The sequence below is a fragment of the Pan paniscus genome, chromosome 4 (assembly GCF_029289425.2).
Source record: "Pan paniscus chromosome 4, NHGRI_mPanPan1-v2.0_pri, whole genome shotgun sequence".
In the NCBI taxonomy this organism is placed as follows: Eukaryota; Metazoa; Chordata; class Mammalia; order Primates; family Hominidae; genus Pan; species Pan paniscus.
The window spans coordinates 111,044,230-111,166,824 of NC_073253.2; the positions used below are offsets into that span (position 1 = coordinate 111,044,230).

At 37.5% G+C, this 122,595-nt stretch overlaps 3 protein-coding genes across 9 annotated transcripts; 1 reads left to right on the forward strand and 2 right to left on the reverse strand.

Annotated features, from left to right (window-relative positions):
- Positions 1-5,440: 5,440 nt before the first annotated feature.
- Positions 5,441-17,602, reverse strand: CDO1 (cysteine dioxygenase type 1). Its single transcript, XM_003826722.5, has 5 exons — positions 16,949-17,602; positions 13,899-13,976; positions 11,878-12,032; positions 7,058-7,227; positions 5,441-6,170 (listed from the first exon to the last, which is right to left on the reverse strand). Exons 1-5 carry the CDS (start codon positions 17,116-17,118, stop codon positions 6,141-6,143), a joined length of 603 nt encoding a protein of 200 aa, XP_003826770.1. The 5' UTR covers positions 17,119-17,602; the 3' UTR covers positions 5,441-6,140.
- A 12,307-nt stretch (positions 17,603-29,909) lies between these two features.
- On the reverse strand, positions 29,910-42,306 carry ATG12 (autophagy related 12). 3 transcript variants are annotated; one of them, XM_034960369.2, is made up of 4 exons: positions 42,003-42,306; positions 38,230-38,366; positions 33,220-33,282; positions 29,910-32,501 (listed from the first exon to the last, which is right to left on the reverse strand). In XM_034960369.2, the coding sequence occupies exons 1-4, from the start codon at positions 42,304-42,306 to the stop codon at positions 32,442-32,444; spliced, it is 564 nt and encodes a 187-aa protein (XP_034816260.1). In that variant the 3' UTR covers positions 29,910-32,441. The 3 variants fall into 3 exon arrangements, with proteins under 3 accessions (XP_034816260.1, XP_024784561.1, XP_063460667.1); XM_063604597.1 differs by lacking the exons at positions 29,910-32,501; positions 33,220-33,282 and adding an exon at positions 33,295-34,217; XM_024928793.3 differs by lacking the exons at positions 29,910-32,501; positions 38,230-38,366 and having other exon boundaries at positions 33,221-33,282.
- On the forward strand, positions 42,104-114,629 carry AP3S1 (adaptor related protein complex 3 subunit sigma 1). 5 transcript variants are annotated; one of them, XR_004671624.2, is made up of 8 exons: positions 42,351-42,719; positions 67,245-67,336; positions 70,575-70,686; positions 95,658-95,729; positions 103,460-103,567; positions 107,387-107,427; positions 112,645-112,692; positions 113,912-114,012. XR_004671624.2 is itself a non-coding variant. In XM_034960368.3 (7 exons), exons 1-7 carry the CDS (start codon positions 42,351-42,353, stop codon positions 114,038-114,040), a joined length of 930 nt encoding a protein of 309 aa, XP_034816259.1. In that variant the 3' UTR covers positions 114,041-114,629. The 5 variants fall into 5 exon arrangements, 4 of the variants coding, with proteins under 4 accessions (XP_003826768.1, XP_034816259.1, XP_014200469.1 ...); XM_034960368.3 differs by lacking the exon at positions 107,387-107,427 and having other exon boundaries at positions 113,912-114,629; XM_014344983.5 differs by lacking the exon at positions 112,645-112,692 and having other exon boundaries at positions 113,912-114,118.
- The last annotated feature ends 7,966 nt before the right edge of the window (positions 114,630-122,595 follow it).

Below are 122,595 nucleotides of genomic sequence, written 5' to 3' on the forward strand. Positions count from 1 at the left end.
ATTTTTGTATTTTTAGTAGAGACAGTGTTTCGCCATCTCGAGGCTGGTCTGCTCTCGAACCCCTGACCTCAGGTGATCCACCCACCTTGGCCTCCCAAAGTAAGCTGGTATTACAGATGTAAGCCACCTTGCCCAACCTAAAAATGTACATTTAAGTTGCTTAAGCAAATCTTGTTTTTACTCTGAATTGGTTGAATAACCTTAGCTATAACAATGTGCTGGCACATGTTTAACAAAACCTTCTCTGAGGGTAAAAATACCCTAATTTGTAGCATTGACTAATTTCCGCAGTAGAAATTCTATCATTATAGTCAATTTCAACCTACCAATTTGCTTGCAAAATTCCCGAATATCAGCTCTAATAGGGCTGTATGAGCCTATACCAGCACAACATTGCTCAGATCCATTGGTTAGCTCCTCTGCTTTAGTTTCTTCACTTATCAAAACACTTGTTTCACTAATTATAATCATATAGCTTTCACTGCAAGGTGCCTTGCAGTCATCTACTCTTGTAATGACATTTTCTTTATGCTATGACATGCCTAGCAGGGATCTTGGCATCGAAGGCTAATCGATCTTTATTTGCATTAATTTGCTTTCTAGTTCTGTAATATGTCTATCCCTCATGAGCAAGGAACTGGTCTGGTGATGCTTTTAGGCAAACATTACACATAGTACTCTAGTATGTGGATATTTAGATACAGATATTTTAAGTAGATAACCACTCCCTTGAGCTCATATAAGAATGTCCCTCAGATTACTGAGGGAGAGTCAGTCTCTCACGGTTGATGTCTCTGTGTGAATTATTAAAAAATTTCACCAAATGCCCCTCAGTAAGCAACAGGTGAGGCATATTTTCAAACAGCCCAGAAAGTTATTACATCTCCTTCAACTGCACAGAAAGCTCAATGATAAAAAACAAAAACAAACATCAGGAATGCCTCAACTGTCCTATAGTGGGGCTGAATCCTAAATTGACCATAACTAGATCGTGACTTTTCTTACTAACAGGGGCCCTAGAGCTTTCTTGGTTGTGGTATATACTCTCTCTATGAGTGTCAAACTTCTGATAGCTTTGGAGCTTCACATGAATACAGCAGGCCAGTGAACAGAGTGGAAATGGCTGAGTTGAAGAGCCAAGACATGGAGCGGCAGACTGTGCACTAAAGGGACGCCTTCAAGCAGGGCAGCTGGCTATGACTTTCTGCTGTTACCTCATTTCCTGGGCCCTGTTATCTTGCTTGTTTTGCAATAAAGAAATATGTCAACTGATATTTGTGAAATGACATTATGCACACGGTTATTCATTGCAGAATTGCTTGTAATTATAAAAGTCTGGAAATTACTGAAAAGTCCATCAGTAGAGGGCTAGTTAACAGAACTATGGTACATTCATCCAATGGGATAGCACACAGCCATCAGTACAGAAGAATAAAGAAGCTGTTTGTATCCTGATATGGAAAGATCTCCTTATAAGTTCCCAACATTGACTTCAGAATGCTACCCTGTGTATAAAAAGTGGGAAAAAATAAACGAGGAAACACAAGAAAGTGATAATATTGGCTACCTTTAGGGAGGGAAATGAAGTGCTTGGGGTTAGGAAGGAGACTTCTCACATTATGTTTCTCATAAAATGGTTTCTCACATTTTAGCATTTTAGAATTTGCTATGATCAGTGTGTCTTACCTATACCAATACATACACACATGAACACACTTTTTTCCCACATATACTCTTTACAGAAATAATTTTTATTGTGGGAAAATATGGTCATTTTAATCATTTGTAAATGTGCAATTCAGTGGCATTGAATAGATTCAGAGTGCAGTGTACCCATCACCACTATATATACCCACCAAATTTTTAGTATTCCCACCAAAAACTCTTTAGCCATTAAACAATAACTCCCCATTCTCCCTCCCTCCAGGCCCTTGGTAACCTGTGTTCTACTTCTGATGAATTTGCCTATTCTAGGTACCTTGTACAAATGGAATCATACAATATTTGTTCTTTGTCTGGCTTATGCCATTCTCCCACATACTTTTGTTTTCTAAAGAAAACATCTATCAGCTGGATAAATAAAGTTGTGAAAGTTTGAAATGTCGTTCATGTCTTAGAAAAAAGAGAACAGATCTTGTGAAATGTGTTGACGTGCCTTGGACAAGGTAGCTCATGCCTGGTGTTTCCTAGAAACCTTAGATAACTCATTGTAACCTTTAAAAGGTTAACTAGTTGCCCAGCTTAATCTCAGAAAATGAAGTCAAATAGCCACCATTTCCCACAAACCTTGGTTCATATATGGCAGAGCTTTTTGAAGAGGGGCCCTAGAGGCCTTCAGAGAGTCCATGAATCTTTTCTGAAATTGCATGCAAATTTGTTGCGTGTCCCCTTTTGGGAGATAAGTTCTTTAGTATTCAGAGATTTTCAAAGTGGTCCATAATAACAATTTTGAAAAAGGCTAAGTACCATTGTTAAATAGGATAATTAATTCTGTCCCCTTCCTTGGAACAGATGTAAAAACGCTTTGTTCATCAAAAAGATTGTGTGAGTACATGATTCATGAATCCACGCCAAGGTAAGTCTCTGAATCGGCTTTACAAAAGAAGTCTGTGGCTTAAGAAAATGATCCTTAGAATTTACATCCTTAATAAAAATAACATGGCACATTTGATTTGGTGGCACACAGAAAACACCAAAGCATCCATGTGTGTTTGTACAAAATTATCATCTAAGGAGGTTGAGGATTTTTTCATTCATTTCATAAATATTGAACACTTACTATGTGTCAGGTATAGACCAAACACTCAAGATATAAAGTAGTAAATAACACAATGTCTCTCCTCTTATGGGGGCTTGCATCCTATTACTAGGATTTAGACAATAAAGGAGAGAAAAAAGAAATGACACTTTCAGATAACCGTAAGTGCTTCAGAGAGTGCTTAGAGATTTCACTGTTAGATAGTGTGATTGGGAAATTCCTCTCTGGGAAGATGGCATCTGAACTGAAACCTGATGGGCAAGAATGAGCCAGCCACGTAAAGAGCTGGGAAAGGACATTCTAGGCAGAGGGAGCCACAGTGCCAAGCTCCAGCTGCAGGTAAGATTGGAGAAACTGAGTACTATGGGGTGATTGGCCACCTGTCTCCTCACTTTAGGGCTACTCCTCTTCTACCCTCAGGTCTCCACTCCCTTTTACATCCCACCTATACTTTAGTAAACAGTATGATTCCAGCCCTCAATATTTCTTCTCACTCCTACAAAGTCCTCTTGAGCCCTTGATGCCATCACTGCCTTGCTTATGTGCAAACATCCCAGTGACCCAAGCAAACAGTAAGCTCTGGGAGAAGCAGTACGTTGGCTCCTGCATAAATGTTGTTATGGGCTGGAGGGAGCAGGCCAATCACAGAGGCAGGGAGAGTGGTGAGGCCATCTAGATTGAGCCTCACATTCACAAAGTTCTTCACATTTACATTTGACCATCACTATCATACATAGGGTATTATGTCATTTATGTGTGTTAAAGTTGCTATTTATTAAGCACTTATGTATATGTAGAAAACATGTAACTATACCATAATTTTGCTTTTTGTTATAATGGGATACAAAAAAAATGAGAAGTGGCCCAGCCTTCTTTTACCTTGAAAGGCCTAAATATAAAGAGAATGAGTTTTAGAGGATGATTGCTTGAGATCAAATCCTGGCTTCAATCCTAGCTCTGTAATATTTTGGCTAGATACCTTTTGGCGAGTTTCTTAACCATGCTGAATATGTGTATATAGAAAGAGGAATTGTGTCCCAGGATGGATGGTAAAAAGAGCCTCCCTCATACCTAATTTAGATAATGATATATGGATAAGGGTTTTGGACTTCTGAGTTGATATTGTAATGGGATGTAACTCTGTGATCAGGAGAAAGGCCTTCCAAAGGCATTCAATCTAATACTCAGAACCTAGAAATGTTATTTCATGTGGCCAAAAACAAAACAACTTCTCAGATGTGATTAAGGATACAATCTTGAGATGGAGACATTGTCTAGTTCCTCAAAGAAAAAAAGGGAAGTAAATGAGATGTAGAAGGACTAAATCCGCCATTGCTGGCTTTGAAGATGGAGGAAGGATGTTCAAGTCAAGGCATACTGGACAGTCTTTAGGAGCTGAGGGAAAAAGAAACCCACAAAACAAGAAAACAGATACTGTGCAGCGTACAGAAAGGAGTGTAGCCCTTACAATACTGATTCTAGTGCTGTGAAACAGACTTCTGACCTGCAGGGCTATAGAATAATACATCTGCATTGCTTTAACCCTCTAAGTTTGTGATAATGTGCTATATACAGCAGCAGAAATCTACGAATTCATTAAGGTTACTTTTCAGAATTATTAGTAGGCTCAAACAACTTATAACAATACCTAATACATAGTAAGCATTCAATAAGTGTTAATATCTTTCCAAAGGATGAGAGAGGAAGCTAACATGTAAATACTAATATGAGATATATAAACAATATAACCAATGAGCTACACAGAAACTATTTTTAAAGGACTTTGCTAACTAAATTCCCAGAATTAATAAGCTCTAAGATTATGACAGATATTCCTTAAGAAGTTGCTTAGAGCAGGAAGAGGAAACTCGAATGCATATGCAGGCTTTGCAGGTAACAAATAATGGAAATAGGTGAGTTTGGGACTGCAGCAGATTGGAGGGCCGGCCCATTTAAGAGGCAAACCCTAGCCTAGCCAACTAATACCAATAAAAATGCAGTGCAGACCAAGTGTTCTAGATAATTCAAATTTTGAGCAGCTAGAATCCCTCAACTTCTATGAAATCTCCAGTTTTTAAACGTTGAAAACCAATCCACATTTAAACACATACAGATATAGACACACAATTTTCAGGCAAAACTGACCATGTCTGAGCCACACTACAGCCAGAGGCTCTCAGGTTGGTATCTCTGACCAATTAGTGAAGGTATTAAGTCCAAAAAGGTTAAGTTGCTTTTGAATGTTTTTTGGCTCTCTCATATTCTTACATCATAAAAGCATTTGTCGGCTGGGCGCGGTGGCTCACGCCTGTAATCCCAGCACTTTGGGAGGCCGAGGTGGGCAAATCACGAGGTCAGGAGATTGAGACCATCCTGGCTAACACGGTGAAACCCCATCTCTACTAAAAATACAAAAAATTAGCCGGGTGCGGTGGCAGGCGCCTGTAGTCCCAGCTACTCAGGAGGCTGAGGCAGGAGAATGGCGTGAACCCGGGAGGCGGAGCTTCCAGTGAGCCGAGATTGCACCACCGCACTCCAGCCTGGGCGACACAGTGAGACTCTGTCTCAAAAAAAAAAAAAAAAAAAAAAAAAACCATTTGTCACGGTGCTTTTGTATATCTAGATCTAAGAAACTGATTTATGTGAAGTTTCTATCATGTTAATCAGAAAGACACCTTCAAATTGTGTTCAAATCCACTTTATTAAAATTATTTGGCAATTTTAGCAGTACAAAATCTTTGACTTTGACCATGGGACACAGACATGAGTTTATGTTTTGGTTTGTTGTGGTCTGGAGATCATGTACTTTTCTAAATCCTCTGCACTTCCTTTCATTAACAAATGGCAGAGTGCCGTAAGTTCCTCTATTATTCATAGAAAAGAAATTTGTAAGGTAAGACTGAAAAAATAAAATCTACAGATTCACAAAATTATCTTCCAATATTAAGAACATACAAAGTATACTAAAGACATCTACATTTAGTCCTCCAGGTAACAAAGCAAACATTTGATGTTTGACGTTTCTGTTTTTACTTCTTGCTAATTACACTTCAGAGACCAAAGTATTTCCAAAAGCTATGAAAACCCTCACTGACACTCCTAGTATGGATTTAATGGAATTAGAGGATAGAACTATGAGAGCACTTGAAAACTTGCCTTTAAAAATCACAAGACTTTCTTTTCCTCAGTGGGACTTTTCTTCTGCAGTAGCTGAGGGCACTATTTGCTTACTTAATGCCTTATAATTAGCATCTGCCTTACAGTAGATCTAAGTATTGGCTTATTTAAGTATATTACTGGATAGCACGTGGTAGGTAGCCTTTTTGTCCAAGGCAAACATACAGCGAACCTTAAAGTAAAACCTCAGAGGGTTTGGTGCCCCTTAGTTGTTCTCCAGCGAGCCCGAAGTTGCCTGTAAAAAAGGGAAAAAAAGAAAGCTGTGTAAGAATCTTTACAAAAGACATTTTAACTCCTTCTAAATAGTTCTGCTTTTGTAGCAGTGTATGGAAACTCAGCAAGGGCAAGGGAGCCTTGTTGTTTTTCCCACAATAAGAATATCTCTTAGGGTTTGGAATGTGGAAGATAAAGATGAAGCGGAGCGATAATGAGAAAATTCTGCCCTGGCTTCCCTCAGAGGCTGTGCTTTCATTAAGACTCATAAGGATTGTTTCGGTGTCCATTTTCACACATTGTCTATTTCTGGATATTCTGATAATTAAAGACTATTCCTCTAAATGACAAACTTATTTCAGAGGTAGAAGACTGCCCTGCTATATTAGTGTTGGTTGCCTTTTTATTTTTGTAGGAAATGCTTGTTTCTCAAGGAGGAACATGTTAGTATAGTCTATTCTTATTTGTGGTATAAATGGCGTAACAACTCTAAGAATAAGCAACATTGGCAAACAAAACAGACAATTTGCTTTAGTTATATCATCAGAATAACCTTTACAAAGGTTAATTATGCAACTTATCCCTGTTGGCCCAGCAAATTAGACCTATGAATAGTAAGTCATGGCAGTAACAGTTATATCAAATAATAGTTTTCACTCTCATTTCCCAAGTAAATGAAAACATTTTCTTTAAAAACCAGCATACATTTTGAAATTTCTCAACTAATGTTTGGATCTAACATAATAAGTTTTTAAAAATAAATTGAAAAGATAGTCGCTAAAGTTAAATAAAACAATCAAGGTATATTGGGCCTTATCCATGAATTAAGACTCATCTCATTCTTTGCATACATGCAGTGTAACAGTGCCAACCTACAGAGCATTTAAACCTAGAAGAAATTATACTCACATTTGGAGTTCTGATTCCAAATTTACTATGGAATGTCATTGTGACTTTGTTTTTATGTCCTGTTCTTTGATCAAAGGCATGGCATGTATCAAAAGGTGGACTGTACAAGTGAAGGCTCACAGCAGGTTCCGTATGGCTGATGTTCTCTACTCGATGTAAGCCAATGGAATCTAAACAATATCCGGGAAGGAAAAATAGATAAAGGAGCCTAGATAACAGCTGTAGGTAAAATCTCTGTGAGTCATCTGAGATCATGAATCAATTGTGATGCAAATGGAATAGATGTTAATTAGAATTGAACTTGCAGTTAAAGATAGTAAGTGACATGCATGCATTAGCCTCTGCTCCTTCCTGAAAACCCTCTCCAATGGCAGTAAAAAAATAAAAAAGACATCAATATACAAAGACAAAATAGGAAAAGAGAAAACACTAACAAAAATTTGAAAGCTTAGAAAGTAAGATGGATAGCTTTACAGAGCAGAGAAAGCTAAATCCTAAGCTATCCATGGAGAAAACCAAGAAATAACCTGATTTATGTCTTGAAACTCCAAATAGCACAGGAATTGACAGCACCAGGTACTTCTGGAAATGAGGGTAAAGATAGGCTGTAGATATAAGAACTGGTTTAAAGCTTGTTTAAGAAGTAGAGTCTCAAAACCCTTTTACCAATTCTCTCTCTTCTTTCTTTTCAGCAGCAGACTAAGGTCTAGTCTCTAGAAAGAGTGTAAGAGATCAACTTGGGACCGATGGAAATCAGGTGAAAAACAGGTGAATTAAACAAAAGCTTCCATACTGAATGGTAAAAATCCCTGCTTTAGTCATCACCTAGCTGCGAGAATGCTGCCAGACAAGATTTTTCTTTCCAGGCAGAAGATAGGAAGCAACTTCTCAGAGAATCTGATTGGCTCAAGAAAAAAGCTTTAAAGATATTGTCGCTGGAAGCTCCTGAAGAAAAAGTCTCTGCCAGACTATCAAAAAGTGAAATCCAGTTGACAAGCTCCACTCATGTTCAGGGTTACCAATTAATTTTTTTGTTCTTGGTTTTTAAATATTAGCACATTGCCAAGGTCACCAGACATTTGAGCAAGGCCTCTAGTATGAAAGACAGAGGTCAGAGCAAACAAAAAAGCAACCTGCAACAGTGACTACTCAGGGGAAGTGTTCAAAAACCTATCATTAATGTTTTCCTAGAAATAAGAGAAAATACCATAAAAGGGACCATAAAACAAAAAGAGGTTGAAGAAACAGAAACCAGAAAAGGGTTGGCAGGAAATGCTGAGGAAGACTCAAAGAACAAAAGGACAAAGACAAAAAATAGAAAAGAAAGAGAAAAAAAAAAAAGAGGAACAGTTCAAGAGGTTTAATATCTAAATAGGAGTTTCAGAAACAGAATTTAAAAAAAATTCAAAGAAATAACCTGTTAACGTTTTCCTGAGTTGAAGGACACGAATTCCCAGATTTAAAAACCCACTGAGTACCCAGCACAATGAATGAGTCATCAAACAAGATACATCACTGTGAAATTTCAGAATACTGAGGATAGAGAGAAGGCACCAAAAGAGAAGATCCCAAAAGTTTCTAGAAAGAAAATAGAAAGATTCAAAAATCAGAATGGGACCAGGTTTTTTTTTTAAAAAAAAAAAAAAAAAAAAAAAAGGGTCTCATTCTGCTGTCCATGCTGAAGTATAGCAGTGGGATCTTGGCTCATTGTAGCCTCCACCTCCCGGGCTCAAGTGATCCTCCCACTTAGCTTCCCAAGTATCTGGGACTACAGGCACCTGCCACCATGCCCAGCTAATTTTTGTATTTTTGGTAGAGATGGGGTTTCAACATGTTGTCCAGGCTGTTCTTGAACTCCTGGGCTCAAGCAATTCTTCCATCTTAGCCTCCCAAAGAGCTGGGATTACAGGTGTGAGTCACCACACCCGGCCAGCCCTAGGCTTTTGATAAGAACACTAGAAACTAAAAGACAAAGGAATTACCCTCACGGTTCTGAGGGAAGATGTTTATCAGGTGATAATCCATAACCCAGCTAAATTATCAATCAAGTTGTAGGAGTTGAATATAGAGATATTTAAATATATGGGGTCTCAAAAATTTACCTTCCGTGGATCCTTTCTTGTGGAGCCATTGGAGCATATGCTCCACCAAAACAAGGGCATCAACCAAGAATGAAAAAAAATCATGAGATCAGTAAAGAGGGGATCCAGCCACAGGAAACAGCAAAGGGAAAGCCTGAGAGAATGTAAGCCTTACATTGTAAGGAATCTCAGGATCACAGCTCACCCCTGGCCTAGAGATCAACGAATCTGTGCTGAAGCAGTCAAGAGGCCCTGGGAGAGAGATCTTCAAGAAGATTAAACACACACACACACACACACACAAAACAAAACAAAACAAAACAAAACAAAAAAACAAGATGAAATACTCAATTAAAAAATGTTAATAAACTTACACAGTTACAAGAAAGTTTCAGGGATTAATCAAGTAATGAATTTAGCATAACTAATGTAGGCACCCCATGAGGCTTTGTGCTTTCTTCTTTATGATCTAGCTCCATGAGTGCACGTCATAAAGAAGAATGAAGCATAGAACCAGAAGACTTAAGTTCTACTTCTAGGTAATTAGCGATGCTATCTTTGAACAAGTCACACCTTCTAGGATCTTTCATTTTCCTTATTTCTAAAACTGGTGCCTAATTCTCAGATCTGCAAATTCTTTGATCCTGTAGCTTGTTGTGTTCATAATATACTGGCTAAAGCACAGTTTTGAACAAATGTTCAACACTGCAGGTCCACGCATCATCTAATGCATGCTGACAATCCTGCAAGCAAAGACCCTGCAAAAACAAGTCACCCATCCTTTAGAGAAGCTCCTATTAATAATCCAGGCATTATTATTATATTTTGATCTTTGCTTCTTTTTCCTTTATGGTCATGGTGTACCCTCTGTCACAGTAATACTGGACTTTTCTTGGGGGTATTTATGAAGGAGAGTTAGGTCCAAGCCCTGTCGACCTTTTGCTCATTACAATAGGCAACTTGGTCTCCTTGCCCCAGTCCTCCCTTCTCCTCCACCCTATGTTGCATGCTGCCACCAAATCGATCAAGATATTCCCAATTATAACTCCGCTGACCAAAGAAAGTCCTTACTTTTAGCTGGTCTTGCAGGCCCATACCCTGAGCTCACTTTACTCTCCTGCTAATCCACTGACCAAACCCATTCTTCTTTCTTTCCTTCCCCCAATGCTTGAATAGTTTCCATTTTTTACAACGATTGTACCTTCACTTGTGCTCTTCCTTGTACTTGCAACATCCTTCCCCCTGATCACTATCCATCTCCACCCCTACTCCTGCATCTGTAAGAATCAGAGGTTGAAAATTTGTGGCTTTTAAGTTATTTGGGTAATTAGTCTACAGAAATAATTAACATATCCCACCCAATATTTTAATAATTGGCAAAATTTCATATAAAACCCAGAATTTCCAACTTCTATGGAAAAAGAAACCAGGTTGATCTCACTGGAGCTGGGTGGCCACTGCTGTCACCTTAATATGAGGCTTGTATACTCCAGTTCATACCAGGCCTCACCACAGCTTTATCCCTGATGTATACCACTTCCTTATCTGTCGAGATTCTATAGGTTTTTGCATTGAAGACCCTTAAAAAGCTTACCTATTCTGAAACATCTGATCTATTTTCACAAGCACTCTGACTCCAGCTGAAAGTAATTATTCTGAAAGGTGTGTGAATGCTTTACTTCTGAAATTATTCTGAAAGCTTTACTGTGAATGTACAGACAACAGAATTTTCTTGGAAATCTGGTGTGCCTTATAGATAGCAACCCTCACATTATTTGGGTAAATGAATCAGAGCTTCCTGCCACATAGGAAACTAACATCCTTGTGTTATGTGAATGAGCGACAACTTCCCATACAATTTGATCTTTGCAAGTGACTTGTATATAGGCCAAATATCGAGGCCAGTAAGATTTATGGAGAAAAAAACTTGCTTTGCCAAAAAAAAAAAATCCCCCAAAGCTCTATAATACTTTATATAGGTGGGGTACATGCTGATGAAGAACATAGGTTTTTCAATCAAATTGCTTAGGTTCAAATTCTGGTTGCCACTTAAAAACTGAGTGACCTTGGACAAATTGTTTAATCTTCCTGTGTGTTGGCAACCTCCTATGTAAAAGGGAATAAAAAACTATCTGTCTCATATACATTTTAATGAGCTTTTTGGAAAGTTACTGTTCCTTTTAGGAATATGGAAATTAATCACTGCCTCTCTTGAAAAGTATTTGGCTATCCCATATCCCATTTAGAAAAGATAAGGAATTCTTGGTAAGATATGTATAAATCACTGGCCAATAACGTGCTTTGTAAAATTTCCCTCGAGGATACTTTTTAGGTATGCTATATGTATTTTAGAAAAACAGAGACTAGCTAGCATTCTTAATTAGTTACAGAACATTTTGTTCTATTTTCTAACACAAGGCTAATGTTTCCAACTTGATCTCTTTTGTTGAAAGACTCCATTGAAGTAAATTCATATTTTATTTTAACTGTCTTAAGTCTTGGCAAGTAAATGACTTTTCAGTGGATACTGATCTGCATGCATATGTTTTCAATAAGTGATTCCAACCAAGATACAAAGGCTTAAAAAACAAAACCTGCTATGTTTAAGTCATTTCCCAAGTATTTTAAAGCATGACTCATGATCCAGGTTCTACTGCATAAAAAGTGTAAGTAACCAATATTTCAGACAAAAGGTCATGGTTCTTCCCACTTGCCCTTAGAAAAAGAATAAGATGTTACCATTGATGTAGGCACACTGGTTTTCCCTCAAGACTCTTTCAGACTTCTTGACCATCTCATTGGATTTTTTGTCAGGCCAGGCAAATAATGTCTCCTTTAGATTTCCCTGTAGCATCTTCAGAAAGCAGTGGGAGTTGGTATGATCATGAATACTGCTATATGTACACAAAATGACAACTGAACTCAGTAGATGGTCTAGTATCCAGACCTGCAGTAACAGTCTTCCCAGAACTGACACCTGCACACTGTCAATAAGCTATCTCCCCAGCCAAAATCCATTTCAGCTGAATTTTTAAAATGTTATCAACTTACAGTTCAACAATGTTCAGGGTAAAGTAATAATATATCATCTATATCAATTCATATAAAAGGTACAATTTTGATGCATACCCCTACTAATGAACAGTTTTTTTAACTTTGTTATACTACTTTGATAACAGAAACACAAAACCAGCAACACTTTATCTTCCCCCAAATATATATAACTCACTTAAACTGGGCTAGAATTTGATTATGAAAGTACATTAGAGAAATTTTAGAAAGGATTAAGACAATCATCCATAGTAATTGTACCACACTGAGAAGATCCACTTAACATTTAATGTTTTTTCCCCAAGGCTTTTGTCTTTTCTCCTTCCTTTGGGGAGCTGTGGGAGAGAAGGTATCTATATGTGTATTACCATCCTAAAGTTACACTGTATATAAAATGTTAACATTGTGTCAATTTACAGTGCTCTACCTGTGATTACCTTCCAACATTGGTGGGAAAAAGTTAATTGGATTTGAGGAAACAAAGGATTTATTTATGCAATCTCAGAGTAAATAGTATTTAAGTATATGAAGCAGTCGTGGTTACAGGAGTAATTAAAATATATGTATCTATATACATTTTGGGTATTCATTTCATCTATTGAATTTTATTAATTTATATATGTACCATAAAAAGAATTTCTTTCCTAAATCCACAGAGTCTAGTCCCACTCTGGACATAATGTGCTTTCAAAAATATTGAGAGAATGAATGGAAACACTTCATTCCATATGAGTAAATAAATGCACTCTACAGACCTACCTTTCCAAACACTTATAAATTCATGTTTTCTTTCATAAAAATGGATCTAAATTACTGCTTTTACCATTCTCAAGACTGAGAAAGGTATGTTTCAAAAGATAGTAATACTTAGTTGATAATAAGACTGTCAAACGTGAAACTAAAGACAAATTAAGGAGCTAAGTTTCAAAGAATCAGTATAAGTTGCCTTTTCAGTAAAGAAACTAAAGAATTAACTTGAAGTAGAAAGAAATTTTCTGAATTTGCAATGTTTTTCTAGCTTCAAATCTCCATCCTTTGGTCTTTGGTCCCACGATTGTTTACACACCTCAAACACCACAAATGTCAAGTGTAAACACAATTTCACATAAAGTTTTACTGCACAGAAAACAGAGTATGGTTAACTTAAGGGGGTTACTTACCTCATTTGATTTACTATTCATTTTGGGGGCTGGTTTTAATATGTGTGGTGTATGCCTGAATGCCCTGTGCTAATTCCATTGATAATTTTTATTGGGATTAGGGAACATTGTGAACAAGTAAGTAGAAAATGAGGGCTGGGTGTGGTGGCTCATACCTGTAATCCCAGCACTTTGGGATGCCAAGGTGAGTGGATCACCTGAGGTCAGGAGTTCGAGACCAGCCTAACCAAGATGGTGAAACCCCATCTCTACTAAAAATACAAAATTAGCCAGGCATGGTGGCGCATACCTGTAATCCCAGCTACTCAGGAGGCTAAGGCAGGAGAATCGCTTGAACCCAGGAGGCAGAAGTTGCAGTGAGCTGAGATCATGCCATTTCACTCCAGCCTGGGCAACAACAGCGAACCACTGTCTCAAAAAAAAAAAAAAAAAAAAAAAAAAAATGAGATTTGTTACTACTTGTAAGACCTGTGGCTAGCCTGGTACTATATTTTTCATATGCTAGAAAACATGCTCTAATAAATATCTGGGAATGAATAGTTATTTTACCTGCCATGTCCTTCACCCCAACAGAGAATCATCAGATTAAATTTTCCATTTCCTTGATCCACAAGATTTCGGGTATACCTAAAAAAAAACAATATATTCAGAAGTTTTAAGTTCGTTGCCGAAACAAGCACTGGAAAAAATAAGTGTGTCACCAAGTACCATTTATTCACAAATGTTAACATTTCCACGTCTAAGCAACTTTGAATGCAGTTTTCTAATTAGAAATCCAACACAAATGAAAAATCCTTTTTCACAGTTCATTTTGAACCGCTGCATTTACAGAGGTAGCTGCTCAGTTTTAATTAATGGCACGGGAAAAATAACAGGAAAAAAACCGAAATTGCATGTTTCTCAATGTGACAGCCTCAAACTGATGGAGTAAGTTTCTCAGAGAAAGTATTTCCAAAGTGCATTACTGGTTCAGGCAAGAATGTGGCTATTGTTTTTTTTTCTTTCTTTCTTTTTTCTGCCTGTAGCTAAACCAAGACTTGAGAAACAAGGTTTCATTAAATAGCTGTTCTAGAATTCTTAGTTTTACTAAAGCCTAGACACAAACCACATTCAAAAGCCCTTATAATGAAAAGTCTTCCACAAATACCGTGGGGGCTGATCTAACTACCAGAACAAAGAAGACTACATTAGTGAAGTAAAGAACCCTTTAAACCTCTTACAATTAGGAGAAACCAGTAACTGGCAAACACACACACACAGACACACTCACCACAACCAACCACCACCACTGCCACCACCAACAACAAACTGCAAACCACGACCACGACCATGAAAAAAGCAAAATCAACGTCAAAGTTTCTATTGGTCCAAGGTGTACTGTTGACAGCATCTAGTTAGCAAAGTTTCATAATTATGACATTCATTTAGACTGTCATGTTAAAGAAAAGGGGTCTTTACTCCATTTTTTGGGAGTTTTTTCTCCCTTCGTCATCAGTTAACTCTTGTCCAGCATGCCCCTTCCATCCTGTCCCATTCCTCCCCACCCCGAGGTGTCCGAAGAGCATGATCCTAGAGGGAGTTACTTAGTAAGTGCTTTTTAGCCTCAGTTTTCCCTACTTTGTAGCCTTTATGACCTAACAAGAAGCTGTGTACACAACCTTCAATTCACAGTAAACTGAGTTCCTGCAGAAGGATCCTAATTCTTCCTCCAGCAGTCTTAGGATAATCTTTCTTGCTTCTCTGCAGCTTCTTTCAAAGAATTCACAGCCTGGCCCACACGGGAGCATATTCTGTCTTGATTCTTCTGCACTGGCCCTCCCAAAGTCAGAGAACAGAATCCTTCACAGCGCTAGGCACCTATTTAATGCAAAAAATACTGTAGAATTGACTTCTCTCCCATCTCCTGTCTTCCCCCAACTGCCCCCTCAGGACTACATCCATTATGTTAATGAGCTGTACCTCAGATATCTGTGAAAAGACCGATCAACCCAGCTGGTTGCACTTCAAAAGGTTTAGAGTTTGTCAATCAAGACTAGTTCAAGGTCCTTGAAAATACACTTGTTCTAAAGATTAAAGATTAAAAACTGTTACAACCTGTCCTGGTTTAACAGTGGTTTAGAGTGTAGGCTCTGGAACAACAATGCTAACCCCGGGAGCCTGGAGCCGCTATAGATAGAAGACCTAGTGCAAGTCATTCAACGTCTTCATTGCCTGCCATTCCTCATCTGTGTCAAGTGTCTGGAAGAGTACCTGTCCCATAACAAGTCTTCAATTACCTGGAGCAAATGCAAGAAAATTTAAAAGCTAGACTCTCTGCTAGCTTTCACGGCTACAGAAGGGCTCTACCACGAACTAAGCTGATAGGAGCCAAAGGAATTTCCTCAAGTCACTTGTATATGAAAAATGGGATCCTTAGTGGTCTTCACTTTTTCTATTTCAATCCTAAAATACAGTTGAAACCGCCCATGCCAACAAAACTTTACGAAACATCCCACATGTTGAAGAGTGACTAAAAGAACCTGCTCCCAAGAAAAACAAACTTACTTCTTTCCTTATTCTTTTCTTTCACTTACCCCTTTCTCCTAACCCTAAACCCAAAAAACCACAAAGACTGACGCACTAACTGCTCAGAAAAAGTAGAACCTCTCACACTTCGGGGTGATTAAATTTTACCTCTGGCCCCGGAGGATTGGTAGAGAGATTCGACTTAATCACCAAGCCGGGGCTGCAAAAAAGCCAGCTTACCAGGGCACCTCACTCAAGTACATCTGGGAAGTAGGGGTCTTTAATTTACATTACAGATCGTCAGAAGCAAGGATAAGATAAATCAGATCATTTGGGGGCTGAAAAAAACGACGGTCGAATATTTAATCTGCGAAACTTGGCAGTGGATTTGAATAAACCCACAGTCGGGGAAGTTAGTTAAATTGGTTTGGGAAAGGGAACAGCAGAAATTCCGTAGTGGCAGCTGACGGCCACAAGACGCTATTTTACATGAGTAAAAATGCTTGCTATAAGGTGCCCGGTTGCAGGCGACCGAAGGCGCAGTGATGGAGAACTGACGCGGGTGACTTGTCTTCTTCAACATCACACACTTCTCCCGATGGCTGATGTAGTGCTCCCCTGGGAGCACCCTCTGCTAGTCCGGCCAGACGGTTCCTTAAGGTGCCAGGAGGGCCCGAACCTGAGTGCGGTCTCTCCGCATCTCCGCGCCCGGGGTTAACGATGGCTTGGGAGTGTGGGCATTGCTCCCGAGACCAGGGGCAGGAGGACTGGTGGTTTAGAAGCAGAGGGGTTTGCGGGAGAGAAGAGAACAGAAAATCTCGCAGACGCGCGGTGGCCTCCCTTCCCGGCGCCTGTCCGCCGTTCCCGGCCGGAGGTCAGCAAGGCCAGTAGGATCCACCTTCCGCCTGCGCTGTGGCCGCGGAGCCCCAAGCGAGTCGTGCCAGCCCCGCGGCTGGCCAGCGAGGGGGCGAGCGGCGGACGCAGCGCGGCCCGAGCTTCCCGAGCCAGTCACTTTGGGCTGCGTCCCCCACGTCCATTCCTCCTCAGACTGGGCGAGTGGGCGCCGCCTGGCACTGAAGCTGCAGCGCGCTCACCTGTACTGGTCGAACTTGGCGTACATTGCCCACTCGGTGGGGTCGCTCTCGTAGGCTTCCATGATGGCCTGCACCTCCTCTACATTGACCTCATCGCCGGCGAAGAGCTGGTGCAGGATGCGGATCAGATCAGCCAGCGTCCGTGGCTTCAGCACTTCGGTCTGCTCCATCTCGTGGGGAGCTGGCTGCGCGCGCGTCTCACTGCTGGGCTGCGGTGGAGGAGCTGAGCGAGCCAAGGAGCTGCGGGCGAGGGAGCCTAACAGCCCGCTAGACCGCTAAGCAGACACACACGCACAAACCCAGCATTAGAGTGCCGAAACGTAAGGATGTCGTCGCAGAGACAGCAAGAGACCCACCCCCAGGCCCCTGGCAGCGCAGTGGATCCGGGATCGTTGGAGACGCGGTGCGCACCCAAATCAGGTTCAGATCTGTGGGGTTCATCCTCCCGGGCCCCTTTTAAGCGCTTGGAGTCACTAGGAATGTACCAACGGCCCTCGGAGGGAGAACGAGGCGGAGAGCCACCCAAGAAAGGTGGCGGAGGCGGGGAGACCCTGCGGGCACGGCTCACGCGCACATCCCCGGCTTCCCCGGGCTCCGCGCCTTCCCAAGAGCCCCGTTGTCTCCGGCGTCCCAGGGATCGCGTGGGCTCCGCGCAATCTGTCCCCCACTTTAACGGCGCGTTTTAGCCGTCCGGCCTAACGCCTCTCCCCGCTCCACCTCCGCCGCTGTGGTTCGCGACGCTGGGACGTAGACAAAAAGGGTCGGAGGAGATGGCTGCGGGGACGGACGCTGAGTAAAGGAGGAAAAGAAAAGGGAAGGAGAGGGACACTTCTTCCAAATAGAGAATTGTGAGGAGCCTGCGAAAATTGAGGATAGATTCCACTCCTAGGCCAGAGAGTGCCTGTTTTGTCGATTGAAACTATCCACGATATGCCCCAGGCTAGGTGAAAATAAGTCCAAGACTTTATATATATATATTTAAGTATACACACACACATATTTTTTAAAATGCGTACTGAAATATATTTTGACAAAGGAGACTCGGGTCTCTAGTAAGACAATTAGTGAAATGATGGAAAACCAAGAACTCTTTGATTTTAAAATCAAATATTTTCTTTTAAAAAATATCCAGTGCAAAGAACCTGATATTTCATTTGATGGTGTAAAAGGGGGCTTTTTCTGAGGGGATAGGGCTCTGACGCAATAATTTAAGAGGCTACAATTATATTTGAATCTTTCAACCTTAGGCATGTGCTTGAAGGAGCCTGCTAATACATACATATAAGGAAACACGTTTCTACGTCATGCATAGCACCTAGTACGTTGGGAACAACACAAATCAAGTACAGTAGGATTTAAATGAGAAAGATGTGAAAGATGGAAGAAATGCAAGTGTAGATTTCTTCTCATTATGGATGGACGCAGGGAATAATTTGGATTTAAGGTTATTAAAGTTCTAGACTTCTGAAGACCTGTTTTTTTCTAGACTATGATCGCCCTCCCTCGTGTATATACATGTATACAATGAAATTTACTTGTGCCAGGTAGTCTTAAACATCTCTGGTAAAACTCGCTACATTATATTCTAACAGTGTTGTTAAAAGCTGAATCACCTATTGTTCAAAAATGGCTACAAGTAGAAAGCATTCCAGAAGCCAGCCTTGGTGATGTGTGTTGCTGCGGGGTAGTGAATTAACAAAGTATTTTGTGACAGAGTAACCTGTAAACTTTTCATGGTTTACTCAAATTATTTTTTATTCTTGGCAATGTTTTCTATTGAGTCTCTTAATTACTTCATTTCAGCTAGTCTAATCCATAAATGTTTGGAATGAACAACAAAAATGAAATGCAAGCACAATTTATCTTTTCTGCATTTCAGTTGATAAAACTTCTAAATTTTTCTGACAATTCATTTTCTTTCTCTGACTCCTCTTTTTCTTTTTACATTTTTATGAAAGTAATATATTCACGTAGTTAAAAAAAATCAATAGTACTGGAAGGTCAATGAAAAGCAGCAGGCCCTTTTAACCATTCCTGACCATCTGTCCTGTGCTTAAAGAGTCAGTCTCTTAACTCTTCTAACTATTCCTTGTGGTAGTTACTTCCTTTTTCCAAAAATAGGCTTATATTTTTTTTGTTTCAGCAATTTTAGATATTATCTAGTCATTTTACATTATGATAGCTCCATTCGTTTACTATTCATTCATTAATTTATTCAACAAATGTTTTTTCGGGTGAATAGAAATTTTCATTTCACCTGAGTAAATACCTCGGAGTGAGATTGCTGGGCCATTTAGTCAGTGCATGTTTAAATTTGCAAGAAATTGACATACTAATTTGCAAAGGGTCTGTGCCATTTCACATTCTCAACAGTGATGTATGAGTTCTAGTTGCCCCGCATCCTCACCAGGTATTGTCAGTTTTACCGATTTTGGCCAAATAGAGGTGTGCTGATATTGCATTGTGTTCTTCATTTTCTATATCTCTAATTGTTATGGGCAGGTCTTTGTTCTTAGAGCTCCCAAGATGGTGGCCACCGCTCCCAGGATGGCAGCAAGCCTTTTGTTCTCTGAACTGGGGTTCTTGGCCTCATGGATTCCAAGGAATGGAACCTTGGGCCATGCGGTGAGTGTTATAGCTCTATTAGAAGCCGTGGGTCACAGAAGAGAACCGTGGAACCCAGCTACTAGTGTTCAGCTCAAATAGGACGAACCCGGGCACTTAGCCATGCAGGAACAATGGCGAGCCTTTAGCCGGATCAGGAGTGGCAATGGGTGCCTCGCTGGATCAGCAAAGCAGCGGACACCCTGCCGGATCTGGAGGGGTGGAAGTCGGTGGCGGGTCTGTGACAGTGGCAAACAGCAGTGGTGAAAAGCGAGCGAAAGCTCAGCTCGAGCCATAACAAACACAGACCAGAAGAGTGTGCAGTTGCTAGATTTAATAGAGTGAAAACACAGCTCCCATACAATGCGAGGGCACCCAAAGAGGGTTGCCACTCCCTGCTTTAATGCCTGGGTTTATATCCCGATCATTGTCCCTCCCCCATGCTCTCAGGTGACATATTATTTGACTATTTCTTTACCTCCTGCTTTAGCCTAATTTGTATTTTAGTGAGCCCTCTTTACTACCTGATTGGTTGGGTGTGAGCTGAGTTACAAGCCCCGTGTTTAAAGGTAGTTGCAGTCACCTTTCCCAGCTAGGGCTTAGGAATTCTTAGTCGGCCTAGGAAATCCAGCTTGTCCTGTCTCTCATAATGACTAATGATGTTGAGCATATTTTTATGTGATTAGTTATTTGTAAATAATTTTTGGTGAAATATCCAAGTATTTTTTCCTTTTAAAAACTTAATTATCTGTTCTTATTGTTGAGTTTTAAGAGTTTATTATATATTCTAGAAACAAGTCAGATGTGTGATTTGTATATATTTCCTCCCAGTCTGTGACTTGTCTTTTGTTTGTTTTTTTGGACAAAGGTCTTGCTGTGTCACTGAGGCTGGAGTGCAGTGGAGCCATTGGCTCACTGCAGCTTTCAACACCTGAGCTCAGGCAAGCCTACTGCCTACGCCTCCTGAGTGGCAGGGACTACAGGCGTGCACCACCACACTTGGCTGATTTTTTATTTTTTTGTAGAGATGTGGTCTTGTTATGTTGCACAGGCTGGGCTTGAACTACTAGGCTTAAGTGATCTTCCTGCCTCAGCCTCCTGAAGTGTTGAGATTATAGGCATGAGCTACTGTACCTACCCTCTTTTCAACTTTTTAGATTCAGGGTTTACATGTGCAGGTTACCTGGGTATATTGTGTGATGCTGAGGTTTCTGGTACAAATGTTATTGTCACCTAGGTACTGAGCATAGTATCCAACAGTTTCAACCCTTTTTCTCCTCCATCCTCCCTCTAGCTATCCCCAGTGTCTATCGTTGCCATCTTTATGTCCATCTGACTCCACCTCTTGACCTTCAAAGACCTCAAGGAACTTTCTTAATATACTGATATTGACACATTTTTATTGTTTCTTCTCTCAACTTCCTCCCTTCCCCCACACTCAGGATTTCATTGATCGTCTGTATGTGGATGCCTCCCACATTCCCTTAGTTTTACATGCAGACTGCAATCTCCAACACCTTTTGGCACCTCCGATGCAGTATGTGTGAAACTCCTTTCAAGAATGCTCTTCCAAACTCCTAAAGGTTCTATTTCTGCAATGAGGCACCCAGGCTCAAAAACCTCATCCACTGCTGCCTACTCCTTCCTTGCATCATTATCCAGACCCCATTCAACCAATTGCCAAGTTTTGTATCTCCTTATCATTTTCTCTACTTTGTATTCTTATTGCTATTCCACTATTCAAACCTCTATTTGATTTTGGCTGGATTATGGCACTGGCCTCTGAACTGGATTCCTTGGTTCCAGCTTTCTCCCATATGTATCCTTTATTCACAATCGCTTGATTTATTAGCCTAAAGCACAGAACTGATGATGTAGTTTCCTGGTCACATTCTTCCAATAACTCTAACTTTCCTATACAATAGGTCTTATCAGGCTGGCATAAATTTTTTTTCATATTTTGGCTGTAAACTACCTTTCTTGATATTTCGCCTTTTATTATTTTTCTTTATGAATATATCTTTCAGCCAAATTGAATGTGCTTACCAAATCCATTCTTTTGCTTAAGCTTTTCCTTCTGCTTAAATCCTAGCCAGCCATTTCAACATGTCCCAATCTTATTTTAAGATCCAGCTTTTACTTTCCTGTCAAATGTGCCATCTCTCCTCCTCCTGAACAACGGAACGATCACTATCTTCCTTAAGGCACTTACCATTTCTCAGCATGTATTGCAATTACTTACGTGGATCACTTTGACAGTGAGAACCTTTAAGACAGGCTCCTCTTAAATTTTATTTTTATATCACCATCAGTGCCTAGCACACAGTATTTTGTACAGTATTAGGCACAAATAGAAATATTTCTTAAGTGCATGCATAAATGAAGTTAGTAAAAGCATATTGGCTAGAGTAATTTGTCTAGTTCCTCATTCCTCTTTAAGGATCCTAGGGTTGTGATTTCAAATCGAGAAAAGACTTTTTTCAGGTTCTTTGCAAAGGACATCTGAATTCTTCCCAACAGTGTTGCATATTGTAACCTAAATGTAGTCATTAAAAAAGTTGACATTATAAACTTTATTAACATAAGTATAATACCTAGATCCAGAGAGGTAGCTCTACTGTACTCTGAATTGCCCACGGCAATCAATGACTGTCACATTTTCAGACAGGCATTGACAAGATGGTAGATATAAAGAGAAGGGAACTATCCAACATATTTTAAAAAGCATGTACTATATGCCAGGCACTGCTAACAAAACTAAGCCACTGCCCTCAGAGGGCTTACATTTTAATGGGGTTGGGTTGGTAGGAGGAGCACACCAACAAATATTGTATACAGCATACATGGAGAAATGGACATACAAATACTTTATAAAATATACAATCGAGAAAAATAAAACAGGGGAAGTTGGGTAAGTAGAGTGGCGAGTTGCTGTTTTAGAGGGAGTTCAGGGGAACATTTCCTTGAGGTGGTATTTGAGCGAGGACTGAAGGATATTAGCAAGACATTTGTCTAGGGCAAGTTTCCAGGTGGAAGAACCAGTAAGTGCAACAGCCCTGGGATTGGAGAAAGCTTAGTGTTTGAGTAACAGTATTTGGGTTGCAGAGTGTGGGGAAGTGATGACTACATATCAGATAGGCCAAGGTAAAGACTTCAGCTTTTACACCAATATAGAAAGCCACTGGGGACTCTAGGCGAGGAGAGAGTACATACAGAGGAACCAACGAGTTAGTTGTTGCAATTTGAGTGAAAAAAAACTATGATGGTGGCTCTGTCCACAGTGGTAGCAGATAAGAAATGGCTGGACTCTGAACATGTTTTGCAGGTAAATCAGTCAGGCTTTTAAATTTTTATGGATACATAAATGTACATATATATGGGATACATGTGAAATTTTGATACAAGCATACAATATGTAATGATCAAATAAAGGTAACTGAAATATCCATCACCTCAAGCATTTCTCATCCTTTGTGTTATGAACATTCCAACTCCACTTTTCTAGTTATTTTTTGAAGTATACATTATTAACTATAGTCACCCAATTGTGCTACCCAACACTAGATCTTTTTCCTTCTAACTGTATTTTTTTTACTCATTAACCAACCCTTTATTATTTCCCTTTTCCTACTACCCTTCCCAGCCTCTGGTAACCATCATCTACACTCTATTTCCATAAAAGCAACTTCATTTTAAGTTCTGTGATAGATGTGCTGAACGTGCAGGTTTGTTAAATAGGTATACATGTGCCATAGTGGTTTGCTACACCTATCAACCCATCATCTAGGTTTTAACCTCCACACACATTAGGTATTTGTCGTAATGCTCTCCCTCCCCTTGCCCCCAACCCACCCACAGGCCCTGGTGTGTGATGTTCCCCTCCCTGTGTCCATGTGTTCTTATTGTTCACCTCCCACTTATGAGTGAGAAGATGACGTGTTTGGCTTTCCATTACAGTGTTAGTTTGCTGAGGATGATGGTTTCCAGCTTCATCCATGTCCCTGCAAAGGACATAAACTTATTCTTTTTTTATGGCTGCATAGTATTCCATGGTGTATATGTGCCACATTTTCTTTATTCAGTCTATCATTGATGGGAATTTGGGTTGGTTCCAAGTCTTTGGTATTGTGAACAGTGCTGCAATAAACATAAGTGTGCATGTATCTTTACAGCAGAATGATTTATAATCCTTTGGGTATGTACTCAGTAATTGGATTGCTGGGTCAAATGGTATTTCTGGTTCTAGATCCTTGAGGAATCACCGCACTGTCTTCCACAATGGTTGAACTAATTTACACTCCTACCAACAGTGTAAAAGTGTTCCTATTTCTCCGCATCCTCACCAGCATCTGTTGTTTCCAGGTTTTTTTAATGATTGCCATTCTAACTGGTGTGAGATGCTAGCTCATTGTGGTTTTGATTTGCATTTCTCCAACTGACCAGTGATGATCAGCTCTTTTTCATGTTTCCTGGCTGCATACATATCTTCTTTTGAGAAGTGTCTGTTCATATCCTTTGCCCACTTTTTGATGGGGTTGATTTTTCTTGTAAATTTGTTTAAGTTCCTTGTAGATTCTGGATATTGGACCTTTGTCAAATGGATAGATTGGAAAAATTTTCTCCCATTCTGTAGGCTGCCTGTTCACTCTGATGATAGTTTCTTTTGCTGAGCAGAAGCTCTTTAATTTAATTAGATCCCATTTGTCAATTCTGGATTTTGTTGCAATTGCTTTTGGTGTTTTAGTCATGAAGTCTTTGCCCATGCTTATGTCCTGAATGGTATTGCCTAGGTTTTTTTTAAGGGTTTTTATAGTTTTAGGTTTTACATTTTAGTCTTTAATCCACCTTAATTTTTGTATAAGGTGTAAGGAAGGGGTCCAGTTTCTGTTTTCTAAATATGGCGAGCCAGTTTTCCCAGTACCATTACCGTTTATTAAATAGGGAGTCCTTTCCCCATTGCTTCCTTTTGTCAGGTTTGTTGAAGATCAGATGGTTGTAGATGTGTGGTGTTATTTCTGAGGCCTCTGTTCTGTTTCACTGGTGTATATATCTGTTTTGGTACCAGTACCATGCTGTTTTGGGTACTGTAGCTTTGTAGTATAGTTTGACATCAGGTAGTGTGATGCCTCCAGCTTTGTTCTTTTTGCTTAGGATTGTCTTGGCTATACGGGCTCTTTTTTGGGTCCATATGAAATTAAAGTCGTTTTTTTCTAGTTATGTGAAGAAAGTCAATGGTAGCTTGATGGGAATAGCATTGAATCTATAAATTACTTGGGGCAATATGGCCATTTTCATGATATGGATTCTTCCTATCCATGAGAATGGAATTTTTTCCAATTTGTTTGTGTTCTCCCTTATCTCCTTGAGCAGTGGGCCTTGAAGGCCCTTCATGTCCCTTGTAAGGTGTATTCCTAGGTATTTTCTTTTTTTTTTGAGACGGAGTCTTGCTCTGTCGCCCAGGCTGGAGTGCAGTGGTGCGATCTCAGCTCACACTGCAAGCTCTGCCTCCTGGGTTCACACCATTCTCCTGCCTCAGCCTCCCGAGTAGCTGGGACTACAGGCGCCCACCACCACACCCAGCTAATTTTTTTAATTTTTTTATTTTTAGTAGAGATGGGGTTTCACCATGTTAGCCAGGATGGTTTCGATCTCCTGACCTCGTGATCTGCCCACCTCGGCCTCCCAAAGTGTTGGGATTACAGGCATGAGCCACCGTGCCCAGCCAGGTATTTTCTTTGTAGCAATTGTGAATGGGAGTTCACTCATGATTTGGCTATCTGCTTGTCTTTATTGGTGTATAGGAATGCTTGTGATTTTTGCACATTGATTTCCAGTCCTGAATATCCTTGTTAATTTTCTGTCTCATTGATCTAATATTGACAGTGGTGTGTTAAAATCTCCCATTGTTATTGTGTGGGAGTCTAAGTCACTTTGTATGTCTCTAAGAACTTGTTTTATGAATCTGGGTGCATCTGTATTGGGTGCATATATATTTAGGATAGTTAGCTCTTCTTGTTGCATTGATCCCTTTACCACGATATAATGCCCTTGTCTTTTTTGAACTTTGTTGGTTTAAAGTCTGTTTTATCAGAGACTAGGATTGCAATCCCTGCTTTTTTTGTTGTTGTTGTTGTTGTTGTTTTCCATTTGCCTGGTAAATATTCCTCCATCTCATTATTTTGAGCCTGTGTGTGTCTTTGCACAGGAGATGGGTCTCCTGAATACAGCACACTGATGGGTCTTGACTCTTTATCCAATTTGCCAGTGTGTGTCTTTTAATTGGGGCATTTAGCCCATTTACATTTAAGGTTAATATTGTTACGTGTAAATTTGATCCTGTCATCATGATGCTAGCTGGTTATTTTGCACATTAGTTGATGCAATTTCTTCATAGTGTCATTGGTCTTTATATTTTGATATGTTTTTGCAGTGGCTGGTACTTGTTTTTCCTTTCCATATTTTGTGCTTCCTTCAGGAGCTCTTGTAAGGCAGGCCTGGTGGTGACAAAAATCCCTCAGCATTTGCTTGTCTGTAAAGGATTTTATTTATCCTTCACTTACGAAAGTTAGTTTGGCTGTATATGAAACTTTGGGTTGAAAATTCTTCAACAGTGTTGAATATTGGCTTCCACTCTCTTTGGACTTATAGGGTTTCTTCAGAGATCCACTGTTAGTCTGATGGCTTCCCTTTGTAGGTTACCTGACCTTTCTCTCTGTTGCCCTTAACATTTTTCCTTCATTTCAACTTTGGAGACTGTGACAATTATGTGTCTTGGGGTTGCTCTTCTGAAAGAGTATCTTTGTGGTGGTCTCTGTACTTCCTGAATTTGAATGTTGGCCTGTCTTGCTACGTTGGGGAAGTTCTCCTGGATAATATCCTGAAGAGTGTTTTCCAACTTGGTTACATTCTCCCCATCACTTTCAGGGACCCCAGTCAATCGCAGGTTTGGTCTTTTCACATAGTCCCATATTTCTTGGAGGCTTTGTCATTCTGTTTCAATCTTTTTTCTCAATCTTTCCTTCACACCTCATTTCAGTAAGTTGATCTTCAATCTCTGATATCCTTTCTTCCACTGATCAATTCAGCTATCGATGTGTGAAAAGAACTCCTGCAGCTAGCTCGGTGTCTGCCTGAACAGCTGCCCAGTTTTGTGTTTGAAACCCAGAGCCCTGGTAGTGTAGGCACATGAGGGAATCTCTTGGTCTGTGGATTTCTAAAACCAGGGGAAAAGTGTGGTATCTGGGCCAGATAACACAGTCCCTCACAGCCTCCTTTGGCTGGGAAAAGTAGGCTCCCCTGCTCCTTCCACTTCCTGCATGAGGCGACACCACACCCTGCTTCTGCTCACCCTCTTTGGCCTTACCCACTGCCTACCCAGTCCCAATGAGATGAACAGGATACCTCAGTTGGAAATGCAGAAATTACCCACTTCTGCATTCATCTCACTGGGAGCTGCAGACTGGAGCTGTTCCTATTTGGCCATCTTGCCAGCCAATCCTAAAAGCATTTTTTTTTTTAGGCTCCCACATATGAGAGTATGTGCTATTTGTTTTTCTGTGCCTGGCTTCTTTCACTTAACATCACAATATCCTCCAGTTCCATGTTGCAAATAACAGGATTTCATTCTCTTTTAGGGCTCAAGATGCCATCATGTACACTTTCTTTATCCATTGATCCATGCATGGACTCTCAGGTTGATTATGTATCTTGGCTATTGTGCATACTGCTGCAATGCAGGTATCTCGATATACAGATCTTCTTACCTTTGGGTTTACAACCAGCAGTGAGAATGCTGGATTACACAGTAGTTCTTTTCTTCATTTTTTGAGGAAACTTCATACTCTTCTCCTTAGTGGCTTTAGTAATTTACACTCCCACCAACAGTGTACAAGTATTCTTTCTCCACATCCTCACCAGCATCGATTATTGCCTGTTTTTTGGATAAGTCATTTAAACTGGGGTGTGATAGCTCATTTAGTTTTGATTTGCATTTCCCTGGTGATTAGTGATGTTGAGCATTTTTTCATATACCTGTTGCCCATTTTGATATCTTCTAAGAAGCACCTATTCAGATCTTTTGCCTATTTTTAATTTTTTTTTGCTATTAAGCTCTTTATATATTCGTTTTTAATTCCTTGTCAGATGAGTAGTTTGCAAATATTTTTGCCCATTCTGTAGCATATTTCTTCACTTTTCCTCTGCTGTGCAGAAGCTTTTTAGCTTGATGTGATCTCATTTGCTCATTTTCACATTGGTTGTGTTTTTGAGGTCTTACAAGAAATCATTGCCCAGCTTAAACTTTTGGTTTCCCCAATTTTCTCTTCATAATTTCAAGTCTTACATTTAAGTCTTTAATCTATTCTGATTTTTGTATATGGTGAGAGAGGGGTCTAATTTCATTCTTCTGCGTTTGGATACTCAGTTCTGCCTGCACCATTTATTATAGAAGAGATTGTCCTTTCCCTAATGTATGTTCTTAGTGTCTTTGTCAAGAGTTGACTGTAAGTAAATACATGGATTTACTTCTGGGTTCTCTATTCTGGTCCCTTGGTCTGTGTCTTGTTTTTATGCTTCTATCATGCTGTTTTTGTTACTATAGCTTTGTAGTACATAATTTGAGGCCCAGTAATGTGATGCCTCTGGCTTTGCTATTTTTGCTCAGGATGGCTTTGGCTGTTCTGGGTCTTTTGTGGTTCCATACAAATTTTAGATTTTTTTTCCTCTATGTCAGTGAAGAATGTCACTGGTATTCTGGTAGCAATTGCATTGAATCTTTAGATTACTTTGGGTAGTAAAGCTGATGGATTGAAACTGGGTTGGAAGAGAGTCAAGATTCTAAGCAACTATAGGGATGGATTTATCATTCTTAAGACAACACTTGGGAAAAGTGGGGCAGGAAAGGGGGAAAGGTATGTTTTGTAGATGTAGATAAAAGAACTGGGAACATATACTTGGAGGAAGCAAGGAGGCAGATTTTGCCATGTTGTAAGAAAGACAGTTATGAAACAAATAGAGCCATCTCAAAATGGACAGGACATCCTTTTTGTCTATCACTAGAAGTAATCAACCTAGATTCATCTGTATCAGCTATGACAGAAGGAACTATGGGAATTGATTTATAAGGATTCCTCTAAAGATTTTACTCACGTTTTATCTTTCATTAATATTAAATACGAAAACATGGGTATAGTAGCTAGTATCAGGTATCAAATTACTTTCCATTATTTCTAAAAATTCAATTTTAAAAACTTCCGAGACTTAAATTGAAATCTGAAAATCTGTCCTACCCCCTTGAGTCAACATGAAAGTGACTCCAAGAACAGGGACTTTATTAGTCTCTTATGAGCTTTATTAGTGTTATTCCAATATTTAGGACATAGTAGGCACTCAATATGTGAATGACAGGTTATATGAACAAATTGAAGTTTATACTTACGTTTCAAGGTTTTTGATATTGCCAAATGGCCCCCTAAAAGTGATATACCAACTCATATTCTATTCACCAAAATATGACAGGATTTCCCCACAACTCTGCTAATAGCAAGATGTACATTATTTTTATTGTCAGTCAGCATTGTTTTTATTTGTATTTTTTGTAACCAATGGGGTTCAACGTGTTTCATGTTTTGTTGGCCATTTGTATCTTTTTGTGAATCGAAATTTGGTATGTTTTGCCTATTTTTCAGTTGGTCTTTTCTTACCAATTGAAATGAATTCTTCATATATTTAAGACATTAAAAACACTGTCATATGTTGCAAATATTTTCCATTACCTTCTGCTGTACAAAAACTTAAACTATACAAAATTTCCTGTTTTTAGCTGTCATACTTTGCTAATCACAATTTCATTCACTCGATGTGTTACATTACTAATTATTTACATATAAGGAAATGTACTAAGTATTATGTGTGCGTGGGTACCAGATAAAAACCAGAATAACTGGACACATGGCTCTGAGGCAGTATGCAATAAGTGCTGTAATAGTGGTAGTTTGCTCTAAGTGTTTCTATGAGAGAAAGGGTATCTTCTCCTTGAATGATTCAGATAGCCTTTAAAAAGTTAAAATCTGAATCAGGCCTTGAAGAAGTTAGGATTTGAAAGGGTGAAGGTGTAAGTAAACTGCACGAGCAGAAGTAGATAACAGAAAACACAAGGCATCTTCAAAGAATGGTGAATAATCCAGTTTGGGTTAAATAATGTAGGCAGAGTATTTATATAAATACGATTTGAACTGTATTCAAATAGTAGTATTTGCTGAACTGTTTTCTGAATAGTTTTCATTACGTGGCCTGTAGCTGGCTTCCTTAGTGCCAAAAGTTTACTCAGCATATAATCCTTGGAAAATGAAGCAGAAACTGCATGAAAAGAGATTTTTATTTTCACACTCCTTCAACACCTAAGGCTTTCTCACTTTGTGTTACAACTAAATTGGTTGACTAATGTCATGTAATCTGAGAAATACACTGTACTTCGTTCTAGTAGATATTTAAGGTCCCTTTAGGACTGAAACTTACAGAAATCAGATTCCAGGAATTATCCAATCTCATTTTGATTTCGGATAAAACATTAATTTGCCTTATTCCTTAAATATGGTGAATTCATTATGAAGTCTTTGACATACTTTTAAAGATGGAAGTACAATATTGCAATATTATACATATACTTTGTGTGCCATGGGTCATCTATGCACAGCAAGATGAAGCATGATATTAATGACATCTATTTAGTCACAAAGAAAATTTAAAATATCACCTGAATGTTCAGTTTTTCCCCCAAGTTTAATCAGACTTGAGAGTTTAAATTAAAAATAAATTGTGTTGTAGGTTCTAGTCACCCAATAACTTATCGGATCCAGGCTTAATTATTGTTTAATGCTGCAAATTTAGCGCAGAATAATTCTTTGAGTAAAGATCAAGAAATAATTAAATATGATTTGAAAAAGTACAAAGTCCAGGCCCGGCATGGTGGCTCACACCTATAATCCCAGCACTTTGGGAGGCCAAGGCGGTTGGATCACCTGAGGTCAGTCAGGAGTTTGAGACCAGCCTGGCCAAAATGGTAAAACCCTGTCTCCACTAAAAATAACAAAAAATTAGGCGGGTGTGGTGGCAGGTGCCTGTAATCCCAGCTACTCAGGAGGCTGAGGCAGGAGAATCACTTGAACCCGGGAGGTAGAGGCTGCAATGAGCCGAGATTGTGCCATTACAGTCCAGCCTGGGCAACAAGACCGAAACTCCGTCTCTTTAAAAAAAAAAAAAAAAAAAAAAAAAAAAGTGCAAAGTCCTATGTATTCTTCAGAGTTGTTAGGAAAGAAAACAAATAAGGTTAGCTACATATTTAGCTAACCTTAGATTTAATAAACTATTAAGTTATTTAGGTCAAAAAGAATAATTAAATGGATGCTACAAATTCAACCAGTATTTTCGATTTTTTGAGGTCTATCATCTGAACCCTCAGTGGCAAACAATACGAAAATTCAACATATTTTTATTTGTTAAATATATGAATATAATTAAATATATTCCTTCAGTAAACTGAACTGGACAAAACTAGAGAACAGACCTTTTCCATACTCAACTTATTTAACTTTAAAGTGATCTTACTTTGAATTCTACTACATACCATCTTAGATCCTGTTTTGAAATTCCATTCACATTACATTCGATTTACTAGAATGCCTTTTTTTTTCTTTTTTGAGATGGGGTCTCACTCTGCTGCTCAGCAGGAATGCAGTGGTACAATCACGACTCACTATACCCTTGAACTTCTGGGCTCAGGGGATCCTCTTGCCTCTGCAGCCTAATAATGGCTGGTCTCAAACTTGTGGCTTCACGCAATCCCCACACCTCGGCCTTCCAAAGTGCTGGGATTACAGGTGTAAGCCACCATGCCTGATCTGGAATGCTTTCTAAAAATATGGCATTATAAACATAATACTAAAGAGAAAAAAAGGTTAAATCTCACTTCAAGAAATTATCAGTCTAATAGCATCAGTAAAAATGGCACTTTTAGTCATGGCATAAAATACACAATAAGGCTATTTTTCAATTATTGAGTGTTTTCAAGTTGGAAAATGCATTATGAAACACTCAAAAAGATGTTACTGGGTTTACTCATCAAGTGCTTTTGACACCATATAAATGACAGAGTAACACCACAGTTATGTGATTGGGACTCAAGAATCCTTAAATGATAGGACTGAAAACAGGTATATGACTTATTTGTCCAGAATTTATATTTTTCTGTATCCCAATAAAATAATTAAGCCATGTGTATTGTGTAAAATTACAGTCTTTCAGTCTGTCCAATGTGCTTGCTCTCCTGGCTAGATATTAGCTAAAAATTAGCAAAAACAGCCATTTCCCCTATTATTCCCCAGCAAAGATGTGAAACCAAAGTGCCTAACCTTTTCTGCCTGGTGGACTGCCCTCTACTGGACTATTTGAGGTATTCAGCCAGCAGGTCAATGTGACTAAAAAGGTAAACATAGACATAAATGTAAACATTAAAAAAAAAGGAACCCTTTAGTATATTAACTTTTACCATGAAAACAATTTCAGTCATTTTGAGAACTGGCAATGAAGATGTTTATACAGTCTTAGTCTCCTTTTCAACCTTGGAGGCAGATCTGCAGCAATAATAGTAACAAGTAGGAGCAATGGGTGTACTATCATGACCATCTTTTATGATGACTGGTGTATTAATACAAATCACATTTTTCTGAGTCCATTCATGCTATGGATGTTTTCTTATGCATAAACATAGAGTAGACACATACTAAATAGATCACATCTGTTAAGTCTCTTGCCACAAGCATCAAAACTTTTCAGAGCTGTCTCTTCCGTGAAAATCCATTTTATGTAGTAGCAAGTTGATTTTCTTTGTGGTTCATCCCCACGCCTGAGACTTGCAGTAATGTAAAACCAGTTTACCATCACTGCCAAAACACTACAAAAAAAAAGGCAATAAATCAAACTCAATCTTTATTATTCTTAGATGAAACTAAGAAAATAAATGCCACATGTATCATAAATATCCACACACGTATATTAAGTTACCTATGTTACAGGCTATCTCAAGGATGCCTCTTTCTATCAGACACATATTAATAATCCTAAGTGTTTAATAAAATCTGTCCTTTAAGCATCTTAGGCATGAATGAGCTTATGTATTTTAATCTTGTCCTTTCTCTACATGTCCAACCACAATGTATGTAATTTTAGCTGTTTTCTAGTAGTGGTGCTAGTATGTGTACTCTAATAACTATTACAATGACACTGTAAGATGTTTAACAGTCATTCTTACGCTGTTTTCTCAATTTCTTGTAGGCAGATTTGGTTAACAGATTATAAGAACAATGTAGAAGAAATCAAATGTAGATAAAGAAAAAGCCTTACTTTATGAGAATCATGAAGATGACTTTGAAATGTAATTTATTCCTTGGTTCTTCAATCATTGTATAATTTATTAATATCTTACTATGATCAAGATGTTAGATAACAGAACAAGAAAGTCATCTTTTCTACCCCAGAAAATTAAGAATGGCATGCCATCTCTTGAAATAAAAATGTGAATTAACAATACTACACAATATACATATTATACAGATGTGCATACTCGATTAAGAAAAAAAAGCAGTAATTTCTTTTTTTTTTTTTTTTTTTACCTCATAGAGAGTTCCAACTTCTTGGTCTGGGGAAGGAGCAAAGGACTGATTCACATAAATAAACTACAAGAAAGGAAGGAAAAACAGAGATGTTTAATGGTATCCTGATTAATCTGCATTTTTCTGCATTCCATTCAGCTAGCTATTTTGTATTGTTTTCACAATTGAAGAAAGCTTCTCTGAACTCCTAACTTTTTTAAATAGTCAATTTAAAGAGATCTTTATGAAGATCTCATTTTTCCTCCACAGGAATAAAAATAACACAATTCCAGTTCCTAGAACAGTGGTTCCTAACTTTTTATAACTAAGAAACTTTTAAATATTTTTTACAAATAGCTTTTGAAGAGCTGGCTATTCAAGAAATTACATTATCGTAAAAATGTCCCCACTTACCCACAAAGAATTTCTCCTAAGATAATTACACAGGCACACAGCCAAAAATCAATATGTCTAATATTCAAGGTAGTTTGTACACTTTCCTTGGGTAAATGTATGACATATATACTTAGGTTTTTTAATAAAGTCACTTACAGGCAAATGAAGCAGGAAAAAAAGTAACAATCAAAACCTTATAACCTTGCTCTTTAAAGGATTCACTGCTCAATGTTTCAGTTTAGTCTGTTTTTACTAAAATATTTCTAGTACTTAAAGTCACAGTGTTGAAGTGCCCTCTAATAATTTTCTTTTTGGAAAACAAAACTTTATTTGCAGGTAACATATTTAGTTTTCCTTTAATATCCAAATTTGGGACTAAAATGTCCTGGGTTAAACTTAGTATTTAAAAAAAAAAAGTATCAGAATAGTTGGTTGACAGATACTATTTTGATCACCAACCATGAACCATCAATATTGCTTGCATCTCTCTTAGCCAATATAGTGTGGTGATTAAGTGTATAGGCTCTGAGACACACCTGGGTTTGAATCCTGGCTTTACAAATAATCTCTCATCCTCTTTATTTGTAAGATATGGAAAATAATAGGACCTATACCTCTTGGGTCTGTTAGGAAAGACAAAATGAGATAATACACTAACTTTCAGTGCCTGGTATATGTACTCAATAGACGTTATTGTTAAATTATCTTTAAATAGTTCATGCTGAAATATCAATTCGTGGTTATGGCTGAGTAGAGTTCTGGCACAAAAATTTCAGAACTGTAACAGAAAACAATGTGCATTATAATGTGAATTTTTTGTAATACAGATATAATTTGTGTTCAGTGCCTGACAATTTATGAGCAAATCCAGATTTTACTCTTGTACATTATAAATGAGGGGAAGGGCTCTCAATAACAGCTTAGTTTATTTTATCAGTGTCTATGATGTGCTGAGAATTGTACATGGAACTATGAAGATTAATGTGATCTCTTCCCTCAATGAGCTTATAATCTGTAGGAGAGGCAGACACACACATGAATAAATACGGGTGAGAAAAGTACATCTAATGAAGTATGTAGCGTACAGAAATGTACACTACTCTAGCCTAGCAAAAGGGTCAGTGATGGCTTTGTGGGAAATAAGAAATAAGCAGGATTTAACCAGGTGAAGAAAGCAGTAATCAGGACTTCACGGGCAAAGGAGACAAAGAGTAAGATGGTGTTGTGTTCACAGAAAACAGCAGACTCGATGGAGCAGAGAACCAACCAAAGGCATTCAATGTGATTTTGTAACAGGTGTTAACTGGAAATTTTAAAAAAGCAATTCAGTTAGTTTAAAAGACAGAAAGACATAAATCTGTTTGTATACTATAAAGCTCTATTTAAGTAATAGGTTAACATCATCAATTCCATTGCAGAATTGCTAAGTGGCGTATAATTTGTTACTTTAAAGTAGATGTAGTTACTCCAGGTTTGTGAAAGTAAAATTCCATGGAAGTATTATTTCCAAACTGCAAGAACTTGGGCAGACAAAATTAGTTAGTTTTATTAATTACTTTGCCTTTAAATCAGCTTTTTTTTCTTTCTGCTTTTAAATCAGCAGTCTTTAAATTGATGTCTCTAGTTATTCTGGTTATAAAGCTCTCTGTCTAGTGGATTCCTCAGGGTTCACTGGAATTGCATTTTCTGCTAATAGTCTGTGCCCCGATTAAGTCAGTTATGCAGGATATGAAAGCCTTATTTCACACTTTTTCCTTACGCATCTTTGCTGTCAAAGTTTGACGACAGCCTAATTTTCTAAGTCATGCCCTCTTTGCCGTCCCCTACATTTCCAAATGATTTCAAGTCCAGTAATTTTAACAGAATGCATCCTGATGTTCATTATTCTGGGTTGATACTCTCAGGTACTTCGGATGTTTTTTCAATATGTAGTTTCAAATCTCTTACCTTAAATGACATTTTAACAGTATTTTTTCTGTTCCCTTGCTCTGGTTTTCTTCACAGACTCTTGTCCAAAGGTTGACTCACTTTTTAAATTTTTTTCATCTTCTATTTTTCTTAACACATTATCCATTGTTTATGTTCCTCCTACTTTAGTCTCCATTTCTGAAATAATTTTCTTTTATTTCTAATTCTTTTCCTGAGCTTCATTTCTTAGTTTTACTAATGCTGATCGTTTTTCTTTCATGTCTTATACCATCTTCTTGTTTTTAGCTCATTTTGAAATACAAGGTTACAGTTTTCGACTTGTCTTACAGGTGTATATTTCTGGCTTGATTTCATCGTCTCAAGGGATGCTGTTCTTTTCCGCATCTCTTTTTTCTTGTAACACTGTACGGGATTTGACCTTGTTATTCCTGTTATTGTTTTTATGTGAAATTAGTTTTCCTCAACTTTTAGAATGAGGTGAATTAGGGTAGTTTTTCTAACTTCACAGAGCTCCCCCTGTTGTTTTTTGTATACTATTCAAAACGATGGAGGCCTGCTTTGAGCTTTCCAGGCTCTGTTCCCCTCCATTTTGATCTGGTCTCTTTCCTTCCTTTCTCATGTCCCTACCCTTTTCAATTTTCATTTCACTTCCTGAAATTTCTCCTCAGTATGGGGTCCCGGAGCCCTCCTGGGTCCATTTTGAGATTGTTTGAGCCCTTCAAGTCCTTAGTGCAAATGTATTGTCATCACGTGCTACAGAAGAGGGCAAAACTCCTTAGTCAGCTTCTATTCTTAAATTGGCTCACTTTACTTCCCGGTCAGGATCTATTAGCGCTTTTGAGGTTCTACTTTTCTCAGTGCCGTCAGATGCCAACCCTGTTTCTTACTGCTTCTTTCAGCACAGATGCTGATACCATGAAGGTCCTGTGGTTGCTGGTGGTTTGTCCCCACCAACATGTGTTTTGGGGCTCATGGGGATACCTTATCACCTAGTTTTGTTACAAATACTAATCAGGGGTTTTTGGTTTTGCTATCTAGTTGACTAAGTTTTGTGAGAATTCAGAGAGATTCACGTATACCTTCTGATTCCACCATCTTCCCAGAATTCCTAGCATTACTTTTTTTTCCTTTAACATCCATTTTGCTAGATAAAATTCAGGAGGTATCAGTTTTAGTTTAATCTAGGAAAATGACAAAATAATTCTCATGTTTCCTATTGCTTAAATGGGAAAGGATAATCATATTCACTACAGAGGCTTTAATTTAACCCTTATGAAATTGTTTTCATAGGGTAAAATGGCTGAATGATGGCAATTTTATATGGTTCAACCTACTATGTATTGGTATCAATCAAGTCCTTTCAGGTTACTGAATGAATACAGGCAATACAAAATTTCAAGACTCTTAACACAGAACACAGTATCATTTCATTTTTCTTAAATCTCCATGTATTTCTAAACTAATGCATTAAATTACTCAGTACTCTTATTTTACCAACTCTTTATGTTGCATCTTTAGCAAAGATACAGCCTCTGCTCATTTCTCTCAAGTGTATGTCCTCATTCCCCTGACTTTTCCATTTAGCTTCACTTTTGTGAGAGCATTTGCAGCCAAACTCTTAGATCGGAGTCAGTTTTTTGCTCCTCCCTGACAAAAAGAAATTCCAACATGTCCTGCTTTAATGATAGTTCACTTGTTTTACCCATGCACACGCCTGTGTTCAGAAGCAAATATTTCCCCCTAGTGCTCCCAAAAATTCCTGATGTTATTTAAAAAATACTTAGCAATTCTTCAACTACCTATCCACTCATGTTATCTGAGTTAATACTATCCAAGATTGTGATCTATCTGCAGATAAAGGTGTCTCATACATATAATTATGTATATATAAAAAACACTTAATGTGCCAAATACATGTAGACATTTAAATTTCTGTAGTCAAATGCCAAATTAAAATGCAGTGGCATTTAAAGAATTAACGTTTACTACAACTGCCACTGTGAAGTGCTTAACGTGTACTGTAACATGAAATATTTCCTAGTTCTTTCACAATATATGGCAAAGATACATTGCTTACCTCAAGAAAAATAGGAAAAAAGTAACTGCTATCAAAACAAACTGAAAAAATCCAAAACTTCTGTAGTAATGTACAGATATTGCAATGCTCTATGATAGATTTTTATGCATGGGTATTCAGTGACTTTCTGAGGAAAACAATACAGGAGGCAAAAAATAAATACATAAACTGGTTCACACTGTAAAACAAATCTAAAACATTTCATTTCAGAATTCCCCAGAGAATCCTTTGATAAAGTACATAAACTCCACTAACAAGAGATAAGGCAGGGCACAGTGGCACACTCATGTAATTCTAGCATTTCTGAGGCGGCCCCGTCTCTACTAAAAACACAAAAATTAGCCAGGCTTGGTGGTGCACTCCTGTAATAATCCTGGCTACTAGGGTGGCTGAGGCAGGAGAATCGCTTGAACCAGGAGAAGGTTGCAGTGTGTCACTGCACTCCAGCCTGGGCAACAGAGCGAGACTGTCTCAAAAAAAAATTGAATAAATAAAAATAAAGGGATAAAAGGGCATAACAAAAGCAACATATGTGGCTCCATATGCATTTCTATAAACAACAGTTAATTCACTGTTGCCTAGGAACTACTGCAAATTTTTGTAGGAAAACATCACCATTGGTTTCATACCAACTGTTCTGAGGCCACAAGTTTAAGAAACTTTTTGATGAAGTCAATGAGTCCTTGGATGGTTCGTGTTCGCTCTACTGCCCACTTCTTTGTTTTCATAATAGGAGTGTCTCCCACAGCCTTTAGCAAAATGTCAACTGTAAAAGAAGAATAAAATTTACTGACAATTACACTGAAACATCTAAAGAGAATGGAATATAAAAGACTTAGAAATCAGAAATATTTAATCTACATCCATCTTACGTATTTATGATACCGAAGATACGTGAGAGATGTAACAATGTTAGATTCTTTTCCATCATTTTTTTCTTGATCCTACAAAGTTCTCCCAACAGGACTAATTTTTAAAATGCATTTTATCTTAACAGGCAATTCCAAAGAGAGGAAATACAAATGATCAATACACAAACAATATTTAAGTTCACAAAAAGCAAAGTAAAATAATGTCATGTCCCTTTTCACCCACGAAACTAGTTAAAATTAGAATAATTACCAGTGTAGATGATACTACTTTTGAGAATGTAAAATGGTATACCCTTTGTGGAATGCAATATGGTAATACAGATCCTAATAAAAGTATACTTTGATTCAATAATACTTCTAGGAACCCAGTGTAAGAAAATATGAGATGTGTAAAAATTCACTTAAAAAGATTTCACCTCCATTTAAGCATTTATTTTTATATGAAACACTGGTAAACCTAAATATCCAAAAAGGATATTTGGAGGTGACTGATTAAATAGAATGTAGTAAACCGCATACACTTTAAACTGCCTGGGGTTCGAATCCTGGCTCTGCCACTTGCTGGGTATATATGTGGATATTTAATCTCTCCAACAGCATGTATAATATCTTAAATTCATTAAAAACCATCACAAACACATTCACATAAATATGGAAGAATATGCACCAAAATGGTATTTCTCAGTAGTGACATTGTAGGCAATGATTACTTGGTTTTACTTATGCTGTTTGTAACTACCAAATTTTCTGTAATAAACTTTTTAATAAAGGAAAGCAATAAGTTATTAACAATAATAGAACAACCAAAGCCAAAAAGAAGTTGCAGAAAGAGAAATCTTAAGGTTTCAACGATCCAAAACACAGATATGCAAACCCAAACCCTATGAATCTGTCTCTCAGACATAAAGTTATTTGCTAAAACAAAACAAAACAAACATACATCTGGCTGGGCGCGGTGGCTCACGCCAGTAATCTCCACACTTTGGGAGGCCGAGGCAGGAGGATCACTTGAGGTCAGGAGTTCAAGAGGGCCCAGTCCCCTTCCAACTTCTTGTTCAAGACCAGCCTGGCCAACATGGTGAAACCCCGTCTCTACTAAAAATACAAAAACTTAGCCAGGCGTGGTGGTGCATGCCCGTAATCTCAGCTACTTGGGAGGCTGAGACAGGGGAATAGCTTGAACCCGGGACGCGGAGGTTGCAGTGAACCGAGATTAAGCCACTGCACTCCAGCCTGGGTGACAGACTGAGACATCCTCTCAAAAAAAAAAAAAAAAAAAAAAAATCTACAGTCAAAAAGCAAGACACATTGAAAGCAAAATAGTGTATTGCTGCCCCCTAAAGTTAACTCTATTCTATTACACCCTTCTTGCTCCATTCTTTTGATATTAAATATTGGGGCCAAAAGATCAGAGGTCATTTTATTCAAGTTTACTCCTGGAATGAACGCATGTAGAACACATGATGCATGCACACTTTATCTTCCTACTAAAGAACTACTTAATTATCCTAGGTCCAGTTATCTTGGGAATAGGAATGAATTTGGAGATAACGTGGGATTTTAGTTAGCCTATCTTTCATACCTCCCTTCACTGCTCCCTCAAATCCCCTGGGGATATCAATAAATCGATTAATGCAATTAAACATTTCCAGAAAGTGAAGCAGGAAATATCATGAGTTATGCTACCAAGGATGAAGTGTAAGACAGTGAGAAACTAGAGAAGGAAAATAATTTAATTACAGCTGCCCTCTCTTTTTAATTTTAAAGGTGATTTGCTTGTAGTTCTGAACCCGGATGCACATTAGAATCAACTAGGGAAACACTTACTCCCCAGGAAACCTAACATACCTCCAGTGCCAAAACCTTGGTCTGTTTCAACAATCTTTCTTCTGTAGATTAAAACAAAGGCTGAGGATACAAAACAGTTAAGCTGCTTTCATCATATTATCCTCAACAAATGATGACAACCACAAGGTAGGAATAGTTAGAAACTAAGTTTTATATTGGAGAGGCAAACTCAAATGCTAACAAGAGCCAGAAAATAAAAATCTCATCCTTAAATGACAGTTCAATTTGCAAAAAAATACTGTCCAGACCAAGAAAATATGCCCTCGGGCAATATTTAGATTGTAAGCCATTTTTTTTAGCTTTTGTTTTACACAGCTATCATCAGAGTCCAGTAACAAGTTTTGACTAAGACTGTTAGACCTTAAAAAGAATCTCCGGAAGTCCGCTCTTGCCTATAGTAAATTGGAAGAAAAAATGCAACAAAACACTGTAAAACCTGCAGAATTCTTTTGAAGATTCTAGTGGCTATCCATGGAAATACTCATAGTGCATCACGTGGAAAAGGGAGTCTGATATAAAGGGGGAAGGGGGGCAGTCTTGGGAGAGAATTATCCTCCACAGTAGCAGAAGTTGAAGAAAAGGCAATGAGACCAATGTCTTTTTTTTTTTTTTGAGGCGGAGTTTCGCTCTTGTTGTCCAGGCTGGAGTGCAATGAATGGCGAGACCTCCGCCCACTGCCACCTCCGCCTCGCGGGTTCAAGCGATTCTCCTGCCTCAGCCTCCCGAGTAGCTGGGATTACAGGCGCGCGCCACCACACCCAGCTAACTTTTATATTTTTAGTAGAGATGGAGTCTTACCATGTTGGCCAGGCTGGTCTCGAACTCTTGACCGCAGGTGATCCACCCGCCTCAGCCTACCAAAGTGCTGGGATTACAGGCGTGAGCCACCGCGCCCGGCCAGAGACCACTATCATCTTAAGACAGAACGGGGAAAACGTCTAAGGACGAAATCAGCCTCTCTGAATCGAGGATGCTTACATGCTGCTTTTCCCATAGGCAACTCTAACTCTACACAGAGTGCTTTAGAACACGTAAGTTAGCAATCTCTTTTACAAAGGGAAACATTCTCAAGCAATAAAGGGTTGAGGATAGCTGGCTCAAGCAATGAAATAACTCACAAAGGTTCCAAAATGTGTTTCTTAAAAAGGTAACATCTATGCCTTTAGCTTTCCCTTAGCAGTCTTCATTTTGCGTTAAGAATTTGGTTTTTGGTTTAAGGAGTGAATTCACAACCAACTGGGAGGGGGAAAAAAGCAAAAGCGAGTTAAATTGGAAGGCGTGAATGCTAATCCAGGCTTTGCCAATGACCACCCCTACACCATAAAACATTACTCAAATAATTAGCTCCTGTGTTAAGTACCTGGAATTACCGAGACCACCCCCCCCACTCAGCTCCCTCCCTCCTTCAAAGAGCTCGCAGTATGGCCAACTCAAAAAATACAGTATAAAAATAAGTGTGGCAGCCAAGTATCAGGCCCTACACCGACAGACAGAGATGGTACTTTAACACTCAACTTAAAGGCCTTAAAAATCAAAAAGTACACTTCTTTTCTTCTGATGACTGGTCAAAATGCAGGTCTAGGACAGGCGCTCCTCTAAATTTTGCTTCTTTACTGGCCGCCACCCCTAGTCGGATGCAATCTGAACCTCCCGCCTCTCTGCCCGGAAATAAATTCAGTTACTTTTTTTCTTGGTGTCGCCAGCAGGTTCCTCTGTTCCCGGGGAAACTGCAGCGGAAGACGGGGGCTCCGGGGTGGTTGTTTCTGGGGAGACATCCGTAAGTCCTTCCCCTCCAGCAGCACTTGAGGGAGGAAGCTGCAACACAGACTGCGGCTCCTCCGCCATCTTGCTTGGAAAGACTCGAGAGCGGAAGTAGCGACTGAGCGCGTGCAGTGGGCGTGCTTTTCTCCAGGGAGCGTCGCAAAGGAGGCGCCGGAGTAGGGGGACGCAATTACACAGTGAAACTTGGTGTTCCCGGCTAGTCATTCAAATCGAAGCTGTCGCAGACCTCTGAACGTTAGTAACGCAACATGTGTTTCTCCGCGACTACAGACCTCGGGAGAGGAGCGGTGGGCAACGTGTCCGTGCTCGGTCGAATGCGCACACTCCCGTTAGGCCGCTGGCTCGGACCTAGAAATGTTTCCGCTTTCCTTAGTGCCTGCCTCGCCCAGGCCCCGCCCCTTGGGCCCCGCCCGACGGCTCGGGAGCGCGCGCGGTCGCGTGCGGGAGGGGGCGGGTGGGGAAGGATCGCAGGCGAGATTACGAGGCGAGGCCCGCGCGCCCGCCCCCGCCCTGGCCCCCAGTGCCCACCCGGTCGGCCCGGCACAGCCATGATCAAGGCGATCCTAATCTTCAACAACCACGGGAAGCCGCGGCTCTCCAAGTTCTACCAGCCCTACGTGAGTATCCAGCCGCCGCTGATCCGGGCGAGGGGGAGTCGTTGGCGACGGGCAGCGCCCAGCGCGGCTTTCTCAGAGCGACCCCCTCCGGCGCGCTGCGGCCCTTGTCGCGTCCCGGCCGCCTGGCGCTCGCCAGCTGTCAGCCTCCCGGTGGGTGTGGACAGGGTGCCAACCTCCTTGCCGCGCGGTCAGCCATCGACGTGGCTTTGCCCGGGCGGTTCCTCCGCCCGTCGGTGGGCTGCATGCTTTCCTGGCTGCGCGGGCGAGGCCCTGGAGACTTCCCGGGGCCCGGCCCTCGCCGATCGGGCAGCCGCAGCCCAGCCGCGCCGCGGAGCCCTGCGCCCCGTCCCCAAGAGCCCACCCCGCGCGGCTGCAGTTAGCCCGGGAGGAGGAAGACGGCGTGGAACTCGTTCTTCTCGCCCCCCTCCGCCGACTCCCATCCTTTCCAGGTGGACTTCTTTCTGTTCTTTGGACAGATGGGCTACCGTTTTTCACTGTGATCCTCTCATAGCGCAGGAATTTTGGCTTCCTGCGTTTGATAGATAACTGCACGTTCTGTACAGTCTCTCTTTTGTATGTTTCGATACGTGACAGACTCCCCAGTGTGACTTTCAGGTGTCTCCTTATTGAAAAGGAAGATATGTGAGGACCTAATATTTTTATCAGGCTTTTTACCAGCTGGCTGCAAATTATTTACCCTCGAAGTAACCGGCGACGTTTGTAGTTGACTGATTGGAGCTGTGGTTCTATACCTAAAAGTTATGATTTCAGCTTCTGGTTTGGCATTTTTCCACGTATGGGAATTTGCCATCATTTATAGTTTTTTTCTATTTATGAAGAATAGTAGCATTTGTAGAACTTCTCTTTTAGACGTGTAAATACTGTTTAGTATGGACAAGTGCAGGAGGCATTAAGGTAGTAGAGATAAGTGATTTGTTGATGATCGAGGAAGGGTTTTATAGAGTTATGTGCTTATCTGAGGGCAGAATTCGCTAGCTGAAACACATAAAATTGGACTCCCAGTGGTAGGATTAATGTGAGGTATAACTTGTGTGGTATTGTGGCACTTTGCTTATAGCAAGAAATGAGCTTTCAATTCAGTTTTGAAATTGTGCCAAGGCTAACACTTTTATGCAGATAAGTCCCAGATGGAAATCAATCTTGCCATTACAAAGTAAATGTGAAAATGTCAGTTTGCCTAAAATGATAATGCAGTCTGGAGGTGTTAGTTGAAGTGAGAAATCTTGAGCTTATTCATCATTTTTTTCAGTTGTTTTGCTTTTGCTAGCTATAAAGAATATTTTCTGCTACTCGTGTGTGGTTTTAATTTAGTATAACTTGAATACTAATGGTCTGTTTAAAAATTCTACATCATTCTTTAATCCAGATTAAATTCTAGTTGATCCTCTCGAATGGGAAAAAATGCCATTAACTTTACCTGTTTGTTAAAATATTGTACCAGCTTTTATTGAAGGAGTCTTTGTCATAACCATTTTGCCAGTGTCATCCATTTGCAGTGTAAAAAAGGTATGTTGCAATAGTAAAACAATTCAAAAAATTATTTTTCCATATCTAAACTTAAGCAATATTCAAAATAGTGGGTTTCCTGGCTAATCCATATAATCGGTGTATACTACTCGTATAGTGTATAATTTAACTATCTATTGAAAAATGCATTTAATTTAGAAACTCAGGAATCTGTCTTTCCCTTGTCCAAAAGTGGGAACAGAAGTATTGTTTACCATCACTTACTAGGTAGCAGTGACGGTTAATGTGGGAAGTGGCAGTTGTGGCAGGAGTGGCAGCTCTGGTGGCATTTTTGGCCATTGTATGAGTGACAGTGCCACTGAGGGCACAGAGCTAGAAGATATAAAAAGAAGAATCTGGTGGTCACTGGCCGTGTATAAGTGGAGTATGAGAAGTTGTTTCTGTGTATTAAGTTTCTATAAGTTGGGTTTTGCTGAGTGTTTTTTGTCTTTCAGGAATAATTTAAGATTATTTATTTATACATTTGCTTACTCCACTAGACCATAACCTTTTTGAGGGCAGTTATTTTTTTTCAGTCATTCATTCCATCAGTTTGTCAACGGATAAATTTAATTTATGCCTACCATGTGCAGGCACTGTTTTAAAATCTGAAGATGAACAGATAACTTTCGCTCTTGTGTGAGAAACATAGCGCTATTAAGGAGTAGGCTATATTATAGCATGCCAGATAGTATTATGTGCTGTGGAAAAAAAAATAAAGCGGGTAAGAGTCTTAGAGAGTGAGAGGATGACAGTTTAAAATAGGGTAGTCTGGTAAGTTCTCACTGAGAAGGTGGCATTTGAGCAAAGACTTGAAGGAGGTAAGAAAGGCAGCCTTGCAGTTATCTGGGGGAAGAGCATCCCGGGTAGAAGGAGCAGCAAATGCAAAAACCCTGAGGAGAGCGCCTGTTTGAAGAACCCCAGGAACTTGTACATAGCAGGAGCAGACTGTGTAAGGGAACATTAGTTGGAAGTGTCTGTTTGTGTAGGGCGTCATTCTATTCTTGCTGCCTGGAATGTCCTTCCTTTCCATTGCCACGTGTACAAATTCAACCCCTTGTTCTAGGCCCAGCACAAACATCACCTAAACATTCCGTGAAGCCTTTGATCTTGCTCAAAGCCTCCTCATGGTTTTTAGGATTTTTTTCATCTTTGTTATGACACAGTATTCTCGTTCACAGCCTATAATTCCTCGTGGCAGCCATCCTATAGAATACTTGAAGGAACGTATCAGATTTTAGGTATATTTTTGTCATTCTAAGCAGTCAACACTGAGTCTTGAACATAGAAAACTCTCTAACTCTTTGCTAAATGCCTTTATTTAGAATCTCCTAGCTTGGGATAGAGTTGGGATTAGTTAACTTGCTGAGTTTCCTTCTATCTCTTAAAATGTAGTCCTTCACTAACTAGAGGTTTTAAGAATCTCTGCCTTTAGCATAAAAGTAATGATGGAATATGTGTTACTCAGCTGTTTCTCTTTTAAGGGGTCTCTAAGAAGTATATGTCCAATATGAATAAAAATATTGAGTTTAATTTATTAAACAATATCTAGAGGTGTGACTGAGCTAACAATTCCATATACTGGCAGGATGCTGAGGTTTGAGTCCAACAGTAATCGTTTAACACTGAGCAGTTTAAAAAATGTTTAACCATTTGCCAACAAGTTTATCCTACTGCACTGCATTTTCATTCCTCATTTATCTCCCTCAAATATAACAACTTACATATTCATCTCTGCCCTTTAACAGTGCACATTTCCATTTCATGCTGTAATAGATTGTTAGATTCGATTGTGGCTCCAAGCTGTTATATGTGAGAAATATGAAGTTACGCACCTGTTTTGCTAAACAGAAGTTTTGGTTCATTCTGCTAGAGTCAGACATTACGAATTCAAGTGTGGGCTAGGTGCCATGGCTCATGCCTGTAATCTCAGCACTTTGGGAGGCCGAGGCAGGCGGATCACCTGAGGTCAAGAGTTCAAGACCAGTGTGGCCAACATGGTGAAACCCCATCTCTACTAAAAATACAAAAATTAACCAGGCATGGTAGCGCACGCCTATAAGTGCAGCTACTCGCTCGAGGCTGAGATAGGAGAATTGCTTGAACCTGGGGAGGTGGAGACTGCAGTGAGCTGAGATCGTGCCACTGCATTCCAGCCTGGGTGACAGAGTGAGACTCCATCTCAAAAAAAAAAAAAAAAAAATTCAAGTCTGGACTCAAAATGCATCCCTTTTTGTTTTTGCCTTCTATATCCTTGGTCTATGACTGCATAAATTCAAATGTTTTGCTTGGTTTGTCTTTTTAAGTTGATACTTAGCTTCAGCGACTTGGCAACAGTAACCTTTAGTCTTTTAATACTTACCTGACAGTATTTGTGCATTACTGTAAATAACTAATGAGACTTATATTTTATAAACCAAATATATTTTTACATAGCTATCAAACAAAAAAATCCCTTGGGTTGTGATTCCATAGTGTATCCTCTGGTGAATTACTTTTAAAAAATTTTTCTTTTCTTATAGAGAAAAGGTCTCACTATGTTGCTCAGGCTGGTCTTAACCTCCTGGCCTCAAACACTCCTCCAGCTTTGGCTTCCCAAAGTGCTGGGATGACAGTTCTGAGCCACCATGCCTGGCCTGTGAATTACTTTTATAAAGTGGAAATGTCTTTCTTTTGTGTGAATTATCTTAGTTGTTTCTTCAGATATAAAATACTGTGTGTATGTATGCATGCGTGTGTACACACCACACACATATGAAGTGCAAGCAGGAAAATTTTCAAATTAACCTATATGAGTTGCCTCAATTTTTTTAATAAACTGTATTTAATTAAACTGTTAACCAAATGCAAGCCTTAGGAGGAACTCTAAGATTCTTCTTTCTCGTTTTTTTTTTTTGAAAATCTTAACATAAAAATACAAAGTGTTGAAAGTATAGATAACTTCTTTTTTCTTTTAAAAATATCCCTTAAAAAGATCCATCCATGTTCACTGATGTCTTTTTTTAGTGACTATTAAGATGTTGTGGCAGATGGGATAATTAAACTTATGTCTGTGATCAAGATAGAATTATCAACACTCCTGAGTATGAGGGTGTTAACACATACTAACACACGGCATTTCAGCTTTTTGTTAAGAAGAAAATTCCATACGATTTGGTTTCCTTCCATATTAGTTATAATGCGTTTGTCTGCATAAATTGGGTTTTATGTAGCCTGACTCAAGTGCTTGGAAAGAACTATGTTAGGTACATTGTAGGAAGTGCAGAGTAGTAGACCGATTCCAAAAGTATTTGATTCAGCAAATCAATGACTTTATTGTAGATCCAATTTCTTTCTCTTTCTCTGCTTTACTCATCACAAAATTACTATTATCCAAAGGCTGTTTTTCTCCTTTGGTAATCAGTTCAATTCAGAAAGAGACAACTATCTGTTTCTGCAGTCCTGGACTGTGTCTTTCCCTTCATTCTGGTTAGACCCACCCAAGACCAATATTAATAGCTTACCCTAATCAAGATCCAACTTTGGATTGGAGCTGAAGATGAGAGTGAAAACGGGAATAAAATGGATATTCTGTTGGAAAGATGAAAGAAAGGAGTGGATGGTGGGTAGGCAAACAAGGGTCTGCTATTTCTTCTTCTAAACGTTTAAAAAAATATTTATTTTTATGGCCGGGTATAGTGGCTCATGCCTGTAATCCCAGCACGTTGGGAGGCCTAGATGGGAGGATTGTTTGAGCCCAGGAGTTCAAGACAAGCCTGGGCAACATGGCAAAACCCTGTCTCTATGCCAAAAATACAAAAATTAGTGAGTCATGTTAGCACACACCTATAGTCTTAGCTGCTTAGGTGACTGAGGTGAGAGGATCACTTGAGCTCCGGAGATCAAGGCTGCAGTGAGCTGAGATTGCGCCATTGCGCTCCAGCCTGGGTGACAGAGAAGACCTTGTCTCAACAAATTTAAAAAAATATATGTTTTTATTGAGGTATAGATGACAAAAAAAAATTACATATATTTACCGTGTACATGTTATTTTCGTATATGTATATATTGTGAAATGGGTAAATCAAGCTAACTAACATGTCTATCACCACTATTCCCTCTTTATTAGCTTTTAATATATATTAGTTTTCTGAAATTCTAGATTGCTTCTGAGGTTGTTAATATCAGGAATAGTTCCTTGTAATATGCAATACTGAACATGTGTCACAATAGATCTTAATTTCAGGTTTTCCTTTTACCAAAGTATCCTCGAAAAACCCAAATGCTTATACGTTCACAGTTTTTATGTGGAGTATGCTGGAAAACTTGCTTTTTAAAAATTAAGATTAAACCTTTTGAATATTTAATTGTAAAGGTGGAAATAAAGTCTTCAAAGTTAAAATGATTTTTGGTTATGAGGTAAGTGTTATAAATAGGACAATGTTATAGGTCATTTCATGGCTTTTCTAAAAGAAGGCCTTACGTGACGTACCTATATTATATTCTTTAGCAAAGTTGTTTTCAATTTTAAGTAAGTTTCTTTTTTTGTGACTGCGGAAAATTAAATGTTAAGGCCACTAAGGTCATTCTTGATTTTACCACACACAGATAATTATTAACACTTAGTGTATTTCCCCCCGGTCTTTATTTTTCTTTTCAGAATGTCCCAGTGAATAGGATATACCTTTTAGACATTAATAACACAAATAAATGCTTTGAAGCTGATGATGGATTTATTAAACATTGTGGCTTTAAGATAACTGAATATGTTAATGTTCAGCCACTCTCTTGTTAAAATTAAAAAAAGACAGTATATGTTAATAGCACATTAATAATTTGCATGTTTTAAGAAATGTGTATATATCTTTCTTTTGTATAAAATTAAACTTACCTATGTAACCTGAGGTTATCAGTGTCCTTGTCTTTTTCGTTCTGAAAGGAAATCTTTGCTAATTTTTGTTTGAAAGTCAAGAGTTCATTCTTACCTTTAGCACTTAGTCTTTTTTGTACCTGTGGATTATGGATTTTGTCACTGCTGTTTATAATTCAGGGTGATTCTGAGTTGTTACCATCTAGAGGGCCCAGTCCCCTTCCAACTTCTTGTTGTATAAAACTGTCACATTAGGCTAACTAAACACATTCTTTCCTCACCCATCTGCCTTTTCAGCTCTCCTCTCATCAAATCCTTTGAAGTACAATATAGTTAAAACAGCTTTCTTTGCTGAAGAATCAAGCAACTCTTAGAAGGATATTGAAGTGAATAAAGGACAATTCTAGCTAATAACTGTTTTCTTAAGACTCCAAGTGGAGGAAGCTCTTGTAGAGTTAGGCCTCTGACTAGGCCTTCTAGAGATAGGCCTCTGGGAAGAGGGGTGGTCTTTCTGGATACTTTCTGATCTGTCTCTCCATTACACTCTTTCTCTTTTCCTGTGCATATTCTTTCAAGTATTTATTTGTTGTTTGTATGGCCCTATTCTAAGCACTAGTAATACAGTGATGAGTAAGACAGATGTCACCCTTGCCCTGTGGGTTTACATTCTGGTGATAGGAGATAGGCAGTAAATTATTTAAGATTGTAATTAGTCTGAAGACAAATGAAACAGTATAAGGGAATAAAGCTTGATGGAGGAAAGCCTATATTAGATAGGGTCATTGGGAATACCTCTTTGACGACCTGACATTTGAGAGGAAAACTGAATGAGATAAGAGAGGAAGAATATGAAAACAGCAAAGAAAAGAATGTTTCAGGCAGAAAGAAGTGCAGTGTCCCTCAAATGGGACCACACTTGATGTGTTCAGGAATAGCAAGAAGGCAAGCTGAGAAATCACGGGGAAGAGAGACAGGAGATGAAGCTAAAGAGAACGATGGGGACAGATCATGCCTGTATGCCACACCATGCCCCTTCTTGACATAATTCAGTTTGATGACATCATGCCCAGCATGTTCTCCACAGGAGGAGATACTCCTCTTTGAATCACACTTGCATTTTGCCATTTAAACAGTGCCTCTGCAGAAGGGGCAGTGAGGCTCTCCTCTGATTAGTTACTTTCTTCTCTACCCAGTTATTGTTAGGCTCTGTAAAGATGGTGTTGCTAGGCCAGTGAATGAAGGTAAAAGTCAGGGCATCAAAACCAGGCATGGTGTGTGCCTATAGTCCCAGCTACTTGGGAGGGTAAGGTGGGAGGATTGCCTGAGCCCAGGAGTTGAGGCTATGCTAGGCAACCATAGCAGGGCCCCTGTCTTCTAAAAAAAAAAACAAAAACAAAGGAAACAAAAAACATGAGTGCTCCAGTTCTGTATAGCCTCTCTATCAATGAGACCTGTGATCAAGCTTTCGTAAGTCACCTGTGAAGTAACAGAACTCAAGAAGAAAACCATTTTTTTCTTAGCTTATTGTCTTAATTATATGTGAATAGAGTTTATGTGAAGCCTACTAGACCCACCTCTATTGTGCTGAAAAGCATTTACATTTTTCCATTCTTGCAAGCCTGGTGTAATTACAAGAATCACTTGCTGTCAGTCACAGTTCTCTTTGTTACTCAGGAGGAAAGGGCTATCTTTTAATATTCCAGACCCACTGAATTGTTTTGATTACCTTGTGCTTACTGAGGAAGAGTACTAGTTGATTCTACCGCATACATATCCTGCTATTTCCTGTCATTAATATATCTTAGTGTGACATGAAAGGGTTATAAAATAAATTTTATTGTAGTAAAAAATATATAACATAAAATTTATCATTTTAACAGTTGCAAGTGTACAGTTTTGTGGCATGAAGTATATTCACATTGTTGTGTCACCATCACCACCATCCATCTGTAGAACTTAGTCTTTCCCAGCAGAAACTCCTTACACATTAAAGACATAACTTCCTATTCTCCCCTTCTCCTAGTACCTGGCAAACACCATTCTACTTTGTGTCTCTATGAATTTGACTGCTCTAAAAACCTCATATAGGAGGAATCATAGAATTTTTGTGTTTTGGAAACTGGCTTTTCTTTTAGCACGTCTTCGAAGTTCACTCATGTTATGTAGCATGTATCAAAATTTCCGTAATTGTTAAGGCGGAATAATATTTCATTGTATGTGTGTACATACCATCGACCTAAAAGGAAGAGGCTGAAGCACAAAATAGGATTCAAAGAGTTTACTTGAGCCAAAATGAGAACAGTTGCCTGGGAGACTCAGTCTCAAGTATCCTTGGATATGAGCTCCCTTTGGCCATTGTTACAAGCAGGTTTGTGAAGGCATTAAATAAAGGGGACATGGAGTGGGCTGATACTAAGTGGTCTGTCAGGAATTCTCACTAGTTTATAGAAATAACTTTGGTTAATGATTAACATTGTTGAGATGCAGGGAGTAGTTTATAGTGTGTGGTGCAGCATTATTAGGTTATTTTCTAGTTACTTGTGGCAGTATAAAGCAGTTTCAATAGATAAATATTTCTCATAGCTCAAAGGAGAGAAGTAGGATGTGATTGCTGTCACATTTTAATGCCTTTCTGGGCCAGATCATTTAAAAGGACTTGCATTCCTCAGATAAAAGTTTCTTTCTCGATGCCGTATTTTGTTTATCCGTTTGTCAGTGGAAACTTGGGTTGCTTCCATCCTTTGGCTATTATGAATAATGCTGTGAACATAGATGTACTGATATCTGTTTGAGTGCCTGCTTTTACTTTTTATAGGTACATACCCAGAAGTGGAATTGTTAGATTATATGGTAATTTTATGTTTTGCTTTTTTGTGGGGAAGCGGCACATCATTTTCCACAGTGGCTGTACCATTTTACATTCCCACCAGCAATGCACAAATGTTCTAGTTTCTCTACATCCACGTTATTTTTTGTTCTTTGAAAATAGCCATCTTAATGTTTATGAAGTGGTGCCTCATTATGGTTTTGATTTGCATTTCTTTAGTGACTAGTGCTGTTGTGGATCTTTTTGTGTGTTTATTGACCATTTGTATATCTTTGGAAAAATATCTATTTGAGTCTTTTGCCCATTTTAATATTCAGTTGTTTGTTTTTGTTGTTAAGTTGTAGGAGTTTTAAAAATATATTCTAGATATCAGTCTCCTGTTGTATATATGATTTGCAAATATTTTCTCTGATTCTCTGGTTGCCTTTTTACTCTGTTGATAGTGTCCTTTGATACACACAACTGTTTAATGAGATTTAACTTACGTTTTTGTTGTTGTTGTTGTTGTTGCTGCTGGTGCTTGCTTTTGGTATCATACCCAGAAAATATTTTTTTAATTACTATATAATAGTACATTGTATGGTATACTATAATTTAACCAATCAATGTGGACTTCAATTTTGAGTAAGGTTTTTTGATGAGATTAAATAAGAGAATGGTTGTGGAGCTTGACATACAAAGACTTAGTAATTGTTGTGTAAATAATAATGATTACTTTTATTACTGCTTGTTACTTTCTACTTCTAATTGGAAGATCATGTAGTCAGTCATAGGACTATAGAACACACCAGAGATTGTTCTCAAATACTCTTTGTGTTTTCTCAGAATGAATTATCTCTTTTATTTTATTTTTTTCCAAAAACCCCAGCGTTTAAATTATATGGGCCCTGTTTTGGTAAAAGGCAAAAGGTTTGTAAGATCTGAAGAGAAACCAGAGTATGTGGGCCCTGTTTTGGAATGAACTTGCTGCTTATAAAATGGAAAGTCCTCAAACACTCTTCCACAGAAAAGTTCTGTAAGAAGACTTTTATAGGAGCAAGTATGGCTGTAAAAGTTGCCCCAGCTTCTTTCATTTTCTCTGAGAAATTAGCTAACCTTTTAAAAAAAATCTTAATTAAAATATAGCTCTCACATGCTATAAGATTCACCCATTTAAAGTATATAATACAGTGGCTTCTAGAATTATATCATGGTTGTGCAACCATCGCCACAATCTAAGTTTAGAACATTTTTGTCAAACTAAATGAAATTTAGTAACTATTAGCAGTCACTCTTCAATCCCCACTCCCCACTGTCCCTGGCAACCACTAATCTGTTTGTTTCCTTAGATTTTTCTATTCTGAACATTCTATATAAATGGAATCATGAAATATTACAGTCTTGTGATTGGCTTCTTTTACTTAACATGATGCTTTCAGGATTTGCCTATGTTGTAGCATATATTAATATTTCATTACTTTTTATAGCTAAATAATATTTTAGTATGGAGAAATATATATACACTGTATCTTGTTTGTCCATTTATCAATTGATGGACATCTGGGTTGTTTCCACTTTTTGGTTACTATGAATAATGGTGCTATGAACATTCATGTATGAATTTTTCTGTGACCATATGTTCTCATTTCTCTAGGGTATATAACTGGGAGTAAAATTGCCAAATCATATGGTAAGAATATGTTTAATTATTTGAAGAAATGCCAGACTATATTCTAAAGTGACTGTACCATTTTACATTCCCACCAACAATGTCCGAGGGCTCCAGTTTCTTCATATCCTAACCAACTCTTGTTATTGTTGGTTATTTTTATTCTAGCTGTCCTGATGGGTATCAAGTAGTATCTTATTGTGATTTTCACTTACATTTTCCTGATGACAGATGATGTTGAACATCTCTTCATGTGATTATCATCCATTTACATATCTTTTTGTAAGAAATATATATTCAAATCCTTTGCCTGTTTTTAAGTTGTCTTTTTATTATTGACTTGTAAGAGTTCTTAATATACTCTAAGTGCAGATCCTTTGTCAGGTATATGATGTGCATGTATCTCCTCCTATTCCATAGGTTGTCTTTTTACTTTCTTGCTGCTATCACTTGTAGCACAGTGGTTTTGAATTTTGATATCATCTAGTTTATCTCTTTTTTTCTTCACTTGAGCTTTTGATATCCTATCTAAAAAATCTTTGCCTACTCCAAGTTCAAAATCTTGTAACTGTGTTTCCGTTCAAGAGTTTAGTAGCCTTAATTCTTATACCTAGGTCTGTGGTCCATTTCAGGTTAGTTTTGTGTATGGTGTGAGGTGGCGATCCAGTTTTATTCTTTTACATGTGGATATTTAGTTGTTTGAGCACCATTTGTTGATTATTCTTTCCCTATTGAATTGCCTTGGTACTTTACTCCAAGGTTTCCTCCCAAATTTTATCTTGTTCTTGGAGTTCTTAGACCTTCCAGCTGCCACCATGGTCGACTCTCTAAATATTTCAAACTCAGTCTGTCACCTTCTCAGCTTTTTGTTATTTCAGTAATAGAGTGTTTGCCATTGAAATTGGGAAATATTTTAATATGTGTCTTTGTTCATTTTGTGCTTCTATAACAGAATACTTGAGACTGGGTAATTTATAGTGAACAGAAATTTATTTGGTTCATGGTTCTGGAGGCTGGGAAGTCCAAGGTCAAGGAGCCACGTGTGGTGAGGGCCTTCCTGCTGCATCATAACATGGTGAAAGGCATCACATGGTATGCACACGTGGGCAAGTGTGGGAGAAAACTTGCTTTGATAACCCACTCCTGTAATAATGACCTTCATTCATTCATGAGAGCAGAGCCCTCATGACCTTATCACCTTTTAAAGGTCTTACGTTTTAACACTGTTGCGTTGGAGATTAAATTTCCAACACATGAACTTTGGGGGAGACATTCAAACCAAAGCAGAATGGTTGATGGTGGTTTAGGGCGTTAATTATACCGGCCATTTATTGTGTACTTTTTTGTGCATGCTAAGCATTTTTTATACATTGTAAGAGAAAATAGGAGGGAATTCTTCTCTAAAGAAATTTAATGAGATATCTTGGAGAGTTCTAATTAAGTTACTATTGTAAGTGCCCCAGTCTCTTCTTGTTTGGGATTTGAGGATACTGCTATCCTGATTGCTGGTTCTTTGCACACTCTGGCTGAAGTTAGGCCTGCCCATGTACACAGAGTCTCCAGCCAGACTTCTTAGGAGAGGCCTTGGCAGAAAACACACTAACTGAATTTTCTTTGCTAGGGTCTTCTCTTTTTCATGATTCCTAAATGTTTGGAGTGCTCTGAGGCTTTGTCCTCAGACATCTCTTTTTTTTTTTTTTTAAGTGCAACATAAACTATTATTATTCTTCATATATTTTCTTGATTCTGTGATTTTGTCCACATTTTACTTCTGCCCTTCATGTAACTTCATACTCCCCATTCTCTATATTTTTGAATTCTACCTATTCTTTAATGCCCTTCCTCAGTATTTGTCACTTTTCTTTGAAGATGACAGTCTTGCTGCTCAAAATCATTGTTCCTCTTGACTTCTTACAGTATGTTATTTGTACTACTCTTATGTCAGAAATCGCCCTCTACCTTTTATTATAAAGTTATTTTCTATATATGTATGCTTATATATGTGAGTGTGTATATATGTATATATTTTATATCTATCTATCTATCTATCTATCTATCTATCTATCTATCTATCTCTATCTCTGTCACCCAGGCTGGAGTACAGTGGTGCAATCTCGGCTCACTGCAACCTCCACCTCCTGGGTTCAAGCGATTCTCCTGCCTCAGCCTCCTGAGTAGCTGGGACTACAGGCATACACCACCATGCCTCACCACTTTTTTTGTATTTTTAGTAGAGATGGGGTTTCACCATGTTGATCAGGCTGGTTTTGAACTCCTGACCTCAAATGATCTGCCTCTGTTGGCCTCCCAGAGTGCTGGGATTACAGGCGTGAGCCACCGTGCCTAGTCCTATTTTAATATTTTTATTCAACCAGGGCCTCGCTCAGCCACCTTGGCTGGAGTCCGGTGGTATATCACGGCTCACTGCAGCCTTGATCTCCCTGGGCTCAGGTGATCCTCCAACCTCAGCCTCCTGAGTAACTGGGACTACAGGCATGCATCACCATGCCCAGCTAATTTTTGTATTTTTTGTAGAGATGGGGTTTCACCATGTTGCCCAGGCTTGTCTGGAACTCCTGGCTTCAGGTGATCCTCCCACCTTGGCCTCCCAAAGTGCTGGGATTACAGGCTTGAGCCACTGCACCCAGTTGATTATGAGGAATTCGGTTTCTTTTTTTGAAATATAAAAAAGGCAAAATACAAAACTATAAATTCAAAATAATGATATCTATATTTTACTTCTTGTATTAGATCATAAGCTGTTTGAGAAAAGGATCTATTTGTCTTTGATCTTGGTAATCCTCTATATTTTAACATTTACCAGAGTGAATGAATGCATTTTAAGAAAATACTTTCCTAAATTTTTAAAAGAATGATGAAGATGGGAGATGACATTGACTATGGTTAGAGGGAAGTTTTAAAGTTGCCTGTGTGATATATGCATAAGGACAGGAGGGAAACGTAGGAAAAGGGAAAATATTGTTAGTGGGTTTCTGTTTTTTTAAAGTTTATTTTTGTTTTTCATTACTACATTAAGAAATATTAAAATAATAAAAGTTTGTGCCTTTTTGTAACTGTAGTTGTCTTTAGACTGATGTAATCTAGGAGTTGTGACCAATTGAAATATAGCTCTTTTGACTTCGGTTGTGAAACTATAGTGTTAGGAAATCTGATCAGCCTGAAGCAAGTTCTAGGCTCCTTAATGAAAGCTGCTAAGTTAAATAAGAAAAATAGTTTTATGTCAGCAGATACTTATTTAATTTTAGCTTAGCCTTTGGATGTTTGATTAAAATTTTAAGGCATTCTTTCCTATATTGTTTTCTTTTTTCTTCATTTTTAATTGACATAATAACTGTGCATGTTTATGGGGTACAGTGTGATGTTTTGATCTATGTATACATTATAAAAGGATCCAATCAAGCTAGTTAATACATCCAGCATCTTTTTTTTTTTTTTTTTCCTAGAGATAGCATCTTGCCCTGTCTCCCAGGCTGGAATGCCCTGATGCCCAGGCTTATGGGCAGTGGTGTGATCATTAGCTCACTGCAGCCTCAACCTCCAGGGCTCAAGGGCCTCAAGGGATCCTTTTGGCTCAGCCTCCTTGGTAGCCAGGACTACAGGTGCCCACCACCATGCTCAACTAAGTTTTTAAAACATTTTTGTTGTTGTTGTTTAGATGGGGTCTCACTTTGTAGCCCAGGCTGGTATGAAATTCCTGGCTTCAAGCAATCCTCTGGCCTCGGCCTCCCAAAGTGCTGGGATTACAAACGTGAGCCACTGCACCTAGCAACGTATCTATAATCTCACCAACTTATTATTTCTTTGTGGGGAGAATGTTAAAAATACATTCTTTTGGAAGTTTTAAAATATATATTATTATTAACTATGGTCACCATGCAGTTCAGTAGATCACAAAAACTTATTCCTCCAGTCTGACTGAAACTTTGTACCCTTTGATCAACATTTTTGCTTTCCCCGTTCCTCCTTTTATTCCCACCACCAGCCGCTGGTAACCACCACTACTGATTTTCTTAGTTGAGTATTGCCAGCATTCTAAGAAGATTCCAAGGGGCAGCAGTTGAAGTTCCTATGAGAAATTCTTTCACTGTCAGTGTAATGAAACATAGTTAAAGGTTAGCACAGTTGACCTCTTCCTTGATAAGCAGTAATATAATACAGAAAGATAACATTGCTTAAAAGAAAACTTCCTATAAGATTTTATTGTCCTTAGAATTGTAGAGCTGACTTTTCAGATAAGGCCCAGAGGTAGTACTTAAAAATAAGTCAGTGTTAATGCATGCTTATTATATGCCAGATATCATTCTACAAGTATGTACATGTATGTATAAAGTAAGTGTATGAACTCAGTTCTCACAACACCACCATGAGGTAGATATTGTTGCATTCTCCATGCTACAAATGAGGAAAACTCAGGCACAGAGAGGATAAGTAACTTGCTCAAAGTCACAGAGTTAACAAAGAGTACATCCAGGAATAAACCCATATATCTGGTTGCAGATTATTTACTCTCCTCCTTTCCTTCTTTTAGTTTGTTTCTTCAAGTTATACATACATATTGGTTAAAGAATCTAATAGTTTCATAAGGTTTGTTATGAAAAATAACATTTCATTTCTCCCTTTCCACAAGTAACTATTTTTAGCTGCTGATTTCAGTGTTTATGTACGTGTCTAAATAATGTACTTGTTTTACTGCCTGATTTATTACTTGTAGACATGATTTATTCTGCTATTAAAAATGATTATTTGGCTGTCCTCTCCTCCACAACTAATTCCCAGTCCCCTCATAGTTATTTCATAATTTTGGTTAGATCAGTGTTTGATGTTTACGTTAATTTATTATGTAAACACTATCTTCAGCTGAGCCGTGTTGTAAACTGTACTGTTTTTTCTTTCCTGACACTTTTTCTTTAAAGGTTGTAATTACCTTTTCATTTGATGTAGTTTTTAATGCACTTATCACTAGTTTACATCTTTGCCAGTTGTCTGAATCATACACATCTTTTCTCAGTTTTAGGTTCTTAAATAAATCTCTTCTGGAGCCTTTTGACTAGGACCAATCCAGACCAGTTGTATGGCAGTCATGCTGGGATCTTTATTATTTTAGGGGATTCCTTTTGCTTGTTTCCTGTGTTGGACCTCCTATTGCTTCATTTCTTTGTTTATTATCCTGCCATGGTGGAGCCAGTAATACCCTCCAGTAATTTCTTGAGAAAAAGGTCATGGGAAGTAGATTTTTTGTGATCTGGCATGCTGCCCAAAAATTTTTACTATGACTCCACATTGACTGCATATGAAAATTTAGGTTAGAATTTTTTCTCAGAACTTCGATTATATGCTTCATCACCTTTTAGTTTCCAGTGTTGCTATTTAAAAGTCTGAAGCAGTTCTGATTACTTACCTTTGGTGTGTGATCATTTATACCTTCCAAAAAGTTGTAGATTCCTGTTTTTTGGGCAGAGTTTCTCCAGTTTCACAGACCCTTGCCATTGGTCTGTTTTCATTAGTTGTGCTGGGTACTTGATGGGTCCTTTGGTTGTAGAAACTTTTGACCCCTGCTGGAAACATTTCTTCATTTTCTGTTCTCGAGTCTCCTTTTTTCAGTTTTTCTGAATTTCTTTGGACTCTTCTATGTATCTTATTCTTTCTCTTTCATTTTCTATCTTTGTGCCCTTTGGGTCAATTTCCCACCTTTATTCTCCAGTTTTCTACTGAATTTTTAAAATTTCTCCATATATTTTAAATTCCCATGAGCTTCTTTATTTCTGAATTTCACTCTTTTATAATATACTGTTATTTTATAGTTGCATTATCTTTTCTTACTTCTCTTATATTAATGATATATATTTTTAAATTTTCTTCTTTTTACTTGGTTTGTTTCCTCTGAGTTGCTTTTTCCCCTATTTTATGTTTAACTTTTTAAAAAAATTTATTTATTTTTTAGTTTTTATTTTTTATTATACTTTAAATTCTGGGATACATGTGCAGAATGGGCAAGTTTGTTACATAGGTATACGCGTGCCATGGTGGTTTGCTGCACCTATATTAGAGTTGTCTTCAGCTGTCCAATAATCCTCGACTGACTGCTCCTTTCTAAGGATAGGGTACTGAAAGCTGATTGGAAGCTCTCAATCCATGATTAGAGGTTGCCTGTGCGATCTTTACTTGAGGTAATCAAGCTAGGCAGTTTAGGTAGTGTAGGAATTGGAATTGTGACTACAACTCCCCAAATCGTCATGACTTAACATAATACAAGTTTGTTTCTCACTTGCATAAAGCCCAGCGTTGGTGTTTTTGGTCAACTAGAACCTTTCATGTGGGCCTTTTTTTATCATTCTTGAGAAGGGGCCAAAGGAACTTCTACATCTAGTTAGCATGGAAGATTTCGCAGGAATTTTTATGAGTGAGGCTTGGGTAGTATATTTTTAACAACCTGATCATCTGGGAGGAAAAAGCTCTGATTTATAGCATTTGCTGATCTTTATGGTATAAATACTTCATCATGACCAATTTCAGGCTACTGACATGATGTCACCAAATGCAGAATTAGGAAGAGATGCACCCAATAGGCTTTCATGCCAGCTCTGGCATGCCACTGTAACTACTAGCCATATTCCACTGGCCCAACTGTGTTGTATGGCTCCACCTAAATTCAAGGGAGGGTGAAATTGTGTGCCCTGGAAGTAAGGGAACTAGATTTTAGTGAACAGCTAACAGTTTTCTGTCATAGTTGGTATCTCTATTATCATTATCTTTAGATCTAGTTAGAGTTCCTACAGAGTTATGTTCCAATCTCCTGCCTAGACGGTGAAGAAGGCCTGGCTCTAGGTATTCTGAGAACTGATTAGACAGGATCTGGTGGTATCTGTACATTTACATAATCCCCATGTTTTCAGTGTGGTCCCTGAATTTATTTTATGTTATTGTAACAAATTACCACAGCCTTAGTGGCTTAAAACAACCCAAACTTATCGTTGTACGGTTCTGTAGGTAAGAAGTCAGATGTGGGTTTTACTGGACTAAAATCAAGGTATTGGTATAGCTGCATCCCTTTCTGGAGGCTCTGGGAGAGAATCTATGTTCTTGTCTTTTCTAGCTCCTAGAGGCCACCCTCATTCCTTGCTCATGGCTTCCATTCTCCATGTTCATAGCCAGCGGCATAGCAGTATATCTCTGATTCTTTTTCTCTAGTCACATCTCCCTCTGACCACAGCCCAGGAAAGATTCTCAGATTTTAAAGTGCCATGCGATGCAATTAGCCCCACCTATATAATCTGGGATAATATCTTCATCTCAGAGTCCTTAATCACATCTGCAAAGGCATTTGTCATGTTAACCACACATATTTACAGGTTCCAGGGATTAGGATGTTGTCATTTTTTGGTGGGCCGTTTTTCTGGCTACCACAGTACCCCTTGCTCTCCGAAGACCCTCCCTTTGATCTATTCCTAGTAATAAAATTAAGAACTTTTGTTGGGGATGGTAGTGGGAATTTAGTGATCCTTCTGCTTTTTAAACAAACTTTCCATCCTTATTTTACAGTACTCTCTTTATCTTCACTTCCAGACATATGTAAAAGCACCAATTCATGAGGTTTTTGCCTATTTTGTGACACAAATTGAGTTAGTTTTATGATTTCCCTCTTACCAGTTTAGGATTAAATTTTCTGAGAATACTTTAACACTTACTTAAACACTTTCAAGATTTTGTTGTTGTTGTCTTCCTTTCCCATTCTCCTCATCCTTGTGTGTTTATGCCTTTACCAAAAAAGCCCTTTAATATTGTCTTAGCTGGGGTTTGGGCAGGCAGCAAAGGCAGATGTGTGTTTAATTTACCATCTTAATTAGAACACAGCTTGCACTTTTAACTTCTGTACCATACTGCCTTAACTTTATTGCCTTTTTTATGTGTAAGGTAACCCAGATTTTGGATAATATAAATGGTTGTGGATCCTGTCTTCTAGATTACAAATTTATTTATTCAATACACTTTTATTGGCTACTCTACATCAGCCACTTTGCTGAGCATTTCAAATACAAAGCTCAGGTTCCGGTGTTAGAATTCAGACTACTACAAAGGAAATTTGAGCACATTGTTATAAGTGTATGATAGGAATAGAAACAATACCAAGGAAGCATGGAGAAAAAAGGGACTAATTTTAATTGAGAGTCAGGAAAGACTTCATAGAAGTCATAATGTTCTAGCTGTGTCTTAGAAAGGGTGTTGCTAGAGAATGGAGTGTGGAAGTTGTTCCCAGACGGAAGTGGGAAAATGTGAAGAAGGTGAATGGTAAGAAGTTCAGTGTGGCTGGAGCAGATCATAAAGGGGAGGAGAAAGAGATGATGAAACTTCAGGGATTAGTCTGGCTTAGATTTTGGAGAACGTCTTATGGCATGGTAGGGAGTTTGTATTTAGGTCAGATAAAAACTAGAGATCTTTAAGAAAGGAAGTAACACGGCTTGCACATCTTTGGTTAAATTTATTTCTAAATTTTTATTTGTTTAATTTCTTGTTTGGGATGATATTGTGAATGGATTTTTAAAAATTATTATTAAAAAAAATTTTTTTGAGGCAGGGTCTTGCTCTGTCATCCAGACTGGATTGTGGTGGCATGATCTTGGCTCACCATAACCTCCACCTCCCAGGCTCAAGCAATCCTCCTACCTCAGCCTCCCAAGTAGCTGGGACTACAGACATGCACTACCATGCCTGGGTAATTTTTTGTAGAGACAGGGTTTTGCCATGTTGCCCAGGCTGGTCTTAAACTTGTAGACTCAAGAGATCATCCCACCTCAGCCTCCCAAAGTGTTGAGATTACAGACGTGAGTCACTGAACCAGGCCCAAATTTTCTTTTCTTTTTTTTTTTTTTTTTTTGAGATGGGGTCTCGCTATGTTGCCCAGGCTGATCTTGAACTTCTGGGCTCAAGTGATGATCCCCTTCAGCCTCCCAAAGTGCTGAGATTATAGGTGTGAGCCACTGTGCCCAACTCAGAATCATTCATATTTAAGGGCGTGGTTCGGTTCTTTAACTTACTTTTCATAGGATTCCATTGTACAATTCCATTCCGTAATTATCCTTCTGTGACTGGTGGACATTTGGGTCATTTTCAACTTTTCTTATTACAAACAGCGCTTTTATGAACATTCTTCTGTTTGTCTCCTGGTACAGAGGTTAAGAGATTTTTTTTATGTACAGTCAACTCTCGCAAGGGTCTACTTACACACAGCTTTTTTTCAGTAAGTTTATTGGGAAGTTTTTTGGAGATTTTTGACAAATTGAAAAAACTTGCCAATTGTGTAGCCTGGAAATATTAAAAAAATTAAAAACTTTGGAGATATGTTATCAATGCATAAAACACAGTAGATACTAGTTTATTTTATCATTTACTACCATAAAATATATACAAATCCATTGTAAAAAGTTAAAATGTATCAAAATTTATGCAAACACGTAGAGACTGGACATGGTGCTACTCTCAGTACGTGGTGCTACTCAGTGGAGAGAACTGTAAACAAATGTAAAGATGCAGTATTAAATTATAACTGTATAAAATTAACTGTAGTTTGTACTGTACTACTGTAATAATTCCAACATTCTGTTGCTATTGTGGTAAATTCAGGTGTTTTGAGAATCTGCTTTAAATGCTGTGTGATGCTAATCATCTCCTGGTGAGCAATTTGTCTCTCTAGTAAATTGCACATCACAGTAAAAAGTGCTTTCTCCCAATTCCTGTGTAATTTGTTATCATGTTTGTTGTAATATCATAAACCTTGAATAACACTATGGGAGTCATATGAAGTGCTACTAGTGATGTTGGAAGTGCTCCCAAGCAGCAGAGAAATATCATGACGCTACAAGAAAAAGTTGAATTGCTTGTTATGTACCTTAGATAGAGGTCTGTGGCTGTGGTTGCCCAGTATTCAATGAATCCAGCAAAAGGACTATTGTAAAGAAAATAAAATTCATGGTCAGGCACGGTGGCTCATGCCTGTAATCCCAGCACTTTGGGAGGCCAAGGCAGGTGGATCACTTGAGGTCAGGAGTTCGAGACCAGCCTGGCCAATATGGCAAAACCCCGTTTCTACTACAAATACAAAAATTATGGCTGGGCGTGGTGGCTCCCATCTGTAATCCTAGCACTTTGGGAGACCGAGGTGGGTGGATCACCTCGGTCGAGTTCAAGACCAGCCTGGCCAATATGGTGAAACCTCGTCTCTACTAAAAATACAAAAATTAGCTGGGCATGGTGGTGGGCACCTGTAATCCCAGCTACTTGGGAAGTTGAGGCAGGAGAATCGCTTGAACCCAGGAGACGGAGGTTGCAGTGAGCGAGATCATGCCATTGCACTCCAGCCTGGGCAACAGAGCAAAAACTCTCTCTCAAAAAATTAAAAATAAAAATACAAAAATTAGCTGGGCATGGTGGCGGGAACCTGTAATCCCAGCTACTCGGGAGGCTGAGGCAGGAGAATTGCTTGAACCCTGGAGGTGGGTTGCAGTGAGTCAAAATTGCACCACTGCACTCCAGCCTGGGCAACAGAGGGAGACTCCATCTCAAAAAAAAGAAAAGAAAAAGAAAATTCATGAATCTGTAGCTATAGCTATGCCAGTGTGTGAGAAAACTTTGCACCTTTTGCAAAATCCCTTTTTATGTAGTATTGAAAATCCAGCTCTTATGTGGGCACAGGAATGCTATACGAAAGGCATACCTATAGAATATGATTTGAGAAGAAATGAAGTCATTATATGATAACATAAAGCATAAGGAAGGTAAAGGATCTAAAGCTGGAAAATTTAATGCCAGCAAAGGATGGTTTGATGCTTATAGAAAGAGGTTTGACTTTAAAAATGTCAAGATGACAGGAGAAGCCAGCTGTTGCTGGCCAAGAGGTAGCAGACGAGTTCCCAGGCACCATTAAGAAAACCATTGCAGAGAAAAGATGTCTGCCTGAACGGATTTTTAATGCACACGAAAGTGCCTTATTCTGGAAAAAGAAAAAAATCTACCACAAAAGATATTTTTTAGTAAGGAAGAGGAACAAGCACCAGGATTTAAAGTTGGAAGGGATAGGCTAACTCTACTGTTTTGTGCAAATGCATTCAGGTTTATGATGAGGACTGTCTTTATCTATAAAGCTGCTAATCCCTGAGCCTTGAAGGGAAAAGATAAACACCAGCTGCTAGTCTCTTGGTTCTATAAGAAGGAGTGGATGAGAACCCCTTTTCTGGATTGAGTCCATAGATACTTTGTTCCTGAAGCTAGGAAATTCCTTGCTAGTAAGTGACTGCCTTTTAAAGTTTTTTTGATATTGGACAATCCCCCTGGCATCCCAGAACCCCATGAGTTCAACACCAAAGGCATTGAAGTGGTCAACTTGCCCCCAGTCACAAAGTTTGTAATTCAGCCTAAAGATCAGGGTCATAAGGACCTTTAGGGCTCATTACAGTTGGTATTTATGGAAAGGATTTTCAACACTATGCAAGAGAATCTTAATAGAATATCATGCAAGTCTGGAAGGGTGACATCATTAAAGATGTCATTGTTGTTATAGAAAAAGCTGTGAAAGCCATGAGGCCTGAAACAGTGCATTCCTGCTGAAGAAAACCGTGTCTATATGTTGAGCATGACTTCACAGGATTTATGACAGAACCAATCAAAGAAATCATGGAAGAGATTGTGAATGTAGCAAAAAAGGTGGGAGAATGAAGGGTTTCAAGATAAGGGTTTCAGAGAAATCTAAGAGTGCATAGCACAACAGAGTAATTAGCAGAACACATTTTGATGGAGATGAGTGCTTCTGAACAATGCCAGATGATAAGGAAGCAGACTTAGAAGAAGCAGCGCCAGAAAACAAATTGACATTAGACAATCTGGCAGAAGAGTTCCAGTTATTCAAGACTGCTTTGACTTCTTTTAATGACATGGACACTTCTGTAATATGATGCTAAAACTAAAGCAGACAGTGGAACAAGGATTAGTACTGTATAGAAACATTTTTAGAGAAATGAAAAAGCTAAACGGCAGACAGAAATTACTGTGTATTTCCATAAAGTTACATCAAGTATGCCTGCCTCTCCAGCCTCCCCATCCACTACCTCCACCTTTTCTGCCTTTGCCATACTTAAGACAACAAAACAAACACCTCTCCTCGTCCTCTGCTTCTTCAGCCTACTTAACATGAAGACAAAGAGGAAGCCTTTTTGATGATCTATTTCCACCCAGTGAATAGTAAATATATTTTCTCTTATGATTTTCTTAATAACATTTTCTTTTCTCTAGCTTACTTTAAGAATTGTTAAGAGAAAAAGTGTAGTGGAGTTAACATTTTTGGGGAGTCAAAACTTATACATAGATTTCCAAATGCATGGGGGATCTGCATCCCTAACCGCCACGTTGTTCAAGGGTCAACTGTCTATGTAATTGCCAATGTGCAATTGTTTTTGATCTTCAAAAACTGGTTTCATATGGTTTAGATTAGTATCTAGGAGAGAAAGTGCTGGTTAATAAAACTGTTTCCCCAAGTGATTATATGTTTACCCTCCCACTGGTGAGATGAGAGTTTCTTTGGCTCTACATCGTTGTCAACATTTTTTACTATCATATTTTTATACTTTTGCTGATATGGTACATGTGGGGCTATCTCATTGTTTTAATTTGTATTTCACTTAATTACTACTGAGGTTTAGTATCTTTTCATTTCTTTGTGGACCATTCACATCCTTTCCTGTGAAATTGGTGTTCATGATTTTGGTCAGTTTTCTATTGCAGTGTTTAGGAAGCTTACTCTTGTTTTGTTTTGTTTGAGATAGAATCTCACTCTGTCGCCAGGCTGGAGTGCAGTGGCGCGATCTCAGCTCACTGTAATCTCTGCCTCCTGGGTTCAAGCGATTCTCCTGCTTCAGCCTCCCGAGTAGCTGGGATTACAGGCACGTGCCACCACACCCAGCTATTTTTGTATTTTTAGTAGAGACGGGGTTTCACCGTGTTGGCCAGGATGGTCTCGATCTCCTGACCTTGTGATCCACCCATCTCGGCCTCTCAGAGTGCTGGGATTACAGGCATGAGCCACTGTGCCCGGCCAGGACGCTGACTCTTACTGGAATATGAATTGCTTGGTCCAGGTTAATAAATATTTATTGACCCAGTCCTTAGCTTTAGATCGGCTTATATAAAGATGAGTAAGATGGATGGACTCTTACCTCAGTCTATATTTAGTAAAGGTTAAACTTAATTGGAAGCTCCATAGTTCTATTTCTTTCCTCCATTCAAATATAGATTAGCTACACTATTTATATCTTTACCTTTCTGATTCAGTTTACTCATTTGTAAGATAATCAGCTTTGACTAGTTAATATCTAGTTTCCCTTTTACCAGTGTATGTAATTCATCTAATATTTTTTCTTGTTGGTTTTTGAAACTTAGAAATGTGTTACTTTTACTATAGTGGTAAATATAAATAATTGGGTTTTTTTCTTTTTCATCAAAAAATATTGGGTTTTGCTTCTGTAAGGTATAATTTAAGTCACTTCTCCAAGGACCCCTCTCTTAGATGGATTTCCCAGACAGATATTACTACCTTTGATTTTAAAAATTCTTAAAATGCTATTAAACCTATACACTCCATCCTAATATATATGAATTATTCTTCCTCAGAGTGAAGATACACAACAGCAAATCATCAGGGAGACTTTCCATTTGGTATCTAAGAGAGATGAAAATGTTTGTAATTTCCTAGAAGGAGGATTGTAAGTAAAGCATTTCATAGACATTTCTAAGTTTTGACTATGTGATTAAAATATATACTATTTAATCAGTTTATGGTAAAAGTTTTCTAATTTTGATTAATTGGATTAGGTGAATTAATTGCTACCTATGTTAGCTATAAATCTAACTTAAAGAATTATTTTTAAAAGATATGCAATCTTTTTTCCTCTTAAAAATTTTGGAAGGGAATTTTATATAAAGGTAATATATTAAATCGTAAAAATTCCACATTACAGGGAAGTATAAAATGTAAAATAAGAATCTCTCAACCTTAGTCCTTCTACCCAATTTCTTGTGTATCCTTCTAGAAAATTGTTTGTATTGACTAACATATAAAGTATGTTATATGTGTTGACTAACCTACAACCTTAACATTTTTATTTATGAGATCACACTTTGTATGCTCATTTGCATGTTGCTCGTTCTCAGTATTTTCAAAAGCTTTGCATATAAACACATCTAGGACAAGCTTATTCTTTTTAATGACTACAGAGTATTCCTTTTTGTGAATGTTCATAAAAATTAGATTACATTCTTTATTTTACTGTTACAAGACTGAAGTCTGTTTTTCAAATATACCTAATTCAGCTAATCAATTTTTCTATTTTTAAAATGAATGAATATTGCCAAATATTACAAATAAATACTTTTAAACTAATAACTTCCATGAAAACAGTTTGTTCTCAAACATAAATCAGTCAGAGAAACTTAGAATTTTCTGTATTTTACTGTGTATGATGGATGAGAAATACTCTGGATAACAGGGAATCCGTGGTCATAAGTTACTTTTTATCGTTTGGAACACTTAACTTGGGTTTCCTGAAAGATTATATCATGCTGTCCTTAAATGTCCAATACATACTTACAAATTTTGCTGTTAACTCAAGGCTTCTAATTTAATAATTGAGACAAGTGTACCTGCTTCTGTTTTTGAATTTTACTTGTACTTATTTAATTTTAGTTGTCTTTGACATTACTATCACTACCTCTCATCCTAGCCTCTTGATTTCTTATCTCCTAGGAAACTTAACATCCAGCACAGTTCACTGCATGTAAGAACTTGATTAATCTTACTAGGGTGCTATTTGAATTAGAAATTGTGGCTGGAAATTGTGATTGTTCTTTTTTAACCTTACAAAAAATAGAAAGCAAATATTGCAGCAGAGATGAGGCCTCACATCTAGTTTAATCCTAGTTTTGTCACTAACCAGCTGATTTCCTTGGACAGGTTACTTAAATTCTCAGGCCTCAGTTTTCTCCTCTATAAAATGAGTTATTTGGACTAACAGGATTTCTCAGTCCTGTGGTTTTATATGATGTATTACATTCTGTACAGGAATTTTTATCTGTATTATACTGTAGCTTAAAGATAAGATTATATTTTTAAAGGCAAAGTATGTACTTGCCACATTAATATTTTGCTTGCTTTTAATAGTATTACTGGCCTTTTTGAAACTTATATTCTTCAGAAGTTTGCTCTCCTTTTAAAGTAAAGCAAAAGTTTTAAGATAATCACTAAATCGCTGATTCAGAATGAAGTAAAGCCTCCTATTTGTGTTCTTTTTGCCTCTTTCAGGGAACAATTGCAGTCATAGTCTGTAAATATACTCTCAGAATCTTTAAATTGCATGTAGATATTTTTAAATTAAACATCTTCTCTAGAAGAGTATCTAGCATAGTAGGAAATTTTTATTCTTGTCAAAGATCATTTCTCCTTTTGCTATTAGAAGACATAGAAATAGTATATACCTTGGGAAGTTGTTTCTACAGAACTTATAAGTTTAGTATTATTTTACTGTGTAAGAAATAGATGCTGGCCAGGCGCAGTGGCTCACGCCTATAATCCTAGCATTTTGGGAGGCCTAGGCGTGCAGATCTCCTGAGCTCAGGAGTTCGAGACCAGCCTGGGCAACATGGTGAAACCCCATCTCTACTAAAAGTACAAAAATCAGCCAGGTGTGGTGGTGTGCGCCTGTAATTGCAGCTACTTTGGTGGCTGAGGCAGGAGAATTGCTTGAAGCCAGGAGGCAGAGGCTGCAGTGAGCTGAGATAGCACCACTGCACTCCAGCCTGGGTGACAGAGTGAAACTCTGTCTCAAAAAGAAAGAGAGAGAGAGAGACAGAGAAAGAGAGAAAGAAGGGAGGGAGGGAGGGAAGGAAGGAAGGAAGGAAGGGAGGGAGGGAGAGATGCCATTTTCCTATATTCTGTTGGGATGGATGTTAGTTTAATTTTGGTTACATATAGCCTTGATTGTAAATTATGTAAGTGTTTAGGGGTCTTTTAAGAAGATGAATTCATTATTGTAAACTTAACTATGAAATAGCTAAACTATATTTAGAAAAATATAAGATGTTTGGAATGATTCCTAAATTATTATTTCTAAAATACTAAAATTCCAGTCATTATAAATAAAAGTATTTCATGAAAGAGTTTAGTATCTTAGCTCAGTTTTCTTGCATTTATATGTCAAAACAATGTAATTTTGGAAGAGATCTTGACGGTAAATCTATCCAAAACTTAAGAAGTGTCATTCTTCTTTTTTTTCTGGTTGATAATCAGTCTTAAGCTGTGTAACTTACTGTGACGTATGGAGTTAAATCTAGTAAGCACTTACAAATGCCCCATGATCTAATTTCCGCCTACTTCTCTGACTTTATCATTTACTAATCTTTTCTTATCTACTGGCCTTTTTTCTCTTCCCTGAACATACATACTTTGTTCTTGATGAAATGGCCTTTTATTACTTACTACCTTAGCCTGAAATGCTCTTCTCTAAATTTTTTCCAAGCCAACTCCTTATCATTAGATCTCAGCTTAAATGCCACTCTTGCTTAATATTCAGCCTGAAGTAGGGAACCCATCAATATATCATCATTGTATTTTGATTGTCAGTGTAACACTTGCCACTATCTGATGATGTTCTGATGTGTGTGTTTGTTGCTTCTTCCCCACTACCAGTGCTTGGCACATAGTAGTTACTCAGAGAATAGTTTAGTGAATGAACTGAAATTAAGCACTGGCTTCTTTTACTTGATATTTCTGAAGAAAACAGCCACCTTAATTCACCTAGTCTCTGAATAAGTTCACTTAAATGCTTTGCCATTGAATGTCACCTTTCATTTGACAAGTGGTTTTTAAACAAATTGTCAGTTTGCTTGAGCTAATGAAAATGATTCGCATTTTGTTTCCAATAACATTACAATTTTTTTGTCATTTAGATTAATTGGAGGATCTGACAACAAACTGATTTATAGACATTATGCAACGTTATATTTTGTCTTCTGTGTGGATTCTTCAGAAAGTGAACTTGGCATTTTAGATCTAATTCAAGTAAGTTAACACTTGCTTCTTACTATCTTAAATAACAGTTTGACATTTAAATTTTTAAAAACTTATATATTCTAAATTTTCTAAAATGATGTAAGAAATAAAGCATTTCATAATAGATATTGTGTTGGTAAAAGAGGTCAGAGGACATAGAAACAAGCAAACATTTGATCTGATTAAAACTATCATAACTAGTTTAATCATGACGTTTTATCTTGCTCATGTAAGTTACAGCAAGGAGCTTAAGACTCGTGGGTTTCTTAACACATGTATCCAAAACTAACCCTAAACCCTACCTCTCCCTGTCTCCTGAAAATCTTTCATAATGTCCCTGGAACTCAAGGTCAGTCATCAGCAAATTTCTTTTTATCTTCAGCCTCTTCTGTTAATATTACTTTACATTTTGCTCTAAATTAAATCTTGCTTCCCTGATGATACTACGTGCAACCCTTTGAAGTAGTGGCCATTTTCTCTCCTGCTTCTTTCTGCCTTTGAGCCTGGAGGTGTAATCTTAGCTTCTCATTGCATTTTCCAGACCATTCTTTCTTCTCAAACACCTCCAAATTTTATCTTATGTTATCAGACTATACCACCTTCTATCCATTTAGTTATAGTCATCACTCATCTCCATCTCTCCTTCATTGGAGATTTTGTTAAGAATTGTGAAGGGTCTGAGATTTGCTCTACTTGCAAACTAAGAAGTTAACCTGCCATAATTTCATGGATGCTGGCAGAAGGCAGGAGATTTCTGGGCCAGAGACAAAGGACCTTATTACTAATAGCAAAAACATTAGCTAAAGTGACAGCATTTGCTTGCACGAATTCTCTAATTCCCAAAGGGTGATATGAAGAGGTCCAGATGATACCTGCACACACAGTGGATTAAATGACAGATGAGGAACGCCAAGTTTAGGGAACTGGAATCTTTTATAATGGATACTAAGCATGTCTGCCCTTGTTTGGAAGGAAGAGAGACTGTCTCTTCCAAGAGTGTAAGGAAACCTATCCTTTGCTGTGGAAGAAGACACTGTCTATTTTCCAGGGCTGTTTGATATACAAGCATGCTTAAAAAGATAGCCCAGAACAAAGACAGTCAATGCCTCTGCTCACAATATGTGTGGAAACACAAGATCCATCTAAAATTGTCTCCTAATAGATTTTGGTTCTTGGTTCACTGGCATTCATTCCAGTACTGCTTGTTTTGTAATTCTTGGTGATTCCATTGTTCATATGTATAATTCTCCCAATATCCTGGTGTCTTCAAAATCTGGAACTCCTCTCTTCCAATAAATTTTGCCCTCCACTCCATCTCACTATGTACCCATTTCTAGATTTTATCTTTGTCTAAACTGTAACCCCTCCATAATCTCAATTTCACAGTTTTGAAGTCGTTAGACCTATTGCAACCCTCAGTTTTAAAAATCTATCATTTTTTTCACTCTGATTTTACTGATGTCTTACTTTCCTTATCCAGCTTAAATTTCATAATCATGGTAGTGATATAGCCTTGTGTACACTGAACTCCTTGCCCACACCCATACATCTGAACATACCTAGAGGAAAAAAAAAAGTAACCATATTTACCAGTCTCACTTTAAATTAATGATCCCTTAGCTCATTGAGTCCTTTATGCTACCCAAGAATCATTTTCTGTTTCCCCGGTCCATTTACTCTCCCATACCTCTAGATGACTACTCATACAGTCTCCTCTCTCCTAAAATATCTAGCACTTCTAGCACCTTGCTTCCCAGTGCACAGATAAAATTGGCTTTTGAAGTTAGCAAGAAGGTGGCATGGTTTGAGCTCTAGTTGGCGTTACAGAATAGACAAGAAATTAACCCAAGCAGACAACTTAGGTAACAAATTCTTAGCACTGTGGCTAAGGCTTTAAAAATAAAAACATTGTGACCAGGTGTGGTAGTTCACATCTGTAATCCTAGCACTTTGGAAGGCTAAGCTGAGCAGATCACTTGAGCCCAGGAGTTCGAGACCAGCCTGGGCAACCCCATCTCTACAAAAATTAGACAGGCATGCTGTTCTGCACCTGTAGTCCCAATCACTCGGGAGGCTGAGGCGGGAGCCAGGGAGGATGGCTTGTAGTGAGCTGAGATTGTGCCACTCACTCCAGCCCAGGTAACAGAGTGAGACCCTGTCTCAAAAAAAATAGAAATAAAAACATTGTTAATAAAATAAAAAAGGAGATAAATGATAAATTGATCTATTTGTATGCCATATTACTCTTAAATCTGTAATTCTTAAACTGGGTTTTTGGGAGGAGCTGGGTATCAAAGTTACATGAAACCACAAGGTAATCATGGCACATATTCCTGGTATATGTTTCTTCTTTGTTTTGAAGATTGGCGGCAGTGAGGAAATGAACGTAAACATGTATATATTATGAGGTAGAATACAAATTTTTCATAATATTTAAAGCTCTAAGTGGAGACTTGAAAGAAATTTTGAGCTTGAGGTAAAGGTGCCCCGAGATCCCTTGGGTATATGTTCACTTTCCTCCTGGGGCCTACTTGAGAAACACTGCTAAGTTATGTTTTGCTTTCTCAAGGCTTTTCTAGTAAAGAAAAAGAAGCCAAATCTTACTTTTGATGACATTGAAGGGTTGATCAGGACTATATATTGCATTGCCTTGTAACTTTGTTTATTCTTACATTTCTTAGTTTATCCCACCTAGGGGAGTAGTTAATTCATTTTATCATTATGTCAAGAGAGCATTATATTTTTACAGAAAAAAAATTAATATAGAACCATGCTTTCTATTTCTCTGTTTCCCATGACTGAAGAGAGTGGTAGACATGCACACTATGTTCCAAAACACTGTTTTTATTTACCTGAGCCTAGCCACTAGAATTACAGGAAGAAAAACAGGAGAAAGTGTACCATTTCAAATTTAGTCTCTTATTGAAGAGAAATGTTGCTATTAAGAAAGACCAAAACAAATGTGTCTTTTCCTAGAGGTAAATCAGAAGTATTTTATGCTTGCGTCCTGAGATTAAGTCATCACCGTTGATTATTATTTTGATGCTGTTGTTGATCTTCTTATGAGAAAGTAGTTCTATCTCCAAAGGGGATTAGATGGGGAGTTTTCAAAGAACAAACATGCTATTAATATATCATATCCAAAGTAAATTCTGTCATGTACTCGTGGAAAGTGGAAACTATCTTTTGTGTTTTGCAAAATTTTTTATCCATGCTTCACACGTTGATCACTTGTTTTGATATTAGATAACATACAGAAGAAAGGATTTCAGGAGGACTTTGTCATTTTCCGATTACTAAAGTAGGCTAGAGCTGTTTTTACAATACCCCTGAGTTACCACATGCTGATGTATTGTGTCACAAAAAAGAAGGTTTCTGTAATTCACCTTATAGGTACTATGTCTGTCACTACCAGGAACATGTTGGAAGTTCTGTGGTTGTGATCTTTCCCCTTCAATTACCACAGTTCATTAAATACTGAAGAGGGAGTGTACTGAGCACACATGAGTCAGTCACTTTAAAAACCATCAGTTGAATAAACAAAGATGGAAGTGCATAGCTTATTATTTCTGCTTCTGTTTCATCAAATAGCTATTCAGAGAGAACTGATTTTCTTAATTTGTTCATCCTCTAGTTTTTAGAAAGGCAATTTTAACGTAAAAAGTAAAAGTGGAAAATTATAAACCAAGAGAGTTTACATCAAAACCTCTTGGTCTTGCATATTCTTTTAGAGAACAGATCAAGAAAACTCAATATGTAACTATTAAACCTATGCTTATAATTTTGACATTTTAAATATCAAAGTGATACCATTCATATAACTGGAAGCATATATTTTAATGCAGAGAGTTAGTGTGTCTAAGGTATGCATATGTTGTCCCAAATATGACTTTGTATCTGTATAAAATCTGGGAGAAGGCATTATTAATAAATTCGTTATGGAATTTACACCACTATTCCACCAGTACTGAATTTACATTGGTAGTCCACAGAATTTACACCAGCTACCCAAACGAATGATCAGTTTTTGTTTTCTTTTGTTTCTTTTTAAAAATTCCTTGTAAGTTTGGAAAAAAGGGGTGGACTTTTTTTTATTGATATATACCATTTTAGTGTGATATTAACTGCTATGTATGCCATATATGCTAGAGTTAATAGCTAGCTTTTTTAAGGAGTCCTTTCTGTTGTAGCATATTGTTATTGGAAGTGTTAAAATATTTACAGGATGAGAATAGAAGTTTATTAAATATTAATGTTGGGTTGAGTTATTTATAAGCAGTCGTATTGTCCTTAATTAGTTTATTATGCCAAGCTGATAATGGAGGCATATAAATTCACTGGATAATTCCAAATGTCTGTTACAGTTTTCTGTACCACATGTAACAGTAATCAGAGCATCAGTCTTATTCAGTTGTAGCTAGATAAAAAAAACAACAAAATTGAGAACTAACAGCTAAACTTTCTTTAGGTTTAGAAAGATACGTTCTGACCATGTTGTTAGAATGTATATTTAAACTGGAGCTCCATATATAATATTTGTTATTATTACAGTACTGTTCAACTACCTTTTGAGGAATTATTTTATTCATGGCTGCTAATGCTCATTTAGTATGATGTTGAGCAAGTTATTTATTCTTTATAGACCTTAATTTTTTTTTTAACTGCAAAGTATGCTTGTTTCAACATGTTGCCTACAGACAAGAGGTTGTTAGAAAGACCTGTGAATTAAAGCTATCTATTATCTTGTAGTGGTTAAAACCATTTAGCTCTGCCATATACTAGCTATGTAATTTTGGGCAAGTTATTTAACCTCTTTGACCCTAACTTTCCTCATCCACAAAACAGGGATAATAATAATAACACCAATTCACAGAGTAGGTGTGAGCGTTAAAAAAAGATATTTCATGTGAAACCCATGACTAAATGATTAACATTTCAGTGGTTTTTAGCTAACATTATCACTAAAGCATATATTTGTAAGAAAGGCATATAAAATATTATTTTGTTAGTACACAAACTGAAGTAAATATTTTTTTTTTAATCTTTCTGACTTTCTCATTGTTAGAAGCATTTTTGAATCTTTTTATCCTATATGTTGTTTGATGGCTTGGAATGAATTTTATATGACACATTTATGTGATAAGAAATAGTCTTCATTGGGGAAATTTATAAGCCAAGAATACTTAAGTGAGGAAAGGTCTCTGATCTTCCCAGCATCACCTGGCAAATTATGGTGAGGTAGGTACTTCTGACCGACTGAATATACAGTGGTGTGCCGATGAAGGCCCACCCAATTATTGTTCTCATCTATCATGATGGTAGGCCTGAAAGCACACTTGGTGGTGGGGTGACAGATACACTGTTTAAGCCTTGGGCTATGTAGGTTTGGGTACCACCTGTTTTTTAAAATTGCCTGGGAAAACCGACTGTCCAGCACTTGGAAATTGTGGGAATTTGCAACTCTCCTGTTGGAGATGAACCAACTCTTGGTCCCAGAGGAAGATGAGTTTCTGGTGCAGTTCCTCCTGCTGGAGCAAGAGGGATTCCTGGCCTAGCGAGCTTATTTTCCAGGCACTCAAGTGAATGCCCAGGATCATTTTAGGAAAATTCTGCCTCCTACATTATACTGTATTACCAGGTTATTTAAAACTTTCTGTTTTCAGTAAGATTTGTTTCTCATGTATTTTTGGGCAACCCCCAGTTTTTTTAAAATAGTTTGGGTCAGATTCTTAGAGTTGTGCAGGATTCCTAAAATTATTTTCCTGTGTTATTTTCATGCTTGAGAAGTCTAATTTCCAGCAACTGCAAATATAATAATTCTCAGTTATTTACATTGCTATTTATTTGTGACAAATCCTGGTATCAAATTTGATGATAACTGCTTTTCTAATTGACATGTTTCATTGATGTCTTAGCAGTTCTTTTAGGAGGCATCATGGCGTCAGGTTTAGAGTGTCAGGGTGTTAGAGTCAGGTAGTATGGATTTGAATCTTGGCTCTGTCACATAACAGTTATATAACTTTAGGCAATTACTTAACCTCATCTGTCCCCAGTTTTCTTTTTTGTAAGTGCTGATATTCATACTTATCTCACCAGCATTGTTGTAAGAATTAGAACTAATTTATATAAACAACCAGCAAATGGTCTAGAATATAGTAGACACGCTTTTCTTAGTTACTTCACAGTAGTGAAGGAAGTAGTTTAGAACTCAAGTGCTTAAAGTCAGAGTTTTGGAGCTGGAAGTGACTTAAAATTTATTTTCTTCCCTTCAATGTAGGTTTAAGAGAAAAACTCAGGTTATGTTGGTCTTTTTCTTTGATTTAAGGTAAATTCATCATGTCCTAATGTAGAATGGTTGGTTTTCAGGAAGGAATTGGACATGGTGGAGAGACTCCCCAAATTTAACATTAACCACAGTACAGCTATTAACCCAAGAAATTAACATTGATACACTACTATATAATCTGTAGGCCTTGTTTACAATTTGCCACTTGTCCCATTCAAATGTCCTTTTTCTCATTCTGGATGTAATTCACACATTCCATTTAGCTGTCATGTCTTCTTAATCTCCTTTACTGTGTAACAATTCTTTAACTTTGTCTTTCATTCATGTCTTTCATATACTGATCCTTTTGATGAGTACTAGCCAGTTATTTTGATATTCCCCGATTTGGGTTTGTTTGATACTTCTTAATGATTTAGATTGTGCATTTTTGGCAAGAATACCACAGAAATGATGTTATGTCCATAGTGCATCATATCGGGAGGTATATGATGTCCATTTGTTCCACTACTTGTGATATTTGTGATGATCACTTGGTTAAGTTCAAGTCCAACAGGTTTATGCACCATAAAGTTTCATTTTCCAATGGTGCTAGTATTTTTATGGGGAATATTTGAGACTATGTAAATATACTTTTTCTAATCATATATTTGTTAATTCATCTTAATATCTATTGATCATTCTTACCTAAAAGAATTATTAATATTTATGGTGTTTACCAAATGGTGGGGTTTTTTTCTATCATACCTTCAATATTTAATAGTTGAAATTCTCCTGTGAGGAAAAGCTTTGTAATATATATATATTTTTATTATACTTTAAGTTCTGAGATACATGTGTAGAAGGTGTAGGTTTGTTACATAGGTATACACATGCCATGGTGGTTTCCTGCACCATCAACCCGTCATCTACATTAGTTAGATGTAGGACAGCATTATCTTCTAATGCTATCCCTCCCCTAGCCCTCCACCCCCTGACAAGTCCCGGTGTGTGATGTTCCCCTCCCTGTGTCCATGTGTTCTCATTGTGCAACTCCCACTTATGAATGAGAACATGCAGTGTTTGGTTTTCTGTTCCCGTGTTCATTTGCTGAGAATGATGGTTTCCAGCTTCATCCATGTCCCTGCAAAGGACAGGAACTCATCCTTTTTATGGCTGCATAGTATTCCATGGTGTATGTGTGCCACATTTTCTTTATCTACTCTATCACTGATGGGCATTTGGGTTGGTTCCAAGTCTTTGCTATTGTGAACAGTGCTGCAATAAACATATGTGTGCATTTGTCTTTATAGTAGAATGATTCGTAATCCTTTGGGTATATACCCAGTAATGGGGTTGCTAGGTCAAATGGTATTTCTGGTTCTAGATCCTTGAGGAATCACCACACTGTCTTCCACAGTGGTTGAACTAATTTACACTCCCACCAACAGTGTAAAAGCGTTCCTGTTTCTTCACATCCTCGCCAGCATCTGTTGTTTCCTGACTTTTTAATGATCGCCATTCTAACTGAATGAGATGGTATCTCATTGTGGTTTTGATTTGCATTTCCATAATGACCAGTGATGATGAGGTTTTCTTCATATGTGCGTTGACTGCATAAATGTCTTCTTTTGAGAAGTTTCTGTTTATATCCTTTGCCCACTTTTTGATGGGATTGTTTGCTTTTTCCTTGTAAATTTGTTTAAGTTCCTTGTAGATTCTGGATATTAGCCCTTTGTCAGATGGCTAGATTGCAAAAATTTTCTCCCATTCTGTAGGTTGCCTGTTCACTCTGATGATAGTTTCTTTTGCCGTTCAGAAGCTCTTTAGTTTAATTAGATCCCATTTGTCAATTTTGGCTTTTGTTGCAATTGCTTTTGGTGTTTTAGTCATGTAGTCTTTGCCCATGCCTATGTCCTGAATGGTATTGCCTAGGTTTTCTTCTAGGGTTTTTATGGTTTGGGGTCTTACGTTTAACTCTTTAATCCATCTTGACTTAATTTTTGTATAAGGTGTAAGGAAGGGGTCCGCTTTCAGTTTTCTGCATATGGCTAGCCAGTTTTCCCAACATCATTTATTAAACAGGGATCTTTTCCCCATTTCTTGTTTTTGTCAGATTTACCAAAGGTCAGATGGTTGTAGATGTGTGGCATTATTTCTGAGGCCTCTGTCCTGTTCCCTTGGTGTGTATACCTGTTTTGGCACCAGTACCATGCTGTTTGGGTTACTCTAGCCTTATAGTATAGTTTGAAGTCAGGTATCGTGATGCCTCCAGCTTTATTCCTTTTGTTTAGGATTGTCTTGGCTGTACAGGCTCTTTTTTGGTTCCATATGAAGTTTAAAGTACTTTTTTGTAATTCTGTGAAGAAAGTCAATGGTAGCTTGATGGGGATAACATTGAATCTATAAATTACGTTGGACAGTATGGCCATTTTCACGATACTGATTCTTCCTATCCATGAGCATGGAATGTTTTTCCATTTGTTTGTGTTCTGTCTTATTTCCTTGAGCAGTAGTTTGTAATTCTCCTTGAAGAGGCCCTTCACATCCCTTGTAAGTTGTATTCCTAGGTATTTTATTCTCTTTGTAGCAATTGTGAATGGGAGTTCACTCCTAATTTGGCTCTCTGTTTATTATTGGTGTATAGGAATGCTTGTGACTTTTGCACATTGGTTTTGTATCCTGAGACTTTGCTGAAGTTACTTATCAGCTTCAGGAGATTTTGGGCTGAGACTATGGAGTTTTCTAAATATACAATCATGTCATCTGCAAACAGAGACAGTTTGACTTTCTCTCTTCCTATATGAATACAGTTTATTTCTTTCTCTTGCCTGATTGCCCTGGCCAGAACTTCCAATACTGTGTTGAATAGGAGTGGTGAGAGAGGGCATCCGTGTCTTGTGCCAGTTTTCAAAGGGAATGCTTCCAGCTTTTGCCCATTCAGTATGATATTGGCTATGGTTTTGTCATAAATAGCTCTTATTATTTTGAGATATGTTCCATCTATACATAGTTTACTGAGAGTTTTTAGTATGAAGGGGTGTTGAATTTTATCAAAGGCCTTTTCTGCATCTATTGAAATAATCATGTGGTTTTTGTGACTGGTTCTGTTTATGTGATGGATTACGTTTATTGATTTGCGTATGTTAAACCAGCCTTGCATCCCAGGGATGAAGCTGACTTGATTGTGTTGGATAAGCTTTTTGATGTGCTGCTAGATTCGGTTTGCCAGGATTTTATTGAGGATTTTCACATCAATGTTCATCAGGGTTATTGGCCTAAAATTCTCTTTTTTTTCTTGTGTCTCTCTCAGGCTCTGGTATCATATCAGGATGATGATGGCCTCAAAAAATGAGTTAGGGAGGAGACTCTCTTTTTCCATTGATCGGAGTAGTTTCAGAAGGAATGATACCATCTCCTCTTTGTGCCTCTGGTAGAATTCGGCTGTCAACCTGTCTGGTCCTGGGCTTTTTTTGGTTGTTAGGCTATTAATTACTGCCTCAATTTCAGAACTTGTTATTGGTCTGGTTCAGAGATTCGACTTCTTCCTGGTTTAAGTCTTGGGAGGGTGTATGTGTCCAGGAATTTATCCATTTCTTCTAGATTTTCTAGTTTATTTGCGTAGAGGTGTTTATAGTATTCTCTGATGGTAGTTTGTATTTCTGTGGGATCAGTAGTGATATCCCCTGTATAATTTTTTATTGTGTCTATTTGATTACCCTTTTCTTCTTTATTAGTCTGGCTAGTGGTCTATATATTTTGTTAGTCTTTTCAAAAAACCAGCTCCTGGAGTCATTGATTTTTTGAAGGGTTTTTCATGTCTCTGTCTCCTTCAGTTCTACTCTGATCTTAGTTATTTCTTGTCTTCTGCTAGCTTTTGAATTTGCTCTTGCTTCTCTAGTTCTTTTAATTGTGATGTTGGGGTGTCTATTTTAGATCTTTCCCGCTTTCTCCTGTGGAGATTTTAGTGCTATGAATTTCCACTGAAACACTGCTTTAGCTGTGTCCCAGAAATTCTGGTACATTGTATCTTTGTTCGCATTGGTTTCAAAGAACTCATTTATTTCTACCTTAATTTCATTATTTACCCAGTAGTCACTCTGGAGCAGGTTGTTCAGTATCCATGTAGTTGTAAGGTTTTGAGTGAGTTTCTTAATCCTGAGTTCTAATTTGATAGCACTGTGGTCTGAGAGTCTGTTCATTATGATTTCTGTTCTTTTGCATTTGCTGGGGAGTATTTTACTTCCAATTATGTGGTCAATTTTAGAATAAGTGTGATGTGGTGCTGAGAAGAATGTATATTCTGTTGATTTGGGGTGGAGCGTTCTGTAGATGTCTATTAGGTCCACTTGGTCCACAGCTGAGTTGAAGTTCTGAATATCCTTGTTAATTTTCTGTCTTGTGGATCTGTCTAATATTGACAATGGGGTGTTAAACTCTCCCACTATTATTATGTGGGAGTCTGAATCTCTTTGTATGTTTCTAAGAACTTGCTTTATGAATCTGGGTGCTCCTGTGTTGGGTGCATATATATTTACGAAAGCTAGCTCTTCTTGTTAGGTTGATCCCTTTACCATTATGTGATGCCCTTCTTCGTCTTTTTTGATCTTTGTTGGTTTAAAGTCTGTTTTATTGGAGACAAGGATGGCAACCCCTGCTTTTTTTTTTTTGCTTTCCATTTTCTTGATAAATATTCCTCCATCCCATTATTTTGAGCCTGTGTGTGTCTTTGCACGTGAAGGGGTCTTCTGAATACAGCACACTGATGGGTCTTGACCTTTTATCCAGTTTGCCCATCTGTGTGTTTTAATTAGGGTATTTAGCCTGTTTACATTTAAGGTTAATATTGTTTTGTGTGACTTTGATCCTGTCATTATGGTGCTAGCTGGTTATTTTGCCTGTTAGTTGACGCAGTTTCTTCATAGTGTCGATGGTCTTCACAGTTTAGTATGTTTTTGCAATGGCTGGTACCGGTTTTTCCTTTCCATATTTAGTGCTTCCTTCAGGAGCTCTTGTAAGGCAGGCCTGGTGGTGACAAAATCTCTCAGCATTTGCTTGTCTATAAAGGGTTTTATTTCTCCTTCACTTACGAAGCTTAGCTTGGCTGGATATGAAATGCTGGGTTGAAAATTCTTTAAGAATGTTGAATATTGACCTCCACTGTTTTCTGGCTTACAAGCCAGCAGGGTTTCTACAGAGAGATCTGCTGTTAGTCTGATGGGCTTCCCTTTGTGGGTAACCCAACCTTTCTCTCTGGCTACCTTTAACACTTTTTCCTTCATTTCAACCTTGGTGAATCTGACGATTATGTGTCTTGGGGTTGCTTTTCTCAAGGAGTAACTTTGTGTTCTCTGTATTTCCTGAATTTGAATGTTGGCCTGCCTTGCTGGGTTGGGGAATTTCTCCTGGATAATATCCTGTGAAGGGTGTTTTCCAACTTGGTTCCATTCTCCCTGTCACTTTCAGGTACACCAATCAAACATAGATTTGGTCTTTTCATGTAGTGTCATATTTCTTGGAGACATTGTTTGTTCCTTTTCATTCTTTTTTCTCTAATCTTGTCTCCAAGCTTTATTTCATTAAGTTGAGCTTCAATCTCTGATATCCTTTCTTCCGCTTGATTGATTTGGCTATTGATACTGTGTGTGCTTCATGAAGTTCTCCTGCTGTGTTTTTCAGCTCCATCAGGTCATTTATGTTCCTCTCTAAACTGGTTATTCTAGTTAGCAATTCCTCTGACCTTTTATCAAGGCTCTTAGCTTCCTTGCATTGGGTTAGAACATGCTCCTTTAGCTCAGAGGAGTTTGTTATTACCCACCATCTGAAGCCTACTTCTGTCAATTCATCAAACTCATTCACCTTCCAGTTTTGTTCCCTTGCTTTTGAGGAATTGTGGACCTTTGGAGGAGAAGAGGCAGTCTGGCTTTTGGAATTTTCAGACTTTTTGCACTGGTTTTTCCTCATCTTTGTGGATTTATCTACCTTTGGCCTTTGGTGTTGGTGACCTTCAGATGGGGTTTTTGTGTGGACATCCTTATTGTCCTTGTTGATGCTATTCCTTTCTGATTGTTAGTTTTCCTTCTAACAGGCCACTCTGCTGCAGGTCTTCTGGAGCTTGCTGGAGGTCCACTCCAGACCCCGTTTGCCTGGGTATCACCAGAGGAGGCTGCAGAACAGCAAAGATTGCTGCCTGTTCCTTCCTCTGGAAGGTTCGTCCCAGAGGGGCACCCGCCAGATGCCAGCCAGAGCTCTCCTGTATGAGATGTCTGTTGACCCGTGCTGGGAGGTGTCTCCCAGTTAGGAGGCACGGGGGTCAGGGACCCGTTTGAGGAGGCAGCCTGTCTCTTATCAGAGCTCGAGCACTATGCTGGGAGATCTGCTGCTCTCTTCAGAGCTGGCAGGCATGAACGTTTAAGTCTGCTGAAGCTGCGCCCACAGCCACCCCTCCTTCCCCCAGGTGCTCTGTCCCAGGGAGATGGGAGTTTTATCTATAAGCCCCTGACTGGGGCTGTTGCCTTTCTTTCAGAGATGCCCTGCTCAGAGAGGAGTAATCTAGAGAGGCAGTCAGGCCACAGTGACTTTGCCATGTTGTGGTGGGCTCTGCCCAGTTTGAACTTCCAGGTGGGTTTGTTTACACTGTGAGGGGTAAACCGCCTACTCAAGTCTCAATAATGGCAGACGCCTCTGCCCCGACTAAGCTCCAGCATCCCAGGTTGACTTCAGACTGCTGTGCTGGCAGCAAATATTCAAGCCAGTGGACCTTAGCTTGCTGGGCTCCATGGCGGTGGGATCCACTGAGTGAGCTAGACCACCTGGCTCCCTGGCTTCAGCCCCCTTTCCAGGGGAGTGAACGGTTCTGTCTCACTGGTGTTCCAGGGCCTCTGGGGTATGAGAAAAAACTCCTGCAGCTAGGTTGGTGTCTGCCCAAACGGCCACCCAGTTTTGTGCTTGAAACCCAGGGACCTGGTGGTATAGGCACCCGAGGGAATCTCCTGGTCTGCGGGTTGCAAAGACCATGGGAAAAGTGTAGTATCTGGGCCGGGTGGCACCTTCCCTCACAGCACAGTCCCTCACAACTTCCCTTGGCTACAGGAGGGAGTTCCTCAACCCCTTACGCTTCCCGGGTGAGATGATGCCCCATCCTGCTTCTGCTCACCCTTTGTTGGCTACACTCGCTGTCTCACCAGTCCCAATGAGATGAGCCAGGTACCTCGGTTGGAAATGCAGAAATCACCCGCCTTCTGCGTTGATCTCGCTGGGAGCTGCAGACTAGATCTGTTCCTATTCGGTCATCTTGCCATCCACCTCCTTTGTAATATTTTTACTCTTTTTAAGTCACTGCTCAAAATATCAATCATACCATATTCAACTATAGGTAGAAGAATGTATTTTTAGGCCAAATACCATTTTAAAAATCAGCTTTTGCTTGGGAGTTTAAATATAGTTTTGACAATTTATATCAATATGAGCTTTAAAAAATGTTCTCAGGAGTAGTTTTGTACACAGAAAGAAATTATTCAGAGGTTACTTTCAGTTTTAATAATACTTATTAACCTTAACAAATTCATAAACCCGGTTCTTTCTTAGAATTCTAAATTCAACATACAAATCAAATTAAGTCGCTTAAATGGAGGGACTGAAACAATTAAATTTCCTATTGTACAAGCACTCCTCGCTTTGCAGATTACCATGGTAATAATTCATGTTTATAGGAACCATGTTTATCACTTTGCATGGTTCAGTGGTTGCTGAGATCTATTAATGTGGTACCCTATAAAACAAGGAGTGCCTGTATTTTAAATGGAATTTATATATTTAATATGTTTTATTTTTATGCTCATATTTTGGCATACTTTCTCAAATTTTTAAATATCTCTTAAATTAATTTTTAGAAGTTCATGTATTATGGTTACTCTTAAGTTATCTTAAGTATTCTAATAGTGTAGGCAAATTTTCCTTTACTTTTCAGCTTAAAAAGTCAGGTGGATCACGAGGTCAGAAGTTTGAGACCAGCCTGGCCAACATGGTGAAACCCCGTCTCTACTAAAGATACAAAAAATTAGCCGGGCATGGTGGTGCGCGCCTGTAATCCCAGCTACTTGGGAGGCTGAGGCAGGAGAATCACTTGAACCCCAGGCGGGGAGGGGAGTGGAGGTTGCTGTGAGCTGAGATCACACCTTTGTACTCCAGCCTGGGTGACAGGGTGAGACTTCGTCTCCAACAACAACAACAAGAAAAATCCCATTCCAATTGGATATTCACGTTTACATAGATTTATAAAAGCCTAGTCTGTTAAGTATTCTTATAATACCACATTTTTTAAGGCTTAAGTATTTAAATATCAACTATACAGAGTCTTTCTAAACTTAACATGAAAATATTAATATTATAGGTTCACATCATAATTTCTGTTACTTTAAATTTTTCTGGGTTAAAAAATCACTTAACTAGTAAGGCAACCATTTTTTTTCCCTAGTTTCTGAGGTTATTACATGTTGACTCGAGAGGCCCTGGCCTGATCCCAAGACTGATTCTTTACTAACACACTGATAGGAACACTGATACAGATTCTATCACATAGAAAAATGGTTGATCTCAGAGTTCTTCCTAGGTTGAAATCATAGCCATATAACTTAATATTATGAACTTAACTATTATTACTTCTTTCTACTTCCAGAAGTCTGCACTAACATGACGGCCAGCATAATTTACCATGTTAGTTGTATTTCCATTTCTTCTGCTTTCTTGAGATATTTCATTATCTTCCTCCTGGTTCCAAAGACACATTAATGACTTTCCATTTGTATTAGTCAGTGTTCTCCAGAGAGACAGACCTGACAGGATATATGTATATATGAAGGGGAGTTAGTTTATTAGGGAGAATTGGCTCACACAATCACAAGGCAAAGTCCTACAATAGGCCGTCTGCAAGCTGGGGAAGAAAGAAGCCAGTAGTGGCTCAGTCTGAGTCCAAAAGCCTCAAAAACAGGGAAGCCAACAGTGCAGCCTTCAGTCTGTGGTCAAAGGCCAGAGAGTTCCCTGGCAAACCACTGGTGTAAATCCAAGAGTCCAAAGGCTGAAGAACCTGGAGTCTGATGTTTCAGGGCAGGAGGAACCAAAGGAAGCAATCAGTATGGGAGAAAGATGAAAGCCAGAAGACTCAGCAAGCAAGGTTATTTAACCTTCTTTTGCCTGCTTTGTTCTAGCCACGCTGGCAGCCAGTTGGATGGTGCCCACCCACATTGAGGGCAAGTTTTCCTCTCCCAGTCCACTGACTCAAATGTCAATCTCCTCTGGCAACACCCTCAAAGACACACCCAGAAACAATACTTTACCAGCTATCTAGGCGTCCTTCACTCAAGTTAACAGCTAATATTAACCATCACCTTGTTGAATACTTTTGTTAATTTATTTTGTTCTCCTTAAATTTTATCATTTGATTTAGGTGGATGAAATGGAATGGAAAAGCCTGTGTTTGTAGTTAGTTCTTTTTCTATTTCTTCACTTAAAAGGAAGTTTTGAATGAGATTTTAACTGTTAACAGTAGATTTTTGTGGATGCTGTAAGTATGGACAGTTCAAATTTTTGCTTTATACTTTTCTGTATTTTCCATATTTTCTAAATGATCACTTCTTACTACATTAGAAATAATATATTATTTGTTGTTGATGTGGGTTCTGGAATTAGATTTTTGAGATTTGAATCAGGACTCTACCATTAAGTGTTAGTGGTTAACCTTTTACTTTAGATTACTCTTCTGCAAATGGTTGATGATAAAAGTAGTTGCCTTATGGGATTACTGCAAAGGCTCAAATAAAATAATATACTTAAAGCAGTCGGAACAGTGGTAATGCCACAATACTGTGTAGAGTTGACTCTTGAACAACACAGGTTTGAACTGTGTGGGTCAACTTATACACAGATTTTTTAAGATAAAGATTACACTGAGTGTACCTGCCTCTCGTGCCTCCCATTCCACCTCCTCCACTTCATCCACCTCTGCCACCCCTGAGACAGCAAAACCAACCCCTCATCTTCCTTAGTCTACTCAATGTGAAGACGAAGATAAAGATATTTATGATGAACCATTTCCACTAAATGAAGAGTAAATTTATGTTCTCTTCCTTATGATTTTCTTAATAACATTTCTTCTCTAGCTCGTTTTATTGTAAGATTGCAGTATATAATACATATAACAAAAAATGTGTACTAGTCGACTGTTTATGTTATCGGTAAGGCTTCTGGTCAACAGCAGGCCATTGTAGTTTGGTTTTTAGTGAGTCAAAAGTTGTACGCAGATTTTCAACTGTGTGGAGAGTCAGCATCCCAACCCCACTGTTGTTCAAAGATCAGCTGTACCAAGTAAATGCTAGCTGTTATTATAATTAACTTTCTATAAATCACAGAGAAGGAATCATTAATGTAAACTCTTTCAGAATTATTATGACATGATATAGAAGGTAGATGGTCCTTTCTTCAGCTCTTAATTTCTCTATATTGACGTTAAGAGTTCATTATGTGTTAAGTGCATGGTACATAGTAAATGCACAATAAATGACTGTTTTTGTTAACATTGTCATCACTGGCATGTGAGTGTCCAAGTGAGGTTTAATAGAAATCCAGTCCAGAATGCAGTCATATATTGAGTCAAGTGCTATTTACATATCTTAAACACCATACTTTAAAGATTCTTAATAGTACATGCAGTGGTACCTATTGGAGAGTGTACCTAGGCTACATTCATAATTGTTCTTCAAAGGTAAATGATCTGATTTTAAGTTCAGTTTGTCTTCCCTAGCTCTGCTGGTACATTCAATATTTGTAATGGTATTTTTTAGTTATTGGTTTGAGTTAAACCAAGATGTTTCTCTCTAGAACATCTTGCTGGTGATAAAAAAATAATTTTTTGGCTTCAGCATATTAGTATCCTTAAATTTATGCCTCCTATTTTTGCACTAAAGACTTTTCCTATCTTATAACATGTCAGTGTAACCCTTTTCTTTTTATTTATTATTGTAGATTCAAAACAGCAGGATCTGTTTCTCCTGAATTTTAACAGAAATTTCTAAACCCAGAAACCAATTTTTTTTTTACTTAGAAACTCAAAAGGGGGTCTGCCAAATAAGTGGTATTGTTTAAGGGTAATTTGTGGTATTTTTATTTTATCTTGTGTACATTTTTATTTCTCCGTGTGTTTGGTATTATAATACTAGCTAATGTATATTGAGTGTTTTCTTTTGTGAGACATTGTTTTAAGCCCTTTATATTTATTCATTTAATCACTAAAACAACTCTATGATATAGTTACCATTATTATGCCCAGATAAGAAACTGAGGCTTAGTGTTAAATAACTTGCCCTGGATCTCAGAGTTAGAGGCAAGGCTAGAATTTAAGTATACACATGCTAAAGTTTGTGCTCTTGAGTACTAACTACAAAGCTGTCATATAATAGATACCTGTTACTCTTTGTGGCCTGGATGTATAGGTTACTGCTTGTGGCTTGGATGTAAAGATAAAGAAAACACAAGCATGTTTTATAACTAGAATAGCATGGGAAAGGAGGACTCTTTATATTTGGAGGAGGCATTTTTTGAAATTATTTACTTTTTATATTTGTTTTTTGAATACTAGGTAATTAAAATGCAGGACAATTTAAAATATTATTCTTTTTGTAAATTAGAAGTAATTTTTCTCCCACCAGCTTTTGAATTCCTTGAGGACAGAGTTTAGGTCTTTGGTTTTATATCCCTGTCACCTGAGTAGCTACTCAGTAGTAGTTAGATACCTGTTATATTGAAATTGGCTTTAAACTTTATATCATTTTAAAGTTGAAGCACAAGAGGGTGCTATTTACTATGATACTTCTAGGTCTTAGCTCCTTTTATCTTTCTACTTGTGAAATAATAATGCAACAGCAATTTTTTTATTGTTGTTATGGTTAGAACCATCAAGACTCTAATTTTTCCCTCTTAATTTCTTCACTTCAGATTGTCAATTATTTGTTTTTTTGTTGGCCTTGTCCATGTAACAGATCATCAGTGTGTAATGGACCTTAGGGCTCTAGATTTCTGATGATATTAAATAATTTTTGCTAAATCAAAAGAAAATTAGAAAGTCTTTTGAAGAAGGTTTTTTGATTTTTTAAAACTGAACATAGTATCTGAGTGCTTTAAATTTTAAGAATTGTTTTCATAAATTAAGAACATGCAGTTATAATGACATTTTGCTGCAGGGTACTTTTTTTATAGTATTCACATTTTTTTACATGTGATATTGTTCTGGATTAAATGTGGACAGCATTTTTTTCTTCCTAAGTTAACAAATTACAGTGTCTTGGTGGTTGTGGCATGTAGTTATCTTCTTTTTATATCAGTATTTATCAGCAGAATTATAATTTTCTATTTCTATTTTAATTTTATAATTATCATGTATTTTGAACAGCCAGATAAATAATTCTGGCTGCCATTTATTAAATGGGTCTTCGGAACTGTGCTGGGCACTCTATCTAAATTGTTTAACTCAATTTTTATGATAATCCAGAAAAGTAAGTAGTTTTATCTCTATCTTATAGTTCTGAGATTTAAAGGAGTTAAATGATACTTGAGGCCACAGAGCAGGGATTTGAAGCCATGTATGTCTTCCTGGTTTCAAAGCATGTATCCTCAACACAGTACTGTGCTGCCTCTATAGGCAACCCATGTTTTTTACCACTCCGTACTTTACCAGAGGCACACTTAATGCTATCACGAACTTTTTTTTCTTTTTTGCCCAATATAATCTGCACATTTAGTAGGTTCTGCTGATCTTTTATAAATACATGTAAGTGAAGGGGAACTATTTAGACAGCATTTTTACCAATATGGTCTTCTCATGGTTAAAAAAGTATGACTGCAACATATAGGTAATCAGTGGAACTAGAAAAATTAAGAAAGAAAAAATAAAGGCATACTGGAAATTGTATTCTGATTAGTAAATCTAATAATGATTTAAAATCAAGTAAGACCACTCCACATCATACACAGAAATCAATTTCAGATAAATTTGGTCCAAACATGAAGAGTAAAATAATAAAGCTTTTGTTTTCTTCTGAGTGAATCTCTTTCCTGACCTTGCTGTAAGCCAAGATTCCTTAAAGTGGACATAAAACAATGTTAACTATAAAGAAGAAAACTGAAAAATTGGATTTTATTGGAATGGAAAAATTCTGTTCTTCCAAGGACACTGTTAGGAGAATGAAAAGGCAAGCCACAGAACTGGCAAAGGTATTTGTAATACATATGACAAAAGACTGTAGCTAGACTATATAAAGAATTCCTATACATCAATAAGAAAATACAGACCCTTGTAATCCCAGCTACTCAGGTGTCCGAGGTGGAAGGATTGCTTGAGCCCAGGAGTTTGAGACCAGCCTGGGCAACATAGTGAAACCATGTCTTAAAAAAAAATGATAAAAAGACCAATAGAAAATGAGCAGAAATCTTGAACAGGCATTATGAAAATGGATATCTAAATGGGTAATACAAATGAAATGGTACGCAGTCTTATATCAGAGAAGTACAAATTAATACCATCATATACCACCACACACCCTTGAGTATGGTTAAAGTTAAAAGATGGATAACATAAGGTGGTGAAAAGGCTATGGAACTACAGAAACTCTCATATACTGCTATTTAAAGTCTAAGTGTGTATAATCGTTTTGAAAGTCTATTTGACACTGTATACTAAAGCTTAACCTACACGAGTCTTTGACCTAGCAGTTCTACTCCAAGTATACAATCAGTAGATATGTGTATACGTATATATATGTTCACTAAAAGATGTGTAAGAAATGTTCTTAACAGTACTAATTGTAATGGCACCATACTGGAAACAACACAAATTTATGTCACCAGTAGAATGGACACACTGTGATATTCTTATTCAGTGGCATACTGTACAACTAAGAATGATTAGCTGTTGTATTATGTAATAACCTGAATAAATCTCACAAAAAATAACAATGAATAAAAGAAGCCACTCACAAAAGAGCATGTATCCTATGATCTCATTTTAATATGGTTCAGACATAGATAAAATGTATTCATAGTGTTAGGAAGTTGGGTATTGGTTACCTTTGATGGTTGATAAGTGACTGATGGACTCTGAGAAGGCTTCTATAATGCTGGTAATGTTAAAACATGATTTGAGTGTTGATTATACAGAAAAATTTATGTTATATGTTATGATTTTTGTACTTTTCTATGTGTATGTTACACTTAAGTAAATACTTAAGTGGGGGTGGAACTTAAGTGGCTTTATTTTCCATAACTTTTAACTATGATTTTCTAAATAAGTATTCAAATGATTTCTAAGTTAAAGACTATTTTAAAAGTAAATGTTTTCTTCTTTCTCAATGGAAATGTCACCAGTAACTTGAGTTGTTTCCGGAGCTCTGGTATCATCCCAGGCTGTCTAGTTTCTTTAAGCAGATGTGCCTATTAATAGGGGTCTAGGAAAAGACCTTTCCCAGCTGTTTCATCAGGGCTGCCCTGGTAACAGTGAAAATTTTCCTCTCTTCACTCCTATTATTACTCTCTCCAAAAAGTTAATATTTGTTAATTGCTTACTCTGTGTTCAAGCAGCATTACCCCATTCAGTCCTCATAACAGGAGTCTGTTGTATCAAAGAGGAAAAATGTATCTGAATTAGTTAGAAATAGAATGAGTAAAGTCATTTCAGGCACCATGTCACCAGGGCCTTGAGGAGAAATAGATAAAGTTGGGGGTTTGTGTGGATACTAAATGATACTAATTTTTTATCTACCAAAAAATTAAACTAAAATCTCACTTGTGGCTGACCTGTTGTAAAAGGAACATACAAGATTTTTTTTGCCTCTACTTCCACAGTCACTCAATACAATACATCTGACACCACATATGTGGGAGTTTGTCCCCCGCACACCAAGCAGTTCTCCTGCTGGGTGTCCTGTAATTCAGTGCTGACAGTATCTACGTGGGGATAATATCAGATCCCATGACACAGTCCCACAAGGCTGCCCCCACTTCAGATGCCAGTTGCAAGTAGTAGGTTGTGACCTGTACTTTTGATTGAGTGATGGTAAATTGGGATTCTTGTGACCCCCCTCCTCAGTTTGATTAATTTCCCAGAGCACTTTACAGAACTCAGGGGAACACATTTACCCACTTATTATAAAGAATATTACAAAGGATACAGATGGGTGGGACCTTCATGGAGAACCTCTACTAGGGCAGTGTGGAAGGGAAATGTGGGGTCAGAGCCCCCACACAGAGTCCGTACTGGGGCACTGCCTCGTGGAGCTATGAGAAGAGGGCCATCATCCTCCAGACCCCAGAATGATAGATCCACTGACAGCTTGCACTGTATTCCTGGAAAAGCCACAGACGCTCAACACCAGCCTGTGAAAGCAGCCAGGAGGGAGGCTGTACCCTGCAAAGCCACAGGGTTGGAGCTGCCCAAGGCCGTGGGAGCCCACCTCTTGCATCAGAGTGACCTGGATGTGAGACATGGAGTCAAAGGAGATCATTTTGGAGCTTTAAGATTTGACTCCCCCACTGGATTTCAGACTTTCATGCAGCCTAATAATTCACCCAAAAAATGGGCAAAAGATTTGAATAGACATTTCTCAAAAGAAGAAATACAAATGCCAAACAGGTATATGAAAAGGTGTTCAACATCATTGATCATCAGGGAAATGTAAATCAAAACTGCAGTGAGATATCATCTCATTCCAGTTAAAATGGCTTATTTGCAAAGTCAGGCAATAATAAATGCTGGCAAGGATGTGGAGAAAAGGGAACCCTTGTACACTTGGTGAGAACATAAATTAGCACAGCCACCATGGGGAGCGGTTTGGAGGTTCCTCAAAAAACTAAAAATAGAGCTACCATAGGATCCAGCTCACTGCTGGGTATATATTCAAAAGAGAAGAAATCAGTGTGTCAAAGAGATATCTGCACTCCCATATTTGTTGCAGCACTGTTTAGAATATCCAAGATTTGGAAGCAACCTAATTGTTCATCAGCAGACGAATAATGGATAAAGAAAATGTGGTACATATACACAATGGAGTACTAGCAAAAAGAATGATATTGTCATTTGCAGCAACATGGATGGATAGAACTGGAGATCTTTATGCTAAGTGAAAGAAGCCAGACACAGAAAGACAAACATCATATGTTCTCCTTACTTTTAGGATCTAAAAGTCAAAACAGTTGAACTCATGGACATAGAGAGTAGAAGGATAGTTACTAGAGACTTGGAAGGGTAGTGGAGGGTTGGAGAAAGGTGGAGATGGTTGTGGAGATGGTTAATGGATACAAAAAATAGAATGAATAAGACCTACTATTTGATAGCTCAATAGGGTGATTATAGTCAATAATCATTGAATTGCACATTCAAAAATAAGTAAAAATGTATAATTGGATTGTTTGTAACACAAAGGATAAATGCTTGAGGGGATGGATACCCCATTTTCCTTGAAGTGATTATCGTGCATTGCATGCCTGTATCAAAACATCTCATGTACCCCACAGATATATATACCTGTTGTATACCCACAGAAATTAAAATAAATTATAGCTAGACAAAATTAACTGTATATATTAACTATAATAATTTTGTTGTCACCTCCTTGTGGTGAGGCCAAGTGTTTTGAGTATCTGCTTAAATTGCTATGTCCTGCTAATAATTTCCCCATGAGCAAAAAGTAATCCCTTCTGGTTCTTGTGTATTTTTCATTATGTTTACTCAATATCGTAATCCTTGAATAACACCACGGTAACTCCCATACCAAGTGCCACTAGTGATGGTGGAAGTGCCCCCAAGAAGCAGAGAGTGTCATGACATTACCAGCAAAAGTTGAATCACTTGATATGTACCTTAGATTGAAATCTGCAGCTGTGGTTGCTTTCCATTTCAAGATAAGTGGATGCAGCATATAGACCATTGTACAACAAGAAAAGGAAATTTTTAGGAAATTTCATGAAGTCGTACCCCAGCAGGCATGAAAACGTTATTTCACATTTTTTGCGAAATATGAAATATATGTTAATCAACTATGTCATTGGTAAGGTTTCCATCAATAGTAAACTATTAGTAGATTTGGGTAAGTCAAAGTTAGGCATGGATTTTCAACTGCCTGGAAGGCTGGAGTCCCTAACCCTACGTTGTTCAAGGATGAACTGTAGTTACATGTCCACTTAGCCATCTAACATTGATGCCAGGAAGAAACCTTGGATTGTGGATTTGTAGAAACGTGCCCTACATAGGAGCAACTATAGCAAGAAGCCTCTTGTTTACATTTTACCCCTTTCCCCATAGGATCACCTGTGAATAGTGGGATGACTATTCATTTCAATAAACTAGGGATAGTCCTGGTTTATAGCTGTTGTTCCAGGCTGTTATTACATTATAATAATGTTGCATACTATTATATAATTTATTATTAATAGCTGTTCCTTTTTACTTTTAATACTACCCCATTTAGGATAATAAATTACATGGTCCCTTTATCTTAAGTTACCACTGAAAAGGGTGGTGAGAATAGAAATGGGAATAGAATAGTCAATGACAACTATGCAAGTTGGAATTTAAGAGATTGATTTTTGAAGGTTTGCATCAGAGATCATCAAGATCATCTCAATGATTTACTGGGATGCACTGGACTCAGAAGTTGCTATATGCATGCTATGGTTTATTATAGTGAAAGGATACAGAGTAAAATCAGCAAAGGCACATGGGATGAAGTCTGGAAGACTCCAGTTGCAAGCTGTCAGGTGTTCCTTTCTACTGAAGTTACACAGGACATGCTTAATTTCCCCCAAAATATGTGATAATGTGTACAGAGTATTCCCAACCAGGGATGTTTACCCTGGGGGTCAGTCACATAGGTATGTCATGCCTGCATGACTGACCTTGGCTACTTAAGCTTCAGATCCTCGGAGAAAAAGCAGGCATTCACTATAAATCACATTATTAACATGAAGTACCTGCTCAAATTGGTACAGCATGGCCCAAGACCTCCAGCATACAAAAACACTCTAATCAGACAACTTTCTGAAAGGTTGGAGCTTAGTTCTCAGGAGCTGGCCAAGGGCTAGTCCTGAAAACAGTCCATTTATGGGAATGTGCAGAGTTTGAGCAACGCAAGCCTGCTGAGGTGACTCTTCCCACAAGGTCATTCAAGTTATTCAGTTTAGAGTTTGGACCCAGGTAAGTCTGATTCCAAAGTCTGTGCTTTTTCGCTAAGTAGTTTTTAGTGGTCTTTTATACTGATTTGATAATTAAAAATTACTGGCTGCATTAGATATAGTAGGGACTTGGACTGTGCCTTACCTCTCTTGATGGATATTTCCTAATGAGCTTTTTTCCCCCTCACATCAAAATAAGGAGGCTTAGTTGAGTATTTTTAAGTGCTTTTGTAAGAAATGGTGCTAAGACTTTCTAGTTTTAGTCCTTTTCAAAAAAAGTTTATTTTGTTTTCTATACTTACGTATTGAAAAGTAATTTATCTGTAGTTAAACTTGGTAGGACTCTATTCTTTTTTTACTTTTTTTGCATTAATACAATTTTTAGTTTGAAAAAGATAAATGTATAATACAAAATTTTAGTTCATAATTAAGAATTGCCTTCCTTGTAGATAATAGTTTTGAATAAATTTAAACAGTTCTTAAAACCTTTTTTCTCTTTCCATAGGTATTTGTGGAAACATTAGACAAATGTTTTGAAAATGTCTGTGAGCTGGATTTGATTTTCCATGTAGACAAGGTACTATTTCTATTGTCACATCTAAGCTTTTTAAGAAAAACATTAACTTATAATTGTCATAGCAAAAATGGCTTTAATGAATAATTCTATTTTTATTTTTTTATTATTCAATTCATAAATTGTTTTTACTATGAGCCAGGCTTTGTGCTTGGTGGAGAAGATTCAGATCCTGCCTTAGAGGAGTTCACATCGAAGGGTGGAAACAACGGCATTAACAAATAATAATAATAGTATGTGTAGCATGTTAATGGGGACACAGCTGAACCACTTACCTCTGCCTAGGAGACTGTGAATGGAGGAAACTACATTTAAACTGGATTTTTAAGGGATTAGTAGATATATCATACATAGAAAAGGAGAGGGTGGTCCTACTGGCAGAGATATAAAATATAGGCCTTTTTGTGAGGAGGGACTGATACTGATCAACAGGCCTAATTTAAAACAACCATTAATGCCATGACTTTGAACTTTATTGTGAGGCAATTTAATGTTTTTAAACAAGTTTTTACTGACATTATTATTGCTTTGTTTGTATATTTTTTTGATAGAATGATTTTTTCTTGTATTATGGAGATTGAATTGGTAGGCTGGGAAATTAAACACATGGAAATCAATTAAGAGTTTATTGCAGTAATCCAGAAGGAAATGACTAACACACTACGATGAGATTTGAAAGAAGGAAAAACACTAAGATTAGGTTTGGAAGAAGGTAGAATTGATGGGATTTGATGGCTTATTGAAAGCTGAAGGTGAGAGAAAGAATGACAGATTTCTACCCGTATTAGTAGATATTTGTGATACGGAACTTAGGAGGAAGAGATTCCACTTTCACTATGTGCAGATTTTTTTCTGTATTAGGTTTGTATAATCTAAGAGATTCTTTATGAGTGATTCAACTACTGAGTAAGAGTCTGAAAATTTTAGCAAAAAAATCCAGTGTGATTTTTAAAAATTGGCTTTATTGAGGCATAATTTACAGGTGTTAAAAGTCAACAGTTTTAAGCTTACAAAAACTAAGTTTCGACTAGTGTGTATAGTACATGTAACCAGCATCACAATCAAAGTAGTACAAAGAATGCATTTCATTATTTGTAATGTCAAAAAAATACTTTTCTCTTTGGCCAATATTCTAGATCATATCTCTCATTTACCAAGTGATTTGATTTTATAAATTAATTCATTTTGGACAGAGTACTTAAGCATGATATTTTTATGAGTCTGTTTTTAATGTTCTACTGTTTTTCTCTAATTGCTATGTCTAATGCTTTTTCACACTTACAAAGACTCTTGTTATTTTTAGTCATTAGGGTTCACAATATTCAAAATTATGTTTGAAGACCAGGTGCAGGTGCTCATGTCTGTAATCCCAGCAGTTTGGGAGGCTGAGGCCAGAGGATTGCTTGAGCCCAGGAGTTTGAGGCCATCCTGGGCAACATGGCAAAACCTGGTCTCTACAAAAAATACAAAAATTAGCCAGGTGTGGTGTTATGCACCTGTAGTCCTAGCTGGTTGGGAGGCTGAGGAGAGAGGATCACCTGTGCCTGGGGAGGTTGAGGCTGTAGTGAGCCATGATTGTGCCACTGAACTTCAGCCTGGGTGACAGAGTGAGACCCTGTATCAAAAAAGAAAAAAAATTATGTTTTGGTACATGATTAAAATTTTTAGAAAGCTGTGTTTTAAAATGACGGCTGAGAGGTCATCATTAGCTTATATAAATACATTTACCATCTTTTAAGAAAATTGAGGACTCTCTTGTGAAATGTGATGGTAAGAGTAAGGTTCTTATATTTTTTTTACTAGAGAAAGAGAATAAAAGTTTTTAAGGAAATTAAGCTGTACTCATCTGCAACTTCCATACATGACACAAAATGTTTTTAAAACTTCTATTTCTCATTAGTATGCATTCATTTTAGAAAAATCAGAAAATACAGAGAGAAAAATATGTGAAAATCATCCCTATCCCAGAGATTGCCTAGTGTTAACATTTTAGAATATGTATAGTTCTTGATTTTACATCTTTAAAACAAATAATCTTTAAACAAATACATCTTTAAAACAATAAAGATGGGATCATACAATATGTATTTTGTGTTAGCCTGTTCATTTTACACAACACTATATCACTATTTTAGAACCTGCCAAAATTAGCTGTCTCTCTTTTCTCTGGGCTAAGATCTTGTTTTATTTTTTCAAGGCAAGGAGACAAAAGTTTTAGGATACCAAAAGACAGAGATCAAATAAGTGTTTCCTTTCTATTCTCCAAGACAATGCTAACTTTGCTTTCAGCCCTTTGATGAAAATTATTTTCAACTTAAAAATATATATTTATTTTTTTAAATTTCAACTTTTAAGCAGCTCTGGACCTGCCAGCAGTAGGGATCTTCTGACTGGCTCAGCTCACATTTTCTTTTTTTTTTTTTTTTGGGATGGAGTCTCGCTCTGTCACCCAGGCTGGAGTGTAGTGGCGATCTCGGCTTAATGCAAGCTCCACCTCCCAGGTTCACTCCATTCTCCTGCCTCAGCCTCCCGCCTCAGCCTCCCGAGTAGCTGGGACTACAGGCACCCGCCACCACGCCTGGCTAATTTTTTTGTATTTTTTTAGTAGAGATGGGATTTCACCGTGTTAGCCAGGATGGTCTCGATCTCCTGACCTCGTGATCTGCCTGCCTCAGCCTCCCAAAGTGCTGGGATTGCAGGTGTGGCCACCATGCCCGGCCACAGTTCACATTTTCTTAAAGGCAAGACATAGGGAGGTTTGCACACAACCCTCAGACTGCTTCTGAGTCACAACTGAGTAGATGAAAAGAGAAAGTTGTAGAGAATACCCCTTTTGTTATCAGTCAGGATGAGCTAATTTATGCTGCAGTAGCGAACATGGAAATGTTAGCCACTTAAAACAAAAAAGGGTTATTTCCCATTCACGCAGTATGTTTATCATATTCCACATGCTGTCATTTTGGGATCCATGGTAACAAAGCTGCCACTATCCAGAACATTGTTAGTTTCTATGTCAGAGAGAAAAAAAGTTTTCATTGGGTAAATTTATCTGCTTTTCAGGGTATCACAGATGATAATTGTACCAAGTATTTTGCCACTACAAACATGGATCAGTAACTTTCCAGCCTCCAATGTAACAGTTTCTATGTGGCCAGCTGCCCAACCTGTAAACCACTGTCACACATTTTCTTTTATTGTGGTTGTTACCAGTTTCTTTTTATAAATCTTTACATGCTAATAACTGTATCAATCACATAGGCTAGTGTAGTTACCCTGAAGTAGTGGGACAGACCCACCCCTACTCACAACTGGTTTGGATGTAGAGACTAACAATGTCACAGGTGCCCCAAGAGGATAGGAAAAGATTTATTACTCACATAATGAGGCTTTCTGGAGAAAACAGAGAACAACACGGGGCTTGGGTTTTATGGTGGTTTGGTGGTGGGGATGGGGTGTGAGGATTTCTGCATGTGGGCCAGGTCTTAGGTAGTCTGAACTTTCCACTAGTGTAAAGGAAGGAGCATCCAGACCTTCTTAACAGCTTGCCCAGATATGGGGCAGAAGAGGAATGGGGACTAGTAGAACTTGAAGGCTGTGAGCAGACACACATCAAAAATGGAGTCAGACCCTTTATCACATACAGCTAAGGTATGCTGTGGTTATTACCCCTAAAATCCTAAAATATGAATCATTCAGTTTGTTTCTTACTTACACTATATGTTTATTTTGGATTTGCTGGGAGAGCTGCTGAGTTATCTGCCCATTTCCTGTATAGTGTGGCTCCAATTGGGTGGCCCCGTGTTGTTGCCCGTATTGGAACAAAGCATCAAAATCCAGGGCAAAATGAGAGAGCTAAAGATTCTGTGCAGGGCTTGGTTTGGAGGATGTATGACTTTGATAATGACAGCTGTTAATATACTCTGTTCTCCTCTCTGCATTTCCCCACTTGCCTCCACAAGTGATTAGGGTAGAGATCTGATCGGAGGCCTGTGTCTTTCATACCCTTGAGGCTGAGAGAATAAAGACTTAAGAGCAGAGTGCTTTCTTCCAACCTGGTCCCTCTTGAGGATTTGGACAGCCTGGTCTTTAACCACAGGCACAGAACGAGAGACTCCTTTTACTTTCACCAAATAAAGGAGCTAGCCATTAATAACATCTTGGAAGCCAGCCCTGAGCACAGTAAGCCAATAGAAAGAAAGCACTGCCATCTGAACAAGAGAGATGAACAGATTGAACAATCAGAAATTACGCTCCATGGAAAAGAACTACTGGAGAAGATAGAGTAACACTTGAAATTTTATAATTTTAAAATTTATTTATTTTGGTATGGCTGGGGTCTTGCTGTGTTGCCCAGGCTGGTCTTAAACTCCTGACCTCAAGTGATCCTCCTGCCTTGGCCTCCCAAAGCATTGAGATTACAGGTGTGAGCCACCACCTGGCCTCACTTGAAATTTTAAAATGATTTTAAAAGTACTTAAGATTTGGAAAAGTCTTCTTGGGCTTGAAAAGAGTTTTTCAGACTGAAAACTTTTAAAGAAGGTGATCACAATTGAGGCTTGAATTAAAGGTAGAAGATCAAGTGTAGGAAATAATCCCAAAGCATAAGACTGAAAGATAGAAAACATGAAGAAGAAGAAGAAAAGAGACTTTGAAGGATACATTTAACATGTATTATACAAGTACTTGGAGGATCTTATCCAATTGAGAGAAAGAAGAATGAGGAATAATTAAAGTATTTTAGTAGGAAAACAAGGTCTCTCAGTGGTCTAGAAAACTTGATATTTGTTTTATAAATAATAATAAAGTCATTTAAGAGGGAGAGATATTTATTAATGGGAAGTATAAGCACAGTAGAGTCTCATATTTAAAAGGAAGAGAATAGTGTAATAAAATTAGATCAAACTTAAAATATTGGGAGAAAAGAGAAAGTATAATTAAAGGTAGAAATAATATTCAATACACTAAAAGTGCATAGAATGAAATAATTTACTGAAGATAAAGATGGGTTTAAATAAAAGGCACAGTTTATATAGGAAAGGCCAGATAAATTCTAGAGTATTTTTCTTTATAGTTACCAATTTTCATAACTGGTTGCTTTTCTAATATCCACCAAAAAAGATCATTTAAGTTTTTTAATATCCTATGGCATAAAATTTTTAATATATTTGATTTGTTTTAATCAGTTGCAGACATTATTTTCTATTATGTTCAAGTTGCCCATCTTTGGCCAGTGGGAACCCCTTCAGATTATCTTTGCTAGTTCATTTGACCTGACCTACCCCCTGTCATAGGCTTTGGTAGCTGTCTTGTGTTGTGGTCCAGCTAGATGTTCCAAACTCATTTTATTCATTTCCTGTTCCAGACATGTTGTCAACCATTCTTTTCTAGGAGCCCTGATTCCTTTTTGTTGGCGATGGTATATAGTAACTACAGTCTAGAGGTGCTCATAATTATGAAGCTGCTCATTGTTTTATGGCCTTTTCAATGAACAGAGCATCTTACATATTTTCTGCTCCAGCCCTCAAGTCAGCCATTTCTCCAAGGAACCCTGGCTTCCTTCAGTAGAGAATGATGTTTAGAAATGACGATTTGGGCACTGTGTTTGCTCATTGTTACTAGGGTGACATGACTCCTGGTTCTTAGTGAACTGAGCTGGGAAATAGATGTATGTATACACGCACAGCTGTTTCTGGATCTTGATATGTATATTAAAAATCATTGACCACTTCTTAATACCTCAGAATCTAGTACAATACTACAGAATTTCTTCTGGCTTTCTCATTTTCCATATTTGCAGCTTGCTTCTCTGACAGAGATCAGTGAGAGCTCTCATTATAAAAATATGTGTCTAATAATTAATGTTGATTCACTGTTTTAAATTTTTATATTTTTGTTTGTTTGCTCTTACCAACACAGTTTCATTTATCACTGTCATATGTATATCAGGCACCAGTCTCTTTTATGGTTTTCCTAACTTAATTTCTCATTCTTTCCTTCCTCTAACTTTCAATTCTTTATTTTCTTGCAGAACTGCGAAAATTAATGTATATAATATGTTCTCATTTGTGTAAATTAGATATGCATATATACACGTATAACAAGTATGTGCACAGCAAGTTTTCTAGGATACCTAAGATATAGCTAGCTGAGTAGCTTTGGATAAAGGGACCTAAAAACGGATGCAGAGTGTGGTAGAGACTATTGTTGTTCATATGTAAGTTTCTGTATGAACTTTTAGTCATTTGCCTATATTCTTTTTTTTTTTTTAAGTTACAGTAGTTTTCAAAACACTGTCATGTCTGGTTTGGTTTGGTTGGCTAGGAAGATTAATTTATATAAATTTGTCTTCAGAATTTATGCATGAGGTGTCCATGTTTCCAAAATGAAAAACAGTAAATAATGATGACTTTTTTTTTTTTTTAATTGAGGCAGGGTCTCACTCTGTTGCCCAGGCTAGAGTGCAGTAGTGTGATTTCAGCTCACTGCACCCTCCACTTCCCGGGCTCAGGCAGTCCTCCTGGGTCAGCCTCCCGAGTAGCTGGAAGTACAGACGTGAGGCACTATGCCTGGCTAATTTTCTGCATTTTTTGTAAAGGCAGGGTTTTGCCATATTGCCAGTGATCTGTCCACCTCGTCCTCCCAAAGTGTTGGGATTACAGGTGTGAGCCACCATACCCAGCCTCCAGGGATATTTTTTAAATTATGAATAAATTTGCATGAAATCTTACAAAGAAATTTAAATTGAGTAATACATATTTAACTCCTAAAAAGAGTTTGTTGAAAAAAAATTACCTTATAATACCTAGTGGTTCTATGCTAAGCACTTACATAAATTATTTATTTAATTGTTATGGTAACCCTATGAGGTGCCTATATTATTTCTGTCTCTATTTCGTAAATAAGGTAACAGACTCAGAGAGCTGAAGTAACTGCTCAAGGGCTACAAGTAATAAGTGGTAGAGTCAGTATTCATACTTATCTAATTTTGGAGTCTCCATTTCTAACCTTACCACATTATTTTAAAAAAATTATAGCAGAATAGATTCTTCTGTGAAATGTAATTCAGCTCTGAATTGTTGATTTTTTGATCCAATAATACCTTATGAAAAGACAGAAGTTATATTTTTACTCCCCAATGGAAGACATCATTTTTAGTCATTGTAAGATGTATTTATTAGAAGAAATCTGAATATTACATGTGTAGAGGATTTGGGGGTAAAAGCACTATTAAAGTACCCACAATTTAAAAAATTCTACCTTTTTCCAATCTAGAGCCTGTTAGAAGTACTGTACTACATTGCTTCATTAAGTACCATGAGTGTAAAATAACAACCTAATTATTGTTGGCTAAGAATCTGGCATAAAAGGCCCTTATAAATCATATTTTAGTATTAAACTTCACATAATAATAATAATGGTAGTTAATATTTACTAGTCATTTACTTTGTTTTGAGTACTGCATTGGATTACCTTGTTTATTCCTTTCAACAGTCCTATGAAGGTAGTACTATTGTTTTTGTTTTATAGCCCATTAAGCTCAGACTTAAGGAGGTTATATAACTGCCTAGGGCTTCACAGTAGTGATGAAAGTGGATTATGAGCCCTTACTCCAAGTTGTTTTTACCACTCATACTTTTAACATAGACAAAGTGGTATTTGAAACAAAAAGTGAATCATGAAACTTCTTTTTAGTGAATTTTCTTTATGGGTATATATTCTTTTATTCCCTTTAGGTTCACAACATTCTTGCAGAAATGGTGATGGGGGGAATGGTATTGGAGACAAATATGAATGAGATTGTTACACAAATTGATGCACAAAATAAGCTGGAAAAATCTGAGGTAAGAATGGAAAATGCTGTAGTTAAGAAGGTTCTAAGCATGATGACAGATTACGCATGATTTGTAGTTTTCACTGTTTGTCCTTCAGTATCACCCTTTAGGTTCAGCCGTTATGCTTATTCAGTTTTTAAAAAATGGAATATACACGTAGTATGCTAAAGGTTCTGTGACTGTTCTCTACCCAACAGCTTTGTGTATTCTTCTTTTAGCCACAGTCATAGCTGCCTTGGGTAATAAGCACAATTCCAAATCTTATTGCCTAAAAGAATTATCTGAATAATGGAATCTAATATTTGCTTTGTAAAACTTCAGTCAGTAATTATCAAGGAAATCTTAGAACTAATATTTTAAAGATATATAAATTTTGTGTTACAAAACTACTTCTGGAAAGGGAAAGGACAGGAAATGGAATTCTTACAAGGAAGTAAGTAATGTTTCAAGTTATTAATAAATGCGTAGCATGTTTGAGTTCACATTCAAAAAAGAAATTCAATACCTTAATCTTTTAATTCTAAATCTTTCCCTAAGATTTCACTGACAAGTTAGTTAAGTCACATATTTTAGACATTAGTACATATATATCCATGGTCTTTATTGCATTCTATAAGATCGGTTTGTTATACTTAGCTAACTTTCTGCTGTTAGATTCAACCTTAGATTGGATAAATGAGGAACAACCAGCAATTTAGCATTGTATAAAACCCTACTTCAGAATTGTAGTGACTCTTCCCTCAAGCACTAGTCTGAATATCAGTAGCAGGTGCTGTAGCTGAGCCACCCGGGTTCACATTATTTTGGTTGTTTATTACCCTAGCAGAGGTTTAGAAAGATCAATAGTTTTATCATTTGAGTTCAGGAGTTCGAGACTAGCCTGGCCAACATGGTGAAACCCCGTCTCTACTAAAAAAATAAAAATAAAAAATAAATAAATTAGCTGGGCACGTAGAGCGCACCTATAATCCCAGCTACTCGGGAGGCTGAGGCACAAGAATCACTTGAACCCCGGAGGTGGAGGTTGCAGTGAGCCGAGATCACGTCACTGCACTCCTGGGCAACAGAGTAAAACTTCATCTCAAAAAAAAAAAAGAAAGATCAATAATTTTGATATCTCATTCACCACCCAACTTGTTTGAGGATACTCTTACATTTGGTATTTGCAGTCATAACTCAGATTGGAAAAAACAAACTTTATTTTTATAATTATTAGTGTTAAGCTCAGATGTTTCGTTGATTTAAAGTAAATATTACTATGAAAGCATCAAGGTATTAAAAATACACTGGCATTAATTTACAACAGGTGAGTTCTGAAAAATTTTACCTTGTTGGTATTTTAAAGGATCAGTTTAACTCAATTCTGTGTCCATTTTAATTGAAGAAAACACAGGGTGAAGAATAAATCTCAAATCTAGAAACAGTTGAAGCTTATAAAACATTTTCCAGTGTTCTCTTTTAAATTTAAAATAGTCTTGCATTTTTCTTTATCTCAATTTCCCATTCCTGTTGGTTTCCCAAAGGAGAAGTTTATAGTGGTGATTTAGAGCTAAGATTATCTTAACTAACTATATGTTTTGTTTGTCCTATAGCCAATTTTTAAAATACTGGCTTTTGAAAGTGGAAAACATAAATTAGGTTAATAGAGAAAATTTTGTTTTAGGACAAGGAAAAAGACTCATAATTTAATTTAGTATAACTGACTTGCAATATATTATTTAGTAAAGAAAAGATTATTATAAACCCTGAGCTATTGCTTTTAAAGTTTTAAAAGAACTTAAAATGTGTGTCATTTGTTAAACATTGCTTTGCAAAACTGTATGGTTGTAGATTTTAAATGCCAAGGGACAAACAGTGATGCAATCCTTTAATAACTGGTATAAATGAATGAGTATCTAGTAATTTGTGAATTCTGCATAATCATCTGTAAAAAATATTGACCAGTTGTCTGGAATTTTCACCTTTCTAGGTAGTTAACTCCTTTTCATTGGTGGTGGTCCTTCTTTTTCTTCTGCTACTTAACACATTTATGCCTGGTGTTCCACTATTGGAATGCTAAGCTTGTGGGAGTTATTTATATCCTACTGCTCAAGGTCATCCCCAAGGTCTGATTTTTCACAAAAAAAAGTTTGCAACCTCCGGCATAAATGGGTTAATGTGCTATATTGGCAAAAGTTATGAAGGACCTATAATTATTGCATAATGGGTATTTGCTTTTTGATTGTTGAATAAAACTTCGTTAATGAGGCAATTTTTCTTATCTATAAAGAGCAGTAAAATGCGTAATTTACATTTCAATGGAAATAGTTATAAGAATACTATAACTTAAAATCTATTCACAGAAATAATGCTATTTAAAATAGTTTAGAATACTGGTGATTACTTCTATTATTCATTCCCTGATCATCTAGCATCATACATAATTGTTATCTGGTACCAAATTAGTTTCTCTTTTTTTGTCTTTTACAAGAAAGTATGTTTTAAGTCTGATTGGGGATAAACTACAAAATTATATATTTTCTATACATGTAACGTCTGCTAATATTTTAGTTATGAAATCGGATTTCAAGTCAAAGTGAGGCCATTTAGTCCTGATCATCTTTTTAAAACAGCACTGAAAATTATGATGACGAATTTTTCGTAGCTTTTGTATATTTTAAGTATGTTTGAAAGGCTTCTAGCTTTATTCCAGACACATTGAAATGTCAAAAGCTTTTCATATGTTTCATGTCCATGTTACTTCAATTGGTTAAATTTACCAGAGATATTACTCTGCAGAATAATCCAAAATTACTTGAAACAAAGTATAAACTTTTCCTAATCTTCTTACTAAATTTCAGTTAAAATGTATTATATAAGCACAAACTTAATGACTTGTTTGGCTGGGCGCAGTGGCTCACGCCTGTAATCCCAGCACTTTGGGATCACTGAGGTGATCTGCTCACCTGAGGTCAGGAGTTTGAGACCAGCCTGGCAAATATGGTGAAATCCCGTCTCTACTAAAAATACAAAAAAATTATCCAGGCATGGTGGCACTTGCCTGTAATCCTAGTTGCTCTGGAGCCTGAGGCGCAAGAATCGCCCAATTCCGGGAGGCGGAGGTTGCAGTGAGCCGATATTGCACCACTGCACTCCAGCCTGCGTGACAGAGTAAGACTCCGTCTCAAAAACAAACACACAAAAAAAGACTTGTTTAAAATCGAGAATGTCATGATTGATGAAAAGAACTGGTTATCAATATTTTTAAAAATTATATAAGTAATATCTTAGGAACATCATTTCTATTTAAAAATCAGTCTGGGTATAATTGAGACACAGCTTTTTAAACATAACATGCATTTATCTAGGGGCCTTTGTCAGAAATCAGAGCTTTTATTATGTTGGTCTAAAGTTAGTACATTTCTGGTAATGGAAAAAAGTGAACCAGTTTAATTCCCAATACCTAGACAGGTAGAAGCAAAGCTCTGCCAGATCCTGAAAGAGAGAAGCAAAGATATACTCTGAATGTATTTCCATCTATTCTGTTTTGATAGAAAAATGGTTTACTATAACATTGGAATATTGGGAGAGGAGGATTTAAGCTGGGAGGTTTATGGGATTCGGGGGAAGTATAAGAGGCACTCAGGAACCTGCCTAAGAATAAAAGGACTCCCTGGGGGTGGAGGTAGAGGGGTGGGGTTGGGGAGATCTGTTAGCTTTTATGTATTTCATGTTATTCTTAAGATGGATTAATGGGTCTGAATTTAGTCACTACTTTTTGAAAGTCAGTCCTCTTTTTTTTCCGAACATCCTGATCTTTCTAGCTCTTTCCATTCTTCTCTCTTACAGACCTTTATCTTTCAGTCTCCCAGACAGGACAGGTAGACAAGGTATTGCTGACTTTGAGAAATATGTACTATAACAAAGGGAAAGCAAAATGATGTCAAAGGCAATTAATTATTTAGGCCAGACTCAAAAATTCTTTGTGTTAATAAACCCATATAGTCCCTGTAGCCTATTTTCCATTCTAGTTTCTCCTTGTAGTTTCTTCATCTTTTATTGGACTTAGTGTATTTTACTAGTATATCATTGATGTCATGTTTGTTCTGTTTTGTCTGCCTGCATTGTAAAAGGAAAGTTTAATTTTTTTTTAAACACTTGTCATCTAACTGACAAATTGCATTTGCAGAAGTGACAATTTACTTTGTATATAAAAACGTAAAATTTATTTTGAGCATCATATAGCAGAACCAATCTTAATTTAACTCTCACAGATTTGTTTTTTTTCCATCTCTAAATTAGGATTCTAACATAAAATTGCCTGCTGGGTTTTGGAAGCTGTGAATTTAAAAACCAAAAGCTGAACCTTCAGAGTTTTACATACAAAATGGGAAGCAGTGAAGGCTTAGAATAGTGACTGTTAAATAGTACTTTTTCCCCTCAAATGGTTTTCAGTTCCAAAGTCTTAACAGAATTGCTTTTACAGTTTTGACCTGCAGGTGCATATTAACAGTGGCCAACAGAAAATAAGATCAGAAATCTTATAAAACTTGACTGTATTTCAAACTTGAATGCTCAAAAAATGGAATTACCAAATTACCAAATCACCAAAATACAATGGGTTTTCATTGTAGCAAACCTTCTGACATCCAAACATGTCATAATCAGAATCAATAAAAATATATTAATGTTTTAGTATTGAATAAAAAACCCTGAATATTTTTGCAAAGCGTATTGGCAAATATTGGAAATGTTTTTAATAGACCTCTAGTTTTACAAAACTAATTTTTCTTCTGATATTTCCTGTACGTTTTTTCACACCGTAAATTAACTGTGTGAATTACTTTTTTAAAAGTTCCATGTACGTGGTGATGAGCAACTAACTCTTTTGTGTGAAACCATGTAAGCAAAAGAAATGTTTATAAGGTCTCTGATTGAAAATTTCAAAATAAAAGTAATTTATTGAGTCCTATGGAGGAAAAAATGTATAAACTTACAAAGTTAGATTATGCACTTACTAATTAGAAAAACATTACTGAGAATTGATGATTGCGATGATATCACAAAGCATTGCCTTTTAGCCACTAAATTTTTACTTACTCTCTCGATGTGTTTGAGAAGAAGTAGCAACATACAGGTGGCTTTATAGTATCTTATTTTGAGATTGTGGGCTATATCACAAAACTGGGGTACTGTTTTTGGTCCCTCTATCCATGTTATTTTGTCCCTCATATAGAGAATACATAGTAGTCTCATTCTCACCATTGGTCAAAATTATTGCCAGTTTCTGTGTTACAGTATGTAATTTATTACTGCTATTTTCCAGCAAAGAACCATTAATCACTTGGGTCTGTTAACTTTATTGCTAGAACTGTTAATTGGCCTTTTTTTAAAAAAATCAAGTTTCTGTTTTCAAAGAGGAGAGAATAAGAAAAGTGGCTCTAAGGTACCGATGGTGGAAGGTCAGCTCATGAGCTGGTTCTGCCTCTCTACCTTGACATACACATTTGTCTTGTACTTCTACAAAATTATGGTGAGAACCCTTGAGGTCACTTGTAATGGTCAAAACTAGTAATGATAAATCCATGAAAGTCATTAGTCTGCTCTCTTTTTTTCATGCAGGCAAATCCTATGTTTGAAATTAAAGCTATAATTGAAGATAATCCGTACAAAATGACTAATAATTTGGAAGGTTTTTTAAATTTTTGAACACTCTAATTTTGTTAAAACTGTAAAACACCATAGTTATTGCTGTCTAGAGAATTGTCATGAGCTTATCTAAATGTTTATAATTGCAGTATTAAAGCACTGCCATTAAAACAAAGCCTATTATATATCCCCAGATTAAAAGTTATTCTACCTCGTGTTGAGAGATTTTTTAAACTATTGACATTTTCTTTTTTGCTCAAAAACATGCTTTCAAAATCTGCCATTATTTTGTTAATGATTTTGAGTCTGAAACCATTTAATATTGTGTTTATTAATGTTGGTGTTCTTTCATTTTGCTGTTAGGTCAAAATTATGAATGTGCATATAGCAACTTCCAGCAGGAAGGGTGGGTAAAGGTTTTAATATGTACAGATTGTTCCAACTACCATCTTATTATGCTGTATTCAAACTTGAAAGAAAAAAGATATTTTAAGATGGTAGGATGGTATTTTATGTCTTAGATGAAATAAATAACAAGATTACTATATTACTTTCCTTTTCCCTTCAAGAAAGTTGATTGTTTATTGCATGAGGAAAAGGGAGCTTTCAGGGTCTTCGAAATATATTTTAGTAATGCTGCTTTTTCAGTTTTGCTTGCACATATTTTGTTTATTTTTGGGTCTGGCAATTTAAAAACAAAATCAAAAACAAATCATATCCATCCATTACTATCTTTGTGATTCAAGTGCTTGAAATTTCCAAGAGTATGTCTGTATAAGTCTTTATCTGTTTGGCCTCATTTTGGTATACTTGCAGACTTCATTTTGTTTTCTTTCTCTTAATTCTGTTAATTTATTTAATCTCATGGGAGAGAAAACATGATCATTCTTTTATATACTGTACTTCATTCTTTCATCCAGTTCATATTCTTAACTGCTTTGGATTCATATATTTGTTTTTATTGGTGTAGTTGCTGCAGTTTTACCTGCCATGGTGGTGCTCAAGTATAACATAGATGGAAACAAGTTATTTCTCCAGTAGAATTTCATTCTTTTTATTTCTGCTGTGTGTCAACTATATAATCTTAAATCTTTAAGAACTATGTTGTACTGTCAGAAATATCTTACTTTTACGTTTAAAAATGTATTTACAGTAATCCCCCCTTACCTGTGTTGGGTACATTCCAAAACCCCCAGTGGATGCCTGAAACTGTGTATACTACTGAACCTTATATATGCTATGTTTTTTCCTATGCATATATACATATGATAAAATTTAATTTATAAAATAGGCACGGTAAGAGATTAACAACTAATAATAAAAGAGAACAGTTATAACAGTATAATGCAATAAAAGTCATGTGAGGCCAGGCGCACTGGCTCACGCCTATAATACCAACACTTTGAGGGGCCAAGGCAGAAGACTCACTTGAGGCCAGGAGTTTGAGCCAGTCTGGGCAACACAGTGAGACCCCATCTCTACAAATGTATATTTTTTACATTAGCTAGGCATGGTGGGACACACCTATAGTTCTAACTATTCAGGAGACAGATGGGAAGATCACTTGAGCCCAGGAGTTCAAGGCTGCAGTGAGCCATGATTGCATCACTCACTCCACTGTGCGTGACAGAGTGAGACCCTGTCTCTTAAAAAAAAAAAAAAAAGTTATGTGATTGAGGCCTTTCTCTATCACAATATTGTACTGCACACACTTATTTTCAGACCACAGTTAACCACGGGTAAATGAAACCATGGAAAGTGAAATTGCAGGTAAGGGGGGACTACTGTACTGCTAACAAGTCAGGTAAATAATTTCTGTAAGTTTTAGCGTTGAAAAGTTAAGTGTTAGTAAAAGTTATTTTGTTGCTTTGAATGTATCTTACTGGAAAAAAAAAAATCTTAACCAAGATGAAAATTACTTCATACCTCTGTGTCAGCAAACTGATTGCCTAATGGAAAGTTACATTTTATGTTTTAATAAAAATGTTTCAGGCATCACTTTCATGAATGTCTGAAAATGAAATTTGTTTTATAGCCATTCTGGTGTTGACTGAGTGACATAAAGTCTTTTTTTTTTTAGCCCTAAATTTTCATATATAAACATTGCTAGCTGGTTTAAACATCTGTTGATCAATTGTCCTTATCATATTTTCTCAACATTTTATATTTTGCATAATATGATTTCTTTTTAAAATGTTAGTTTAATTAAAACTTAAAGCACCTATTACAACTTTAAATTTTCCTACCATTTAAATTCATGGCATACTACACAAAAGTATTGAACATGCTTGAGAAATAATTTGATCCTCCTAATTCATTTGCGTGTTCTGAATAGTTCCCATCTTTTGCATGTCTATGGCTTGCTGCTTATGTTTAGAAGAATTGTAGTTTGTTGTACTTAGAAACTTCTTTTGGTTTTACATATTAAGCACAAATATGCTATTTAAATCAATTGCTATATTGACTTTATGTATTCTTGTTAGCAGCCAACAGTCGACACCATCTTTGGTCACAATGATACAACTCAATCTAATGAAATTTAACAGGATGCGTTTTTAAATTTTTTTTATTTATTTTTTGCTTTAGTTTAGCTCTTCATGGTATAGGATATTATGGAAAAGAGAGCTTCATGTACATTTAATACTGAAAACATTATGTTTACTATTTATAAGTGTAAACCATAGTGTCCAATAAAATACACAGATACACACACACACACGCGCACAATTTCTCTCACAATAATAAAATCCCTTAATAATTCACGCCTTTAAAATATTTATACTCAAATATTTTGTCAATACTTTTCTATAGTCAGTTCATTATTTGTCTTCTTTATGGAAATTCCTAAGTAAAAATAGTGGCAAATTGGTCTTTTAACTAGAAAAATTACAAAATCCTCCTATCTAAAAAATGATACTACCTCCAGGACGTCTGCAATTTTGTAAAATTTTCTTCCTTAGTAGACAACATACTTCCTGGTAAAAGAAAGCCAAAAGATGGTAAACCTCTTTGAATTGGATTCTTCTTTGATCCCAACCCACTCTAAATTTTGGTAGCTAGACCTTTAACTTGAAACGATCAAATTAAAGACCCTTTCAAATATTATACATGCTGCCTTAATTATTATTTAGTTGTATCTCCAACATCTTGGGGGAGCAGGAAGGAAGGGGGGATAACAAAAACTTCATTGCTTCAGGTAGGTATAAGTATAGAGGTCAATCACATTTTTAGTTGTACATCAAAAATAACTAACATCCATTAAATTATAAAACTTCTCCAGCCCTATTCACTATTTAATTGGGTATGGAGTTATTCATTTGTATCACTCTTATCATTGCCTGTGTAGAATATACTTATTATTAATACTATTCTACTAATTTTTCTATTATTTCCAATTCTGAATTGATAATCCATGGCTTTTATTTCATTGCTTAACAATGTTTGTATCCTTTATTTAGCAAATAGTTTACACTGGCCTATTTTGTATCAGTCAAGATTTTTCTCAGGTAACAGCTTTATTATTATTTTTATTTTAATTAACAAAGGTAGGATTACATAAGAAAAGAAAACTAAAATTATGAAAAGGGACCTTAAAGCTAGTGTTTCTAATTTTATGGACATTGCCATATATAATCTAATCAAAGTGGAAGATTCGTTTTTGTTGTCTATTTTTGTACAAAATGATGCCACTGAACTCAGATGTCTTTGTTGACTTTGCTTTATTATATAGCCTGAATAAAAAGTAATGAAATGTAATTGGTATATAAATTAAACGTCAAATATGAAGGCTGTTAACGTAGGTGAGAAAAATGATACATATGCATTTTCTTTTATTTGTAAGCATATTTTCTTTTAAAATTATTTCACAAATTACAAATGTTCCTACTAATAGGAAAGCCAAATATTATGCACTAGTGGTACTTACTGGAAATTTTAGAATTCATTTATTTATATTTACTACCTCTTGCATTTATGCTTTTCTTTCTCTAAATTTGTAAACTGTAAGCTGAATATATGTCGCTGAATCTATGCTATATGACAAAACATTTTTAATCATTACATTTTTACTAATGCATCAAAGGGTTGGAATGATCCTCTTCGTGTAGTTTCATCTTTAGGCAGAACTATATTCTTTGGATTGAGGCTTTACTTAAAAGCCTATTTTTTTAATGTTCTAGAACTTTATTAGAAAAGTTTAAAAGAGCCCTCACAATTTAAAAAACTAATTTTATTGTTTTAAAATGTTTTAAGGGTTTATCCCTAAGAAATTAAACAAGCACAATCTATTACTTGCAATTTTTATTTCACAGCACATATTGCTAATAAATGCCATTTTAAAAGCAAATCTATCACAATCGTTGCAAGAGATATTTAATAAGGAAACTAATGTAAATCATGCTTCATGCTATATGTCAGTTAAATCAAGATATAGGTGAAGATTTAGGTTTTATCATGTGAATATTGTGTGATAGTGCACATTAATTTGTATTTAAATCTTTACATTGTTATCATTGCATGTGTTCACTGTATTTTTTAATGTGTCACTGTTTTCTCTTTATAGATTAGTATTTCAAAGTAACCATTCCATACCAATTCAAACTACCATCTGGTCCCTAAGCTTGTTATATGAAAATCTTTTATCATTGTCTTCCATTGTAAGTGTTTTATGATGAGCTACACCTGAGTTGTACATTTTCTTTTTCTTTTATTTGCTTCTGTATACAGGCTGGCTTAGCAGGAGCTCCAGCCCGTGCTGTATCAGCTGTAAAGAATATGAATCTTCCTGAGATCCCAAGAAATATTAACATTGGTGACATCAGTATAAAAGTGCCAAACCTGCCCTCTTTTAAATAAAAATGTAAAAAGGCCACTCCCAGGTAAAATCCAGGGGGAAGAGTCATCTAAGTTTACCATGCAGTTGTTTACCAAAAATAGAGGAGGAGAGTCTTAACTTTTGCTCTTGGATTTAAGTCAAGGTACTGTATAGAAGTTGTGTAAAATCAGTATGAAAGTTCAATGTTGCTGTTCTTGCTCAGTGATTTTAAAGAAATTGAGTAGTTCCTATGTGATTTTTTTTTTCTTTTCTAAACTGCATTCCTGTGCCCACCTACGGCATGCCTCTATGTATTGGCTACTACAGTGTTTTAAAAAGTGTTTCAGATATTTCTCTAATTATGTACAACCTAAAATGTTGGTGTTTTGTATGGATCACAAGTGCAGCATTCCTTAATTCCTTCTGCTATATGTCACACAATTGTTATTTAAAGAACCAAGTATGTATTGCATGAAAACATTATGACTTTTTTCTCTTAGTTTAAATAAACTCCAAGGTAACTGGACTTCTAAAGCACCTTTCTGTTTGCCTGATATCTACTTTAGCAATAATTTTTTTTACAACCCTCTGACCAACAAAGTAAATAAAAGTATATTTTATCACTATTAAGCAGCTGTTAATGTCGATTTATTTTATACTCATGTTTTTAATATTCAGAAACTCAGTAAATTATTCGGAAACTCAATTATTTCACAAATCAAGAGCAGTGTATCTTAGGCATATTGTGCAAGATGAGATCTGGAGTGGGGGGGGCGACAGTCTTTCTAAAATGTATATTGAGAAAATGTAAAATCTTTTTTATACAAATAGCTTTAAGCCTTGCCTGTTGTTCCTTCTTGCCCAGATGGTAAAAAATAATTTCAGCCAATACCTAATTGATTTTGAATACAAAAACCCTTGGGACTCTACTTGTCTGTTTCATTCTAAAACAAAGTTAAACTAATGTTTTCTTAAGTCCTAACACTCACATATTCTAGTTTCTTATAATTGGCCCACATTTTATTTGGTCTTCCATGAACTGTGAGTGAGGTTACTTTTCCAGTTAGACTAAGGTTTTCCTTACAGTTCTAGTTCTCCTTCCTCAAATATTCTCTTTGAAATACTTCCATAGACTTGCAGCATGTATGAATTTTACTCCAAGAACCCTAAGATATAAGAAAAGTTACTTTATTTTTTTCTAAATAAAATTAATCTGTCTCTAAGCTCTCCAGCATGTTAGGGTAACAGGCAATTTAATCTGATTATTGGGATTTTCATCAGCTCAGAGATAAGAAAAAGTCCTAGAGAAAGGTTATGCAGAGTAGAGCATTTCAGGAGGTCCCTGGTCTTTAGTCATTTGACAGTGTTTATTAAGTGTTTACTGTGTGCTCCCAAGTCCCTGTCTTTTTTTTTTTTTTTTTTTTCAGAAGGAGTCTCGCTCTGTCGCCCAGGCTGGAGTGCAGTGTGCGATCTCGGCTCACTGCAAGCTGTGCCTCCCGGGTTCACGCCATTCTCCTGCCTCAGCCTCCCGAGTAGCTGGGACTACAGGCGCCCGCCACCACGCCTGGCTAATTTTTAGTAGAGACGGGGTTTCACCGTGTTAGCCAGGATGGTCTCGATCTCCTGACCTCGTGATCCGCCTGCCTCAGCCTCCCAAAGTGCTGGGATTACAGGCGTGAGCCACCGCGCCCGGCCGTCCCTGTCTTTATGGAAGCAATATCAGTAACACAGAGTGCCTAGCAGTACCCCCTCCCCTCACCACCACCCCACCCTTTTCCTTTTCTCTTTGTTTTTGGGGAAACAAATTATGGGAAGGTTAAATGTTGGTTTGGTTAGGATATACCAAAATTAGGGAAACCTCTGGGCCAGACCATACTTTAACTTCAAGAAACAGTCAAAAGTGTTTTTCTCCCATTATATTCTATCAAATACAATGCCCCAACAACCAACCATCCTTCCTCCCCTTCCATTCTCTCATCTCCCCTCCCTCTCTCTTTTCTTTCCTGCAGCAAATACTTAGCATTAGCTATGTGCCAGGCATTGTTCTGGGTACTAGGATAGAGCAGGGAACAAACTAGATTCTGTTGGAACATAAATTCATGTGGGGTGAAACAATAAATACATGATATGTCAGGAGGTGAGAAGTGCTATGGAGAAAAGTAAACCTGGGTAAAAGATAGGGAATAGTAGGGTTGGGGGTAGGAGCTGGGCTGTTGCTGTGATTTATAGAATAGGTAGGAGGAGGCATCTCTGATGAAGTAACATTTGAACAAAAACCTGAAGGAGGTAAGGAAGGCATCATGGGAACTTGTGGAGCAAGAGTAAATCCACATAGCAAGTAGCAGATGGCAGGGCCCAGAGGCAGGGGCGTGCTTGAGATGTTTGAGAAACAGCAAGGAGCCAATAGCAAAATGGGCAAGAGGGAGAGTGAGCTCTTTAATGTTCCTATTGTCCATCTCTCACAATGTTTTTTCATGGGCAATACACAATAAGGGATATTAGCTTTTAAACTTTTTGATATTTTGGAAAGTAACAAGGCATAAACTTCTGGTTAAATGTACATTATTAAACACTTACTCACATTTGTGCTTTTTCAAACCACACTAAACTGACAATAAAGACATAGACCCAAATGGACAAAAAGGATCAGACAGGTGATAATAGCTACAAAATTTTTGAAGCTGGAAAGCTTATGAATAAAGCTAGAATATAAGTTAGCAGTGGAATAATCATGAAAGTATGTGGATTTGCACCACGGAATCCCGAAAGACTTTAGGAAGTAGAGGTACTAATGGAACTGTGAATAGAATTATCAGTTATCAAATTGTCATATAAATCAAAGCAGATAGACTCTCAGATCCCGTACACCATATCACAAACCTTAGCAATTGTCTCTCATTCACCCCTGATCTAAGAGCCTGGAGATTACCCTAAATACCTTCTCAACAGTGGGACTTCAGCCCACTTTGTCTCTCAGCCCCTAGACTGTTAGTAGCCAGGCTTATACTCTACCCTGTCCACAAGCAGGAGATTCTAGCATATTCTTCCCTAGGGAGATTAGCCCAAGAGAAAAGACCTACAGTTAATGATGTTTTAAGCTTGCCCATTGATGTGGACCATCTGTATCATCCTTCACTAAAGCCCCTCGTTGAAAAGCTTCTCCCATGCATGCAGAGCTTCCAGTCAGATGTTTAGGGGCCTCACACGTGAGCAGAAAGGCAAAAATCACCAAACATTTGAGGAGAGCTTTTAACATGAAAGGTAGAGGCCAAAACAAACAACATAAACTAATAGGAAAAACATTGTAAAATTAAAAGTTATCATCACTTATCCCCTGCTATATTAGACACCTCTTCAGAATCTTCTTGGCCCACCGCTTCGGCCACTGCTGTAGTAACTAATTCTTCATAGTCTTGACCAGCTTTGCTCAACTACAACTGGATATTGCCTTGTTTTTGGCCCAAGCTATAACCTCCTGCTTTCTGCCTTGGACCTTCTCTTCACCCCAGCTGAAATGCAGGAACCCTTTTGGTACTTATGTATGTACAATTTGGAGATGAGGGAAATTTAACACCATTCTGACTCCTGTGAGTGCAATACTTCTGTTTTATACCTTAGCAGACAGTTGAGAGTATTTCAAAAGTCTTTCTCAGTAAGTCCCATGGGATTGAAAACTAGTTGCCTGGAACAGTAACCAACTCCCTAATATGTCGCTTTTAAAAAAATTTCCCCCCCCTTCTCTGTTTAGTTCATATCCTGTACACCTTCCTGGGAGTACATTTTCCAAAAATCCTCTGTGCGTAAGTGTTTATCACAGGCTCTGCTTCCAGGAAACCCAGGCTAAGCAACACACAGGGAAATAAAAGATTAAGAGCAAAAAAGGAACATATGGGGAACCAAATGAAGTTTTCGGATATAATATAAAATATTATAAAATTGAATATTTAATGGAAAGATTGGAAGATAGAGTTGAGAGGATTTCCAAAAAGTAGAATAAAAAGACAAATGGTTGGAATATAAAAGGTCAAATTAAAGGATCACTTCAGGTAATTCCATATCTGACCGGTAGAAATTCAGCGGGAGGGATGGGGAGAACACAGAAAATACAGGGAAGAAAATTTCCTCCTGAAAAAATTTTTTAAAGATGGCTTAGATCATAAGAACATGAGTTTTCAGATTGAGGGGCCCATTAGGCTGACTAGCAATGAATGAAAAAAAGGACCATACCAAGTGTCTAGCAGTCCATTTTGGCTGCTATAACAAAATACCATAGACTGGGTAGCTTATAAACAACAGAAATTTATTTCTACAGTTCTGGAGGGTGGAAATTCAAGACCAAGGCACCAGCAGTGCCTGGTGAGGCCCATTTCTCATAGAAGGCACCTTATTGTTGCATTCTCACATGGGGAAGGGGCACATGAGCTCCCTCAGGCCTCTTTTATAAGGGCAGTAATCCCATTCATGAGGGTTCCCATCTTATGACCTAATTACATCCTAAACATTCCCCTTCTTAGTACTATTGCATTGGAGATTAGGATTCAGCATACAGATTTTGAGGGGCACACACATCCAGACCATAGCACCAAGGGACATCACTGTGATTCTAAAAGATTCTAAAATCTGTGGATAGGGAGGGAAAAAGCAAGTCACAGAGGATCAGGAATCAACATTTGAAGCCAAAAGACAAGGAGAAAGAAATGACTTCAAAATTCTGAGGAGAAATTTTAAACCCAAAATTGTGTGCCAGACAAATTTTCAGGTATATATGTAGTTATAATGAGTATGTTTTCATACATGCAAAGTCTCAAAAAATCCATTTCTCATACTCTCTTTCTCAGAAAGCTACTGAAAGATTGGCACCACCAAAGTAAAGGAATACATTATTTTTAAAAATCAGGAGATCCAGTAACCAATAGATAGGGCACAAGAGAAAGATGAAGGAAAGTCACAAGATGTTGGTGAATCTTAGAACCATAGCTTTATGGCAGACCTAACGGACAATTAGCCTAGATTGAAACAGGAAAATGAAGAGTTCAAGGAAAGGTGGCTCTTTAAAAAAGAACATGGCCAGGTGTGGTGGCTCACGCTTGTAATTTCAGCACTTTGGGAGGCCAAGGTGGGCAGATCACTTGAGGTCAGGAATTTGAGACAAGCCTGGGCAACGTGGTGAAACCCCATCTCTAGCAAAAATACAAAAAATTAGCCAGGTGTGGTGGCACACGTCTGTAATCCCAACTACTTGAGAGGCTGAAGCAGGAGAATTTCATGAACCCAGGAGGCGGAGGTTGCAGTGAGCCAAGATCGTGCTACTGTACTCCAGCCTGGGCGACTGAGCAAGACTCCGTCTTAAAAAATAAATTAATTAAAATTAAACTTATAAAATAAACACATTTTAGTAAATTTGAGAAATATAATGTAGGGTTACATTATTATTTATCTTGATTATTTTGTAAGTTTATTGATCATCGACCTTTGAACAACATGGGCATTAGGGGCATTGACCCCCTACACCGCCTAAAATTTGCATATAATTTTGACTCCTCAAAAATAAGTAATGGCCTACTGGACCAGAGATTTACCAATAACATAAACAATTGATTAACATATATTTTGTATGTTAAATGTATTATATACTGTATTCTTACAATAATATTTAGAGAAAAAGAAACATTAAGAAAATCATAAGAAAGAGAAAATATATTAATATATTTACTAGTCATTAAGTGGAAGTGGATCATCGTAAAGGTCTCCATCCTCGTTGTCTTTATATTGAACAGGCTGAGGAGGAGAGGAGTCTTGCTGTCTCGGGGGTGGCAGAGGTGGAAGAAAACTCATGTATAAGTGCATCTGTGCAATGCAAACCCATGTTCAAGGGGCAACTGTAATTTCAATCTTTATATTAGTGGAAATAGCTTTTTACTTGAAAATAACTTTAATGTTTGATACAATAAAATGGAGGTAAGAGGGAGGCTCTTCCTTTCAGAAATTTGTATTTTAAGACAGCTAGGCTTATAGAATGTCAGGATAAACATGAACCAGATATTGTAGCTTTTAGAAGTTCTTTTAAGCATATGTAGAATGCCCAAAAAGAGCAAGCTTTATCTTGCTATAGTATATGGCAAGGTTTAAGATATTTTTTGTTGGCCTGCATACTAATTAGTATAATTTGAAATAGAAGGTTGATATTTCTGATATACCAAGAGCTCACAAATTAGAAAAAGACAATCTAATAATATGCTAAGGATAGAAATAGACAAGTCATAGAAAACTAAATCTCAGTGGCCCATAAATATGTAGAGATACTTAACCTCACTAGTAGTCAAGGAATGCAAATGAACAATTAGATTTTATTTTCACCTATCATATTGACAAAAACTAGAAGAGATGACAACATCCAGTACTCGAAAAGATAATGGGATAATGTGAACTCTCATATTTTGATAGTGGGAATGTAATGTACTACTACTTTTTTTAAAAAAGTCGAGTTCTGCGGAAATTTAAAAAAATTAAAAATACACGTATCACACATACCCCATGACTTCATTTGGGAACTCTATATTTATATAGCACTTCCTGGTTCATTTGTATAGAAAGGTATTTATTATATCAAATATTTTTGTAAATTAAAAAAAAAACCTGGAGATGTATTAAATGCCCACCAGTATGGAAATAGTTGAATAAATTGTGGTAACTGCCGCACTAGTTGCAATAGGAAACAACTGGAATGACTTGAATGTCTGTCAGAAGGAGACTGATGGAAAAGCTAGATTACATCCGTATTACGGAGTCCTATGGAGCTACCAAAAGGAACGAGAAATATCTCTTTATATTGCTACGAAGTTATTCCTAGAATATAGGGTTAGCTTAAAAAAGCAAAGAGGAAGGAGAGTACATATGGAATGCATATTAGGGCTGTCCAGAGAAGAGATATATATATAGAAATATATATACTTCTTTATAGATTATACATATACATATTATATATAATTTATAAATATAAGGAATTGGGTCACATGATTAAGTAGGTTGACAAGTCCCAAAGTCCGAGGTTGAGTCAGCAAGCTGAAGACCCGGAATCACTGATGATGCATTTCCAGTCAAAGGCCAGCATGCTTAAAACTCAGGAAGAGCCAATATTTCAGTTCGTGTCCAAAGCCACGAAAATGTCAGTGCCCCAGTTCAAAAGCAGTGAGGAAGAAAGAATTATCTCTCACTCTGGGAAGGATCAGGAAGGTCAGACCTTTTGTTCTAGTCAGGCCTTTAACTGATTGGGTGAGGCTCACCCACACTAGGGAGGGGAATCAGCTTTACTCAGTCCACCAATTTAAGTTTTAATCTCATCCGAAAACACCCTCAACAGAAACACCCAGAAAAAATGTTTGGCCAAATATCTGGATACCCCATGGCTCATTTAAGTTAACACATGAAATTAACCATCATAGTGTGCTGTCAGTTATCTAAGAAAAAGAGAGAATGGGTATGTATGTTTTGTAGATTTTTTAAATGGAAAGATAAACTATACTTTTTTGGCGGGGAGGGAGACAGGTTCTCACTCTGTCACTCAGGCTGGAGTGCAGTGGCATGATCTCAGCTCACTGCAGCCTCTACCTCCCAGGCTCAAGCAATCCTCCCACCTCAGCCTCCTGAGTAGCTGGGACTTCAGGCACATGCCACCATGCCGGGCTAATTTTTGTATTTTTTGTAGAGATGGCGTTTTGCCTTGTTGCCCAGACTGGTCTCAAATTCCTAAGCTCAAAGCAGTCTACCCACCTCAGCCTCTGAAAGTGCTGGGATTACAGGTATAAGCCACCATGCCTGGCCAACCATACATACTTTTTTAAATGTATGAGAGGAAAGAAACAGGACACAGGGTGGGGATAGATTCTAGATTTGTCTGAATGTACCTTGTTTTGGGACCATGTAAATATTTTACATACTTAGTAAAATACATTTAAATTTTGAAAATGTACCCTCTAAAAACTGAAAGCAGAGCAAATGTATTGAACTATGCAATGAGTTGTGGCATAATGATCCAGAGGGGATCTATTTCACATAACTCTGAAACACTTGACAATACACCACTAAAGACCTGCCGTCCACACCCCTGAAAATTAAATTGTTTTCAGTAATCACAGTGTTGGTGATATTTTTTCTTCCGAGGCTGGGTATGTGGATTGTGAGGTAAGCTAAGGAGAAAGTATGTTGGCACCTGTAGTGGATGCTCTTATGTGCATCTGTCAGGACTGCAGCAGTCGTTTCTTCAGCTGCTGGCAGTGACCACTCAGTTGAGTTACTCTTTGAGAACTGCCACCAGCTGTAGAGAGCTGCGTCACCCAAAGCCATGGCTCCTCACAAGGACGTCCTGCATCCAAGTGCTAAAAGCTTAGCCCCTTTAGCTAAGGCACAATAGCTCTGAAAGGCCATTCCATCAGCTCCAGTGATACCTATGGGATCAGCTGAGGCCTTCATTGTGACTGCTCTGCAATTTACCTCCTCCTCTGCCCTATCCTACCTCCTTCAGACTCTCACGGACTTTGATCCCAGTGGCAAACTATAGTAAATGGGCACATAAATCCACCTCAGTCTGTTTCTCAGG

Bases quoted from the DNA above. Each gene is read 5' to 3' on its own strand.
- CDO1 (XM_003826722.5), bottom strand. From the start codon at position 17,118: ATGGAGCAGACCGAAGTGCTGAAGCCACGGACGCTGGCTGATCTGATC. The intron at 12,033-13,898 runs GTAAAATAACTA...GTGTACATATAG, and splicing joins TGGGGTGAAGGACATGGCAG to CAGTATTCATGATCATACCA. The intron at 7,228-11,877 runs GTAACATCTTAT...GATATTGTTTAG, and splicing joins CCAGTGTGCCTACATCAATG to ATTCCATTGGCTTACATCGA.
- AP3S1 (XM_034960368.3), top strand. From the start codon at position 42,351: ATGTGTTTCTCCGCGACTACAGACCTCGGGAGAGGAGCGGTGGGCAAC. The intron at 67,337-70,574 runs GTAAGTAAAGCA...TTTGTCATTTAG, and splicing joins AATTTCCTAGAAGGAGGATT to ATTAATTGGAGGATCTGACA. The intron at 70,687-95,657 runs GTAAGTTAACAC...CTCTTTCCATAG, and splicing joins GCATTTTAGATCTAATTCAA to GTATTTGTGGAAACATTAGA.
- ATG12 (XM_034960369.2), bottom strand. From the start codon at position 42,306: ATGACTAGCCGGGAACACCAAGTTTCACTGTGTAATTGCGTCCCCCTA. The intron at 33,283-38,229 runs GTATGAAACCAA...CCTTTCTTGTAG, and splicing joins TTGTGGCCTCAGAACAGTTG to TTTATTTATGTGAATCAGTC. The intron at 32,502-33,219 runs GTAAAAAAAAAA...TTTTTTTTGTAG, and splicing joins AAGTTGGAACTCTCTATGAG to TGTTTTGGCAGTGATGGTAA.